Genomic DNA, 138,436 nt, shown 5'->3' with positions numbered 1-138,436 from the left:
TTATAAAGCAAGCAGTGCCTTGACAGGGGCTTGTCCTGCCACCACCTATGAACCTGCCCAGGCTCCACATCTGAAGAATGAGAGCCTTGTCCAAGGCACTTCAGTTTCCTCCGCCAAAGTCAGCCAACAGGCAGGCAGGCCTAGCCGAGACGAAAGAGTCAGCCAGACTCAGTCCAAATTACCAACCCACAGACCAGGTTGTTATTTCATGCCACCAAGTTTTAGGACAATTTGTTACACAGCATTATTGTGGCAACTGGTAACTGATAGAGATGGTAACTGGGCTTCCTGTATAGATTTGGCCATAGGGAGAAAAATCATTTACTGGTCAGGTTGAATGAGAATCCCATGCCTGGACAGGTGACTCTCCCACTTTAGTTTTTTTTTTTTTTTTTTTGGTACCAGGGATTGAACCCAGGGGCACTTAACCAATGAGCCACATCCCAGCCCTTTTTATTTGTCATTTTGTCCCTAGTTCCCAGTACATAGTGCATGAAATGTGGTCCTAATGATTTAACAAATAACTAATCAGTCAATTGGTGGATCAATCTGGTTTCCGAGCTCGAAGAAAGCTCTCTGATAGACAGAGCGATGGGCCTGCTGTGTCAGAGGCCCCTGGGCTTCCTGCTGAGATGAGCTTATTTTTCCTTCTCCAGTTACAAGGGTTCAATGTGCCTGAAGAACCCAGCTTCCAGATGGCTGGATGCCCCACCCAGGAGAAGAGTTTTAATAATTAGACCTGTCTTGCTGAGCACAGGGCAGGTTCTCTGTCCAGGCCGCCAAAGACCTGGGATGCTAAAAAAAGCCAACTCCAGCCCCAGGTGTGCTTTGAAAAGTCATCGCTGCCTCACTGGGCCAGGGAGCCTTGGGCTTGGGGGTGGAGGAAGACAGGCAGAAGAACAGAAGCAGCTGGCCGCTGTGTGTGGGTGCGTGTTCTAGCTCCTTCAACATACAGTGGCAGGGACCTCCCCAGATCTCTCCTGCTGCTTCGTCCCTACACATGTGCGGACTTCCTCCTGGATTAGTTAGTGTTCTCTAGAGGAACAGAATCAACAGGAGTGTGATTATATAAAGGGGATTTATTAGGTTGGCTTACGCGACCAGGAGCCTGACTGTCCACAGTGGCCGTCTGAAGGTTGGAGAGCTGGAGAACCAGTAGTTGCACAGTTCAAGGGCTGAAGCCTCAGAACAAGAGAGATCAATGGTGCTACCCTAGTCGGAGACCAAAGGCTTCTGAAAACTCCTTGTAGACTCATTGGCAGCATCCAGTTTGGAAGAGTGAAGAATGGAGGGTCTGATGTCCTCAGGCGATTGCAGAAGCAATGAACAACTGGTTCAAGAAGAATCAAGCTTGCATCTGCTGCTGCTTCCTGCCTTGGCCTCTTGAGTTTCTGGATTTACAGGTGTGCACCAGTGTACCTGGCTACTTATCTCTTTAAAATTGAGGTCTTTTTTAATTTAAATGAATAAATTTTAAAAGGAAACTTTATATACAACTATAAATGGAAAAATCGCATCAATAGTGTCCCTAAAATTAAAAAGATAACTCCCAAATCAAATGTTTTTGAAGACTTTGTAGCGTTTTATTATAAAATATTTCAAATATTCAGTAAAGGTGAGCTTTATAGAGAACACCTGTAGAGCCATGACCTAGATTCCACCCTAAACTTATTTACTCCCTTGACACACCCTCCATCTTTCCATGCTCCTCTCCCCTTATTGGTCCATCTACTCCATCTACTTTTTGGTGCATTTCACAGCAAATTACACACACCAGAACTCTTCCCTAAATGTTTTGCAATGCATACTATTAACTTGAGTTGGATGTTTACTTTAAAGTTTCTTCTTTTGCTACAAATTTATATTCAATGAAATTCATATACAATGAAATGCACTGTCTTTTCTTTTTTCTTTCTTTCTTTCAGTACCAGGGATTGAACCCAGGGCCTTGCATGTGATAGGCAACCACTCTACCACTGAGCTATACCCCTAGCCCTGGAATCCACAAATCTTAAGTGTATGTTTGCTGAGTTTTGACAAATGCTCATAACAATTCCTCTTAAGACAGAAATTAGCCAGGTGTGGTGGTGTCCCCCTGTAATACCAGTGACTTGTGAGGCTGAGGCAGGAGGATTGCAAATTTGAAGCCAGCCTCAGCAACTTAGCAAGGCCCTAAGGAACTTAGCAAGACTATGTCTCAAAATAAAATAAAATAAAAGGGCTGGGAGTGTGGCTCAGTGGTTAAGCATTCCTGATTCAATCCCTGGTACCAAATGGAAAAAGGAAAAAAAAATAATGAAAGATACAGAAATTGCCATCAGCTCAGTAAGTTTCCTCCTGCTCCATCTCAAGTCCAGGCAGCCGTATCTGATTTTTGTCACTATGGATCACTTTTGTCTAGAATTTCATACAGATGGAACTGTACAGTGTGTACTCTTTTGTGTTTGCCTGCTTCCACATGGAGACATGCTTTTGAGACTGAATCACCTCCCGGCCTGCATCAGTCATTTGTTTATCATTGAGTCGTTCGGATTCCACTGTATGACGCTGCTGTATTTGGTCTCCATTCTCCTATTGATGGATCCCGGAGCTGTTTCTAATTTGGGGTTAGTATGAATAAAGATACTACAAGTAACTCTCTTTGTGAATCTGTTTTTGTTTTTCTTGGTGCTATAGCTTGGATCTTTAATGTCCCCAAAGGCCCATGAGTTGAAGGCTTGGTTGCCAGCTTGTACGGGAACTTTGAGGAGGTGGGTCCTAGTGGAAAGAAGTGAGGTCACTGGGGTGGGCCCCTGAGAGCACCCTGCCCCCTTCCTGTCTCTTTTCTTCCTGGCCAGGAGGTAGATAGCTCCTCCTCCGTGGGCTCCTGCCATAATGTGCTGTGCTGCCACAGACTCAAAGCAACAGGCCAGGAGACCCTGGGCTGAAACCCACAATATTCCTGTCCTCTTAAGTTGATTTATCTCAGGTAATCATTACAGCAGTCAAAAGCTGACTGCCAGATTCAGGTAGATACTTAGAGCTGAGTCAAATTGCAGGGTCATTGTCTAGTTTAAAAGAAACTGCCAGAACCATTTCACATTCCCACCGACAGTGGATGAGAGGTCCAGTTGCCCGCCACCTTGCCAACAATTGGTATTGTCAGTGTAGGTTTTAGCTGTTCTGATGGGTGTGTCGTGGTGCCTTGTTGGGATTTTAATTTGCATTTACCTGATGACTAATGATGCTGAATATTTTTCACGTGCTTATTCACCATTCATATGTCCTCTTTCATGGAGTACCTGCCCATTTTAAATTCAGTTGTTATGATTTTATTGAATTGTGAGGATTCTTTATGTATCCTGCATACCAGTCCTTTACCAGATATATGTTTGCAAAATTTTTACCTAACCCATGGTTTGTCTGTTGTTCTGTTGGTTTCTTTCTTTCTTTCCTTTCTTTATTTTTTTTTTTTTAGCTATAGATGGACACAATATCTTTATTTTTACTTATTTTTATGTGGTGCTGAGGATGGAACCCAGTACCTCACGCATGCGAGGCAAGTCCTCTACCGCTGAGCCACAACCCCAGCCCTTGTGGTTTTCTTTTCTTTTTTTAAAATATTTATTTATTTTTACTTGTAATTGAACACATTTCCTATATTTTATTTATTTTTATGTGGTGCTGAGGATTGATCTTAGCACCTCGCATGTGCTAGGCGAGCACTCTACCACTGAACCCCAACCCCAGCCCCTGTTTTCTTAACAATATATTTTGAAGAGCCAAAGTTTTAAAGCTTGATAAAGTCCATCAGTTGCTTTTGTTTTTTCCTTTTATGTTTGTTACTTTTTGTGACCCAGCCCTTCTTATCCCCAAGTTATAAAGATATCTTCATATCTCAAGTGAATTTTTGGGGTATTGTGTGAGTTTGGTTTTTTTTCCTGATATAGATACCCAGTTATTCCAACATCATTTAATTTAGAAACTTCTCTTCCGGGGTTGGGGTTGTGGCTCAGTGGTAGAGTGCTCGCCTAGAACACGTGAGGCACTGGGTTCGATCCTCAGCGCCACATAAATATAAAATACAGATATTGTGTCAACCTAAAACTAAAAAATAAATTTTAAAAAAACTTCATACTGGATTGCTTGGCATCTTTGTCAAAAACTATTATCTGAAACTGTAAAAACAAATATCAAATAACAATAAAAGTGTTATTAAATTTAAAAAAATTTAAATAAGATGTTTCCATGAAAATTAAGTGTAAGTAAGAGCAATCTAGTTGAGTCACAGGAATTCATATATAAAAGTTCCTAGTAAGTTGGGCTTGGTGGTATGCTCCCGTGGCCCCGTCTACCTGGGAGTCAGGGGAAGGAGCATCACTTGAATCCAGGAGTCCAAGGTCAGCCTGGACAACAGAGTAAGACCCCCATCTCAGAGAAACAATTCCTCACTGAGGAAAATGGGCTTGACCGTGGCTGGAGTATATTAAAGGAGACTCTGGGACATTCAAGATGGTGGACCAGAGGAAGGCTGCGTTCCTGGTCCCTCCGTGCTTGAAAAGCAGCCGGAGTGCTGCCTCTCACGGAGGTGAGGCCACACTTTGAAGTACCAGAGACATCAGCCACCCACGTACCCGAGCCATCTGTGCCCGACCAGGTAAGGGCTCAGACATGAAGGAGGACCTCGTAGATCATAGAGCCCTAGGAGCATGCTCAAACTGTAAGAACAAACCAGCCAACACACAGAAATGGGGAAAATATGAAACGTTTGCTGTTCTCAGCCACGAGGCTTTGAGGTGGTTTGCTATGGATCAAAAAGTAACTGAACAGGGCTGGGGATGTGGCTCAAGCGGTAGCGCGCTCGCCTGGCATGCATGCGGCCCGGGTTCGATCCTCAGCACCACATACCAACAAGGATGTTGTGTCCGCCGAGAACTGAAAAATAAATATTAAAAATTCTCTCTCTCTCTCTCTCTCTCTCTCTCTCTCTCTCTCTCTCTCTCTCTCTCCTCTCTCTTTAAAAAAAAAAAAAAAAAGTAACTGAACAAAGAAAACCCTGAAGTGACGTACATCTGGTATTGAAGGCCTGCCACAGAAGGCAAACCCCCTTTAGGGTGTGATTGCACCTATTATCAAATGCATGAATGATTACCCTTATTATGACATAAAATAATAATCAATGTATATGATAAAAATAAAAGGAGAGACTTCATTTAATATTGTTTGCATCTAAAATGAAGATAGATTCTCCATCAAAATGCAATTCTCTCTTTAAGCCTTGATCTTAGCCAGCACTGGCAACGCCAAAGCCATATGTATGTAGGTGGAAAAAGCAAAAGATTTTAATTGCCTCCTCTAATACAAGTATTAATCCATTTGTCACATAAAAAATTGTTGTCAGGGGCCTGGGGTGGTGGCTCAGAAGTAGAGTGCTCGCCTAGAACTGAGTTTGATCCTCAGTACCCGATAAAAATAAAAAAAAATAAAGATACTGTGTCCACCTATAGCTAAAAATAAATTTTTTTTTTTAAATTGTCATCAAAGCCAGGAGCAGCCGTGCACACTTATAATCCCAGCTACTTGGGAGACTGAAGCAGGAGGATTGCTAATTTGAGGCCTGCCTGGACAATTTAGGGGGACATCATCTCAAAATAAAAATAAAAAGGGCTGGGGGGACAGATCAGTGGTCCCTCCCTAGTACAAAAAAAAAAAAAAAAGTGGTTGTCAAGGTCTAAAAGTAATGTTTCCGTGACAAATATGTAAATTAATTGATCAGAAGTCCACACCAGAGATCCCGCCATTCACACCACTCATGACAACGCGGCGGGAGGCTCAGGGCTGGGATCCTGGGTCGCATGATGCTCTGGTCAGTGTCAGGAAGGCCGCCAAGACGAGGCCTCCTTATCCTGCCTCTGCCCCGCGAGGCCTCCTTTCCCAGCACCGATAACCGTGTGAAGTGCTCACCGCGTGTGAAGGGCGCTTCTAATTGATCTCGTTTACTTCTCATAATGAAAAGAAACAGAGGTGCCAGGAAGTGGAGAAGTGGCTCGGCTTGCCCAAGGCGGCTAGTGGGGGTGTGGGATGAAGCCGGACGGTTCCATGTCCCTCAGGCCCCTGTCTGTGTTGCCTTCTCATAAGCAAAGGCCTTTGGTGTGCTGGTCAGATGAGACACGTGTGTCCCTTACTCAGCAAATAAGACACATAACTTCAAATTTTTAAAAAGTTGTTTGCCTCTAACCCTCTTGAGCACATGCCCTCTTTGGGAACACTGCATGGCTCTCTTGGGCCTGCTGCCTGCCTCCTGCCCATCAGCTTTCCCTCAAGGCCACCATCCCAGGCCACAGCAGCCACAGTCCTCTGAGCTCTGCGCTCCTGCTGGACCACAGGACGAGCCCCTCCTGTCCCTCGTTGTGGTAGCCACACTTCCACTTATTAAATGTGGCCTTCAGCTATCAAAACAAAAAGGGGCACTCCCTGGGCATTTCCTCCAAGAACTGTCACAGACAGAGCAGGAAGGGACTCTCAGACCTGGGCTTCAGAACTCGAGTCCCGCAGGCCTCTGGGAAAGGCCTTCCAGGTGGAGGGAGTTGTCTAGCAAAGGCAAGGAGGGGGAGTTCCAGGCGCCTGGAGAGTGTTGAATGTCTGACCCATGAGGCCAGAGCGCGGGCATCTGGTGGCAACGGCTTAGCTGAGGCTTGGAAGGGGGACGGCAGATTTCATGGGTTGCGCTGACTTTTACACTTCATGCTAAAGTAAAATAATCCTGCTAGTCGGTTTTCCATCCCTAGAACAAAACAACGGTGACAATTAACTTACAAAGAGAAAAATTATATCGACTCACAGTTTCAGAGGTTCTAGTCCAAGATCGTCGGGCAGACCTATTGCCCAACGGGGGAGTTGGGTGACAACCGCAGGAACGTGTGGCGGAGCACACTGCTCACCTTCTCATGACCAGGAAGCAAAACAGAATGAGGAAGGGTTCATTGTTCCACAGTCCCCTACAAGGACACCCTCAATGACCTCAGGACCTCCCACGAAGGCCCTCTTCGTACAGGTCCACAGCACCTTCAATAGCATCACCGCGGGGATCAGGGCTTTAACACATGGACATTTGTGGGTGGGGGGCACTCAACATGCAAACTGTAGGAATAAAGATATTTAAAAATGATGGTGCCTCGGGCTGAGGTATAGCTCAGTGGTAGAGCACTTGCCTAGCACTCACCAGGTCCTGGGTTTGAGCCCCAGCACTGCCTAATCAATCAACGAATCAATCAATAAGTAAATAAAATTATACTTAAAAGTCAGGATTGGTGGGCTGGGACTGGGGCTCAGTGGAAGAGCGCTCGCCTGGCACATGTGAGGCCCTGGGTTCCATCCTCAGCACCACATAAAAATAAAAAAATATATTGTATCCAACTACGTTTAAAAAAAAAAAGTCAGGATTGGCTGAGTCGTACCGTGGTGACAACCCCAGATCTGGGTAGCCCTCACGGACACAAGTCTCTTCTTTCCCGCATGTATCATCATCGAGGGCTAATGTGGGCTCAGCATGACATCTCTGCTGTCCCCAATCCAGGCCTCACCTTGGCAGAGCAGCTACATCTGGACTGCCCCAGGTCCCAGTAGCAGGTGTCAGTCTGTCCAGCCTGTGTCTTGGTCCCTTTTCTCTTCTGAAGCTACGTCAGAACACTACAGTCTGGGTAAGTCGAAGATATCGGAAGTCCCCTGGCTCACGGCTCTGGAGACTGAGTCCAGGAGCACAATGCCAGCCCCTGGCCAGGCCCTTGGGGCTGGGTCATGCCATGGCAGAGGGCAGGTGAGCACTGGAGCCAGGGAGGGAGTGGTCAGCTAGAAAGCCACTAGTGCCCCACCCTTACCCCCCATCCAGCCCTAATTGCTCCCTCCTCCAAGTGCCACCAACATGCACTGGGGACTAAGCGTTCAACACAAGGATCTTTGGGGATGCGCTCCATCTGTAGGGGGCTGCCATAGCACCACAGACTGTGGCTTAAACAACAGCGGTCACTTTTCCCACAGCTCTGAGGACCGGCAAGTCCAAGGGCAAGGCCGCTGCCGGGCTGGGTTTCTGGCTTGCCAGGGCCACCTTGTTGCCGTCTTCCCATGATGGAGAGGGAGAAAGAGGGGGATGTCTGCTGTCTCTTTCTCTTTTATAAGGATACTGTCCTCACCCTTATGAATTCATTTGACCAAAATCAGCTCCTTAAAGACCGACCCTCCAGGACAGTCACACCACGGGGCTTCAACCTACCCACTGGGGGTGGGGGCTACAGTTCAGGCCATAGCAAGAGGAAAACGAGTCCTGGACGGTCACACCATGGCAGTTATATGCTCATCTTACAAGTGACACCTTTCATTACCACACACAGCTCATTGCCAGAGCTAGTGACACAGCCCAAGGAATCTAGGAAGCACAGGTCACCCCACACCCCGTGGTAGAGACTCAGAAACACGGGTAACTGTGCTGATCTCCACCACCGTAATGACAAATATTTCTGAACCTTTCCTATATGCAGGCACCACCCGTGGGCCGGGCCCTGAGGACCAACCAGCTTTTAAATGAGGAAATGGCATCGTCAGATCTGCGTGACCAGAAGCGAAGCTCAATGATGGGAAGACGGAGGCCACCAGCACTGAGCTTTGTCCCCCCTCACTAACGTTCTGTGTGGCCCTAAGCAAGCCTCTTTCCATCTCTGAGCTCCAGTGTCTACATTTGCAAAATGAAGACAATCTCTCAGCACACCTAATCTACAGAGCACGTCCAACTGACCTGGCATCGTATGGGAGCCAGGCTTGCAGGCTTTGGAATCAGCCAGGCCTGGGTTTGAATCCCACGCTGCTGCTTTTTACTTCTGTGGTCTGAGCAGGTGGGCGGTTGGGCGTGAAGCACTTACCATGTGTGCCAAGTATATATTACGTGGAATCGACGGGGACTGGCGCCCAGGCAGGTCTGCCTCTCATCAACCAGCTTGTACAGTATGTCACCTGTGTGGCCCCTGGGCCAGCTCAGAGAGATCATTTATGTCTAACATGCTCCTATGGCAAGTTCCACTTGGGAAAGGACTGTGTCGTGTTCCATGCTGTCCCCTGCTTTAGCACGGTTCCTGGAAGATAGTTGGTGCTCACTGAATGCTAATTTAATGGACTAGTGGATGAATGTGGGTAGAGACTCTTCCCAGAGCTGCCTCTGCTGGTATCCGGGACCGTGTCAGTCTGTCCCTAATGGAGGTTGTTTATGTGGCCCATTAAGTAAAGGGCATTTTGTGGGATGTCCTCTAACACCCCAAGCTCTCTAGATGTTTCCTCTCCTGCTGTGTGTGACCCAGCTCCTGTCTTTCTATTAGGGAGCTGAACCGGTCACTTAGGCCAGACGATGATAATAGTGACAACCCCAAGTCTCAGTGGCAACAAAACCAGGTTGCCCTCTCCCTGTGCCAAGGCCAGTGTGAACTGGGCAGCTCTTGAGGACTGCTCCTGCACATGGTGACTCAGGAGTCAATGTGGGGGGCTTGGCAGCTGCCACCAAAAAGGGTGAGACATGTGACACTGTCATTTTGCACAGTCCTTTGGCCAGAGCTGGTCACGTGGCCTTGCTGAACTGCAAGGAGCCTGGGAAGCACGGTTCTCGCTAGCACTTGTCCAGGAAGAGGGACGCTGATCCAGCTGAGCCCTGGAATTCCTACCACAGCCCGCTCTCCTGTCTCCAACCCTGCCTTTGACTCACTCTGCTTTCTACCCATGATGCATAGGGGCCCTTCCCAAGAAGAGCCAAGGGGATGGGAAGCTCCAGCCTCCAGCCCAGGGTCTCTCCAGCCCAGGGTCTCTCCAGCCCAGGGTCTCTCCAGCCCAGGGTCTCTCCAGCCCAGGGTCTCCTCCAGCCCAGGGTCTCCTCCAACCCAGGGTCGCCCAGGGTCTCCCAGGTCTCGGGAGCTTAAGCAGCAGGCTGATCGCTCATGTTTGTGAGTGCGTGGAGCTCTCTCTAGCGGGTCCAGATGTGTCCCCTCTTTTTTTTTTTGACGGGGGGTGGGGAGGCACTGGGGATTGAACTCAGGGGCACTTGACCACGGAGCCACCTCCCCAGCCCTATTTTGTATTTTATTAAGAGACAGAGTCTCACTGAGTTGCTTAGCACCTCGCTTTTGCTGAGGCTGCTTTTGAACTCGTGATCCTCCTGCCTCAGCCTCCTGAGCCACTGGGATTACAGGCATGTGCCAACGCGCCCAGCCAGATGTGTCCCCTCTAGATCCAGAGATGTATCCACTTAAAAGGCAGGTGGCCAACTCTGCCCACACTCAGCTCACCAAGGCAGAGACCGGATAACCTGGGTAACCGCACCCCCGGGAGGCGGCCAGCAGGCTCTGGTCTGGATTCTGCCGGCCACACTTGGTGGGGAGGGAGGTCCTGTCTGCTCGAGGTGTGCCCCATCACCCAGAGGTGCTTCCTTTCCCATGACCCTCCCTGCCCACACCTGAAGTGCGCATGGTGGGCTCTGCCTCCAGGAGAGCGAGGTGGGCGCCTCAGTCCACTTACTGCCCGTGTAAGTTGTAAGTCTCAGTCACAGACTTTAAAAGACCTGGCTCATCATTTTCTTTCCATGACTATTCTCAAAACTTTAGGAGGCTTCTCATCTGTCTGCTTCTAGTAAGCTCCCTATGTCAGAGCGTGCTGGTTGATTTTCTGTGTCAACTTGACTGGGCCATGGGGTGCTCAGATATTTGATCAACTCTCATTCAGGTATTTCTGTGGGGGTATGTTGAGATGAGATTAACATTTAAATTGGCAAACGAATAAAGCCTTCCCTGATGTGGGTGGGGCTCATTCAATTGGTTGAAGACCTGAATAGAGCAGAAAGTCTGACCTTGCTCTCAGTAGAGGGAATTTCTCTTATTAGCTTTTTTTTTTTTATACCAAGGATTGAACTCAGGGGTCCTTAACCACTGAGCCACGTCCCCAGCCCTTTTTTAATTTGAGACAGTTCTTACTAAGTTTCTTAGGGCCTCACTAAGTTGCAGAGGTTGGCTTTGAACTTGCTATCCTCCTGTCTCAGCCTCTGGAGCTGCTGGGATCACAGGCAAGCACCACTGCACCCGGCGCATCTGTCCGCCTTTGAGGTAGCGCATCGGCCCTTTTCCTGCCTTCAGATGCAAACTGACACATTAGCTCTTCTGGACCTCGAGCCTGCTGGCTTTCAGACGGGCTACGCTATCAGCTCCACCGATTCTCAGGCCTTTGGATTTAGACTAGAAGTAAGCCATCAGATCCCCTGGTTTTCAGCTGACCAACCGATTCACTCCGAAGATCATGAAGCTCTTGGGACTTGCCAGCCTCCAGAATTGTACAAGTCAATTCCTTACAATGAACCAATAAGTCAGCATGTGTGTGCGTGTGCGTGCGTGCGTGCGTGCGTGCGTGCGTGCATGCATGTGTGTGTGTGTGTGTGTGTGTGTGTGTGTGGTGTACGGTATTGGTGATTTCTTTCCAGGATGCTAATATAAAGAAACCGCATCCTAATTTCTTTCCCAAGAGGTTCTAAAATCCTCGTTGCTTTGCTTATTCCACAGCAACAAACAAAACTCCAAAACACACCTCAGGCGCACAGCAGCAGGCTTCTGTCTCGCAGGCCAAGCGAGGCAGGAAAAAGAGCTTTCCAGGGCACCGACTCCATGCGGTGGCTGGGTGGCCAGGCTGCTCCATCTTTTCTTCCGTCCTCATGGGGTCTCTGTCCACAGAGTGGGAACCTCACACCCACCCCTGACCACCTCCCAGCACGTGGGCCAGAACTAGCCAGGTGGCCCTCAGGCTGGCAAACCTCGTGATAATAACCTTCAACATTTCTTGAGTGCTTTCTGAGCGGCAGGCTGCGCGTGTCCGTCTCCTCCGCATCCTCCTCCCAACTATAACTAACTGTCCCGGAGCCCATCACCCAGCCAAGGAAACAGGCTGAGGCCAGCTGAGGAAGTGTCCAGAGGACACACGCCTCACAAAGGCAGGGGTGGGACCTCTGTGCATCCAGACCCCTCCTCTGACCCTGCCCCGGGTTTCTGGCTGCTAAGCATGTCTCCGTGTCACCTGAGGATGGGGATGAGCTCTGGTTTTCTGCCCACCTCACTCCATCTTCTACACAAGTCACGACATTTTCAAATCTTGTGCAAGATCAACAAGTTCACCCAGAGGAGACCGTGAAAGTAACAGGCAGAGACAGAACAGCCATCAAGCCAGCCCAATAAGATGGCCATACCCACGGAAGGGAGATGAACTACAGGAAGCTGGGCCAGGATGGTGGGAGCGGGGACAGAGACAGACAGAGGAGAGGGACAGGGAAAGAGAATGGACTTAGACCATCAGGCTGGGGCGATTTCAGTTCCTGGTGGTGACATCACAGTGAATAGAGCCCCCGAAGCACTTTTTAGAGGCCCCAGGCCTGGTAGCCCCCACCTCACTAAGGCTCGCTAATCCCAGTGGGGAACAGCAGGGCGCCCAGACGTCTCCTGGCCCTGACCACTCCCTGATCTGTCCACCCATTATCACATCACCCACCGCTCCCAGGGCCCCACCATGCGGCCATAACCCTGAGTATCTTCTTGGCGACCTCATTTCACTCACACCGGCCCAGGGGCAGCCGTCCCCATTATCACGGGGAGGCGAGGTGCCAGGAAACAGCCCCAGTCCGTGCTTCCCACATGAGCCCCTTAGGCCATGCGCAGCTTTAAAGTGCTCCCCCGGAGGTTCAGCTGAGCAGCCAAGAGCTGGGTGGTCACAAGAAGAGGTCCCTGGCCTGGGCTAGGGTTGTCAGGTGACCTCAGAAGAATCTGGGATGGGAAACCATGTTCCCATCGGCAGCACGAAGGGTATGATGTACTCTGTCCCAAGGACACTCGTGTTCTCCACAAATACTGCTGGCGGCTGGGCTGGGAGGAACTGCCCCGGCAGGTCCCTCCTGTCCCAGAAGGCCAGGCTGAGTGTGGGCTGTGGGCTGGGTAAGCAGATCCCCCTCCACACTCCTCTGTAACAGGCGAGAGAAGGACCTTGGGAGGGGATAGGCTGGGTCCCGCTATCTCACAGATTGTGTGGGGTAGGGAGACAGACAGGGAGCCAACCCTCATTTCAAGGCCAAAAAACACAACCCAAACTAAAATAAGCCAAATCCTATTCTGGCTCAACTGAATCTCTTCAAAAATAGCAGGACCAGAGAGGGGCTGTTAGTTAAGAAAGGTCACAAGGGGCTGGGGTTGTGGCTCAGTGGTAGCATAGCATGTGTGAGCCACTGAGTTCAATTCTCAGCACCACATATAAATAAATAAAAGTAAAGGTCCATCAACAACTAAAAAAAAACCCTAAAATCTTTAAATTAAACAGAAATGCTAGAGAATAAAGTCTTTAAAAAAGAAAGAAAAAGAAAAGACAGGTCCTACAGCACTATCTGTGCCAGAGCTAGACCTCAAACCAAAGTTCTAGAAGAGGCTCAGAAAGATGACATCAGCTCGCCCAGCACATGAGCATCTAGGCTGTTTCTGGGTCAAGACCTGATCCTGTCCAATCCCCACCTCATCCCCCCATTCCCTCCTTTCGGGGGGGGGGGAGGGCGCACCTGAAGCCAGTAAAAAAATTCTCTTTGTGCTTGCTCCAATCTCAAAAGCCTGAGTATAATGAAGGCCCCTCACCACCAGCCTCCTGGTCCCCACTCTCCAGCTGCATCCAGGGCCCGCTTCCCATTCTCAATCATCTCAGCCGATGTGGAGGATTTCAAATCTTTTCTTCTATGGATTTTTGGCCCAGCAGTGACTGGTACAGATCAAGGAGCTAGGAATGGGAGAGATCACAGGAAGGAGGAGGTTTATTTTTTTAAGGATTTAAAAAAACTGTCATCGAAGGTCAAATTTTGAAAACAGCTAGGAGAACCTTCGGCTTAACTTGTGAAGCCACATCAAAGTGGTCAGCAACATGGCCTTTGGAGCCAGGATGCCTGGTTCAAATAGCGGCCCCTCCTCTTACTAGCTGTGCCATCCTGGACAAGTCACACAGTCTCTCTGTGTCTTAGTTCCTTCATCCGTAAGATGGAGATGCTGGTCCTCCCCACCACATGGGAGTGTAGAGATTTAAGTGTGGGAAGTGCTTGGACAGTGCCTGGCACCCGGTAAGCCTGAGAGAGCCTGCTGTTACCGACATCCTGTGATGCTTCACTGAACGCCTCTTGGGACAGGGAACTCACTTCCCCAAGGGCAGCCTATTCTGGGTTTGGTGTGTTAGGAAGCTTTTCCCTCCATTAAGCTGACCTATCTCTTTTGGATGAGAGCCCCAGTTCTGCCCTCTGAGAGGGCCATAAAGATAAACATCAGCCAAAGCAAAACAACATGCGCTTGGGGGGTGATCTCTCATCTGCTCCAGTTCCTCATCCTTAGGGGCCCGCAGCCCACACAGCCCAGAGTCCAGAGCATAGACATCGGTGTCAGTTCAGGACTCGGGGTGGTACATTCTGGCCTTGGAGAGCCTGACCCCATTTGTCCCATCTAAGGAGGTCTATGAGCCTGAGTGCCCAAGATGTCCCCTCACTGGGTCCCTAAGCTTTGACCCCAGGCTTCAGAGGGGAGGCGGAGGCTGGTGTGTTAGCCCATCTTCTTACACGGGAAAAGGGAAGGAGCTGGTCTGTCTGGCCAGCGCAGCCCATCTCTTTGGAAAATCACTGAGCTGGACCAAGTGGCGTTAGAGCTCTCTGCGGCTGTCCCTGCACTTTGCAGAGAGCTTGCCAGCCTGTCCCCGCAGGCCCGGCACAAATTCCCCGAGTGCAAGTTGGGTGTGGACCCAGCTCCACTCCTTCCCACCTGCAGGCCTCAGGCTGTTTCCCCACAGGTAAGGAGGTCGTAATCACAATAACCTCGTAGTGAAAAGCCGCACATTTGACACAGAGGAAGAGTTTCATAAGTGGGGACAGTTATGGGAAGGCAGTGACATGCGGTGGGCCCCGATTTCCCAACTTACACTCAGATCTGGAAGGATTGTGGGCAGTCTGTACCTTCACTGTACAGACAGAACCCAGGCCCACAGGTGAGAAGCCCCCAAATCACCCAGCAACTTGGTTACTGCTAGGACCTGTCCAGGTGGGCAGCCCCGAGGCTCCTGCTCCCCGGGGGGCTCCAGCCCTGCCCCTTCTGCTTGGTGAGTTGAGTGGGGCTGAGCGCTGCGACCCGGGCCACCAGCCGCCCCGCCCCCTCCTGGAGCCCCGCCCCGAGCCCCACCCCCGCCTTATCAGGGCTACACCTGCGGCATAGCCTGCAGTTCCGAATTATGGTCGCTAGGTGTCGCCACACAGCTAAAAACCACAGGCCGCGGGGACTACCGGCCGCTGCCGGACCGCAGCAGAGCGCAGACCCAGCGGGCAGCCCCCTCCTTGAACCCCTGCCCAAGCCCTTGGTCAGCTCCAGCAGCCCAAGACGCCCTAAGGAAAATTTATTGTCTGCTCCTTCGGCCCTGCTAAAACGAGACATGGCCGCAGCCTCCGTGGGGCTGATTCTCCCTGCGGAGCCAGCCTCTCCATCCTCCAGCCTCATAAGACCAGTCACCTCCCAGCACAGGGTCCCCCACTGTGCACCTTGCTGGCTTTCCCTGCTCTCCACCTGTGCATGTCTCCTACTGCCGGGCTCTATGCCTAGGGCATTTCAAATCCGCCAGTGACCCTGCCAAGTAGGCTTGTTAAGCTCTGTCTGCATGTGCCCAGAGACAAAAAAAACCCCTGCAGCACAAGCAGGTTTTGAGCTCAGGCTTTGGAGTCGGACACTGTGTCTGGGATCCCCGTAGCCTGTGAGTTCCCTGATGGCAAGACCCTGTCTATAACCCATGGGCCCAACTCTGCCTTGCAGGCAGGGAGCCCCGGGACTGCTTCCTCCTAGGGCCTGTCCCTAACTCTTAGATGGCATTCACCATGTGCAGGTGCTGGGCAGATACTTCATCTTGTGGCTGAGGAGGGCGTACAGGGGATTGAACTCAGGGGCACTGGACCACGGAGCCACATCCCCAGCCCTATTCTATATCTTATTTTGAGACAAGGTCTCACTGAGTTGCTTAGGGCTTCGCTGTTGCTGAGGCTGGCTGTGAACTCTTGATTCTCCTGCCTCAGCCTCCTGAGCCCTGGGATTACAGGTGTTTGCCACTGCAACCGGCTAGGTGCTTCATTAGTGCTGCAAACTGAAGGTGGATACCATTATTACTCTCATTCTCCAGAATGGGAAACTGAGGCACAACCTGCACCAATACTACATTGATAGAGATTGAAGTTACAATATAATGAATTATACTAAAAATAAAGGTAAGACATACTTAAGACTCCTGGCTTCCTAATTATGTCAGCACATTTTTTTAATATTTGTGCCTTCAAGGTTGCTCACGTCTGTTGGATCTGTAAGGCAGAAATACTGTGCGGTGTTGAGACCGCTTTGCAAGCCCTGGTTCAATGGCATCACATTAGTGGTTTGAAAGTAGCCACGGTGGAAGTATTTACACCCCAGAAGTTATCAGCAAAAGTTACAAATCAGCGCCTTCTCCTCCCCTCCCAGAGATCTAATTGTGACAACATTTGTAAGCCTGCGTGCCAACTTGAGGCGAGGGCCGTCACGAGCCATGGAGCCATGGAGCTGTGAAACGCTCTGTTTGAACCCCGGTGGGCAGGAAGGTTGTTATTACCTCCATTCACCTCAGCCAGGTGCTGAATCCATGTGCTCATTAATCTGCCAACAGCTCGGGGGAAGTGGGTACAGTCACATTCTTGGTGAAGACGGGGAAGTGGGGGCGTCAGGAGGATAATAAGCGCCTCATCAAAGTTGACAGATCGGGTTTGAACCACACTTTTAAACGGCTGCTGTGGTTTGTGGGCCTTACGGTAAGTACCCAGTTCACAGGGTGGTTCGGGGGACTGCACGAGGTAATGTGTATCAAAGGGCTTAGCCCAGACTTGGCTTCCAGCAGAACATAGTAAACATTAATTTACTGAGAAGCGTAAGGAGTGGGATCCAGATCCACCTACACCTGATTCTCAACCGCATTATTTTCTGATTGTGAGATCTCCGGCCCCTCAAGCAGCTGTGTGCGTCTAAGCCTCCTGTTCCCCCTGTGAAAATAGGGTAATAATAGCCCTAGAAGAGCATGGAGGATGGAGATAAAGGATGTAAAGTGTCTGGCCAGAAGTGGGCACTCAATAATGGGAGTGATTGTTCGGGATTATCTTTTAGTTCTTGTCACTCAGACAGCAACTCATCCCGGCCTTGTGCAGCAGGCTGGAGGTGGGGCCCTGAGCTCTGCTCAGCTCCTGGCCTTCTCCTCCTGGCCAAGTCAGCCCCTCAGTGGGCCCTGGCCCTAGAAGGGCTTCAGAGGCGTGGGAACACTGTTGCCAGGCACCGGTTGCTAGGAAACCCTCTGTTACTCCTGGCTTGGCCAACTCCAGGAGGGCCCAGCCTCTCTGCAGCGGCTCCTGCCTCCTGTGGCCTCTGTGGACCTCAGAACCACTGTGAAGGGCAGGTGAGGGTGGGGCCCACTACTGCTCACCCCAGGAGAGCAGGGCCAACTTCCAGTGGATGGTGGGCAAGGCCAGGGAGCTGAAGGGGAGCCAAGGAGGTAGGTGGGCCTGGCGGTGAGTGTCGGAGCTGGGGTGGCCCAGGATTCCCGCACATGAGGGATGACTTCAGGGGCCTGGAGTCACAAGCCCAGGTCTGAATCCTGGCTCGGCCACCGACGATGGCCAAATCCCTCATTACTTAGAACGGGTTTCCCGGCTTGTAAGATGGGAATAGGAAGAGTTAATCATTAGGTGTTGGGAAGATGAAGCAGGGAACCAGTAACCAGGAGATAAGAGCCGATGAGCTCTGCTCTTTCTCCATTTGGGGTGTGGGTGTCAGAGGGAGGTTGAGGCCCGGGAGAAGGGGCCAGCTCTGGGGGCTTGACTGTCTTCCCGGTCTGGACTGGGGACTGACAAGGGTCTCCTGTGTCCCTCCCTAGGCCCTCAGGGGCCCTGCCCTACAGCATCATGATGGGAAAACTCCCTTTGGGGGTTGTGTCTCCTTATGTGAAGATGAGCTCGGGGGGCTGCACGGACCCCCTGAAATTCTATGCCACCAGTTACTGCACAGCCTATGGTGAGTGCAGGAGGCCCTCCAGGACAGTGGGGAGGAAGGCAGGGGTCCTCAAAGAGAGGAACGGCCCGTGGGCGAGGCACACTGCAGCCACCCTCTATCCTGAATCCATCCCTCCCCTGAACCCTCCGAGGACCCTTCCTGGTCCTTCTGACAGTGTGATTCTGCCGCCCTGCCCTGGCCCCACCCCATTTGCTGTTCTTGCAGACCTGAAGGGCCAGCTTCGGTCACACTGGGACTTCCCCTGTCACAGTGACCCTGGGCTCCTGGGGGATGCTATACTGGTCCTGCCTAGGAGCCCTGCCGGCTCCTCCTCCCCCACTCTGCTGACCCGCAGTCCCGTCTCTCATCCACCTCGGCAGGTCGGGAGGAATTTAAGCCCCGGATGGGCAGCCACGTAGGCACTGGCTACAAGTCAAACTACCGGCCTGTGGTCTCCTACCAGCCCCACCTGGACACCCTGGACAGCCCCGCCATGGGGTACGTCAGCTCCACTCCCTCTCCCACTCCTGCCCGGCTGCACTCAGCTCTTGGGAATGTCAGAGCAAATTGAACCACTCGGGCCTCCCAGGACGGGAACTCAGCCTTGCAGGCCAAGGCCTGGTGCCCAGCGAGGGTCCCAAGGCCAGCCTGTTTCTAGGGTGCCTGGGAGGGGGCTGAGGGAGGTGGGAAGCTTCTGGGCATCAGCAACTCAGCCTCCAAAGAACCCAAGCAGGGGGCCTTGGGGGGCCTAGCTACTGCTTGTGTCCCCTGCCAGGGAACAAGCCCGGAGCAACTTCCAGTCCGTGACCAGTCAGAGTTACTGTCCCCTGGAGGTGCCTGATGGCACGCAACCACTACCCTGGAACATGTACCAGACGACCTCTGCCTACGGGCGCGAGAAGCCCAACGCAGGCCTCCTCACCAAGGAGGTCAGTGCCCGGCCAAGGCCAGGAGGCGGCAGAGCTCCGAGCGGAGAGGCCCACAGGCTCGGGAGGCTGGGTGGGGGGTCCTTCCGGAGGGCAGGGACAGCATGACAAGACCTCATCCCGCCACTTCCCTCCTCCCACCCTGTGGGGATGCTCTCACCAGCCCCACCTCTGTCCTGATCATCACCAGCACCCCTCCACCTGTCCAAGCGCCCGCCACCACCCTCAGGGTCCACCATCGTCCTTATCACCCCAGATTGTTTGTGTCCAAAGTCACTTTATCATCGCTCATGTCACCACCATGACCACCTAGCACCTGAGCACTTATCCATTTGTCTACCAACCAATCTATCCCCATCATGGCTGTTGCACTTGTGCGTGTGCGTGTGCATGTGTGTGCGTGTGCGTGCTGCTGGGGATGGAGCGCAGGGCCTCCATGGTGCTAGGCCAGGCTCTGACCCTGAGCCCCACCCCCAGCCCTGAGCATCTTTTTTTCTATTTGAAGGTGATGAGAGCAGGGGGCAGCCAGCAGGGGAGAAGGGAGAAAGCAGGAGGGAAGGACTTGGGACAGCTGGGTCATAGACACTGGAAAGACTTGAGGGAGGCTGGTGCTTCTCCAGATGCAGCCATCTGAGGGAAGCATTCCAGGCAGTGACAACAGCAGGTGCAAAGGCCCTGTGGGCTGCTGTCAGGATGTGGGGCTCAGTGAGTGTGATAGCAACACTGCAGGCTCTGAGGGGAGGACGGACACTTGGCTGGTTATAAGGGGTCTTTCTGGCTGCCAGCAGGAACTCTGCAGGTGTCAGGGGCAGAATCAGGGTCAGGAAGTGATGGCCCGCCCCTCACCTTCCCGGGAAGCTCACTGGTGTTCCCTCCTCCAGGTCAGGAAGGTCCATTTTGACACCCAGGATCATGGAGCCCAGTCCATCACAGGGCTGGAGCCCAAGGAGGTCCCCCTGCTCCACCAGCAGCAGGGCAGGGGCTCCCCGGATTGGGAGAACTCGCGATATGTGAGTGGACAGAGTGGACGGCCCTGCCTGGGCTGCGGGGCTGGGAGAGGAGTGCTGCTCTGGTCACCGTGGAGCTGGCCCCACGTGGGTCACCTGTGGGCTCAGGCGCCGAGAGACAAAGGATTTGTGACTGGACATTTCCAACACAGCATCACAATGATGGTCCCGTGCCCTCCTCTCCCTGGCCCCACTGTGCCCTGAGCCCTCAGCCTGGCTCCTCCCTTCGCCGCCTTCCTGCCTCGGGGTCCCTGGAGGCTCACTTCCGGAAGTTGAGGGTGGTGTGGGACTTGGAGATGGCTGGAACCGGGAAGACCTGGGACACCTTGGTGCACTGTCAGGGAAGGATTCATGGCCCGTGAGCTATTCACGCGCTCCCCTCCCAGCCCCACGGGAGCACACACAACCCCAAAGCTAGTGCCACTGCCACCCAAAGCCACTGTGCCCTGGTCTGCCTTGTGTCCCCCAATGCTCCACCCTGTGTTCCAGGGCCCACGCTTCATGACTTCTGAGTACAATTCCAAGTACCTCAAGGAGCCGTCCATGCAGCCAGGTAGGCCCGGGTCTGAGCCAGTCTGCCCCGTAGCCCACCTCCATCCCCCACCTCCATCCCCCACCTGCATCCCCCACCTCCATCACCCACCTCCGAGAGAGACCACCGAGGGCGACCTGGTGCTGGCCTAGGTCTCAGAAGCCACCAGCAGAAGAAAGAAGGACAAATAGGTAGGTGGCTTGAGGAACTGTCCCCGGACCCTGGCTGACCTCAGTGTCCTGGGCCTGACCAGAGCCGGCTGCTGCCCTCAGCACTGCCCCTCCCTTCGGCCTTCCTCTCTGGTTCTCTGGATGGGCCCTGGAGCTCATGGACCCCCAGGTCCTCCCTTCTCAACTTCCCCCTGCCGGGATTCGAGCCTCAGAGCCCGTGGGGGGGCGGAGGTCGCCCAGGCCCCATGGGGACCTGTCTCTCCAGATCTTTTGCAGAAGAAATCAATCGGCGCCAAGGAGGAGACCGGCTTCACCGAGGACTCGGCCAAAAGCCCGATGGTCTTTGCTGCTCCTTCCCAGGCCTTGCCCGGGGACCCTGTGAGTTCTCTGCTGGAGTCTCAGGGGGATGGAGGCCCTCCCCCACCCCCCCACCCCGGGGGCGTTTCTAGTTTTTCAAAAACCCGTCAGCTGCAGCCCTGGGTTCCAAACAAGGTGAAGGAGCCTGGGCGAAATCCTCTCTGGTCCTGCCTCATAGATGGAAAGACTGAGGTCCAGGGAGGCACAAGGGCACTGCCAGGTTCAGACAAGAGCCTTCCTGCTGGGTCCCATTCAGGGACATGTCCTCCCCCTCCTCCCCCAACTTTGGCCTTTCCTCAGCCATCCCAGCCGCCCCCATCGGTGCCGAGTCTTGCCGCGTGTCCAGCCAGTGGGGACGAGGAGGCTGAGTGGCGGGGGACGGGGCTGGCTTCCTGCACTGGGCTGACCCTCCTCCTGTGGGTCCCTCCAGGTCCTCCTCTCAAACCGGAGTGTCACCAAGTCGGACTTCCTCCCCATGACTCACCCCCATGTAAGCTGCACCGAGGGGAGTCAGGGACACCTGTGGGGACAGTTAGTGCGGCTCTGGGGAGTTGCGGGAGGGACAGCCACCCTCTCGTGCCCACCGCTGCTCTGCTCTCTCCAGGGAAATGAGTTTCTGCCTGTGCTGGCCAGAGGCTCTGAGCGGGAGACAGGCTACAGCAGAGCAAATGAAAGGACCCTGAACCCCAGAGTGAGTGACAGGGAGGTTTCCTGCAGGAGCTGGGGTCGGGGCCAGGCTCAGAGGCATGGGAAGGACAGGCCTCGGGGAGGAGGGAGGGTGTCGCCCTGGGGCTGGGACGAGAGGTGTGTTCCGGAAAGGCAAATGAGATGGGCAGGAGGGGAAAGTGCCACAGCCTGGCCACCCCAGCCTGCCTTCTTGCGGCCCTGCCCCCTGCAGGTGCCCCCTCCCAGCCCGGAACCCAGCAGCATGAGCCACCGTCCATTCCAGCCCCCACAGCGGATGCAACAGACCAATGTTGCCCTGCTGGGCCGCGAGGCCGTGGGGAACAAGGTGAGGCCCGCTGCGCCCAGCCCACCCTCCCGGCCCCCCTCCCCAGCTCTCCAGACCCGACAGCTCCCTGTCTACCCCTCTTGTTCAGGAGCCCACAGGATTCAGCCTTAACAACCCCACCTATGTCCGGAGCTCCTATGACCCCGACAGGGATAACCGGTACCTGACCACCTACAATCAAGGGTGAGGCCCCTCCCTCCCAGCCCAAAGCTGAAACCCATTTGACAGAGCGGAAGACTGGGGCTGGGACTGGCAATGAGCCCACAGCCTTGGGGAGAAGAGCAGCCCTGAATCAGGGCAGGCTCTGCCAGACACGCTCAGCCAAGCATCCCAGAGCAGGGCACTTTACGGGGTGGGTGGGGAAGGGGACGTGGAAGGGGAGCGCAGGCGTCCAGTAACGGGGCTGTTACAAAGCCAGCTGCCCCATGGGGAAAAACTCTGGAAAACAGCACAAAGCACACAGCTCGGAATTTTCCCAGCCCAAAGGCAAGAGAGTGGGGGTATTTATACCCCACGCCTAGCAGTCACTGCTGCAGGCTGTCACAGGGAATAATAGAGGCTAGATGTCTCTCTGTTCAGGTGAAGCAGCTTCCAGCAACCTGAGGGTAGTTCTCTGAGAGATGCAGAGTAAGACAGTGGAAGGCTGGTGGCTGGTGGGCACGGGACAGGGGTCAGCAGGAAGAGCAGCTACTAAGACACGGCATCCAGTGCCTGGCGGATGGGCTCAGGGCTCCCTGGGCAGGAGAGAGGCATCAGGGAGGGCTTCCAGGAGGAGATGGCCCTGGCGCCCTGGGGGAGCCTCCCGGGGCCGGCACCGCAGACAGAGGGCATTTACAGGAGTGGAATAAAGGAAGTGTAATCTGGGGGACATCCATATTCATACTGTCCCCCCAACACCTCGGTATTCCAAGGTGCCCCACCACGCCCTCCCTTCTCAGGCTCCCCCTCTCCAGACCCCTGATCCACTCACACGTGTCCCTCTGCCCTGCTCCTCAAGCCACCTCTCCTGCCTCCAGACACCTCGCAGATCCGTTCACGTCAGGTTCTCACGGAGCCCTGAGGGCCAGGCAGGGTCCTTGTTACGGGTGTGAGCAGGAGAGAGGAGGAGGGTCAGGAGGGCAGCTTCAGCGGGAGTGTTATCCCGCTGAGGGGAAGCCCTGCCCAGAGACCAGAGATGGAGCTGGAAGCCCTGGGCAAATCCCTCCCCTTGGGACAAGATGCCGAGCTCAGATTTGGAGCAAGTGGCTGCTCTAGTTCCCAAGGAGTCCAGGGGGAGGGGCAGAGGCTCACTCCGGGTGTCAGGGGCCACTATGTGCCTGCCCTTGGGGAGGTGGATGTCCCCTTCCTAAGGATGCAGCAGTTTGGGCTGGTCCTTCCCCTGTCCACCCGCCTGCCTGCTCCTGGGCTCCTGCCAGGTGCACACACTGGTCCACCCTGTGCACCTGGACCCCCCAAGGCATTAATATTGACTTCCACACTGACCTATCTGTACCCCCTCTTCTGAGCTCAAGGGCAGGGCTTGACACCCTCAGAGCCTGGCTCAGGGCTCAGTGAGCATGGGATTCGATGGGAGGAGAGCAGGACCCCAGGGAGAAGCCGGGGAGGCAGGTGGGAGGGCAGGCTTCCTGCAGGAGAGTTCTCCACGTGGACAAGGGCTTCGAGTGACCAGGCGCAGGGGACACAGGCAGAGGCAAGGAGGCCTGAGGGATCCGAGGGCTGAGATTCCTGCAGAGGCCATGGAGGTGAGTAGAGGCCCGTGGGAGGCCAACAAGAGCCCCCTCCTCTCTAGGTACTTTGAGAACATCCCCAAGGGCCTGGACCGGGAAGGCTGGACTCGAGGTAGCATCCAGCCTCAGAAGATGGGAGGCTATGCACTCAACCAGCCGGTCACTCGCATGGAGGCCACTCCTAATCCCACAGAGAGCCTGAGGCGCCTGCACCCCCATGTGGGAAGGTAGCACCCCCATCCTAGTTCTCTCCCTCCTCACATCCCGGCCAGCCCCAGGCCAGCTCCAGGGCACTGGACACCTGCCTCTGTCTGTCTGTCTGTCCCTCTGAGAGGCCATCTCCTCTCGATCCTGGCCCCTGGCCTCTGTCCTCCTGCCCTCCTGGGCTCCTTTCCTCCTCTGTCCAGTGACTCTCTCCTCTGCACGGCTGCTGCCCTGGCCCCTGCGTGGCCCTTGGTGGCAGGGGCAGTGGAAGATGCATCCAAAGATGAATGGACGGAGGCTCTGCCTCTCCCGTCACTCCTTGCGGCTCAATTCCTCAAAACCTACGCTTTCGCAACAGAGGCCGACTTGGCAGGCAGCGAGTGTCTGTGGCTTGGCCACCCTGACAGGCTTGGCGTCCTCCCAGGCTCCCTGGGAGGGGCCCGCAGAAGAGAAGGCCCAGACCCCACGGCCCCTGTCTCCCACTGTCCTCCTCTGCAGAACCCTGACCTCAGTTGACCCCTTCTACCGAGACACACCTCACAGTAGCCGCTACCCGGCGTCCAGCTGAGCCAGAGGCTCTGGTAAGGCCCTGGCCACCTGCACCTCTCCCTGCGTGGGGGGGCAGTGGGGGCCAGCCCGTGCCCAAGCCCGGGTCAAGCAACCTTTGGGGACCTGAGTGGGGGTGGGCGATCGGGGGGCCTCCCAGGGGTCAGGGCCTCGCCTCTGCTCTTTGCTCCCAGGTTTACGGACCCCACAGGACAGAAGTCAAGCCTCTGTCCCCGTCCCCACCCCTCCCCCACAGTGCCTCCCTAGCTACTTTCCGGATGAAATAAAGAACACTGAAGGAGAGAAGTGTCATCAGTGTCATGGTCACTGTCAGGGTGGCTGGAAGGGGAGGGGTGAGCCGGGGCAGTGGGTGCAGGAGGGGGGGTGGGGCTAGCACTGGATTTGGAGTCACAGCTTCATTCTGTGCTGCCTGGGTCCGTGCCTGGTTAAGTGTGGACGGCAGGACCCCGGGGACGGGGAGGGGGAGGTGGAGGAGGGCGGGGTAGTGGAGAGGCAGGTCGCTGTCCTTCTCTAGGTTTTGGCTACCTGGTCTACAAAATAGGGGTGAAGATTGGGACAGGGCTTCCACGTCCCTCCTGGGTCCCACAAGGGATGGCTTCTGAAGAGGGTGGAGCAGGGAAGAGGAGAGTGGCAGGATCTGTCTCCGAGACGGAGGCGAGTCTGAATAGAAAGGGCACTGGACGCCAGCCTGGGATGGGGGTGCTGATCCCAAGGATTGGGGCTGCTTTCCCTTCAACCAAATGACCAGAGCAAGGCAGGCCCTTTGTGAGAAAGAGAACAAGGTGTTCACCAGAGGTGCGCCTCACCTGAGCAGAGGCCCTGCTGAGCCAGCGTCTGTGGGAAGATATTTACATGTCTTCCTCCACAGGCTGCAGCCTGGCACCTCCAGACCTGAAGGCATGATCTGGGCTGGCTCTCAGCACTTTTGTCCCCTCAACCAGGGGCCTTTGAGCAGTGTGCAACTATACAGTTGGATGCTGTGGTCCTGCCAGTCCCTTATTTTGTACATGAAGAGCCTGGATCCAGAGAGGGTACATGAGCTGCTGAGGTCATATGACACCAGCCCAGGGCCAGGGCTGCCCCTGTGCCCTGCTGCTCAGCCTGGTGTGCAGAGGGGCGCTCAGGGTCCCTGCACCCAGCCAGCTCCTTAGCGGGTGTCTGTGGAGCAGCTCTGCTGGCCCCAGATCCTAGCTGTACCCAGTGCAGTCCTGAGTGGCAGGCCTGGGGCTGTCCGCAGCCTAGCTGGGGCTCCATGTGGGCTGTGGGTGGCCCCAGATGGTTCCAGCATTGGAGGAGGGGATTCGAGGACATAGAGTCTCTGGGCTACAAACCCAGTCAGACTCAGGACCCAGCGACAGCCCCGTAGACTGTGGGTGGGGACCTGCTGGCCCATAACCCCCAACACTGAGGGTGAGTCACCAGCCCTGGGACTGAGCTGGGCTCCAGCCATGACTTGGCCATAGCAGAGTGACAGTGGGAGTGAGGGGATCCCACAGCCCCTCCCTGCCCAAAGACACAAGTCCACACTGCCACTGCGAACACACAAATGCAAATATAAATGGCACAGACCCTCGGGGACAGCTCCCGCAAATGCACAGGCACGTATGTGTCAACAGACAAATATACAGACGCGGCCACCACACACAGACACCCAGGACGAACATATGTGGACATAAGAGGTCACACGAAGAGCCAAGATGCTCGCTCACATAGGCGTGTGTGAGCACAGAGACCTAAAGGCATGCACAGACAGGGGCATGCAAAAACCAGAAGCGCATGCAGAGGAGACACAACACACACGCCACCCTCCCACCCCACCCCACCCCACCCCACCCCACCCCACCCCACGCGCTTTCCGATTCTCCTTTCCGGGGAGGTCCTCTCTCAGCTCGAGTTTCCTGCTCATCCTACTTCTACCTGGCCAACAGGGGATATGGTGTCGGGGACACCGGAGCCTGGTTACATGTCCCCAGCCCCACCCTGTCCTATGGTCCTGCACCGGGTTCCAGGTCACGAGAGCTGGGCCACCTCACGAGGAGGCCTGAGCCCACCCAGAGCAGGGGAATGTGGCCTGCCTTCTGATCCTAGGCCCAGGCCAAGGGGCTGTGTGAGGACGGGTGGCCCAGGACATGGGGTGCCAGGAAGAGGGTCCAGGAGGGGCCAAGACGGCAGTCCTGGAGCCCCTGCCTGGTGCGGGTGTGGACCTCCCCATGTCAGAGGCAGACATGGAGGGTGGCATGGGGCCGGCTGGCCAGAGTGGCAGCATCTGGTAGGGCATCGGTCACCTCCAAGTTGCCCTGGCCTCTGCTGGGACCACGGAGCCTGGAGTTACTAGGGCAGTTCCTCACGGAGGAGGGGAGGGCTCCAGGGGAGGTGGGGCCGTCCCTGGAGGTGGGGCCTGCAGGTGAGGACAGTGGAGGAGGATGAGCCCCAGGCTCGGCAGGCACAGGGGACAGTGAGCCTAGCAGTGGGTGCTCCCACAGGGAAGGCAGGTGGCTCCAATTCCAGGAAGCCTTGAAGACCATGTTAGGGATCCTCTCTGTACCCCGCTTCCAATGAGGAAGCTCAACAAGGGGACATACAGTGTCCGTCCTGTTCACAGCTGAGACTCCATAGCCCAGGACAGCGCCTGGCACCTTTGGAATTAGTGAACGTTCCATGGAGGAAGGCACCACCGGGCCTGCCAGCGGAGGTGTCCCGTGTGGGCTTCTGACCATCACCCGCCCTGACCAAGGGGTCAGTCAGCCGGGCTCCCTGCACCTCTGCAGCTGGCAGCGGAACCCTGCTGTGTGCCCTTGTCCAGCTGCCTCTGCTGTGGCCTGAAGGACCCCTACTGTGCCCAGGGTGTGCCTCTTCTCTGCACCGTGCCCTCCTGGTCTCCCTCACATGGCACCTGCCCACCTCTGACCAGCTCCAGCCCACTCCCTGTGGGTGGCCTGAGGGACTTCACATCCCAACCTGGGCCCCTGCAGGCTCCAAGGCAGTGCTGAGGCGTCCTCTGCCTCCCCCAGCTCTGCAGGCTACTGAGCCCAGACGGGGACTGGCTGGCTGCATGGGTTTGGCCCTGTCACCCTCCTGCCCTGCCCTCAGGGGAGTGTAGGAGAGCTCCTGCTTCTCAGCAGGCCCCATGAGGGGGCGGTGTGATGGCTCAGAGATGAGTGACAAGCAGCCAGCCCCTTGGGGACAGCTCTGAGAAAGGAGCCCGGCGAGGGGTGTGCACTGTGGCTTCCTCCCTCAGTGGCCTGGACCCTTGGGCCCTCCGAGGTTTGAGCCTGCAGCCTGGCCCCCCACCAGGGAGCTCTCCTCTCCGGGACCAGGTGGGTGGCAGTGTCTGGTGTCCCAGGCCTGGGCTCTGGAGTCAGCCAGGGTTCAAACCCCAGTGCTCCACAACCTGAGGGTAGTTTCTACAACCAGCAATGCAACCTCCAGTTGGTCAATTAACCATTCTGAGCTTCTGGGCTCAGAGCAGCCCCTGCCTTGAGGGTGACACCAGATGCTACACTCAAGAGTACTCACAGGACAGTTATTTTATAGCAGGAGCAGAGGGAACAGGCCTAAAAGGGATGGGAGCTAGACCAAGCCACTGCTGCTGTCATAAGGTCTGTCCCTGGACTCCTGTGTGGCCCTGGATGGGCCCCTCTGTCTCCAGGAGCAGACCTCCCTGATCCCTGGTGGGTGATCAATCTGCACAGCCTGACCGGCCGGCCCTGGCACCCCGTCCCTAAGGCCACCCTCTGCCAGGCCCTGCTGGCAGCTGCCTGCCTGTCCCTTTACCCAGTAACCGGCTTGGAGTGTTCATCGGCGTCACCCCTTCCGGCGGGTGACTCTCGTAGCTGCTGCTGAGCGCTCCCTCCCCCTCCCACAGATATTTCAGGGAGCTTTCTAGGTATGCGGAGATGATGATTAACCTCTCTGCAGCTCCCACCGCCTGCCAGGTGCTGAGAATGTTCTGTGGGCCTTCACCTCGTGCAGTGAGAACACAGGAGGGCCTCCCTCTGGGGGAGGAGGGCTGGGGACACAGGTGGGAGGGGTGCTGACGGCAGGGATGTGGGGGTGGGGTCCAGAAGGATGGTAGGGCAGCAGGGGTGGGGACTGGTGCACCCACCTCTGACGCACGGGGACCTGTGTGAGGCTGCAGCTCGTCATGGTACCGTGGCAGCTGATGTTGACAGGTACCATCTGGCCTGGGTCACATGATGACACAGAACCATCAGCTCATGGGCCTGACAGCTGTCCAGCTGGGAGAACAAGGCTCCCAGGGGCCGGGGGTGGACGGTGGAGGTGTTTAAAGGCATCTGTCTGCGGGAACCGGAGGCGGCTGGGGTGGTGGGAAGCGCTCCTGGGGAGGCTGGGGCTGGTGGGGCTGGTGCACAACAGATGGAGTGGGTGAAGCTCTGAATTGCTTCTCCCGTTTCCTCTCTGACCATCTGGAGAGCCCTCCATTCCTGAGGAATCGTTCCCCGGGAACAACGAGGACAGGAGGAATCCGACCCAGGAAGCCCCGACCTGGGGGCCTCGCGGGGGCTGCTGCAGGCAGGCTCTGACAAGAGAGTCCTCTGAGCCCTAAACTCTCCCCGAGGAGGACCTTTGTGACAACCAGGTCATCCTGGGCCAGAGAGAAGCAGCCACTTGGCCAAAGCCACTCGACCTAGTGAGCACACGTTGTCATTCTCTGTTCTGAACATGAGGATCCGCCCCTCACCTCGCTTGCCTGGGAGTCTGGGGTGGGCAGCAGTGGGGCCCGGAAGCTTCCCTTCTGTAGCCCATGGTAAGAAGGGGACTTTGTTTTCTTTTGCTAAAGAAGGAGTCTGAGAGCTGGTGTGTGTCTGTGCATGTGTGTGTTCGTGTGAGTGTGTGCGAGTGTGCCTTCAGAGGTCCCCAGGTAAACAGGTAAGACAGGCACCTGTCTGGCCTAGCTGACCTCAGACGGGGTGGAGCTGTGTTAGGGGCAAACTCCAGGACACCTTGGGCCCAGTGACCCAGCGGGGAGGGTGATGACAGCCTTTTTTTGTGAAGCCACATTCTCCTCGTGGGCCTGGCACCTGGGACAGAAGACTGGTGCTGCTGAACCCAAACTTGTTCCTGAGGATGGAGGAGGAACAGAAGGCGGGGGTGGGGTGGGGGAGGGGCTGAACATGTGGCTGCCTGAGTGACAGTTGCTTAGGTATCAGGGTTCCCTGCAAGTCGCGGAAACCACAGCTTTGGATGATTTAAGCAGAGTAGAAATTGATTAAGCGGACTTTGGGCACTTATATCATCCTCAGGTGGACCCAAGGACAAAGCTTAGAGGGTACCCAAGCCAGTCACATGGCCAAAGTCACCCTGTGGACCTGGGCTGGTGAAGATGCTGGCTTCCCTGTCACTTGTCCTCAGAAGGGATCCCAGATGGTCCCAGTGCTGATTTCCAATTCAGAATTGAGGGTGGGTATGTTGGGGAGGGACTCCCAGGTCACATGCCTGCACCCAGCCTGCAAGGGATGCTGGGAAAGTGAGTTTCCGGTGTTTTCAGCTTCGGCGCTGGAAGGTGGGACTCTCCAGTAGAAGAAGGGTCTTCAGATGCTGGGAGGCCCAAAGCATTCAAAAGTCCTTCCCTCACAGGGGCCATCACCAAGATGGCCCCGGAGTGTGACTGCGAGTCCAGTGCTGGACACACCTGGCAGGGATTACTGATCTGAAGGACCCTTCATGAGACATGGGAAAGACACCGGTCCTTAAGAGGCCTGACCCAGCTATGAGTTCCTGATACCTGGGACCGTCAGTGACCGCCCAGATTCATCAATCTAGACACTTCTAGCCCGACACGGTCTCCTTTGAATGAAAGCTCTGCCGTTAAGGATCAAATCCAGTCCGTTCAGGAGTTCTGCCCCTTCTTCCTGGGAGGCTGCACAACTTCCATGGAGCTTGCATCCCTCCCTGTGTGATCTTTGTGGCCTTTGGTCATCCATGCCTCTCCTCCTTGTACCTGCCCAGAAGCCACTATGACCTCTGGCCTCTGTTTGCCAGGGTTATGTAATCAACTCTGCAGCTGCCTAACCAGAACTGTGCGCCCCTTCGGTCTGCCAGTCTGCTCCTGGCCATACCTGCATCCGCTTTGGAGGAGTAGAAATTTCTGGGTTCTCTCCAGGTGCTGTGGTGCATGCCTGTCATCCCAGCAACTCGGGTGGCTGAGGCCAGAGGATTCCAAGTTCAAATCCAGCCTCAGCAACTTAGCAAGACCCTCAACAACTTCGAGAGACCCTGTCTCAAAACAAAAAAAGAAGAAGGACTGAGATGGGGCTCAGTGGTTGAGCGCTCCTGGGTTTAATCCCCAGTACAAAAAAAAAAAAAAAAAGAAATTATGGGTTCTCCTCCTTGTGACACTGGTGTAGAAGGAGTTGGGGGCGGTGGCTAGCTCACCTTCCATCTACTGAGGCCTCTCCGTCCCCAGGCCACACACCTGCTAAGGGAGGTGCACGTTGACCCCAGCATCCTTCAAGTGTACCCAGGGGCTTCTCTCATGCCACCTAGACCCCCTTTGGCCCACATCTGTGTGAGGGCTGTGACACTGTCCCTTCTCTCCCACCTGCAGGTCAAGCCTCGCTCTGCTTTCGGTGGGATCTTTGCTTCTGTGATGACGCAGCCTTCCCTTCTCCAGGGCTTAGGGCATCAGCTGTCTGCTCTTCAAGTTCAAAGCGAGGCTTCTGGACCGACAAAAAAGATTTCTCTTTCAAAACCCGGCTCTTGTAGGGCTATAGTCTCAGCTCTGGGTTTCAAAGCCTCTTTTGCAACTCAGAGCCAAGGATTTGACTCTTTGTTCTGGTTTTCCCTCGGAGAGCAGGAATCAGAGGGAGCCAACTTAGCATCTGAATGGAGAAGAATGGATGTAAGGAAATTGTCTCCAAAGAACAATCGTTAATACCCGCAAATGATCTCAAATGATCAGAACCTTATCTCCCTGTGGCTTCATGCTAATCCCTCAGGGGCAGGGGCGATGTGCCCATCATGGCAGACCTGGCACCAGGGTGACAGGAGCAGGGCACTTGCCCCCCAGGGATGATATTTAAAGTGCAAACAACAACTTCGTAATCAAGTAACAGTTTGATGTAATCAGTGTGTGTGTGTGTGTGTGTGTGTGTGTGTGTGTGTGTGTGTCTTGGATTTGATTCTGGGGCTCCTCTACCACACCCCCACCACCTGATTTTTTAAAATTTATTTATTTAGTTAGTTTTCGGCGGACACAACATCTTTGTTTGTATGTGGTGCTGAGGATCGAACCTGGGCTGCACGCATGCCAGGCGAGCGCGCTACCTCTTGAGCCACATCCCCAGCCCCCCACCACCTGATTTAATCATTTTTTAAAATAAAAATGAATGCCAAAACTTCAACATTTTAAACAAAAATATGGTTAGTATTACTGCTGTCTCTTCTTAACCCCACGCTTGTTGAGTAAGGGCTTCATACCATATTGATCTGGTCTTTATTTCAAACTTCAATATTTTGTTTATCATGATTTTTTTAATATTAATTTCGAATTTTTAAAAACATTGCGTGAAACCAGGCCTGGTGACACACGCATGCCTTGAATCCCCAGCCACTCTTGGGGGCCTAGGCAGGAGGGTCACAAGTTCCAGGCCAGCCTGGGCAACTTAGTGAGACCCTGTCTCAAAAAAAAAAAAAAAAAAAAAAAGGCTGGGGATGTAACTCAGAACATCCCTGGGGATGTAGCTGGTAGACCACTCTGGGTTCAATTCTTAGTACTGGAAAAAACCATAAAACAAAACACAGAAAAAAACCATCAATAACCACCCCCCATCAAAAACAAACAGACAACAACAATAAAATACTAGCAGAGAAGGTGAGCTACTCAAGTGGCTAGTTGGCTCCAGAGGAACATGTGGGAGAAAAGTCTCTATCCTTTAAAAAAAAAAAAAAACAACTTGATTTTTTAAATTTATTTTGATGTGGTGCTGAGAATGGAACCCAGGGCCTCACCCTGGGTGCAAGGCAAGCGCTCTCACGGAGCCACAGCCTCAGCCCCTTTCTATCCTTCTTTCATTCACATCTATAGGGGAAACAGCCTTCAATCAAAGAGTCCACGGTTAGTTATTTAATTATAACTGAAATACTTTGAAAACTAAATAGGCACTCAAATTTCTATACCGTGGGGATTTGACATACTCTGGAGGATCCTGGAAGGATTCTCAGAGACAGGGAGGTTTTAGCAGAAGACACTAAAGAGGATAGTGTGAGCCAAGCAGAGGGACCAACATATGCAAAGGTCCTGGGCTGGAAAGAAACCGATGAACTGAGAGGAATTATGTTGGATAGTCCAGGTGGATTCTGTAACAAACAGCCCCCAAGTCTAAACAACTAAACACATTAAACATTTATTCTGTATTCTTGTCACAGTTGAAGTGGGTTGGGTAGCTTTTATCGGAGTGATGACTCAGGGGCCCAGGTTCCTTTCCATTGTTAAAATGGCAGAAGGTAAAAGAACATGGAAGATTGCACACTGACGCTTCGGTCTCAGTTCTGCCCACTTCCACTGATTGACCCAGTGCTCGTCCCAAGGGACCACCCCCCAGGCCTGGGAAAAGTAGTTTTGCTCAGTGTTCAGAAAGGGAAGACAGAAAACAGAAGTCGGTGGCCCTCAGCAGCCCCTGCCAGAGGGCAGGGGACTAGTCTAGGGGTCCTTGGCCATCATGGTTGGAACCTGGGTCTGTATTCTTTGAGTAAACAATCCCATCTGTACTTGGCCACTGATTCAGAAGATAGTAACATAAGGGCAGCTGCCAGCGATGACGGCTTCGGGGTCTTCCTAGGAGGAAGGGACCGTCATACCTGGAATCCGGTTTGCAACCAGGGGCTCACCAGATCCCTCAGAATGATCAGGTTCCTGTCGGTAGCATGGAGGTTTGGCCTTGGGCACCAACGTGGCCTCTCCCCTTCCGCACACTCCCTTGGCCTCTGTTACTCCAGCTCTCATGTTCCCGGAGCTAGGTTTCCAGGGGAATGTGATCCCAAGCCACACGTAGGCTCGGGTTTCTGGAAGGGTGGGGGGGGGGGCGTTGGAGAAGCAGGTTGGTAATGGCTGAGCCAGCCAGGAGTTTCACATCCCACTGAAGGTCCCAGGGCTAAGTGGGCCCAAGAGTATCTGGAATTTGTAATCAGATGAACTCTGAGCCCAGATCACAGGCATAGGGTGACCTTGGACTTGGGAACCTTTTTGTTCTGTCCTCTTGGACCTACTGGGGGTTCCTAGCCTGGCCCTGCAGATTCCAGGACCCCCCACCCCCCAGGTAGGCAAACACTGAGCCCTGGGACTTGGGATGGAGCAGGGAGGGGTACGGCTCTCAGCCACCCTCGACTTCTCCAGCAACATCCAAAACTCCAAGTAGGGCACTCCCGGACATCTTTGTGCTGTTTGCAGGGCAGGGGCACTCTAGGTGGTATCTGTAATTTCTCCCAGCCGAGAAGATCACTGAGACCTCATAGAAAAAGCCCCGGTTTCGCAGTAAGATGGTCTGGGTTTGAATCACGGCTTAGCCTCCTACCAGCTGGGTGACGATCGAGTGACTTAACTTCTGAATCTGTTTCCTCATCTGTGGAGTGGGAGTGTGGGGAATACAGTACTTGCCTGGCAGAGCCGTGATGAAGGGTAAATTAGACAACCTGGAGGTGCTCAGTAAATGACAACTATCATTATCGTGTGGGAGGCAACAAGACGAGAAGGGCCCGGGTTGCACATAGGCCTCCCTAGCATGCGCGCATGCCTCTCCTGAAGCTGCAGCCCAAAGGCTCTTGTTAGGACACGTGCACTGTGCTCAAAGCCCCCTCACCCTCAATGCTGCCCTCAAGGCCTCCATGTGCCACCCCCGCTCCTCACCCCCTCCTCACTTTCCCTCTCTGACCTCATCTGCTACCACCTTCCCTCTTGCTGCAAGAGCCACCCTGAGTCCCTCCTGCCCACCGCAGTCCCCTGTGCCAGGAACACAGCCTCTCAAGACTTCTTCAGTGGCTCTTTACCTCCCCTCCCCTCTCTCATCTTGGCTTAATGCTGTCCTCCCAAAGGGCCTCCCCTGGCTACTCAGTTTTGAAGGGCAGCTCTCCCAGCCTCCTTTCTCCTCCTTGCCTTATGTCCCCCACAGCCTGATTAGCCCTGGACTGGTGGGTTTTGTTGATTATCTCCACTGGCAGGAGTATAAATCCACAAAGGCTGGGATTTTTTTGTCTGCAGTGTTCAGTTTTATAATTAATATAATCACTATATCCCCAGTGCCTAGCCTTAGAAGCAGGTGCCCAATGTTTGCTGAACAAACCTGAAAGATTTAAGGTACTGAAGTTCGGACGGATGCAGAGAAGGGGAGTGGGCCATGGCATAAAGGGACATCATGGCTTTTCTTTTTGCCAAATGAGGGAACTGGACTAGACTTCCAGGAGACCAGGAACCTGGGGAAAGGGCACTTTGTTGGGTGAGAAGCTGCCTCCATGCATTTTTCTGGGACAAGCTTCTTACAGACATTTAAATCAGCGGCCTGCGGGAAGAGCTAAGCCCCCCTCCCTGCTCTGACATTTTGTGATTGGCTCTAACAGGCTCAAGGCCTGGCTTTCTAAGGGGCCAGGCTAATATTCCCTGATTCTTATTCAAGTCTCAGCTGCCAGTGGTCCTGGCCCCAGAGCAGGAAGGAAGAATCCCAGTGGCCTTGGCAGGGTCCATGGGGAGGAGGCAGAGGTGCCTGTGGGGAATCAAAGGAGCCTTCTGTGTTACGTTGCTGTTTTCTTTCTTTTATTTAAAAGGAAAGAGATTGAAAGCGAGTATGACGAAATGTGAACAATTGTCAACGCTGGAGACCAAGCACAAGGGTGTTTATCACAGAGAGCTTTGTACCTTTTCTGTATTTCAAAAAAAATTCATTTAAAAACACAGATTTGGGGGTGGGCATGATGGTTCTCGCTCACGATTAGGAGCAGGGAGGCAGTTCCCAGGACCTGGAGGACCTACCCACTGGGTATTTTTGCCGTGAGTGGGCAGAGGGCATGGCCTGGGACCGTCTCTGGAGCTGTCAGAGACCTGCTCCTCCTCGCGCTCCCTTTGCTGGGCTTGTTTCCTGCCTTCCTGGGGAGGAGGGGAAGGCTGAGAGGCCCCGTACTGGGGGTGAAACTAATTCATTAGTGACGCCTCGGCAAGGACCGGGCGCCCGCGGTGCCAGTGTGATTCATCACGATGATTGCCCCGCTGCCAGCCTGCGTGGGCCCAGAACGCCAGCACATTTTACCTTTACCCACTGAGAAGGGCCCGGTGGGGGGTGAAGGTACAGGATCTACCAAGAGCAAGACAAAGACTTGGGAAAGAAGAGGGCTGAACCTGCATGCTCCGGGCCCAGGGACGCTATGCCAGACTGGTACCAGAAAGCAGGGGCTCATATGGGCTGCTGCCTGTGCCCAAGAGGGCTGGTTGGTGCTGGAGTGCCAGCCCCGAGCAGGTGGCGAGGGTGGGATGGCTGCGTTTCCTCCCCCACAGCGAATGTTCCCTTGCTGAAGCTGCTTGGGGGGCAGGGGTGGGGAGTACTTGTGTTCATCTCATCAGTCTGGCTGGGTTTTCCCCAACTTTCGGGTCTCCGAGGTGCCCACCTCGGAACAGAAGGGAGAGAGTTGGACCCCGGCTTAAGCAGATCTGAGAGGAACTTGAGGCCCCTCCTACTGGGGCTGAGAATCCTTGTCCATCCCAGGTCTGGGGTCTGGCTCTGCTCCTTCTTGGCCTGGGTCCCCTACCGTGGCTCTGGTACCAACTTCATCTTGGCAGCCTCTCCTAGGATGAGGGTCTACGGGGTGGAGGGGGCAGGTTCCTGGCTTAGACCAATACTTGCGTCCGCACCTCCTCACGCATCACACCTCTGTTGCTCTGCCTGTTCTTTTGTTGGTGCCTCCACACATCAATTATCAGAGCAAAAGAAGCCAACAGGAACAACAGTGTGTGCTGAACAACTTCATGTAGGTGAAGTTCAAGTACAGGCAACACTGTTCCCTGATGATAGAGGTCATAATCATGGTTGCCTGTGGGAGGTAGAAGAGGTTCCTGGGAACTCTGGGTGATGAAATGTGACTCGGATGTGTACATTTGTGCATCCAGTGGTACCCTTAGAATCTACACATTCCACTGGATGTAAAGTTGCCTCCCTTTTCTGTTTTTTCCTCTTGTCCCCCCCCCCGCCCCACGTTTTTCTTTTTGAGATGGGGGTCTAATTATCTTGCCCAGACTGGTCTTGAACTCCTGGAACCAAGCGGTTCTCCTGCCTCAACCTTCTGACTGGGTATCTAGGCATGTGCCACCCCACCCAGCTTCCATTTTCTTAAATGTTAAACATTTTAATTGCAGTGGGCAAGGAAGTGGGGTAGGTTGGAGGGCAGGGTGCTGCCCTGAGATTGTAGTTCAGTCAGTTGACACCGCCCACGGGTTCCAGAGAAGACCGGATGGAGGAGGCATGGAACTTGCTCCCACCTAGCAACCTCTCCTCACTATGTGACCTTGAGAAGGTGGCTCCCTTGGGATTAATAACACCTTCCTTGTAGTTTTGCATTGAGAATCAGAGGTTCTGTTGGGGGGGGAACATTCGTTTGAGTGACATTATTCCATTTATTGCCAGCAGTGTATGGTTAAAAGCCCAGGCTCCTGAGTCACACTACCTCACTTCAAATCCCTGCAGCTCACCAGCCGGGTGACCTTGGGAGGGTCACCAGCTCAAGTCAAACCTCTCTGAGCCTCAGTTTCTTTATCTTTGATTTTGGGGTAATAGCTGTGAAAAGGATTCAGCGCAAAGCTTTTGGCGCTGGTTCCATGATAGCCTCGCAGTAAACCGGACAGCGCCTGTCGGCCAGGACCTCGGGCAGGAGGTCTCTGGTTGGGAGGCGAGAGGCACGGTAAATGGTGGTTGGTGGGAACATGCGCAAGAAGTTTCAGACTGAGGGTGGACCTCATTGGGGGTTCTCAGAGCCGTTCACCTGTCCCATGCTTTTGATTATCGCAGATACCCACAGTTCTTGGGCATCGAACAAGGCAGGAAATAGGGGTGTGGGTACACCAGGGAGGAAGCTACTGGGCAGTGGATGTATGGGGCGAGCATCGGAGTCAAGCCGTGAGTTCCTGCAAATCCTCAGATGTGAAAAGGGACAGAAAGCAACAGCCCTCCGAGTTACTATCCTGAAGTGACCCCTCAAGGAGGCTGGTCGCACGTCGCAGGACTTGAATGGCCGGCAGTGACAGCGCTCCACAGTCCCTCCTGGAGAGCTCTTTGTTCTGAGCCCTGGGAGTCGCGCTGGCGTTTCTTGGTCCGGGGTTTCCTTCTTCAGGACCCGCGGCCCGGGAGAGCACAAAACCTGCGAACAGCTCGCCGTTGTGTCGGACGTCGGGTCTCGGCGACTGCACAGCGCTGGGCTCGCTGGAAGGGATCCTTTGGCTTGTCCCTGCTCCAGGGTGGGCGGGATTGGCTGGCAGGGGGCGGGCTCGGGCGCCGGGACCCCGCTCGGGCGGCGCCTTGGCCCCGCCCCTCCCCGCCCTCCCTCCGCTTCATTGGCAGCCACGCGCGCGTCGGGGGTTGCCAGGGCGACGGGTCGCTAAGCTGCGAGTCAGTGCGAACTCTAGCCAGTCGGCCTCTGGCAGAGGCAGCGGGGGAGGCCGGAGGGCGGGCGGCTGAGCGCAGCGCTCGGCCCCAGGCGGGCGCCTCCTCCCGGCCCGGCACGGCCCCCCTCCCGGCGCAGGGGCCGGCCGGGGCGGGGGGCCCCTAAGCCGGCGCCGTCCCGGCCCCGTCGGGGCGGCAGAGGGGCGGCCGGGGCGGGGCGATGCCGGGCAGTGGTGGTGGCAGCGGCCCCGGCCGGGGCCCGTGACCATGGGCATCGCGGAGTCTACGCCGGATGAGCTGCCGTCGGACGCCGAGGAGCAGCTGCGCAGCGGCGAGCAACAGCTGGAGTTGAGCGGGCGGCGGCTGAGGCGGCTGCCCAGCGCAGTGTGCGCGCTGAGCCGCCTGCAGAAGCTGTACGTGAGTGGCACCGGGCTGCGCGAGCTGCCCGAGGAGATCGAGGAGCTGCGCGAGCTGCGCATCCTGGCGCTCGACTTCAACAAACTCGAGCGCCTGCCCGACGGCCTGTGTCGCCTGCCGCGCCTCACGCGCCTCTACCTGGGCAGCAACCGGCTGCTGGCACTGCCCGCCGACTTCGCGCAGCTGCAGAGCCTTCGCTGTCTCTGGATCGAGGGCAACTTCCTGCGGCGTTTTCCGCGACCGCTGCTGCGCCTGGTGGCGCTGCAATCGCTGCAGATGGGCGACAACCGGCTGCGCGCGCTGCCCGCGGAGCTGCCGCGCATGACGGGCTTGCGTGGCCTCTGGCTCTACGGTAACCGCTTCGAGGAGTTCCCGCCAGCGCTGCTGCGCATGGGCCGCCTGCATATCCTCGACCTCGACCGCAACCGCCTGGGAGGCTTCCCCGACTTACACCCGTTGCGCGCGCTGCGCGTCTTCTCTTATGACCACAACCCGGTCACCGGACCCCCGCGCGTCGCGGACACGGTCTTCCTTGTGGGCGAAGGCGCCGTGGAGCGCATGGCGGAGCGCGATGAGCCTACGCCGCGGCCGCTCCCCAGGCGCCCGGCACGGGCCTTTGAGGATGAGGAGGAAGAAGACCTGCTCATAGGCGGCGCTGGCTCCCGGGTCCTGGCGCACCCGGGGGGCAACCTCCGTGCTCTGGAAGGCCCTCCAGGACTGGGCACCTGAACCCCTGCGCTGGGTGGTGGGCTTCCGTCACTCTGGAAGGACGGCCTTCGGAAGACTATGGCTTCCTGGGTCTGTAGGAAGGGTGGGAACCTACTTGGGGGCAGTGAAGAAGCCTCTTTGGGCTGGCTGTTGGGCACAGGCAGGCCTGGGGGCCATCTTCAGACACTCCTGGGAATAAGAAGACTGCCCCCTCGTGGATCTGGGGAGTCTTCAGACCAAGAAGTTGGGCTCTGTCTCCTCCCCGATAGAGCCATTGACAACAAAACAGGTGCCCGTTTCCTCCTGGAACCAGGGTCACCACTGTCCACGCACGAATCATATCAGTCACTGAATCTGAATGCCCAGGGTACCCACCACCCTCCTCCTGGGGTTTGGATCTCCTAGGCCCACCTTTTCTGGTGCCAGAGCTGCTACCTCTGGGGTGAACTGTGTAGGGTAGAACTGCCCTTGGGGGGAGGTGCTGCCCAGGTCAGGGCCTGGGAGCCCTGGCCTGTGCCCAAGATAGAAGTAGGAGACAGATTGAGGCCTAAGGCCACAGCTGCCCCCACCTCTCACCAGGGCTCCTCATACCTAGCTCCTTCCTCAGGCGCCCTAATATTTGTATGGGGCCAAGAAGGCAGGGCTTCCTCTGCCACCCTTCATTCTAGTCTCTTCTCCCAGCATGTACCTGGACTCTTGCTGGGCAGAGAGAGCTCTCCCTCCCTTTCCCACAGCTTTGAGCCTTCAGCTGTCAAGATTGAAAAGAAGCCACTGTGCCTCCAGGGCCTCCTGCACTGAAGAGAGGGGCTCTGTGCCTGGGAGGCTGCTCCAGGCCTCTCCTGCTGCCTGCACTCTCCATTCCCTTAAATGGGCACAGCCAGTGTGGCTGGCACAGCATGGGGCACGGGATGGGCACTGTGTGCCTCCACTCCGTCACCAGGGACAGCCTCAAGGGGGTGAGGAGAGGGGCCTTGCTCTGCAATTCCCAGGGCCAGGTCTTTCCCATCCAAGCAATAACAGGAGGAGGGGGCCAGGGCCAAGGACACTCAGGGACACTGTCAGGGGCAGTGGCCCCACATGTTAGTGTTTTCTTTAGGAAGAAAAAAAAACTGGCTGTATACATAAATTATATTTCTTGGAGAAAGAATGTGCATTTCCCACATGCCTGTTTATTTATAAGCCCTGGGAGCACCAGGTCCCACTGCCCCCATCCACGTGCCCCAGCTGTGTGTCAGGCCGACCCTGGCAAAAAGTCGTGTCCTGCCTGTCTGGGGAACAAATGCTCAGAAATGTCTTGAGCCATTCAAGGCTGGTTTCCCGTCATCTTGGGGTGACTTACTTCCTTCTCGGCTCGGCTTGGCTCGCCCCCTCTTTCAGTTCAGCTCTTGGATTTTCTGAAGCTTAATTTCCAGTTTCCTGGTTCTTGGGTGTTTTCCCACCAGCAGGGCTGACCTTTCTGTATTCTCTCAGCCGTGCTCCCCCCTCCTGCTCTGAGACTACACGTCTCCATCGCATCCTCCATTTACCTCTTCCTCTGTCTCCTCCATAGTCTTTTTTTTTTTTTTTTTGCTCAGTTTCGGCATTTCTCTCTCCCCTCATTGTTCAGGGGGAAAATATTTAAAGAAAGGAAGAAAATTAAAATCTCAAACCTAGAGGCCCATCTCCCATGAGATGATCCTGCAGGCCTCCATCACCATGGCAACAGGGGCTGATGTCATATGGGGCTAAAAGGTCAGGCCCTGCAGGGCTGGCACACTGAGCTGGGCCCTGGTTAAGGAGGAGTCTGGGCCTGGATCTGGAACAGTCAGCTTGCAAGCGAGAGTGACGGCCATGCCGGGACAGAGAGAGGTGGAGAGGTGGGCAAGATCGCAGGAAGAGGGTCTGGGGCTTGGCTGCAGACCCTGGGAACATTCTGGGGTACGGGAGGGTGGGGATCACTCAGGTGGGGTAGGAGCTGCAGCTGACCAGGGACTGTCCTCTTGACCTGTAACTTGTGTCACACAGGGGAAATTCCAGTCCTAGTTTTGCTATGACTAAGTGACCTGACTGAAGTCGTGGCCTGGCTGGGCCTCTGTTTCTCCATCAGTATACAAGGAGCTGGGTTTATTTAGAGACGAGGCTACAGAACAATACCCCAAACATCCTGGTGTCCATCTACCTTCTTTTCGTGGAGAATTAGCCAAGTTTCCTTCCTCTGTTTCCCTGTACTTCCTCCCTGCTGAGTCCCCACCCTCTAGGTCACAGCAAAGACCCTTCGATGTCCCAGGGGGTATCACAGGCACACAGAGCCCTCCCTTTTCGCGTGGCACCCTTCTCCATGGCTGTTTGCCGGCCACATGGGGGCTGCCCGGCTGTTTCTCCCCAGAGCCAGGAGAGTTGTCAGGGCCTGGTGTGCTGTTCACTTGCTCCCCACAACAGGAGCCAGTTCCTTCTGGAAAGTGAGTCTGGTTAAAGCAGGTGCTGATGCCTGGTTTGAGAAAACTATTGAGGGTCTCCATTTCCACAGAAAATGAGGGAGACCAGGGAATTGAGGGAGCCATTGCAGGGTGCATCTGGGCATCCCACCTCCCCCTGGTACGGAGAGAGCACTGTAGAAGGAGTCTAGCACCCCTCACCCCACAACTTCCTTTGACATCCACGTTGCTCTCTGGGAAGCAGAGAAAATAGAGAGGTGAAGGGCTAGCTGCGTCTGTGGTTCCCCACATTGTCCTGGGGCAGTCAGAGATGGTGGGGAGCAGGGCATGAAAGCCCCAAAGAGTTGCGTTTATGCAAGGGATGCAGGTGAGAGGCCAAGGGCATTTGGTGGTCAGAGCAGGAAGGAAGGCTGTGGGAACTGAGATGAGAAAAGAGCAGGGGAGGTGGCGGCCACAGGGCCAGAAGGGTAAGTGACTTGCCCATCAACAGATGTGTGGACTCCCAACCCAGTGCTCACTCCACACACTGCTCTGCCCTTGGTTGGCATCAGGTCTTTGAGTGGAATGGATGAGAATTCCAGGCCGTCGCCACCCTCCCCACCCCTGCCACTGTGCCCAAGCCTTCAGACAAGCAGGCCTCCTGGCCAGCAGAACACTGCGGAGATGAGGGGCAGGGAGGATCGTTTCCCTGCTTCCCCCACCCCCAGGGGCTTGGGATAGGGAGACAAACAGGTACCTGGGAGCCAGGGGTCCTGCCTCTAATGCTACCAGCAGGCTTTTTCAACCATTTGTTCCAAAGCTTCCTCAAGACACCCGGGCACTGTTGTTCTGAAGACAGGACATTTATTAGCACACCCAGGCGTGCCACATAGAACAAGTGTTCAGACAGGGATCTCTGCCCAGGGGGCGCACAATCTAAACAAGACACAACACACACGCACATAGGCACATACATGCACGCACACATATGCGGGGACAGAGACGTGGGGAGTGCAGTGTCTTCACGAGAAACGTGTTCAGGGGAGCCACGGGTCGCGGTCCTTCTGGCTGCCTTTGTGGGGGAGGGGGAGGAGAGTAGGACACGGCCTTCCAGGGAGCACTGTGGACTAGGAGGGTCTTGCAGGAGAAAGACAACACTAGAGAGCAGCGGTTCCAGGCACAGGGAGGGGTGGGCGGGAGGCTCAGAGCAGGCGGATGAAGACAGATCGGATGAAGTGAAAGGGGTACTTGCACATGTAACCAAAGAAGTGGAAGGACGGACAGACAGTCCAGGGAAGAGGCCCTGAGCCACCGTTGGGGCTGAGCCGACTCCCACGGGGCTGTTCTCTGAGAGCCCCAGTAGAAGCTCCTTCCCCAAGGAAGTGCCCCTGAGGCTACTTACCTGACCCCAGGGCTCCCTCCAATCTCTGAAACAGAGATCTGAAGCCAAAGGAAAAAACTTTTTTTTTTTTTCTTTCTTTGTGGTGCTGGAGGTGGAGCCCAGGGCCTCCTGTGCTAGGCAATCTCTCTACACCCGAGCTACATCCCAGCCCACAACCAGCTTGGAAAAGGAACATTAAAACCAGGTTGTAGGAAATGGAGGGGGCAGAAAGGGAGAAGGTGGGCAGCTTTGGTGGAGGAACTTCAGGGCAGCTCAGGAAGGCCGCTGCCAGCCCCAGGAGCTGGGGAGCAGGAAGTGTGTGGCCCCCTTTAATCCAGAGTCGGGCAGGGGCCAGCAGGTGGACACGTGACCAGAGGTGCCAGCATTCCTTTTGTCCTATGTCTGAAACAGATGCAATGCCTCCCTTCTGAAGTCCCCTGAGAACTAGCAGGCCTGCTGCCCCTGGGCGGTGTAGGGAGGCTGGGATTATTGCTTCTGAACTCCCAGAGCAAAGGGAGGAAATGGTTGCGCAGGGCCACGCAGGCTGGCGTGAGACAGGACCACCCTTCCCAGGCTCCTCGGCTGGGGCTTGCCGTGGGCTCTCTCGAGTCGGAGAGATTTTTCTAATCCTAAATAATTAAACTAGAGAAAATGGTAGAGAGAGGCCACAGGTCTAGCCAACAGACCCAGAGCTCTCCCGTCCTTTAACCCTGCAGGAATCAGGAAGGGGACACTGGACCGGAATCCACCGCAGCTTCTTAGGTGGTAGTGGAAGGTGAAGGGTCCCGCTTTGGTTTTCTGACCTACTTGGAGGATAGCAAGCCTCCCTTGGGTACTGAGGGAGGGGATGTCCAGTGGGGTGGGTAATCAAGGGGCACCCCTGAGGCCTATAGGAGACTCCTCTCCCAATAAGTCTCCCTCCTGATATGGGAGATGGAGCTGCCTTTGCTTCTGAGGCAGCTGGTGGGGTCATAGTCTGGATCTGAAGATGAGCGGGCAGCTCAGGAAGGGCCAGGTCACCAGTGAAGTCCCAGAGGTGACAAGCTGAGAAGGAGAGACTCAGCCCCAGGCTCCCCATCCCCTCACCCAGCTGCTTCTCCCTGGGGAGGGAACAGGCTGGGACCCACAGAGGAAAGAGCCAAGGCCCTGCTTTTTCACGATCCTTTATTAATCAGAACAGGCCTTGCCACAAAAAGCAGGGCCGGTTCCCACAAAAATATGATTTTGCAAAGAGGAAATCTTGCTGGCTTAGAGGGTGCGTGTGGTGGAAAAATTTTGTATGTTTTTTTTTCTTCTCCAGTTTTTTCTTCATTTCTCTTTGCTGCAAATTTTTTTTTTTTTTTGTGGAAGTGGGTTTTTGTTTTATTTTTTTATAAAACACTTGCGCTCAAGGACTCAAACACAATACAAACAGCGGCCACCCATCTCCACCCCCTGGGGCCCCAGCTGGGCTGGGCATCCCCCCTTGGCTTTTTTGTGGCTGTATTCCTTGGTCCCTGGCCTGGCCTCTGGTGCCTGAAGGCAGGTGTGGGGGTCCCGGGGCAGGTAGAATTTGTACAGCAGTTACAGTGGGAGAGATGGTCACAAGAAAGGAACAAGGTAACAACTACGTCTAGGGTGCCCACAAAGGTGGTATAGATGACACTGAGGGGCGCTGGAACACAGTGAAGAGACAGTCGGCCCTGGAGGCCTCGCTGTCCCTGGAGGCTCTGTGGGGGAAGGGCAGGTGGGCCTTGCTCTCAGCCTGCGGTAATAATACTTTGCTCCGGGGTAGCACCTTCAGAGTCCTCCTGCTTCGACCCCCAGATCAGGTGACGGCCTCACAACCTCCCCATGAGGTAGGTGAAGTATTATTACCATCATTTTACAGATAGGGAAACTGAGGCCCAGGGAGTGTGGGTGACTTGCCCAGGATCCTGGGACGGCGGCAGGGCTCTGGTGCCCTCCCCCGCCCTCAAGTTCCCCCATTCCTTGCTCTCTGATCGCCCTAGACTGTCCTGTCTCCACCCCAGATCACCTGCGGCCTCTCGTGCCAGCCCACCTGGCCCTCAGACCACCATTTGCAGACCCTCGCCGGCTTCCGGGAGCGAGCCCCAGCGGCCCCGGGGGTGGCGGTGGCGGTGGGGTGTTGGGGAACCCAGGCGGGGGCATCTGCGTGCCGCCTGGGGTCCAACTGAGAGCGGACTCCTCCGGGGAAGCTCTCTGCATGTGATTGGCTAAGAGTTCCGTGGGCGGGGCTCGGGCAGGGGATGCCGTGGCTTCACCGTCTCGGTGTGAACCCGGGGCCCTGGGTGGGGCTCGCTGCCTCGCCACTGGCCACTCGGGGGTGGTGCGTTGGAAACCCGGCGGATCCGAGGGAGGGGCGGAGATTTGCTAGGTCCCTCGGCCTCCTACTTCCACACAGCCTCCAGGGACCCTGCTGGGGACTGCTCCCCAAAACCGACCTGTTGGGGCAGACCCCATTTAAAGCAAAGCTAGACTAGAGGAACATTTGGATTTACAAGGAATGTGGGCGACTATTTGCTTTACATTATTAGCATTCTTCACTCTATAAAACGGTTCACCTACTAAGTATGATAGTCCTCCGGATCCCAGGGGCAGGGACGGGGTGGTGGTGGTGGTGGGGGGCACATTTTGACATGGGCAAAAGGTGGCCTGACTATGGCGTAGAAGGAACGCTCAAGGGGAAGCCCGCGGAAGGAAAGTGGCTTCCGAACGTCTACGCTTTCACTGTGCTCTAGATGTGGGGACCCTGTGCGAACTCTCCCTGGGGTGCCAGGCGCATCCTGGGTAGAACTGTCGTGCAAGACCGTGACCACAGACGTGGTGTTCTGGCGCCACCTGGCGGTGTGTCCTGCGAATGTCCGGCCCAGGCACGTGGAACCCCAGGATTTGAAACTGTCACCAGCTGGGTCTTGTATCAATACAGGGCCAGCGAAGGGATGAGAGGGCTTAAGCAGGGATCATTGTGAAATCTGCTGTCTCCAAGGAGAAGCCGGGTCTAGTCTCAGCCATAGCTGGGGAGGAGAAACCACAGCTTCTTTGTGTGGGGAAGCCTCAGAATTCTGGACCGGTCCCTGCTTATTTGCCTGCGGCGGTGGGAGGGCCAGAAGGAGCTCTTCTGGAGGCCCAGGGAGGGGTGGGGAAGGTGAGGAGACAGGTGATGGAAGATCAGAAACGACTCAGAGGACGGGGAAGGAAAGGGAAGGTGTCCGCGCACCAGGGGGGTTGAGGGTCGGGGAGTGAGGAGGGGGCCGGGTCTGCACAGGCAGGGAGGGAGGAGGAAGGGCGGGGAAGCTGAGAGCGTGGAGCGAGGTTCCAATTTGGCTGGAATCCGAGACCTGGAAGGAGGGGGGAGTCTGGGTAAAGGTGCTGGGGAAGAGCTAGTGGGGGATTGGGACCCCTGAGCAAGAGGGGAGCAGGTGCATCCTGGCGAAATGCTGTGCACACAAGAGGTGCCTAAAAGTTGTGAAAGGATGTCCAAGAGATGAAGTCACTGGAGGATTCTGAGCAGAGGAGGTCCCTGAGGGGACAGGGTGAGGAGAGGGGGATGGCAAACAGGCAGCTGCCCGTCTGCCCCTCTCCCCTCCTCCACTGGCCCTGACCCCCAGCCCAGACCTCTCCGGACCTCCAGCCCCAGCCTGCCTTCACGAAAGCTTGCTTTCCCACAGTCTTAGCACTGCTGGCCCCAGGGGGACAGGGAGCAAGCGCCCCCACCTTTCTCTCTCTCTCACACACACAGACACACACACACACAGTGGACACAACACAAGTACACAGGGCCCGGGCTCCAGGACCCAGGAGCGGGCTACACACTACCCTTGGCATTCAGGGCCCAGGCGGCACCTGAGACTGCCCTGGGGCTGGGCCTGTCTTGGCTGAGCCAGGGCCAAACGCCCCGGCTCCAGTCTCTCGGGCCCGCAACCGCGGCTGTAGGAGGGGCGGCTTCTCTCCACTCCAGGCACTGCCTTAAAGAAAACGGGGGGCCATGCCCACCTGGCGGGCCTCTGGAGGGATCTGCCCGTCTGCCCGGCTGGCTTTCGAGCTCTCCCCCACTTCTTTAGTATCAGCGAGTCAGGAGGGAAAGGGGCAAAGCAGGAAAATGGCTCCCAGAGCTCCACCCTGAGCTGGACCGGTGCAGGGTGGGGCTGGTGCTTCCTAGAGTGGGGCCCCATTGAGTCCCGGGACCCCTCCCTGGCTGAGCCCTCAGAGTCCTCCCCTCACCCGTGGCGGCACAGGGGCAGGCCAGGCATTGTGCATAAAGTGGGTGAGGGCATGATGGGGACCTGGGCCTTTGCCCCCTGGGCCTCCCGTGGCCCCTCTCAGGCTTTGAGCTGGTGCCACTGGGCCACAGGCTGCCGGGGACGGGCAATCATGTCCTTCCAGTGCTTCACCTCCCCTGGCCCACTCTTCCAGGACAGGTAGATCTGGGGAGAAAGGGAGGAAGATGCATTAGGCCCGTCTCAGGCTCTAACTCCTGCCCCCACCAGCGGGGACACCCCAGGCCATAGTGCCAACCAACCCCACAGAAGATGTCCTTGGTGGGGCTCCACCTCAGGAGCCCGGGCCTGCCTGGCCCTTTGAAATCAGCCTGTGGCCTATTTTGCAGGGGAGGGGGCGAAGGCGGCAGTGGAGGCCGTCTGTGTCCATGGCCTTCCCTGGCCTCCTGTGGGACACTGCCTAGCTCACCAGGACTGCAGGCGCTCCCACCTCCTGGGGACCTACACGCCAGGCACTGAGCTCGGGCTCTGTATCCCTAGAGCACCGCATCCTTATAGCTGGGAGCAAGGCACAATGATATTCCCAGCCTCACAGTCACAGGGTTTAAAGTGGTGCAGAGGGGTTTCAATGCAGGTCTTGGGGCCTAGACTCCCAGCCCCATCCTGCCCAGCCGCTGTGTTAGGGCCTTCACATCTTGTGGGGCTGTGTGTGGGGATCCCCAGAACCCCCCAGGGCAGACCCAGCTGACCACAGCCTGGAGAGTGCACATTCAGAGTGCGGGGGAAAAGGAGTGGGTGCTATAGGACACCTGGTCAGCACCCCTCAAGGGTGTCAAGATCCCAGACAAGAAAGGAAGACTGAGAAACTCTCAGAGGAGACCAGGGACATGACAACTCAGTGCCATGTGACACCCCGAACTAGATCCCAGAACAGAGAGAGGATATTGATGGAAAAACTGGTAAAACACAAAGTCTGAATTCTAGTTCCTCGTAAGATCCTCAGGCTGTGAGGAGTGTAGTATCTTCATGTGACAGACTGACAATGGGGAGTAGGGGCGAGGGGGACATGGGAACTATCAGTACCACCTCTGCTACTTTTCTAAAAGTCTAAAACTATTCAAATAAAAAGTATTTTAAGTGTTGGGGGTGGGGGAAGAGCAGGGCATGGTGAGGTATGCCTGTAAAGCCAGCGACTTGGGAGGCTGAGGCAGGAGGATCAAAAGTTTGAGGCCAACTTGGGCAACTCAGCCCTCCCTGAGTGTTGATGGCGGCTGCCTTGTACAGAGTTTGCGATGGTGAGTGTCGCGGCTCTGTGGGCATGTGGTGCACAGTAAACCCTCTCAGTGGTGGGTTCTGTGTCTGTAGCCGGCTGGCTGTTCACTCCCAGAGGGTCACAGAGCTTGGGGGCCACACAGGGAAAGGCCCTCATTTGCCACCTCCGTCCGGCATGGTGCCCACAGCCTTGAGCTCTGCTGTACCGATAAGAGGGCAGCTTCCTGGCTTCCGAGGGCTGAGCAGGGGCTGGAACTCGGAGGGTTGCCTAAACTCCCCAGGCCAGAGCCAGAACAGATCCGGGGCTGGGGACACAGCTCAGCTGGTAGAGGGCTTGCCTGGCATGCACCAGACCCTGGGGTCAGTCCCCAGCACCACCACATACACACAAAAGAACAGCTCTGCCTCTGCCTGGGTTCAGTAACAGAAAGAAGGCCCGTTGCAAAAGGACCTGCCATTGGTATCTCAGGAACACCCAGTTCCCAAAGGTGAAGCTTCAGAAGATCCTAGAAACAGATATAGGTTACACGTCCCTTGGCCTGGGCTGGGCCTGGGAGGCTGTTGGAATACGGGTGGCACTGTCCTGTGACAAGTTGGCTGGTCACGCTCCCTGGGCCAGACCTGTGGCAGGCAGGGCCAGCTCGCCTCTGTGAGGCCAGACGCCTCCCTGGCCTCCAGGAGCACATCTGTGCTCTCCATCCCTAGCTGAGGGTGACCCCCAGCTCAGCCCCCTTCCCTGCCCCTTCTGAGCTGACTTCTGGGCCCACCCTGTCAACCCCGAGCCACATACACACACAAGGACATCCTTCCGTGTTTCCCCCAACAAGGCCATGGCCCCGACCATTGTTTCACCCTCGCTCACGCTTCCTGTCCTTGTCACTGGCTCCCCACCCCGTCAGCTCCTGGACAAAACGCACAAGGCCTGAGTAGGGGGTGCCTCTTCAAAGACGACTTTTACCCTGGCAGCAGCTACAGGCATGCTCCAAGTACTGTGCTAAGCCCTGGCCTGGGCATCTCACTCAGTTCCCCCGTGCACTGTGTGGTTAGGAGAATTAAACGAGAGGAGAAAACGCGGCTCAGAGAGGTGCCGCCTGCTCGCGGTGGAGCTGGAGGGCTGGGGGAAGGTCTGCCTGCACCAGGCCCTGGGTTTGATCCCCAGCAAAACCCGAACAAGTGGTGGGGCCGGGCACTGGGCTCAGGCAGGCTGGCTTCTGAGCCCACCCTGTCCACACTGAGCCACATACAAACACAAGGACAGACATTTCAAAGTAGAAAAGTGGACGGGTTTATGCCACAGAATCACCTCCTAGAAAAACTCAAGGCCAGGAACGAATGTGTGGATTAGCAGGCGGGAGGAGAAGGTCACCTTCAATAGGGAGGACCTGTACCTATCTTGGGCAATTCTTCTCTCACCCTGGAAAGTCCTGTAGCCCCATCTTATAGATAAGAACCCTGAAGCTCAGAGAGGGCAAGTGGTTTGCCCAAGGTCACCCAGCTGTGAGTGGGCAGATCAGGTGGGACCTGAGGTTAGGTCTTTGGAGTCTGAGGGTAGCTCTCGAAACTGCCCCACACGGCTTGTCCTCTGAAGATGGCCCCTCAGAGCAGTCGGGGGCCTGAGGAGCCTCGTTTCCCTGCCACTCCCTTCTTTCCCCCCCTCCCAGGGGTCTGACTGAGCTGAGCGAGCCCCAGGAAGATGCCTCATTTTTCCCTGAGGTGGGAAGGACTGACCCACCCTGGTGTCCAGCCTGCTGGGGGCCTACCTTGCCTATGACGTCGTTGCGGCTGAGCTTGTCCTTGTCCATGACGGTGATGACGATGGTCGTCTCCCTCAGCTTCTCCGTGGGGATGTCGAAGGCGAAGGACTCATTGAAGATGGGGTTCAGGTTCCTCTTCATCGTCACCGTCTTCTTCTTCTCCACCCGCTTGTCTTTGTACATCAGCCACACCTTCACGTAGGGGTCTGGGGAAGGGACGGGAGGGTTAGGGGGACAGGGTGCGGGGACCCCTAGGACCCTCTCCTCCTGCCGTGTGTGGAAGCCAAGGCGGGCGGGGGGCGGCTGTGTGCTTCCCCCTCAGGGCCAGGCCAGGCCCACGACAGGATCCGGGGGAATCAGCAGACCATCGGGAGAATCAGAGGGGACCTTGGCTGTCAGCCACCCAGAGCCACCTGCTGACATCCACGAGGAAACCCAGCCCCAGAGGGGCCAGGTGCAGCCCGAGCTCAGAGACGAGCAGCATCAGGATTTGAACCCAGGCCTCCCCAATAGAACAAGAGTCCTGTTCTTCCCAGATCCATAAAGGACAGGGTCCGAGGTGTTGCTGTCCCTGAGGATCATCCAAAGGGGGTAGAGGAGTTGGGACCGGAATGGAGGTGTGGGGGTCAGGGAGGGGGGCCGGCGGCGTCCCGAGTCAGAGCCTCCCCTGGCCCGCCCGCCTCCTGCCTCCAGGAGCCCCGGCACCTGATGTGCCCCCGATGTCCATGGCTTTGAGGTTCCGGGCTTTGATGATGTTCACGATGATGGAGTTGGCAGAGGGGTTGTAGCAGAGAGACAGGAGCAGCTCCCCTCGGCTCCCCTGGGAGGACAGGTGAGGGGTGAGGCTGGGCCACGGGGAGGGAGGGGCACGGGCCTCCCCTCCCCCGGCCTCAGGGCCCCTCTGGCCTGACCTGGCACCCACCCCTCTGTCTGCCATTGTTGTCACACCACGTCCCCTCCTCTGGCAGGTCTCTACCCGCCTGCCCCCAGGCTCCCCACGTCCTGAACAGAGCCCCAGTTCTTCCCCACAGCTCAGCGAGTCACCGAGGGCTGAGGGACAGTGCTCGGACCATGATGGGACGGCAGCTCCTTGGGGACCGCCCGCCTGCACCCCTCTCCACGCCCGGCTGGCGGACTAGGGTGGACCTGCCAGCCCTGACCAGGCAGCCCCCTCCAGCCAGAGGCCCACGGGGGAGGCCTTACACTCCCATCGCTGCATGGCTTCAGATCCTTCCAGAAGGTCTGCATCTGGGTCAGGTCCACCTTGTTGAGGGGGATGGACACCTCCCCGATGGGGTCGTTACGGCTGAAACGGTCGTAGTCCAGGACTTGGAGGTAGAGGACCCTCTGTACCACCTTCTCGTAGGGAAAACCTGAGGGACAGACGTGAGGTGAAGGGGGGACAGCAGGCCATACAGGCAGGGCCCAGGAAGGGAGGCAGGAAGGAAGGCTCCAGGGAGGGGAGACTTGTGTCCTCCTGCTGCCATGACACAGAGGACAGCAGGCAACACCTGGGCGCAGTCAGGGCTTTCCGAAGTGCTAGTAAGATCTGCCACCGGCCATGTGAACCCCTCAATGGTTCCTCTTTGTTGGAGTGTCTTGCCCATTTTACAGACGAGGAAACTGAGGCTCCGATGGCTTGAATTACCTGTCCAAAGTCCCGTGGCTTACAAACAGCAGGAGTGGGGCATCCATTCAGTTACCATGTGTCCGTCCCAGTGATGGGCGTCTCTGAGCTACCACTGCCATCATCCTGAGGCAAGTCTGGGCAAGTGGCTCTGTCTGAGGCAGACCAGGCTGCCAGCAAGTCCCCTGGGGGACCGAGGTTGGGGGTGGAGAAGCAGGAATGGACTGGTGCCCCGGGACACTCCTTCCCCTTCCAAGGTGGCCTGTCCTTCCGTTCTTCCTGAGCAGATCCTGCAGCCCTCCAATCCTGCAGCCCTCCCTTCCTCCGCGCCACCTCCCCTGTCCAGCCACCTCTTGCCTAGACAGCCGCAAGAGTCTCCAGATCGCTCCCCCCACGTCCACGCTTCCTCCGGGTCCATTCTCAACGCAGTGGCCGGAGTGATCTTTTAAAAATAGCAGCACATCACAGCACTCTCCTGCTCGGAGCCTTTCAATGGTTGCCGTTGCACTTAGAATAAAAGCTGGGCACCCTACCTTGGCTTCGAGTCCTGCCACAACTTGGCAGCTCCTGCTCGTCTCCTGACCACTCAACAATGACAGGCTGCAGCCTCCTTCCTGCTCCTCTTCCTGCCTGGCCCCCACCGCACCCGCTGGCTTACTCCCATCCTTCAGGCCTTAGCTCTGTCCTGACTTCGCGGCTGGGTGGGACGCCCCAGTGCGCTCTCCTTTCCGCCAGCTGTGAGAGGTTTAGTCTTCTGACTCGCGCTTTCGCTAGGCTGGGATTCCCAGAAAGGCATCCCTGTGATCGCCCACCAGACCCTGGCATCTAACACCATTTCTGGCACATAGTAGGCACTTGTTAAGAGGATAAATAATTGAGCAGATGAATAAGTGCCAGGGGAATAAATGGTCTGCCGGAGCAGCAGGAAGGTGCTGGGGTACACAGAGGAGCTGAGGTGCAGGAGGTGGGCGGGAGGGGAAGGGCAGGAGGAGCCACAGGAAGACGGGAGCCAGGAGTCCCCCCGGGAGGCTTAGAGGTGGCGCTGGCCTTGTGGGTGGAAGGGCACAGGCCACCCTGGACGCCTGGGGGGCTGAGATCCTGAATGAGGGGTGAGCAGGAAGGATAAGGAGCCAGAGGACAAGGCTCAGAGTCTTTACTCTTGTCCTAGGTTGGGGAGGGGGAAGGAAGGGGTCAGTCCCCAGCCTGACTGGTGGAGAAGCTGCAGGGAAGAGCTCTGGAGGGTTCCAGCACCTTCTCCCAGAAACAGCAGAGGCACAAAGAGGAGCAGGGACAGGAAATCCTCTGAAATCATACAGGGTGCCTGTCCTCCTGTTAAGGGGGACTGGGTCTTGCTCATCTTGGAGGGCCTAAGGGATCTTGCCCAGGTGACCCTCGGCATCTATTCAGGTGAATGCATGTGGACAAGTGTTCTGGGGACGCTGGCAGCGCCTGAGTCCGCTCTCTTCAACACCAGAGGAGGCGGGCTCTTCTCGGGCACACTCCTGCTCATTCTCCAGGACCCACCTTGAACGGCCCCTCTTTGGGGAAATTGGCACCACCAAGGGAAGCCCGTCCCGGGTTCCTGCAGCGGCTGACGTGCTGGGTGTGGCCAAGGCTCAGCCCCTCTGTGTCCTCCATTAGAGCAGTAACGTCTCGAGGGCCACAACAGGCCTCATCCTTTTCTGAGCTCCCAGTTCCCAGTTCATGATTGACGCTGGGTGCGTTTGTGGAAGGGATATGGGGGGGGCATGGCTCTCTCCATCATCCTCGCCCTATCAGCTGGTCACATATCCCTCCAGATGGCCAAACCTCTGGCTAGTTGTACCATCTCAACTGGACCCTGTGCTGAACAGGGAGGAAGGGACCTGCCAACACCTGAGCTCACCCTCCCTGACTTCGTGGGTGCACTGAGAGCCATCTTGCAGATCTGGAGGGGGCCAAAAGTCCTGGTCACCCATTGGGGAAGAGTCCCTGCAGGTTCTGGAAATCAGGGGACCGGACAGTGGGAGCCATAGGGGTTTATTCTCACGGGTTGAACCAGGCTCCTGGGAGAATTATGGCCTCTCTAAGGGGGGTCCCTGGGGTAGAAACTGCTCCTGAGCATGCAGCCGGCCTGGTGGCATTGATGCCACCAGGTTTCAGGAGAGAGGAAGGACTTTTGCCTCAGTGGCCTCCTGGAGCCAGAGGACAAGGCTCAGAGCCTTTACTCTTGTCCTAGGTTGGGAACGGGGAAGGAAGGGGTCAGAGACCAGCAACAGAATGTGTTTAACAAACGGCCGTCAGCATTTTCTGGGAGCAGGGCCCCGTTCTGAGTAATTTGTTTAATACTCGCCCTTATTATCTCTTTTACAAATGAGGAGACCAGGTACAGAGTGTTTAGGAAATTACCCAGGGCACACAGCTAGTAAGTGGAAGAGCTGGGATCCAAACCCAGACAGTCCAGGCCAGGCCTGTGCTCTTAACGACTGCACTCTGGGTGCCCCGGGACACGCCATCTCTGAATGCCGTGGGTGCCTCCTGCCTGTCCAGCCCTCCCCAGGATGAGGCCCTCCTGGGCCTCTGGGTGTGAAGCTGTCTCCTTCTGGCTCCTGAGACCTGATCCAGCTACACACAAAATGCATCGGGTAGACTGGGCCGAGACAGGTGCCTCTAGGGCGTGTGTGAGCACTTACATGCACACACGTATCTGTCCATGTGCACACACGTGTGCACACACGTAGACCGGCTTGCCCGTGCTCGTGCACCTGTGTGCCCCCAAGTGTGCGTATGCGCCTGTGCCCGTGGCCACGTGGGCGGTGGGGTGGGGGGGAGGGGGCGGTGGGGAGCGGGCGCCGGTCTCACCTTCAAAGAGGAAGGTCTCGTTCCAGTGGGGGTTCAGGTTCTTCCGCTTCACCTTGGTCTCCAGCTTGTGCTTCTTGTCCGGCAGCAGGTAGATCTTGACGAAGGGGTCGCTGGTGCCGCTGAAGTCCTTGGCCGGCAGCTCCTGGGCCTTCATGATCTTCACGGTGAGCGTGGACTCCTGGAAGTTGTAGCCGACGCTGAACTGGATCCTGCCCAGGTTCTCTCGGCTGCAGCCCTCATGGGCCTCGTCCTCCTCCGAGCCTGGGGACAGCTGGGGGCGGGCGAGAGGCAGCAGGTCGGGAAGGGCTCTGCTCCCCGGGGCCACCTGCCACCCAGCCTGGCTGAAAGGCCTTGCTGTGCTGGAGGTGGGTCCCGCTGCCACCAGCTGCTCTTCCCTGCTGGCCACACCTGGGGCTGGCTGGAGGTGGTGGCCCAGCCTGGATTCATGGCCGGAGGAGGGGGTTCAGGCCAGCGAGCAAGTACCTGGACCCAGGTCTCTTAAGGAGAGAGGGAGGCAGATCCAGGAACGGCCCCCTCTTCTGAGCCCCGGATCTGTGTGTAGAGACCCCCTCTCCCACCTCCTGTCACAGTCCTGGGTCAACCCACTCCAAGTGCTGGCCACCACCGCTGCCCTCATCTCCCCAGGTCGGGAGGCCTCTGCCTTGGGGCGTGCGGGTCCCTGGGTCCCCTCCACTCTCCCTCCTTCCCTGGCCCTGTGGGCCCTGTGGACATGCTGACCCAAGTCTGGGCTGAAAACAGCTTCAGGAGCTTAGCCCGGCGTTTCTGATGAAGGCGACTCTCTGGGGTGCTGGGGTGATGCAATTTACTAAATCAGAAAGGCAAGCGTTCCACGGGCGATGTCTATTTGTGTGAGGCAGCGTCACCAGGGAAATGAAGAATACAGATCTGCCCCTCCCTGTCCCCAGGGAGTCTGATTGGATCAGGCTGGGTGGGCCCTGGCATCGATACTGTCTCCAGAGTCCTCAGGTGGCCGCACTGCGTGCCGGGCTCAGGACCACTGGAGGGGGCTGCACCTGCCCCGGTGCCCACTCTCAGGGCGGGCGCTTGGCGGCCAGGGACTCAATAGGAAGTCCTGGGGAGGGTGATTCCCACCCGACGTGGGAAAGTGGGCAGAGCTGGGGGAGGTCTCCCTGTCCAGCGTCTGAAGTGTGGCTACACAGAGGGGGCATCTGGGCAGGCCTGAAACCCTGCCACTTCCAGCTGCTGGGGTCTAGACCCATCAGGTCCACTGGCCCCCTCCCTGCCTCTGCTGATTAGATGGGAGCCAGGAATTGGACCCGGGGTGCCACTGTTCAGACAAAGCTGCAGGTGGCTATCTATTCTCCAGCACGGAAACCTCCACATCCCCTCCTGCCTCCTAGAGTGGCGGCCACGGGCTCTGAAGTGCTCCATGATACAGGAAATAGTAATGCAGATAGGGTGCACCTACCATGGCAGACGACTCTTACGTCACCTTCTTACTGCCGGGCCAGGCAGTTGTCACCGCTCTCTAGCTGAGGAGACTGGCTCAGAGAGGTTAAGTCACATGTCCAAGATGGCACAGCAGTATGAGCCCTCTCTGACTTGAAGGCCTGCTCCTTCCACCAGAGCAGGCCCACACCCTAGGGGGATAGGAGACTCCCCCCAGCCAGCAAAGCCTTCCCTGTGCCAGGTGAGAAGCTATGGATCAGCTGCCTGCCACCCCTGCCCTGTGCCAGGTGTCCCACCCTCACTCCTTACTCCCAACGAGGCAGGCACAACTGTGTTCCAGTTAGGGTTTGGGGCACAGAGAGGTTGGGTAACTTGTCTCAAGCCACCTTGCCCGAATGGTGAAGCGGAACCTGCACTCAGGTGGCACCCAGGCTTTCTGAGCACTGGCACAGGTGGGCAGGGGTGCCAAGCAGCCTTTGCTGGTCTTCCTCACAGTGGAAGCCTGGACCCTTGGTTGACCAGACAGCCCTGGAGATCAGCCCAGGCCCTCTGAGGACACGGCCACCCGACCAGGGTCGGCTCATGGGGTCCTCTTCACCTGGGACCTCCGCTTCTGCATCTGCAGAACGGGTGCCATGGGACAGAGCTGGTGAGGTTCCTGGGAGGTTTAGATGGGTCCCTGTTCCTTCCACAGTCCTCCTCTGTAGCCTGGTCCCCTGGCCCAGGCACCAAGAGCCTGGGGCATCCCATGGGTAGGCAGGGCCAGCAGGACCACTCACCTTCCCCTTCCCTTCTAAGGTTGGGGTGCAGTCGTGGGTGACTAGAGCCCCAGCTGAGGTCCTTTGGCCACTTGGCTCTTTGCTCCCCACGAGGGTGGTCTAGAGGAGTCCTAGGTGGCTTTCACATCAGAAAGTGGCCACTCCCAGCTTCCTACGCCACAGCCCTGAGCCCTGAAGAGCTATCTTCCTGGCACCCAGCTGGCCACCCCACCCAGCCCCTGGGAGGTGCTGCCTGAGCCCCTTCCCCAGGAGTTAACCCCCCAGGTCACCCAGCCAGGCCCTGTACCAGGGCCTGGGCACCTCAGATGTCAGGGTGGTCTTGACACCCTCCCCTTCCCCTCTGCTGGTCGGCTCTGGGGGCCTGACTCCTGTCTCCTGACTCCCAGCCTCTGCAGGTTGAAGTCACAGGGACTTACTCTCCTGCTTATCTTTACAGTCACTGTTAATGCCGATGACCTGGCGCTGGCATACGACTGGGCCATTAGACTCTGCCCTCCCACCTCTGGGCATCTGCTGAGCACAAGAGGGAGATGGGCCTGCACTTCCTTCCGCTGCCATGCCTGTGGGCCCCTCCCTGAGGGCAGCAAGGGGCAGGCAAGCTGGCTGGGAAAGGGCTGTCCCTTTTGGGAACCTGACTACTGGAAAATGTAACCAATTACTGGGTGGTGGTAGAGGCAGGTGGGCTGTGGCAAGGGGTGTCCAAAGCAGAGGATGAATAGGGCTGTCTGAACAGGTAGGGGAGACGGGAGGGAGATGGTGCAGGGCCAGGCCTGTGGGAGTCTGTGGCTGGCGAGAGATGGGGGTCCAGGGGTCCAGAAGCCACCGGATCTGGGATGGGAAAGTTCTGATGCCCTAGCCTGGGTCCAACAGAAACGTGGACCCTCCAGCCTCTAGAGCTGGAAGTCGGCCTCTTACCAAGGTGGCTTGCGGTCTGTGTGCACATGGGAACTTGGGAAATGCCAGGCTAGCAAGGGGCAGCGGGGGTGGCTGGTTAGAGCTGGCTGCAACCCTAAATGGCAGAAGAGGGTTTTGTGGGGTTTTGTGGAGGTTTTGTGGGGCTCAGGAAGGGTGGCAGGTGGGAGAACTCTGAATTGATGTCAGGACTGGGAAAGGCCAGAGGGTCCCCAAGGCCACTTCCCTGTCTCTATAGGAGGGAGGGTGACCAAGGCAAGGACTTGCCCCAGGTTGTGTGCAGTAGGAACGGATCCCACCCTTAGGCCCTCCTAGATCCTTCTTGGGACTTCTGAGCTGCCAGAAGTCTGGAAACCCCTCTGGCCTAGTTCAGGGACTCTTTGGAAAGTACAGGAAGGACAAGTGGCCTCATGGCGGCCACCAGGGGGCGCCATATGAACCACACCCTTGGCCTTGGTGAAGCACTCTGGGGTCTGAATCCTGCAAGCTGTGGAGAGGAGCACCCCAGCACAGCTGTCCCCTCAGAAGAGTCAGGACCTGTGGCTCTGCTCTCCTCTTCTCTGAGCCGCCCAGCAATGGGAAGTGGGGAGGGTGCTGGTGTGGGGGTGAGGTGGCCTCAGCTGGGAGTTCCACCCCAGGGATCCCGCTCCAAGTCATCCTACTGCCCCAAGTCTACTCCCCGGCTTTTTATCTGTCAGCCTTTCTCTCTCTCTCACGAGGTCCCTTCTCCATCTGGAAGGGGATCAAAGCAGGAGAGGCATCCTTACTTTCACCCAACAGATGAGGAAACCGAGGCCCAGAGAGGTCATTTTGGTGAAAAGAGCTGAGAAGAGACCCCAGGCCTTGCTCGCTCAAGTCAGCACACTGTGCCCAGCTCTCCAGGCTACTGCCGGCTGGGTCCCCTGCCCAAGCAGGCCAGTCCCAGGCCGTCCAGTTTCCAACACACACACACACACACACACACACACACACACACACACACACACACGCACGAGCACACGCACGCACACACGCCTTGCCTCCCAGCCCAGCTCTCTGTGGGGCCCAGGCCCCCTGCCTTTCTCACCATGAGCATCTCGCTGGTGAGGGAGTTGACGAGGTCCGAGACGGAGGAGCGGGGCTCGGTCCGGCGGTCAGACTCATCGTGGGGCGTCTGGCCTGGCACTGGGGCCGTGTTCACGGCCTTACCTCCTGCGGGCAACCTGGGAGAGGGGGAGTCCCAGTGAGTGCAGACTGGAGCTGGGCTGGGCTGGGCGCCACGGGCCTGGAGCGGCAGCAGGACCTTCTCGGAGGACCCGAGCCCCTGCCACCTTCTGCAGGCCGGCAGAGGCAGAGCTCGTGTCCATCAGGAGGCCTGTTTTTCCCCAAAGACTTGCGCTCAGGGCCCATCCCCCTTGCAGCCTCTGCCCCAGGTGCCTCTCGCTTAACTAACCCCATGGGGGCTGTTTGGAGTGGGGTTCCCCCTCTTTGGGTTCCCCAGAAGCCTTCTAGCCCTCAAGCACTGGCTTGCATGGTTGGTCTCTGAGTCTGCACCCCTCTGCTGAGGCCTGCTCCACCCTGCCCCCCAGCCTGGGAGGGGGAGGCTCACTGGGGAGGCTCCCGGTGGAGACCAGGTGCCTCTACACGTCATTACCCTCTGCAAACATGCCAGTGTCTGTCTCCAGGTGTCCCACCTATTTACTCAGGCTATGCAGAGCACAGGTGCTCTTCCACCCTCGGGACCAGGTGAGGTCAGGACCCCTGTCCACACAGCTCGCTCAGGCAGAATCCCCTGTTCTCTGTCTGAATCCCCTGAAGCACTAGCCACTGGCCACACAGGCGAGCAGGCATTCGCAATGCGGCCAGCGTGACTGAGAACTGAAGATTCTATTTCATTGAAGCTGATTTAGATTTAAAAGCACCTACTGGGTAGGGCAAGTTGTCACCCCGTGCTCCCAGTCCCCACCCTGCTCCTACTTGGAGGTGTGCACACTTGATGAGGCTCTCACCCAGGACCAAAGAAAGATGGGGGACCCACCGAGCAACCAGTCAGCACCCAGCTCCATGCCGTTCCCGGGAGGCTAGGAGCTCTGGCTCCGCGGCCGGGTGGGAAGCCCGGGCTACGGTCAGCTGGGAGTCAGGAAGTGGCTCCTGAAAGCCCGCCCAGGGACCAGGCTGGAACGGCCCATGAGAAGGAAGAGGTGGGGGCAGGCAGCGAGGAGGTGATGGGGACCGGCAGCCGGGGCCTGGGACAGGCTAGAATAGAACAGCCTTCAGAGCAGAGTCACAGACTGGGAGCCACACAGGCCGGACACAAGCCGCGGCCCTCTGCTACAGACTGGTCACCAGCACACAGGTGGCCACGACGGGCATATACAGACATGCACGGACTATGCCAGGCCCCGGAGGGGAGGCCAGGACCCAAGAGCAGGGTGTGCACACAGACACGCACACACCAACACACGAGGCGGGCAGACACCTGGGGCACAGGGAGAGAATAGCATGGGCATCGGGCAGGTCAACCAGAGCAGCCGTGAGGACACACACAGTGATGGGCACACTTAGGTCCCCGGAGGAAACCCACTCGGGGACACCCAGGCATACCAAGGTGCGCACGTGAACCGGGACAGACTGAAAACAGAAAGGAGGAGGAGGGACAGACAGCCCAATTATCAGGTGCCTGATACACCTGCTGTGAGAACCTGGCCTTGCTGTGACAACAGGGAGCCACCCACCCGCCCTCAACAGGCTGGACACCCTTCCCAGAGGCACGGTCACGGCAGCACACGCAGCTGGGGGGGGCGCACGTGTGGCCCCGCACACACGGGGACACACACACACACACACACACGCACGCACACACACACGTGGACACGTGCTCACGCAGACAGCGCGGGGAGGAAGAGGAGACTGAAATAGCTGGAGAGGTAAAGTCAGGTTAAAAATAGAGCAGGAGAGGAGGAGAGCGGAGATTGACTGCTGAAGGTATGAGAAGTCGAGTTATTTTGGCCACAGCTCGGCACAGCTGCAGAGCAGCCTGGGAAAGATGGTCAGCGCCACCAAAGCTGTCGGAGGTCACAGGACAGAGAGACGGAGAGACAAAGGCCCGGGGAGAGGCAGAGGGAGAGGCCAAGGGGCCCGTCACCGGCCCAGGGACATCCCTGTGAGGAGCAGATGGGAGGAAGGAGGCAGAGAGAGAAAAAGAGGGAGAGAGAGAGAGAGAGAGAGGGAGAGAGAGAGAGAGAGAGAGGGAGAGAGAGAGGGGCCAAGAAAAGTTAGTCAGAGACATGTGAAGAAGGCTGCTGGGTGGACAGGGACAAGGAGGAGCGAGGCGGCCAACAGGAGAGGCAGAGAGGAGGCAGGGGACACACAGGGGCAGAGGAACATGGTGGCTTCGGAGGAGGCGAGCAATGGGGGTGGCCTGGCCCCGCCCTGCCCCCCACCGGGGTGGGGGTGGGGCCACGGTGGAAACCATTTGGATCCCAGGAGCAATGGAGAGAGGATGGCTGTGAGCATGAGGTGGGTGGCTGGGTGGGTGGGTGGTGCAGAATGAGTGAGGCAGTCGCCCGCCTGGGGCCAGTGGCCAGCTCCCCCCGAGGCCCAAGAGCGCTGCGTGGTCCTACCTAGAGGCCCAGGGTTTGGAGGGTCCTGGAGTGGGGGCTTCAGGCCTTCTGGGATTGAAGGGATGGTAGGGACTGCCCCTCCCGCCTTCCTGTGGTCCCTTGGCCACACTGCCATCTTGTCTGGGACCTGGAGTGGCTCTTCCTCCTCCGTTGGGCCCTGTCTACCACAAGCCTGTTGCTACGGGCCAAGGGAGGCAGGTTCTCCCAAACAAGAGCCGCAGGGTCCCTGGGCTGGGAGGGGTGGAATGGGGTGCAGAAGGGCAGACTCTGGGTCTGGAGGGGAAAGCTGAACAGGGACAGGTGGTCCAGCCAGTACTGCAAGGTTGGAAGTTACCGGAGCCCAGAGGGTAGGGACCAGAGAAGCCTGGGCCTAGCCAGGATGGCTGCGCCAAGCTTTGGGGTGGGGAGGGCCTGCTAGGGGAAGCACTGGACTGTGTAGCCCCGCTGTGGTGGCCCACCATTGGGGAAATGCTCTGTGGGCCGTGAGGAATGAGTTCCCGGGTGGGTGGGCATGGCCAGGTGGGAATGGTAGGTGTCCACTGGGAAAGTCGGGTTGCGTGGGGCAAGAGCTGCCACCTCCACGCCCCTCCCCCTTTCCCAGGAAGGCAGGGGACAAGCTGATGTCATGATCAGAAGGGATGGGTGTGTTAAAATATGAAGCGAGACCTAAGTGGCGAGGAGGTAGAAATAGGCCGCGGGTGACGATGAGCCGGCTGGTCAACACGGGTGGGGTGAAATCTCGTTTCCAGCCTGCGTCTGCTCCCTCACGCTCCACACCTCTCCCCAGCCAGAGGCTCAGGTTCTTAGCAGGCTTTCAGGGGGCTCTAGCACCCCTGCGTCCTCTTGTCCGTGACCCTGGCCCTCTCCCCATGGCCCTCTGGCCTGCCTGCGGCCCAGCATTGAGAAGGGCCCAGGGGGGTTGGGAGTGGCAGGTCCCGCCTCTCCCCATACCCGGGACAAGGGCCCAGAGCCTGACACCATGAGTGAAAGGCCAGGGCCCCACTCTCCCCGCCCACTCTCCAGGGACTCGCGGCCCACCACAGACATGCAGCATGGACTCGGCGGGAAGGAGATGAGAGGGCCGATCTCCAGAAGCCTCGGGAGGGACAGCCAGTCCTCGGAGTCTCAGGCTATCCCCTCTTTCCTAACCCACAAGCCCCTGGCAGCAGCCCGGGCCAGTCCTTTCCTGCCTCCAGAGGGTCATCTGTCCAAACAGTCCCTGTCCAGCTCACAGGGTCTGACAAGCGCTCTAGCCCAAGGCCCATTTCTTCAGTAGAAGTTTAGCATGTCTGAGCCGCAAGGGCTGCCCCTTAGAGGTCACCCTGCTGTCCCTGACTCGACAGCTGCAGAAGCAGAGGCCTAGGAAGGGCCGTGACCTGCCAAGGCTGCAGAGTGAGGCGCTGGCCACACCAGTGGTAAGGGCAGTGTCCTGGCTGCTGGGCCTCACGACCCACTGACCTCGTGGGAAGCAGACCTAACATAGGTGACGAGCCCTCCTCCCACCTCTGGGACCACAGGTGTGTGATCATCCCAGCCTAAGGCCAGGTCGGAGGAGGCTGGACCAGAGGCAGGATGCCTCCTTCACTGAGGCCCCCCACCTTTCCCCTTCCCCTGAAGCAGTGCCCTCCTGGACTCTGGGGGCAGTGGGAGCTGTGGAGGTGCGAGTGCTCAGCCTCTGCTCGGCCAGTGCTGCGGCCACATGGCTATTCCGGGTCTCTGCAGGGCCCTGAGGGTAGCAGCGACCCTGGGCGCTGACGGAACCACGCCCCCCCCCCCTTGCGCCAGCAGCTGCCTCAGCTGCTCTTGGCCCTGGACCCCACACCCTCCTCCTGAAACCTGGCCTGAAGGGCTGCCCTTCTGGTTCGTCCTGGTCACCAGGCCTCTCCCATGCCCCATCCCCTCCTCACCAGGGGCTCCCCTTCCAGGGCTGAGCAGCCCCACAGGACCTCCAGGCAGCAGGGGGGTTGAGGGGGTGGGGATGAGGGGGTGAGGCTGGCGCCCTCCCCTGACATCCCCTCCACAGTCCCCCAACCTCCAGGGAAACGGGGATTTCTGGGTCGGGGGTGGGGCAGAGATGAAAGATGGAGGGGGCAGCAGAGGGGGGCCAAGCAGGGAGATGGGGCCAAGAAGGCTGGGCTTGCTCCCGCTGCCCGCCGGGGCCAGCATGCTGGGGAGCAGGCTTGATCCAGAATGGTCCCTTCATAGCCCCAGGGACACCTCCAAGGTGGCTGTGAGGGGGCAACAGCGGGGGAGGGGGCTCGTCCTCCTGCTCCAGCGTCCGCTGAAGGCACCACCGCCTGGTCCAGCAGCCGGGCCGGTCAAGGCGGTCGGCCTCCCGTGCCTCCGTCTCTGCGGCGCCGCGGGCCTCGCCCGTGCTCGTACCTCTTGTCCCCCTGAGCGTTCTGGTTCTGCTGGGTTCCTGGGTTTTGCAGGTCAGGGATATTGGCAAAGTCATCCTGTTCCGAAAGCCCTAAGACCAAGGATAGCACCACCATCCGGCCTTCCCTGCCCGGTGGGCAGCCCACCAGCCGGGGCGAGACCAACAGGCCCCACAGGCAGGGGCAGGGGGGGAAGGAGAGACAGAGACAGAGACAAAGAGAGAGAAGAAAAAAGCGTAAGAAACTGGCCCTGCAGGAAAAGAAAAGCCAACTTCAGGACTGTCAACAGTGGTGGGACAGAGGAGGGAGGCGGGAGGGCACAGAGGGGAGCTGTCCTCAGCCTGGGACCCCCTTGCCTTGGGCCAAGAGCAGACTGTGGGGGGGGGGGTGACATGACACAGGGCTGAGATTGTCACTGGTGGGTCAGTTCCAGGGGAACACATAGAGACAGCTGGGGGCGGTGGGGGCAGGAGTGGAGCTCAGGTCCTGGGACATGGCAGATTTTTAAAGGCTAATGAATCCCCAGCTGAAGTTGCTTGGGTCATCTTGGCCCCTGGGAGAAGGGGGTGGGGCTCCGTGACCATCTTGTTCTAGGATTGTGCACGCAGGTTCAGGTTCTCAGAGGGGAGCATCTTTGGGTTTTTTTTGTTTGTTTGTTTGTTTGTTTTATGAACCCAGGGCCTTGTGCATGCAGCTGAGCGATAGCCCCAGCTCTATCTTAGAAATTTGAAATCCAATGGGCACTGCACCCTGTGATCATGGAAGCCCATCACAGACCTCTCTGGGTCATGGTCCACCAGATGTCCTTGAAGCCAGAAGGGGCCCAAGGATGTACAGCCCATCAGAGGAGAATGGAAGTCCCTTCTGGCATGTGGTGTACTTGGGCACAGCAGACCCTCTCCTGTGTCCCCCTTTCTAGGGATCCGGGGAAGGCCTGCCAAAGACTGCGGGTCCTGTTCAGGGGCCTCTCACTGGAGAAGCAGTCCAAAAGGCACGGAAAAGCAAAGGCAGAGAGAGAGAGAGAGTGCAGGAACTTGGCAAGGTGCGGAGAAGCCTTGGCAGGACTGCAGGGAGCCTGCGCCTGCAGAGGGTGATGGTGCTTTGAGGGCCACATGGCCAGGGCAGAATGGGTGGGCAGGCACGGAGAGGGCCAAGTGTCTTGGAGTGGACAGTAGTCTGGGGTCAGAGGTCATTGTGCCTTCTCTGAGAACCACTGGGCAATGCCAGGGATCTTTGCTGGGGTCACCTGCATTTTCCTGGGAAGAAAAGGAAGCGTGGGTGGCTGCTGCCTCTGGAAACCATCGGAGTCCGTGAGCATTTTCTGGCGGCTTTGTGGAGCTCGTAGGGTGTTAGGTCTTTCATGAAAGCAAGGAGGCATTCTCAGATGGGGCGGGCCTGAAAGCCAATCACCAGAAGGGCCCAGGGAAAGGTGACAAGATGGATGGAATGTTCTGGAAGGGAGAGGGTCCTGGGTCAGGAATCTACCACTTCAACCACTGAAGGAAGGCAAGAGCTGGCTGTGATTATTCCCCAGAGAGACCATCAAACAGGAACTCAAACAGGTGAGAAACGGCCTCCGAGATGAGGGCTGAGAGCACAGGGGTCCTGGAGACAGGAAGATGCCCCTGGGGGCTGAGCACCGGGAAGAAGCTGGGTAGCTGCAGGGTCCTGCTCTGTCTTCGTGTCTTGGCCCTGGGCACCGCCACTGCAGGCTGACACTTGTTCTTGCATATAACTTTTGGGGAGCAACGCTGCCGCTTCCCTCAGGATGAGTCCTTGTTCCCTTTGTTCCTGCCCACCGGTACTCTCTCAGAGTTGGTAAAATTCCATTTGGCTGCTCGGGAGCTGGTGGAGCTGGGGGAAGGCAAACCAAGGGAAAACAACATGTTTTTCCCTGGTTAATGCATTTTTCAGAGACTCCTTTTGCTCTTCTTAAAAACAGAGTGGCCTCTGCATAAACACCCAACTTGTCACTCTCTGCAGCTTTGCAGGCCGCCAGGGCAGGATAAGGGGCAGGAGCCAGAGAGTAGGGGGAGATGCCGACCATGTTGGAGGGGTTGCCCATTGACCAAAGGATGGGTCCTGCAGGGCCTGGACAGTCCCCTCCCAACCTGACCCTCTGAAGGGGCCTTGGTATTGGGAGCAAAAGAAGAGTCTCCAAAACAGGTCACCTAAACTGCACGGCATGGGTCAGCAAATGGTGGTCTGTGGCCTGTTTGTGCACAGTCCATAGGCTAAGAATGTTTTGTACATCTAATTAATTGATTTATTTTTTGGTACTAGGGATTGAACCCAGGGGTGCTTAACCATGGAGCCACATTTCCAGCTCTTTTTTTTTAATATTTTCATTTTGAGATAGGCTCTCACTGAATTGTTTAGGGCCACGCTAAATTGCTGAGGCTGGCTTTGAATTTGCGATCCTCCTGCCTCAGCCTCCCGAGCCACTGGGATCACGGCGTGTGCCACCGCACCCAGGTGGTCTATATAGTTTTAAAGGGCTAAGATTAAAAAAAGAAGAAAGGAAAAAGGAACATGTGACGGAGATGACGTGAGTCCTGCAAAGCCTAAAATATCCTCAGGCCTTTACAGGCAGAATTTGCTGACCACTGCTGAGGGGCAAGTAGAGGAGGTAGGGGCTGAGAGGCCGGTGACTTGGGGGCAGCAGCAGGTAGGGGGAGTGAGAGCTCCCATGTGGGTAGAAGGGCAGGCACAGGATGCTGGCACGTTGAGGGACACCCATCACAGGATGCTAGCATGTGAGTGGCACCCATCAGGTCCTGGTTGACTAGGAAGGTGGCAGGCACTTGGTACCCAGGGCTCCTCCTGCAGCTGGGGAGATCCTGGACACATTCCGATGCCATGAGGACAGAAAGCAAGGAGCAGAGAGGTGTGGGATCCAGCTGGCCTGCCGTTCTCTCCAGGCCATGGTAGAACCAATTCCTTGACTCTTCTAGATCTACTCCAGGGCCACAGCGTCCATCCCAGACAGGGGGCTTTGCCGGGCATCTTGTGTGGTGCAGGGATCCCGTGGATCTGAAGGGTCAGCGGATAGGCTGCCCTGATTTGTCAGAGAGCCAGGCAGCACCCTGCTGGGCCGGGGCCACAGGTCTCTTGCATGGGCATGAAAAGCTGGTTCTTCTGTCGGAGGGCCTTTCCCGGGGGCACTGCCCCCAACTGCCCTGGAAGCTCAGGCTGGACTCTCAGCTGGATAGACAGGGGCCTGCATGCCTTCCAATTCCCTGTATCTTGTCGTGAGCTGGGCCTCTGTCTTGGGCTTACCCTTCTTCCTCCCCTTCTCCTCTCCCAGTCTTACTCTGCTGGTCTCCAGCTCCTGAAAAGTGTTCCCAGGGAAGACCCGGGTGATGGGAACAGTCCCCAGAGCCTGGAAGGAAGCCCACGTTAGGCTGGAGGAGGGTGTGATGCTGGGAACCACAGCCCACACGGTCTTGGGCTGAGAGCGAGTATAGGTGCCCAGAAGGCTGTTGGGGAAAGGGGCTTCTGGGCAGGGGCCCGTCCCTTAAGGCAGGCAGCAGGGGGCACTAACAGCTGGCGGGGTAGTGACTAAGGTTGGATGCTGGCCGCGGGTTCCTCCTGGGCCTGTGCACTTGAGAGAAGGCTGTGGTTTACAAGTTCGGAAGCTTTGGGAGCATCTCAGGTTTGTCCTCAGGGGCAGGGGCATTATGGGGAGGAAGGAGTCCTGGGAAGCCATGGCAGGAGCTGGAGGACAGGTGGCTACAGAAGGTCAAAGAGACAGGGGACAGGCTGATGGCAGGGACAGGGGAAGTGAGAGGGAGGGAGGAAGTGTGGGGCAGGAGGCTGGCAGAGTCAGGTTACAGAGAGGAGGTCACTTGGAGTGGAGGAGGGCAGGACCCTGGAGGTGGAGTGGCAGAGAGGGTTAGGAGGGGAGTAGGGCAGAGGCGAGGCTGGCTGGGAGGCCCAGAGCAGCCTGGGCCTGACCGGGAGGAGATGGACCTCAGGGACTCCTGGAGCAGGGTCTAATGTCTCCATTTAACTTTGGAGGTGTGGGTCCTTCCTCTGAGCACCAAGAGGGTCCGGGGGTCCTCAGAGTAGAGGTAGCTCAGGTTACAGGGCTGCTCCGGCACCAGCCACAGAGGCTGCCGAGGGGACCACTGAGACTGCTTGGCACACTGCCAAGGATATGGAGGACGAAGGATGACACGTGACCAGCTGCTCCCAAGGAGATTTGGGGGGAAGGAGGCTGGAAGGGGAAGATGGGGGGCTGGCCCGCTCAAGGGGAGGACTTACAGGAAGGATTTCATGTCCAAGCCTCGGTTTCGAATCTGCCCCACCACGTGGTCCCAGCTGCCCGGGTTGGAGCGGCTGCGGCCCCCGGCCGCCCGGTACTTGGAGCCGGCCGAGGTGGCCTGCCGAGCCTGGCCTCGGCCATAGGCCCGGGGGTTGGAGCCCGGTGCCGAGGCCGCGTGGGCCTGCAGCTGGCCCAGGCTCTGGCTGGTGGTGGGCTGGCTGGGCTGCCGGGCCCGCTGGTGCTGGCTCAGGGGCTGCTGCAGGCTCTGCTGCCGCATCAGGGTGCGGGGTCGCTGGCATTTCGGCTCTCCCGTGGAGCTGGGGATAGACTCAAGGGTAGTGGCCGTGGACAGGGTGGAGTCCTCGAAACTTGGGGCGGGTGGAGGAGAGGAGAGAAAGGAGAAGCAGGTGAAGGGATCACAGTGGAGGAGAAAGGAGCCGAGGGCTAGGGCTTGAGGCCCCAGAGCAGGGTGCGCTCGCTCGGCTGGACCTCACCAAGCCGCCATCTGAGTCGTCCTGGCCGCCGTCGCCGCTACTGCCTCACCCATGAGGCTATAAAGCCCGTGTGCCCGCCCGGAGGCCCCCAGGTCGGCCCCACCACCCTGCCCTCGGCCCCGCTAGGCTACAGCCCTGATGCCTCCTGTCTGGGCCGACCTCTCTGCCAATCTGAGGGCGGTGGCTGCGTGGTGAAGGCAGGTCCAAGGGCCCTGAGGCCGCTCCCTTGAGGGGGGACACCAGGAAAGGCTGTCTCTGTGTTCTGAGTACTACTGTCCTTCGGAGACACGAGGAAATCCAGGCCAGCACCTGAGCTGGCCTAGAAATGCCTGGTGAGGGGGATCAGCCAGTGGTCCTTAGAATCTGCCCATGGAGGGGAGGGAGGAGGAGGTCTTGGGCCCGCAGGCCACTGCTCTGAGGTCAAGGCTGCCTCAGGTGCTGGGCTGTATCTTTGCCCTCCTCCCAGAACTCCCTGGCCATTTGACTCGGTGCCGACAGAGACTCGGGCGACCATCTTGTCTTATTCCTGAGAGTACTCATGTCACAGGCCCACCGCTTCTCTGAAGAACAGTGGGGAGCGGGACAGGTAAAGACAGGAAACAGGACCTGGCAGGTGAGAGGTCGTGCAGGGTCAGAGAGACCTGGGGTCAAAGCCATCTCTGCCACTTACTCACGAGAGATTCTGGGCAAGGTGTCTCCTCTCTGGGCCTCAGTTTCTTCATCTGTATGATGGGAGTTTGAAACAATGGTACAACCTGAGTCACCTCCATCACAGAGGTCAGGGGAATATCTGTAAACACTCTCACGCCACGCTCTGACGTCAGGAGTCTGTGGTTCCCCTTGACATAACCTGCCTGCTCCGTGCCCTGGCCAGAGATTTCAGTACACCCCAGAGGCAGGGCCAGAGGCAGGATGTCACTAGAGCACCAGAGACTGGGGCCAGAGCCTGGGCCGAACAGCTCCAGGTCAGCTGCTTCTCCTCCCTGAACTTCAGAGTGCAAACCTCCTCTTCCACCTCCCTTCCCTCCCTCTTCCAATCCAACGACTAGGGCAGGGGTTGGTAACCGCGTGGCCTGTGGGCTGCATCCGGCTCAACCCTGCTTTTGTAAATAAAGTTTTATTGGAACACAGCTGCTGGCATGAGTTTACAGACTGTCGGTAACTGCCTTTCTGCTGCCGTAGCAGGGCCAAGCAGTGTGAGAGACAGCTGGCCTGGCAAAGCCTAAGTATTTCCTAGTTGGCCCTTCACTGAGGAAGTGTGCAGGCCCTGGCCCAGGACCACGGGGAGCTGAGAGGAGGTCCCAGGGCCTTTGGGAGCCACGTTCACTACTGCAGCCAGACCTCAGCCTTGCTCACCCCCTGAACCTACCCTGGGAACCAAAAGACAACAGTTAGGCTGCCCCTGTGGGCTGAGAGAGAGAGAGAGAGAGAGAGAGAGAGAGAGAGAGAGAGAGAGAGAGAGAGAGAAAGTATAGTAAAGAGAGAATGAAAGAGAAAGAGGAAAGCAAACATGGTTTCAGCTGCAGTCTTGGAGGGGCAGCAACCTGCCTGCCTCAGGCCTGGAGTCAGGGCTCTCACAGGGGCAGGCTCAGGCCTGGCTGGCCAGGTAGGCCCACAGCTCCCTGGGGGCCGGCGGAGGCAAAGGGAGGACAGCACATTGGCGGCCTCCTCCCCCTCCTCCTTGCTGACCTCATTTTGGTTTCCTATCACATCCAAAATTAGTCCAATTTACAACCTCTCAGTCACAGGAAACTAAAATTGGTTCCTTCAGGCCTGGAGCCAGCAAATGGCATGGCGGCCTAGCCAGCCTGGAGACTGGCGGGGGCAGCTTGGGGAAGGCGGGCATGGGAGCTGACTCTGGAGGGGTGTGGGGCTTCCTCTGGGACTTCCCTGAGGCTAGATGTGAGGGCAGAAGGAGACATGGTTCATTTAAGCCAGCCAGCAAGTGAGGTCTCAGCCTGGTGGCCCTCAGGGGTCCCATTGGTGGGACTTCTAAAGAGAACCAGGTGGGCCCTATATTGAGCAACAGGAAGGCCCACAGCTAAGAAGGGGTCAAGGCTCTTGGCATGCCAAGGGGGTGGCTGATCCACTAGTGGGGAATGAGGCTGTTCCAGTAGCTGAAAGTGGAGCCACATCCCATGCATGAGAATGGCCACAGTTGAGGGTCCTAGGACAGGAAGGGCTCCACTGTGGGGAACTGGAAGTTTCTAAAAGCCAAGATGAGAAAATCCTGCCCCTGGGGGGGGTGCATATCATCTTTGGAAAACAGGGACCAACCCTATGTCCATCACCCAAGACTGGGACTGACGGACAACCTCAGCTATTAAAAAGGGACAGCTCTTCTGCCTGACATGCAGATCATCCTCTGGCATCTGGAGAGAAGCTAGCTGGGGCTCAACCATCCAACCTCCAAGAACACCCAATCCCAGCAGCTGACAGAGGGACAGCTCACTGACCAAGACTGGGACAGCCAGTGGGGATGGCTGAGATGAGATGAACCAATGGGGCGGCCTGGCGGCCACTCATGGGTGAAATTCTGCAACAGATGGTGTCATGGTTGACAAGCAAGACTGGGGAAAGCTGATGGGGTCCCCAGGTGGTCCAGGATGGGTGGCTCAATGTCAGGTCTAGAGCCATCTGCTGGCTGAAGGAGGAAATGCCCAGGGGCTGATGGGTGGCAGAGGCAGGCTAAGGTGGGCTGGCTCTGCAAGGATGGGATGATCCCTTGGGGACAACCACGGGCCTGCTGCCTGTGGAGGGTGACCTGACAGCTGAGATGAGGTGGCCGGCCAAAGAGGATGGGGTGGCCCGAGGACTGAAATGAAGCTGCTCTGCTGGGGAGAATGGAATGACTGGGTGCTGGCAAAGGGACAGACTGGCGGGCAGCCACGGGAGGCTGGAATGGGACCCTGCATGGCGGAGTTGGTCGTGCCCAATGGCAAGGACGATGGGAGAATCTTGTGAAGAAATGGAATGAGCCAGAGGCCGAGGACGGCACCTCTGGGGGCAGAAGCGGGCATGCCAGGGGTCCCGCTGTCCACCTGGCAGGGGTGGGCCTGCGCTCGCGGCTCCCGCGGCCTGGGGCGCCATCACTCACTTGGACAAGTTGAGCTTCCCTGCGGCCAGGTGGCTCTGCACCGTCCGCCAGCGGCCTCTCCCCGCCTTGCCACCGCTGCCCGGCTCGCTGGGGGCAGCCCCGCCGCTTCTCAAGGCGTCCTCTCCGGGTGGTGGCACCGGCGCCGGCTTCTCCCCCAGCCGGCCTTCCCGCTCCACCGCCAGCCCCGCCACGGCGGCCACTTTGGCGCCCGACAGGAGGGTGCCACTGAGGCATGCACGAGGCAGCCCGGCCAGAGGGGCACCGGGGGTGACGGTGGGGGAGAGAGGACAGGCCACACGTGGGGGTGGAGGGGTGGAAGAGGAGGAGAGACAACGACAGATAAAAGGAAGAAAGAGACAGCAAGAGAGAAGGAGAGAGACAGACGGACAAGAGACAGACAGAGAGAGAGAGAGAGACATCAGCACTGCAGATGGGTTAACAGTGGAGCCTGCAGAGGAGAAAGGGGCACCGGGTGGGCTGGGGTCGGAGAACAACGCACCACGACAATGGAGGGGGGCCCCTCCCCACCGCCTGGGGCAGGGGCGGCGGGGGTAGGGGAGGGCAGCCACCTCCAACTCTATCCCACAGGACAACGAAGGGTTAACGACGGAGGAAGAGCGGGCTGTCCAGGCCAGGAGGCCCCCAGGCAGGGAGAGAGAGAAAGCCATGTTAGTCAGAAGTCATCACCACCACCACCACCATCACCGCCACCACCGCCACGGACCACCGACCACCGACCACCGACCACCAGCAGCCACGGCAGCAGCGCACAGCAGGGAGGAAAAAGCGAGCCACAACCAAGAGGGAGGGACCAAACGGGCAACCCCATCCTGACTGCACAGAGGGTGGGGCAGTGGGGCCAGGCGGCTGGAGGGGGCTCTCCTGTGTGGCTGGCCCTGGGGCAGGGGTGGGACGGGGCAGGCAGGCGAGGGGCAGGAGGGGTTGCTCGTCTCCATGGCCAGCCTGCCCATGGGGCGGACGGGTGGGGAGGTGGGGCAAGGAGCAGGGGGGAAGTAAGGGGGCCACCGGAGAGGGCAGGGGAGAGGAGGGCGTGCGCGGATACTTGTACATATGATCAAACCAGGTAAAGTCACTCACTTGAGGGACAGTCGTGGGTCGCCATAAGGGGCGTAGGGTGAAATGTTTAGAATAAACTCCTTGGGAGGGTAGGAGCTCCATTTCTGCTGCACTGTGCTTTCATTGTTATTCCAAAAGTCTCTGTCTAGATCGCTGGAGGGGCAGAGAGAGAGGGAAGAAAACAGGGAGATACAAGAAGAAACAAGAACTCCAAGTCCTGCGGGGGCAGAAGGGACGGGACCGGGGTGGGCACCCACAGGGCGGGGCTTCGAGGGTCTGCTCCTGCGGGAGGAAGAAAGGCAGACGGGCGCCACAGCCTGAGCTGGCACCTGTTCACGCGCACACATGTGCAAGCCCACACATGCACACGCACACGCACTGGAGGGCTGGCCAGGGGAGGCCACGCAGAAAGGAGGCAAGCTGCGGATGGGCAGACGGGAGCCTGGCGCCTGGGAAGCTGGTGGGAGAGAGAGAGACGATGAGAGTAGGGCACAGAGGGGGAGGGGGTCGGGGACAAGCCTGGGTGGGGTGGGTGCAGGGGGAGAAGGTGAGGCGATGGTTTCTGGCTAGAAGGAGCTGGAAAGTAGATCCGATCCTGCTGCCAGTGACCTCTCCTGGCCTCAGGCCCCCTGCCTGTCAAAGGAGAAGGCTGGTGGCTCTCCTCTCCCCCTAATCTCCACGGAGCCACTCCTGCCCATCCTGCCCATCCTGCCACTGGTCTGAGGTGCCCCCTGGCCCCTGTGCCCTCTCTCCTCCTCTGGCAAGAACAGGATGCACTGTGTCCGTGAGACTGGGGGCAGGGTCTCTGCGAGCTGAAGAGCACCTCCACTCAGGGCAAATGTGGTGCTGGGGCTAGCCCCTGGGAAAGGAAGGCGTTGACCTCGTTGAGCACAGCACAGGGAGCCTGTCCTGGGGCTGATGCGGGGTCTCAGCCTCAGGCCCCTGGCGTGCACCTGGCTGGCCAGCTAGCGCAGCCCTCTCTGTGCCCCTGTGCTTTTCTAAGGTGAAGCTGCTGGGCTCCTAAGGGACTCTCACCTCGGGGTCCCCGACCCTCCTGCTCTGACTTGTCACGCTGGAGGAGCCAGCATGCTAGACACATCCAAAGTATGGGGACTTTCAAGAGGGCAGGTGGCCAAAGTCCGGGTGGCCTGAAGACCCTGGTGGCCAAGAACAAGAGTCTCCACCACTTTGTCAGACTCCTAGGGTTCCAAGGGGCAGAGCAAGGAGAGGCGGCTCCCAGGCCAAAGGACCGTTCTGGAAGGGAGCCCCCTCTGGCCCCTAAGAATGCTGCTCGGGAGGAGGCTCTGAAGGAGCTGGCAGGTGCCTGCCGTGTGCATGTGTGTGCATGTGTGTGTGCATGTGTGTGTGTGTGTGTGTGCGCGCGCGCGCGCACGGTCACTGAGGCTGAGCCCCTGCAGGTCCTGTCAGGGGTGGTTGGGGGAAGGGCACTGTGGGGGCACACCCCCTGATGATCAGGCAAACGTTGGGGGGGGGGAACCTGCTTCTTTCCCCACTGAGAGTTTGACCTTGGCTTTGGTTCTTCACCTCTCACTCGGGAACAAAGGACCAAAAGGTGACAGAAGCTGAGATGCCACCACTAGGCTCAGAAGAGTTAGTGGGCTCAGAATGTCTGACTGTACGAAGTCCACCTTGGAAAAGTCTCATGATGGTGGTGGGGGCTGTGTGCACAATGTTCAAAGCCCCAGCCCCGAGCCAGTTCCAGGGACAAGGAGGCTGGGGTGGGGGCAGGAGAGGCAGGATGGGCGCCAGGGGAAGCCGCTCCCTTGACAAATGACCCCATCCCCATCAGAGCTGTCCTTGGGGCCCCTTGGCAACGGGGCATCACACGAAGGTGTGGATGGGGCCTCCCTACATCAGGTGTCACAGAGCGGGAGCAGGAGGATGGCCTCCCTCCCCCTTCTCCTTTCAGATCTCCAAAACTGAGAGCCACCCAACGCTAGGTCCTAGAGAGAAAGATTCACCCAGTGCCACTGCCAGGCTGGTTTCCTGCCCTGTGTCCCATGGAGCTCCAGGGTCCCTCAGGTTCTCACTGTGGCACTAGAAAAGAGGATCTTTAATTCAGGAAGTGTGTGTGTGTGTGTGTGTGTGTGTGTGTGTGTGTGTGTGTGGTTCCTTTATGCAGACAAGGCAGAGCCTTTAACCCGCCCATGACTATCAGTATCACCAAAAGGGAGACAGAGTACACACACAGTGTTCCCCAAACTTGATTGCAGGTGGAACCCCTGATTCGTGGCCAACCATTAATCATTTATGGGGCACAAGTGCTCCAAGGAACACGGTGAAGGAAACGCTGATCAAGAACGAGGCTTCCCAGAATCCTTGACAGACAGTCCCTTTGGGAGGTCCTAAGTCCGCCAGGAGTTGTGCAGTAAATAAGTGGCACAGGTCTGGGAATATGGGTCACACAGACATAGGCAGTGACTCCCTTCCCCTCACCCAGCAGGGTGAGGGTGGTCTTAGGTTGTGTGGATGGTGGGCTCAGGGTAGAGTCGGGCTGGACGGTGCTGCTGCCTCACCTTGTCTTAGAGAACCCTCACGGGCACTGGTCCCAGCCTGGCGGAGATGGCTGCTGGCCCTGCTGGCCCTGCTGGCCTGCCTTCCCTTGCTGGGAAGCCTGTCCTCTCTCGTGGCCCTTTCCAGGATTCCTGGCCCTGCTACATGCACCCCTGTTTAATCACCTGGCACAGATAGTCCCTCTGCCCCAGCCAGTGGCTGTAGATAGCCCAGCTTGGAGTGGCACAGGTGCCGCCCTATGCTCCCCCACACTGTCCCTCCCACCTTCGGAAAGCTGGGGGCCTGAGCTCTGCACCAGCCCCCGAGACCTGCCAGCTCTCGGCTTTGAAGACTGGAGAGCAACCAAACCCGGCTTCAAAGACTCCCCACAGCCTCCTCCTGAGGCTTCCACCCACCCAGCCTCAGCTGGCCCACCCTTCCTGCAGCCCCACCCCAGACACACTCCCGCAGCTTCTGTAAAGGGGCCAACCAGGGTCAGAGAAAGAGATGAAAACAGGGGAGGGGCAGGGAGGGGCCCTCCAAGTGGGAAGGAGGGGGAGAGAGGGACAGGGGCGGGAAGAGAAGAGAAAGAAAAACAGGGAGAAGGCTGGTGGGGGGGAGGACAGCAGGCCTGGAGGTAAAGGAGGGAAGGGGCTGGGGGCTCGGCTTCCTGGCAGAGCCCCTCGGCCAGCAGGTTTGGTCTTAGACAGGCTGAGAGAGGGCGACCATGCCCCCTAAGTTTCCGGGAAAGGCTTGGGTTCCACAGGAAGAAAGGGCCGGTATGGACCGGCTCCAGGGAAGCCTCCACTCCCAGAGGCCTGCCCACTCCCGCCAGGTGAGCAGGCGCCTCTCCGGGGATCTTCCAGGGACCTCAGTAATGGGATGGCCAAGGCAGTCTGCAGGGGAAAGCCAGACCTGTCTGCCACATGGGTCTCAGAGCAGGTCACAGGCAGCAGGACTTGAGGTGGGGACAGGGGAGGGAGGCGACTCTCCCCACGGTTCTGCTTCCAGAGAGGTCCAGCACTGGGACCAGCTGGGTCCCCCAGGTTTGCCCTCGGAACACGGGTAGAATCTGAGCCAAGAGCCTGAGCCCCACAGGAGGAGGCTCCCAGCCCAGGAGTAGGGCCCGGGGAGGAGCTTAGAGGTCCAGGGACCGGCCAGGGGTCAGGACAGGTGTGTGACATGAAGGTTGGATGGAGGGAGCGGCAACCAGGCTTGAGGCAGAGAGAGACAGTGCTGGGATGGGGACAGCCAGAGAAAGGCACCGGGGCTTTGAGGGCTTGTGAGGGACCAGTGGGGGCACAGGCAGAGAAGGAGGGCCCTGAGGGCCCAGAGATGCTGGGAATATGCAGAGCAGATACTGAGCAGGGCCTCAGGGGGCGAGGGGACTGTGGACTGTGTGTGTGTGGCCAGGCCTGAGGAGGAGGAAGGGGTTCCTCCCACCTGGGTCGCCTATGTGCCCCCCACGCTGGCAGCCTGGCACCTACTTGATGGCCTTCTTCTCGCTGCGCCCGCGCCCCGAGTCTGGCGTGCCCACCGTCTCCAGGGAGTTCTTGTAGCGTTTGCCCTGTGGAGACAGCACCAGGGTCACTCTTAGGGGTCAGGGCTGGCCTCTCCCCGCCTCCCCAGAACAGGAACCCCAAGGTTAAGGGAGGAGACCAGAGTCCAGCCTCGGCAGCAAGGTCCAGAGCCCGTGTGTGGGGGTATCACCACTGGGGGGTGCCAGCCCATCAGTACCTGCTCCCTGGTTGGTGGCTTCTGGGCCCCCGTGGGCTCTAGGATCTGCCTGCCACTCACCATATGCACCTCAGCCTGACCCCCAGGTACCAGGCTCCTCCCGTCTGCCCATCTCCTGGGCCTTGGCCTGGCTCCCAGAAACAGTTCCCTCTGCCACGGACAGACGGCTCTCAGGCGCCTGGCCACGTCACACTGTCCACGTCACCACCCCCAGATGGTGGGGGCGGCACCCTGTAGGGCAAGGTTGGCAGTGGCCAGTGACGTGAGCGGTGGGGGCAGGGAGAGGGTCACGTGCCAGTCCTGCCCATGGCTATGTCCATCACTACCTGGGGGCTCCCTGGGGTCCTGGGGTCCTGGGGCTGTGAGGGCCGTTTGAAGAAGGGAGCCTTGGCATAGGTGTGGGGGGCAGCCTGCCCCTGGACATCCCCCAGAGTCCCTCATAGCAGCAGGAGGAGGGGACAGGGGAGGGAAGGGGGTGGACACCCAGGCCCTCCAGCTAGAGGAAGGGCCACTCTGCAGCGGCGAGTGGGCCTGCCGGCCAGGAAGGTGAGCGCCAGTCACCTTCTCGGTTTGGGTTTCTAAATTTAGCTCATGCAGAGCCCGGCCCCATTAACATTCCTGGCTGCCACCAAGCGTCCTCATACGCACCCATGGGGCCCCGGGCCTGGACCAGGCTCTGGGCTGATACAGGCGGTGGAAGGTGGAGGCTGCGTGGGGGCTGAAGCGGTCTCCCCCACCAGGTCCATTTACTCATTGGCACTGGCCTGCCCCTGCCTGGCTAGGTGGGGACAGTGGGGACAGACAGACACACATGCACCCCATGCTTCCTCGACATTCTGCCCTGTGCACCAACACCACAGCCACCACAGTCAATCATTCCATTCTCCTGAAAGCAAAATGCGAGTCACCAGAGCGGCATTTCCCTGAGCTCCTGCCAGCGGCAGCCCCTGCCCAGCCACGGGAGCCGCCTGTCCAGGGTCAGGCAGGGAGCTCCCGGCAAGGGGCCGGGGAGAGCCCTCACTCTACCTCCAGCACCCCTCCATCACCCCAGTGATGTCAAATGTTCCTTGTGCCACTCTGGCCAAGTCCCTTCCCCTCTGGTCTCTTTCCTCTTGTCTGAAATGGTGTGATGTCACTAGATGCGCCCCGCCCCCCCAGGATGATGTGCCCTGTTCTTACTCCATTGTTTCTCTGTTGGCTTACTTCAGCTCCTTCTCCCTGGAATGGAGCTGCACAAAGGCAGGGCTGTCCCTAGAGGGGGACCTGGTACCCACCAGTCGTGGAAGCCTCTCTTCTATGGTCCCACCCACAGTGGGGGCCTGGGCCCAGCTGGTGCCAGAGCCAGAACCTTAAGAGTTAAATCACAGAGCGGCTGGACCCTCTGGGTCTACAGAGTGTTCTCTCTCAGCTCGTCTCCTGTCACTCCCCTCATTACCCGGAAGTTCAGATTTCAAACTACTCCAGTACTGACTGGGAACATCTAGGGGCCACGCTGTATTTAGCAGGACCCTTGGCAGGAGCCCGGTACCCACTGTTCTCTAGATCTCCGGCAGGGTGGGCCCTCCTGCAGGCACCCCCCAGGGCCTCATCCTCTCTCATATTTCTGGTCTTGACTGGAGAACTTGCCCTGGCCAGCATCCTCTCCTCAGGCTAGTTGGCTGCCCCTTCCCCAAGGCCAGGCAGGACTGGGCTGAGGTAGGTGATCCCGCTTCGCCCAGGGCATTCTGGGGGCTTCTGTCGGCCCCTCTTCTTCCTACAGCTCAGAGAACCGTCCCCTCTGACTGCAGCTGTTCCTGGCAGCAGGAGGTACTGTGGAGAAGGACCAAGGCACGGCTTGGTTGAGAGGGGGCAGGGGACTTTAATAGGGCAACCCAAGTTAATAGGAAATCCAGGAAGGGTTAGGAGACATTAGGTGGCTCCGAAGGAGCCCATACCCCCAGCAGGCTTATCAGGAAGGGGGCTAGCCAGGCTGATCTGGAAAAAGCCAGCTGGAGATTAAGGAAGTTATTAATGTTTGGAAATGGGATCTGGGCTGTCAGGGTATCACGTCACTGCTGCTGAGGGGACAGGCAGGCAAGGAGAGCCCAGCAACTGTTCGTAGGGAGAGCATTTTAAAGCTCCTTTCATGGAGCAAGGAAACAGCCCAGTCATAAAGCTCCCTGATGCCTGGAACCCATGGGGCCAGGGGCTGGGGGCGGTAGGTTGAAGGACTGAGAAAGTAATGTTCTATTGAGTCAAGAGGGACAGACTGTAGTTTGGAGCCCTGGGAGAGTTCCTGGCTGGTGGCTGGGGGCATGCTGGGACCAGGGAAGAGGCTGGATCTGCATCTCCCAGCGCTCCCTGCACTGCTGGCCCCCTCCTGCTTCCAAAGCTGTCATCTTTGAACTCTTGTCTGCAGGCTTTGCGCTGATTGGAGGTGAGTGGGGCTCAGAGTAACCTGGTCCTGGAAGGCACGTCTCAGCACACATGCATGCATACATGGGCATACGCACAGAGTGGTGCACACACATTGTGGCACATGCAGGAGAGGCTGGGATGGAGGCATACCTCAGTGCCAGTCACACAAAGATCTGATGATATAATCCACATCTCACTGCTCAGGATGGACACACAGACACCCGTGCACATACATATACACACACATGCTGCACCACTGCCCTGAAAGTCAACACACGCTGCACAAATCACACACACACACACACACACACACACCCCACTCCCATGCACACGCAAAGTCACCAGCAGTGCCTGTTTGTACAACCTTTCCCCCTGCCTTCAAATACAGACAGAAACACAGAGTCTTGCAACACACAGGGCTGCAGTGTGAGCTGTTATTTCCATGGCCTCAGAGGACACTTGCACACCAAGGCACGTGGCCAATTCCCCTCTGACACCTCCCCTGAAATTCTGAGACAGATGTAGACACGGGGGACCTGGGAACAATGCACAGCAGCCATCCAAGGACCACACACCTGCACGCAGGGAGTAGGCCAGGTCACACATGCTTGCACACATGCACATATGGAGCTGGCTGGCCTCCGTGGCTCTTCCCCAGGGGTCAAAGCTGCCTGGTGCTCAAAATCCCCGGGTGGATGGAGAGGTAGACCCCAGCTCCTGAGTTTGCCTTTCTTGAAGGAGATGCTAGGTTATGGACTGCTTGGGTTCCATAGGCCCCCTACAAGACCCCACAACCCTTTCCCAAGGCTATCTGCTCCTCCTCTTCCTCCATAGGAGTGGGGCATGGAGCTCTATCCACCTTATGGCACCTCTGGGAGTGGGCAGGGGAAAACGGGGTTCCAGATGTGGCACCCTGCCCCCACTCACACCATTCTCTGGTTGGAGGATGCCTGCAAAGCCCTGCACCTCACAGACACCTCTGGGCCCACCATCGGGGAGCCCCCTACAGACCCCTGCAGCCCACCCCGCTTCTGGGCAGGGCAGCGAAACACCAGATGAGTAGCAGGGAGTGAGGGCCTGCAGGAAGTGGCCCTTGCAGAGCTGCGGGCTGCAGGCTGCGGGTGGGTGAGTGGGTAAGGTGGCAGTAGCCCGCTTCCCCTCCCGGCGCCCTCGGGTGATGAATGTCCCTCTAGACGTTCTCGTTACTTATTGATGGCCTAATCCTGCTCTTTAATTTCCCAGCCCTCGTTAAAAATGAAAAGAAGCCGTTTGAGCTTGTACAAACCCGGAGAATCAGGATGGATGTGCCGCGGCTGGGGGTGGGGTGGGGCGGGCGGTGCCTCCTCATTGGCCAGGAGACTGGGCTCTGCCACGCCCATCTAGCGGGGCAGCGAAGGGAGGGGCGCGGCGCTGGCGCTTGAGGGGCCTCAATTCTCAGTCAGCGCGTGTGAGTCTGCGGTTCTTTATGCGGGAGGTGGGGCGCGTGCGCACGCATGCACGCATGTGTGTAGTGCGGTGACTGAGACCGAGGTCTGTCCATGAATGTGTGTCCCTAGATGTGTGGCTCTGAGTGTAAAAAGAAGTATGGGATTAAGACCCGGGCAAACTCAGGGCGTGTGTGTAGTGGGAATTTCCGCGAAGTGCGTCTGTATGGGCAAGTGGTCCATCTGGGCGGGCGCACACTCTCGAGAATGCGCAGCCCGTTGCTGCAGAGTGAGGGGGTGCAGGGCCAGGCCCCGCCCACGCCCCAGGGGCCCTCAGGAGCCTCACCAGTTTGCGCTGACACCAGTGGCAGAGGCCGCAGAGGACGACCGTGACGCTAAGGCTGACGGTGATGATGGCAGAGACCAGCAGGACATCGCGGGTGGGTGCCCCTGGGGACGACAGGCACACGTCAGACCCTCACTGGCCAGGGACAGCCACTCTCCTTCATCCCAGAGCTCCCCAGAGCACCCCGCTTTCCATCTTCTGGCCTCAAAGCTGGGAGCTCTGAGTCCTGGTTCCACTCCCATTCTGCTTTGCTGGGTCAACTCGGGAAATACCTCACCCCTCCGTGTCTCAGTTTCCTCATCTATAAATTGGGAGAATTGTGCCAGCTGGCATCTTTTTTTGGTGTCTCCATACCATTCTCCAAACTTGACTCCCTGAAAGGGAGAGGCCATATGTGCCCCTCAGCTCCGCCAGCCCTTAGTAGGTGCATCAATCCCTCTAAAGTAGGTGCTGTGTCCTCGTGGCTCTCTGCCCTTCCAGGTCCCCAGGACCCCCCCCCACACACACACACACACTGAGTGACAACTACAGTGAAATGGACCTAAAGGACTAGTTCCTACAGTCCCTCTTAAGGGTTTGGCCAAGACTCAACAGCCACATGTGTAATGAGAGGGGAAATCCCTGGGCCCCTCTGCTCACCTTAACTCAGTTTCCTTTGGGCTGGAAGCCCACCCCACTGGCCTCTGCCCACCCTTGCCTTCCCCAGCTGTGCCTGTGAGCTCACCTCTGCCCTCCCACCCACGGTTGCAACCCCATCTCATTGTTTTCAAAGTCCCAAATGCTTAGGGTGGGGGCTACCCTGCGGCTTCCATTCTGTAAGCTCAGGGCCATAAGCTTCAGGGAGTCCCTCCTCTTCCTAGCTGGGTGGCTTTGCACTAAGCCACCTCCCCTGCCTTCTTCACAGGTGGCTGTAAACATCAGCCCCAACCAAGTGTAAGGAAGGCGAAACCTTGACCAAAAATGATGGTGTGGGGGAGTGAGTGGAGAGAAGGCAGAGCCCCACGTGCACAGTACACAGGAGCGCCCTGCAACGACACGCGTTCCGAAGTCAAGGAGACGTGGTTTATTTACAGAGGCGCCTGCGTGGGCTCTTCAGTGCCGGTGATTGTGGTAATTAAGAGTTGACAATATCTGTTTGGTCCTGGTTCCCGCGGTTTTAGCTTCCGCCTTCTCTTCCTCTCCTGGCGTCTCCTGCTTGGCCATGAGGAAGGCCCGGCGGTCATGCCCAGTTCCCAGGGCTCCCTGGGCTCCCTCCCATCGCTCCAGGACCCTGTAGCCCATTCACTGCCTGTTCTCTCCAGAATGCCACGTGCGCCCCATCTCTCCCTTCAGAGAAGGCTTCCCCGTGTCCACCCGCCGTGCCCACGGAGCTTGCTCCTGTACAAGTATGCAGCCTCACGCTGCAGGAAGTCCCTGTGCCCAGTTCACTGTGAACTCCAGGGCCACAGCAACATGAGCTCTGACCTGGACAACCTGCAGCAACCAAGTCCTGCCCCAGGGGCATGCCACTGAAATCAGTGCTGCCATCTGTGGAAAAACTGACCCTTCCTGGCTCAGAGGATGAGCCAGGAGTTCCAGGGGCTCCGAGTTGCAAGAGCAACTTAATCCTCACAGCAACAACGGAGATAAACATTGCGAGTTTCCTGGGGCAACTCAGTCACGGAGGGGTCAAATGCCATGCTCAAGGTCATTTGGCTAGTGAGTGGGACAGCCAGGGTTTAAACCCTGGTGATCTGCTTCAGAGTTCATACTCTTTGCCTTGACATCCCATCATCCACTCCAGAGGTGGATGGTTAGTGGTTCTCAAAGTGGGCTCTTTGGAACCCCCAGGGTTCCCTGGAATCTCTCAGGGGCTGTGGCCTCTCAAGCCCTGTCCAGTCAGAGCAGCGTCATTTCCCTCAGCTTCACATCTTGAGCTTTTGCAGGAAATTCCATTTGAAGAAGGGGATGTACTACTAAGGGAAGTTGAAACCCCTCTGGAACAGTGACTCTAGGGTCCCCTGCAGTGTAAAGAACGCCATCATCTTTTAGGAAGCCGACTCTTCCCCTCCCCAAGATCCCCGACCCCCCTCAGCATCCCTTGGACAGTCCTTGAAGGCAGCATGAGACAAACGCTTGCCACTGCAAATTGCCTTGATGTTGGGAGTAAAAGTGACAAGGCGTCCTTGGCCGGCGTGCCCTCAAGTGATGTTACCGTCAAGGGGTGCAAGCGTGTTCTCGCCTGCCAGTCAGAGCGAACCATTCCCAGAGCAGGGAGTCACGGTGTCTCTGGCTGGAAGGGACCTTGAAAGTCATGAGTCAGGCCCCACCGTTGCACAGCCCCCTGGGCAGCCCGGGCACTGACAGGGAGCTGCCTCTGCAGGAAGCTGGCCCTCCCCGATGCACCACCGATGCACCGTGAGGTGAGGCCTGCTGTGTCTTGCACTGAGCCGACTCCCTGGAACCCTCCCCTGTGGTCCTGAGCCTGCCTCCGGAGCTGCGGGGAGCAGGCGGGCTGCATGACGGGCCTCCAAATCCTTGCCGACAGTTTTCATGTCCCCTTCAAGTCTTCTCCAGGCAAAGCTGCCCGGGCCCTTCCATCCCTTCCTCAGATGACATACATGGTTTCAAGTCCCCTTATTGTCAGCATATTAACATCTGGGGAAAGAAAATATTGCAGGTCTAGTCAGCCTTTGACAGGGCTGAATTCTGCAACCTATCCTTGGGCAGAGGAGACGTCCCGGGTCCCTGAGGGTGAGACGCAGACAAGGGCAGACAGATGACATCGGGAGACCTGGGAGGTAGGGTGAGCCGGGAGCTGGGCAGAACCAAGCCTGCCAGTCCAATCCCGGGGGTGTCTTGGGAGTGCTGCGTGGGCTCAGCCTGCTGCTGCCCCCCACCCCGGGTCTGTGGTGGGCATGCAGCTAATCAGAGCTCGGGGCGAATGCTCTGAATCCTGTGGGTAGAGCCGGTGCTCCTGGCTGTGCCGCTTCCCAAGCAGATCTCAGATCAGGCCTGTGAACCCCCGGAGGTAGTCCCACTCCTAGGGAGGACAAGATGTCCATGCACAGTTCCCCCTCTCCAGCAAGTCAGCTCCGTGAGGGCAGGGCTTGCTTTCTTGCTCACCACGATATTTATTCCCAGCACTGAGGACAAAGCCTGGCATATAGTAGGTGCTTGATAAATGCTTGTTGTAAGAATGAATGTGGAAGAAAGCCAGCCCTCTTGGAATAAAGATAATAACGGAGGCTACCAGTTATTAATCACCTATGGTATACTACACAGTGCGGCCTGTGAACATAGGAGCTATATCTGCTTTGCTTGCTGCAGTACCCTTTGTGAGAAGTATGGTATCTGACACACAGAGTTGCTTAGCAAATATTTGTTGAATGTTCAATGCTTGCCTGTGATCTCATTTGTCACCCAAACAAGATGGAAAGAAGAGATTGGGATAGCCATCAAGGACAGAGTTTCAGAGCCACTTCTACACAGACACACACACCCCAGGACCCTTCTGTTTCCCCCCATGTCCCACTTTGCCTGACACACTTCTGATTTTTCCTAGACCCAAATGAAAATCCCACCTCCATGAACCTTCCTTAATCTGCCCTGTGGGGATTAATTTCTCCTGCCTGAGTCCCCCCCTTCACACGGTTCCTGCCTCCAACTTGGATAGCAGTGAAGCTGGGTGGCCAGGGCACACTCCTGTAATTCCAGATCTCAGGAGGCTGATGCAGGAGGACTGCAAGTTCAAGGCCAGCCTGGGCAAGTTAACAAGACCCTTAGCAACTTATCGAGACCTCGTGTCAGAATAATAAATGAAAAGGTCTGGGGATGTAGCTCAGTGGTAGTGCACCCCGAGTTCCACCCCTACTACCAAATGAAAGGGAAAAAACCCCACAAAAACGTGGAGTAGAGTGACAAGTGCCAGGGCTGGAGTCAGACTGCCCGGGCTCAATTTCTGGCTCAGATTCTTCCCAGCCATGTGACATTATCTCTGCATGCCTCACTTTCCCCATCTGTAAATGGGGGCTAACAACAGTACAGTTCTCACAGGTCTGTTGGAAAGTTAACAGGAACGAGTACATATAAAGCACTTGGCACGGGGCCTGGCACGGAGTAGGTTGGCAATAAATGCTAGTTATTATCATGGCATTACCATGTCACGCCCTGTACTAGAGATATCTGGGACACGGAGCTCAGTGAGTGCTGAATGAAACGCCAAACTGGAAATACTCTAGCTTTCCCCACAGGGCAGCAGAGGTCAGGGGTCCCATCTTACTCAATCTGTGCACCCACGCCCTGGCCCAGGACTTGACCATCGCCAGGATCTGTGAACACGCATGACATGGAAGGGGGAGGGCGGAGGCATGGGGACAGGGGGTGGGGGCGGCAGCTGGAAGTCAGGCTGGGACTCAGGTGCGAACGGTAGACCCAACTTGGTCCCTTGCCAGGGCTCTGCCCCCACTCCCAACCCCTTCTCATCTCCTCAGCAAGTCATGATTTATGGATGAACAGAATCAAACGGCCCTGCCGGCTGCTGGGATGCCCCGGGGAGCTACTGGGGAGGGAAGGGACTTCTAAGAGCAAGCGCAGCAGCTGCCCGGGGGGCGTGGGAGGAGAGCCACAGACACCCAGGGCTCTCTCATACACACATGTCATGGAGACTCACCCTGGCACAGTACCCGCGTGCACACTCACACATATAATGTACACACCCACGAGCACAGCCATGACCATGACCATGACCATGTCTGATGCATGCTGCCATCCATGCATCTGGACACTCACACACTTCCTCTGGCCTGGAACTCTCTCCTCCACGAATTTGCCATCCTGTGTCTGCTCACATTCTGCCTTTCCTCCTGAGGCCGAGCAGAACATGAGCCGTAGACGTGGTAGCAGATGTCCCAGGTACAAGCCCAGGCTCCGTCCCTGACCAGCTACATGACCCAAGGCGAGGCCCACAGTAGATCTCAGTGCTTACCTTCAAATGATGATAATAAGTCTGATAATAATTCCTGACTTCCTCTGCTGGGGTGCTGCCGGGATCAAAGGAGAGCCAACATTCATGGAGGACAGGCAGGGTGGCAGATACTGTGTCAGGACGTTTCTATGCACCTCAGGCCATTCTTACCCCCATTTCACAGGGGAAGAGACAGAGGCAAGGAGAAATAAGGCACTTGAGCCGGTCCTCTCTCCCATGCTATCATGGCCTCCCTCTGAGCAGAACCATGTGGCAACATCTGTACCGACTCCACAGCACCATCCACCCATACCCGCCTCTCCTCCTTCCTGCAGCAGGTCTCTCCTCTGCACCTCGGGGTCTCGCGTGAGCTGTTACTTCTGCCTGCGTGGCCTTTCCTTACATTCTCGGTCCTCAAGGCACCTAGCCGAAGATGGTCTTCATTCCCTCCTACAATTCTTTCTGCCTTCCCAGGAACTATATCGGGTTCATAATTGGCTCTTTCTATGTCCTTTCCACACTGGGGCCCCTAGGGGACTGAGACCCAGGCTCAGCCTTCATCCCTGCAGTCCAAGGTATGTAGCTGGATGCACGACTGCTAAGCACATGCAGGGGATTTTTCAAGACTCCAGGAAGCCCGCCTCCTCCAGGAAGCTCTCCTCCGTGACAGACACAGCAGATGCTTCCCTTCCCAAATCTGAATGATCTGACCCTCTGATCGACCCCCTTTTCTTGAGGCTAGAACTGCACCCTGAATAGAGCCCATGGGGTGACACCTTGTCTTCCCATTTCTCAGAGTCTTCCTTGTCATGCAGCCCAGACCACAGTGCAGAGAAGCCACAGGAGGACACAGTGAGAATCTGTACACATGTCTCTTCCCCAGAATTTACTTGCTCTTGCACTCTTAGATGGAGACATGCATACTCCCTATGCCCAGTCCTTCAGGGGCTCCCCAAACCGTCCTGATATAGACTGTCCCCTCTCTTGAAGGCTGGCACCCCCAGATCCCAAGTTCTGCCCATTTCACAGTGAAGGAAACTGAGGCTAGAAAAGGTTCAGTGCTTCCCGGGAGCTCACAGCAGAAGAAAGCAAAGCCCAGACTGGACCTGAGGACGGTGAGACTTAAAGTCCGCAGCTGTCCCTCTTGTTCCACCTCAGGGGAGCTATGCCTTGAAACAATCACTTGGAAGACAGTGGCTAGAGGAGAAGGCGCCCAGTGAGCACTGAATAGAGAGCAGCCAGGGAGGGGCTCCCATTTGCCCAAGAAGTTTATCAAAGAGAGTCAGGGCTGAGTTTCCCCAGGCACTTCAGAGGCCCCTAGGTCACATGTGTTTCCTAGAACTGTCCCCCTCCACCAGCCCAGGCACTGGCCTTGTAGACGGAGGCTCAGGCCCTAAGGGCCCCAGAACAAGCCAGGGAGTAGGTGCTGGAGCTGGGCAGGTTAGGAGTGAAGGCGGAGGGTGTTGCCCGAGGATGTGCCCAGGGCCCGTCTCTAGCACTGACTGGGGCCCAGCCACTATTCGGAGATGGAGCAGAGTGCCCTTGGGGTGGTCTGGGCTCATCTGCCAGCACCTTCCCAGCCTGAGCCCGCCTCCTCCCACCGGATTCTGCACTCTGCAGCTCCCCCCCCCCCCATGATGTTCAAGGTGGAGAAGTGAAAGCTGGAGTCACAGGTTCTCAGGAAGCACCTTCACACGCAGGCTGAGCAGATGGGAAAGGGGGGAGGCGGGAGGGCGCTGGGAGTGGGCAGAGCCCACGAGCCCCAGGGCAATGTGGGCATGGGAAGGGGGACATTTTTGTTGCCTATACTTCCTCCTTTCTGGCCCCCGACCCAACACACACAAGAAAACCAGAAAGAGGCAGGAGTGGGGAGAGAAAAGAACGGAGACCAGGGAGCCAAACCCTGAAGCCCAGACAGCCAGGCAGAGCTCTGCTTCTTGGCAACATGCAGAATTCTGTGTCCTCTCTCCACTCTGAAACTCCCCACTCCAGGCCACCCACCTGGGAGCAGGGCAGCTCTATTTCTTGCAAGAGGAAAAAGACAATGAGATGGGCGGGGAGGAAGGAAGAGAGAAAAGGAAGGCGGGGAGAAGGCAGTACTCCTTCCCAAGAAAATGGGCCTCGATCCTCCCCCCCACTGCCCGCAGGACTTTCTCTGTGAGTGTCCTTCAGAAAGCAGCAGAGATGCCCACAACCCCTCAGGCCTCACCTAGGGTGGGGGCAAGGCTGGCAGAAGAGGAACCCCAAGGGGAATTGTTTTGGAAAGTTACAAGGAGCTGAAAATAGGGGCTTAGCACGAGCAAGCTTCCTCAACCTTGACTGTAATAAAAACAGATAATGCGTGAGCGAGCCAGGGAGAGCCTGCTGGCAGGGGCCGCAGAGGCCGGCTGGGTGCAGACGGTTTAGAATTCAGACGAGATGCCAAGTGAGTAAACAGCGAATGAAGGATTATCTGGATGGGCCAGGAGTCTTTCCAGCAAGAAATTGGACGGGGACATGTCAGGATCCACAAGCATTCCGACTTCTCACCAGGGAGGCAGGCCTGGCCAAGCACGAGGGCCTCGTCCACACCTTCCCTACCTCCACTCTCTCCTCCAGCAGAGAGGATGGCCTTGGGAAGAACGTCTCCTATTTGCACGACGCTGAACGGTTTGCAAAGTGCCGCACACTATACACAGGGCTTCACATCCACTGTCACATTTAATGGAGGTGGTGGGGGCGGCGTCCTCTGCCCGCCGCCCCCACCATCCACAATTCTTGGCTTAGGAAGGTCTGATGAATCCAGCTTGAGTTCAGCCTCCAAAGAAGGGGGAGGGACGGGGACAGGCCATCTGTAGACCCCAGAGAGAGCTGCTGAGCCCGGAAGTCACCAGGGTCAAAGCTATTCAGGATGGACATGGCCAGGTGTCAGCTCTGAGCAGGGAGCTCAGGCTGAAGGGAATGTAGCAAAGAGCTAGCCAGGAACGTGTCGCCCTCCCCACCCACCTTGATCCCAAAGCTGATGAGATGCCTGGGTAGCCATGAAAACGATCGTGTCTATCAGAGCAGCAGGAGCCCAAGAAAGGAGGAGCTCAGATGGAGGGCCTCTCCGCCAGGAGTGCGGAGCGGAGGCAGGACCGGGACGTGTGATGATTAAGTGCAGGCCTTGACCACTAGTTACTCCTATGAATAATGCATTGTTGTGCCTTGGCCTAAATCAGCATCTTATTGTTATTAATAATACACGGCTGCAAAGAAGCTGGGGTTGGAACAGTGTGCTGTCTTTCCTTTGAGGATCTCAGAGCACTGGAGAGTTCCTCAGATGGATGACTCAACCCTATGTCCCCAGGCTTCCTTACAGGCCAGGGCACCTGCCCTTCCCTGACTCCCTCTCACTTGAGGCCTGGATCCATGAAAGGCCCCCGGAGCAAGGAATGGTTCATTCTGGGATTCAAATCCTCAGCCGGGGTTTTTGGTGGGGGAGGGGAGTGCTCTTAATCTTTGCCAGCTCAAGAGCTCTTGAGGATGCGACAGCACGTGAAGGAGCTCGCAGGGGTGTTTAAGAGAGAGGGAACTAAAGGGAATCCAGGTGTGGGAGAGACGGTTGGAGAGAGACCAGTGTGGGATCTAAATCTAGTTCTGCTACTCACTGGCTGTGTGACCTTGGTCTACTCACTTACCTTCCTGGTCCTTGACCTTCTCACTAAAATTTATGGTGTCAGGTTCCCTCTCGCGGGTGCTGTTTTAGTATATTCTGGGGTACTATCATTTACACCACAAATTATTAGGACGGAGCAGCATAGCACGCCACCCCGAGAGCTGTCCGTGGTGCCGAAACCCAAGCCGGACGCCCCGTCCCTGTCCTTGGTGCTGAAACAGACCTCGGTCCTGCAGGCGGCCCTCTGCGCCGCTCCTGGAGAGCAGAAGCCACGAGCCTGGGGTCCTCGCACCACGTCGTAGCCTAGTGCTTCCGCCTCCCTGGGCCACACTCTACCTTGTCGACCCCTCGCTGGAACCACAGCAGAGGCTGCGCGACCTCGAGGGCTCCGTTTCCCCGGATGGCGAGGACCCCAGTGAGATGTCCAACTCCGGGACAAAAAGAGCCTCCCCCAGCTAAGGTAAAGGCCACGCCCTCTTCCCTCCCGCAGAGCCCGCCACACTGCCTCCTGGTGCCCGGCGCGGCACTGCACCCAGAGCAGGAGCACAGAAGGTCCCCAGCGGTGGCGCTGCGCGGGCAGGGAAGGAACGGCAGACGGCCTGGCCCCCGCCGCCCCCTCGCCGCTCCTGGGGCAATCTGGCACTCTGAGCTCGCGGCGTTGCCCAACACCCGCACGCTCCAACTTGTCCCACTGCGTTCTGGCCTCTTTGGGCGCCATGCTGCCCAGGTCACAGAGCAGACTCCCTCCAGCTGGCCAGACCTGGGACAAGCAAAACTCCCTGCTTCCTCCCCCAGGTGCGTGGGGTAGACTCGTGGAAACAAATACCAACATTTACTCCCTCTGCAGGGCCAGTCCTCCAAGATGAATGCAAAGGCCTCTAACTTGTCTCTCCCCAGGGCAGAGGCCCCCAACTCCACACTCATCCAAAGAGAACCTTGCCCACTGGCCCTCCCTAGGAAAAAGTGGGGGAGGGGAGGGGGTAGAAGACTACAACTGCAGGACACTCCTAATTCCCTGCCCTACAGGTGGGGGCTCTTTGAGAAGCAGTTATTCTTGGTATTTTTAGACTTGAGATGAGCCTAACTGGTGTAGAAACTCTCCTCTTTCCAACAAACTCTCCTCATTCTAAATGAAATTTTTTTCCAGGCAATTAATAAAACCACCTGAAGACAACACCCCAAATCATTGCTTCTCTGGATCCCAGGCAGAGAGTAAAGATAATAGCTTTTAATTATGGAAGATGTGTCTGGTATCCTTTATTGAGCACTTACTATGTGCCAAGCACTGTAGTTAGAGCTCTTACAAAATCCCCATGGGAGGCAGCATCATAAGATGAAGAAGGTGGGCTTCAGAGGGGTGAGGTGACCACTCAGGCGGTGCAGCTGTTGAGTATTAAGATTGGCCTGGGGTGGGGGCTGGGGTTGTAGCTCAGCAGTATAGCACTTGCCTTGCAGGTGTGGGGCCCTGGGTTTGATCCTCATCACCACATATAAATTAATAAAATAAAGGTACTGTGTTCAACTACAACCTAAAAAATAAATATTAAAAAAAAGATTGGCCTGGGGAACTGCACCTGTCTGCCCTTAATCTTGCAACTCAGCTAGATTCACCTTACCATCCTTCCCGGCTCTGGAGCCTCATTACCCGTAGGTAGCTCCAGGACCATTTCACCTCCCCGCCATCCTCACCTCTCCATCGAGAGCCACATGGAAAAAGACAATACACCTGACACTCGGAAGCACTTACAGCCCTCTCCGTGCTTGCAAATCCACCATCTGAATTGAACCTCAAGATATTGAGGGGCGAGGCAAGTAGGGATGGTCCTGCTCTGATTTTAGAGGAGAGAAAACTTAAGACTCCAAGGAATAAGTGGCTCTCCCAAGTCGCCATGAGCAATCAGCCAAACCTCAGCTGAAGATGGCAGGATTGCCAGCCCAGGGCTTGCTTCCCACTTGTCCAAGGCAGGGGTCCTAAGGGTATGCTGGGCAGGGAGTCCTAGAGACCTTCATCTCCCAAGGGGCTTCCTGAGGCCATGACCAGGGCTGCTTTGCCCTCCTGCTTCCCAGGGGCCATCAGCTGGCTCAGCTTTAACTTGGAGTCTTGGAGTCTCATTCTAAATGAAATTTTTTTCCAGGCAATTACTTCCTGCTAATTAGGAAGCAAGGCTGCCAGTCCCTGGGCCCCGAGTTGACCCCTTTCTCAACTCACAGGAGTGGGGGTTGTGGAGGTACTGGGTAACAGCACCAGCCACAGACACTGCCTGGGTCAAGGCCTGCCAGGGCAAGCAGGCAGTGAGGGGCTAAGGAGTTCCAAGGAGCTGGAAGAAGGGAGGTGGAGATCCTCGGGAAGCGGGGCTCTGAAGTGGAGGAGAGCCAGGGGACCAGGAGCCAGAAGGAACTAGACATGCCCGTGCAGAGTGAGAGGGACGGAGGCCATGGAGCAGCAGAGGTGCCAGGAAGAGCCAAGATGCTGGGATCCAAGGAAGAAGGAAAGCAGGCATCTCAAGAACCAGAGACAGAAGGGGGCACTGCCCCCTGCAGAGGGAGAAGAAGAAGAAGGGACCTGGAAGATGGTCAAGATGCAGGCGAGGAAAAGTTGGAGAGGGAGCTACCAGGAGACTCCAGGAAAGGGAAGGAGAGAGGAAGGGCAGGAAGGAAGGAGGAACCGCGGAGGAAACCCCAGGGAGAAGGGGGAGGAAAACAGGGAGGACAGCTTGGAGTGGCAGCTCCCAGAGTCCCAAGAAGGGCTCTCTCTGTGTCATTGTCCTTGAGCCTCCCCCAATGTCAGTGCCCAGCCAGCCGGGCCTGCACACCCTCCTACGCAGCCACAGGTGCAGGCGGGCACCGTGGCAGGCCACCAGCCAGCTCAGACCCCAGATGCTTCACATACTGGGGGCAGGCAGCTGACCTCCCTCCCTGCCAACCCAGTGGGCCAAGCCAGGGTCCCCCTGGGTCACACAGCACTGTGACCAGCTGCCCGTGTCCGTGTGGTCCAGCCTTTTTACATTTCAGAGGGAAGATCAAGGCCCAAAGAGAAATGATGCTTGTCCAAGGTCATATAGCAAGTGGGCGATGAAGCCAGATGCAGAAGGCTCAAGGGCTGAGTCCCAGTGGTGGGTCCTGCTCTCTCCAGGGGACAGCAGGAGACAAGATGGATCTTGGTTGCTAGCAGCCAGTCCCTGATCAAAGCCCTGTGGCGTATGGGTGGCAAATGGAAGGAACAAGGATGGCCAGGGGCTGGAAGGGAAGCAAAGGAAGTCAGTCCTTCTGGAGCCCTGAGGGAGGTTCTGCAGCTAACGTTAAGGAGCACTCGCTAGGGACAGTGCGCCAGCTCCTTAAGACACGGCCTGCAGGATCCTGTTGACCCCATGACAACCCTATAAAGTACACATCACTATCATCCCATTAAAGGAAAGAAAGCGACACTCAGGAGGGTTGAGGGATGGCCAAGTCCACAGAGCCAGCCAGTGGCATGTCTGTAACTCCGGTCACCAGCCACGTTGAGGCCGCTGCCCTGAGGACCCCTCTGACATGGCATTATCCGAAGATGCTGAGGTCCATGAGCTCCCAGGACCCAAACCCAGCTCTGGCAGGATCTAGGCCCCAGAATCTAGGCAGCTGTGTGTTGTGGGGGATTCTTGGGGCATCCGAGAACAGAGGCGGAACCCTGAGGTCCTAGACTTGAACAGCCCTGTGTTAAGGCACTGCAGTCTGATACCCAGACTGGGCTCTGCCTCCAACTTGCTGTGTGATTCTGAGTGCATTTGCCCTCTCTGGGCCCTGGTGTTCTCACCTGTGCCATCAAACAGTGGGACCAGATAATAATGACAGCCCCTACCTTCGTGGTGCTGTGACAGACCCAGTCTTCCAATGGCCCCAAGATGGGGCAGTCACCTCCATTCCACAGATGGGAGATGGAGCTCTGCCAGGCTACAACGCAACCAACACATGGCAGACCCGGGACCTGAACCCCATCACCTCTGGTCTGCAGTCCCTGCTCCGGCTCCCACTCCGCGCGTTATTTCCTTAAGGACCCTCTCAGTCCTGTGGGGTGCCTCAGAGATGTCTGTCCGTGGCTCTCTGCACCGGCACCTGTGCCATCGTGTTTTCACATGGGAAACACACATTGTCACGTGCCCGCAGGAAATGATGTGTCTGCTCAGGCTTCCATACCTGCTCCTGTTTCTACCTGGCACAGCCCTTCTGGGTCACACATGTCCACAAGCAGTCCCACATCAGGAGCAGGCCCACTGCAGCAGGTACACACACACACACACACACACATGTCCCCCGCTCTGGGTACTGTTTGATTGGTGGGGACCACGTTCCACGCTGCAGCACACAGCCACATGGCGGTGACGTGAGCCACCACACCCTTCTCCTCTGCTTCCCTCTAGTGCCTGGGTGGCTGACACGTCACACCACACACCTGCCGCACTCCCATCCCCGCTGCTTTCCTCACGCCTCTCTCCTCACAGGAGCGGGCACCTTCTCCAGGAAGGAAGCAGGCTCCAGCACAGCCCGGCTCCCACGGCCCGCAGATGCCAGCCAGCTCGGGGGTGGGGAGGGAGAGGCGGGCATCCACCGGAGGCTCTGAGGGGCCTGGGGTCCACAGTTCCCATCAGAGGAGAAGCCCTCTCTCGGTTCTGAGTGCCCAGATGAGCTCCTGAGAGTCTAGGGACACTGGCCCTCCTCTGTCTTTGCCAGATTGGGGGCCAGATGGGGGATCTGGCGACAGAGGGTCTGAGCAGGACTATGGTGCCACTAGGGCTCCTTCCCATTGCACCCCTCACCCCATCCCTGGTCCCTGCTCTCTCCTCCCCCTGCCCAAGCATCTCAGAGTCCTGGGTATTTTTAGGCCTCAGCTGACAGGCTGTGAAATCGCACCTCCCCAACCAGGCGGGGGCTGGAGAGGGAGGAATGAGGTTGGGGGGGGCACACAGACAATTCACCAGGCTCCTCCAGGGCTGGCAGGTGCCAAGCAGGGAGTAAAGGGCTCCTCCCTTCTCCCCGAGCCTCCCCTGGTGAGAGGATCCCTCCACCTTGCCTGGAGAAGTGAACGGAGACTGGGTGGGAAGGAGACTGTTCCACTCAGGGATCTGAGAACAAAGGCTTCAGGGGACAGCCCAAGCACTAAAAGAGGCGCTAGGGACACCCTCCGAGTCCAGCTCTGCAGCCAATACCAACTCCGAGTGTTCTCTTCTGAGAGACAGGCTGAGAGACAGGCTGGCTTGGATCCTAGTAGGATACAGGAGGCGCCAGGCAGTGTGGCCCAGTGGTTAAGTCCCAGCCTTTCTAGCGCGGCTGACACAGATCCTTATTCCTGCTCTGCTGAATGGCTTGGCAAGACCCTCCAGCTCTCTGGGCCTCGGTTTCCCCATAGGTATCACAGCGATAATGATAGCTCCCTTGAGGACAGCTGCGAGGATGAAATGGAATAACGTATATAAGGAACAAGGCGGATGGGGGGATTCTCCCTGGCTGCTTCCCTGGCCTTTAATTCATCCCAACCATCCCTTCTCTCAGCTGGCTTTCTTTCTGTGATCCCTGAGGCAAAGGCTTAAAACTGTCATCAGGCTCTTTGGTGACTGTCTGGCCACCCACCCCATACCAACGGAATGAATCCTTGGCTGCAAAGTGTGGCACCCTAGCCCACCTTCCTGCTTCCCTCTGCAGGGAACATACGCATAATCAAGTGTGCACACGGACCCAAATGTCAACATGTGTGCACACTCCAGCACCTCAGCGTGGATGACCCCCAATGGGAGTGGGAGGATGTACCCAGGCCTGGCTGAGAATGGGCCCCTGTGCCAGGGGCCGTGGGCATGGAGAGGGAGGCAGCCGCCTAGTTGCCGTGGATACAGGTTGGTTCTGGTGGGGCTCTGGAGCTCAGGCCTGGCGGATGCAGTGTGAGCTGTGTGGCTCCCCCAGGCGTGGTGCTGGTGCCCATGGCTGGGTGGGGTGGGTGCAGAATTGATGCCTAGGAGCATTAACCGTGTCTCTGGGGCCCTGAATCTGCTCACCTTGGCTCCTCATCTCTCCCAGAGAGGCCTCCTCTGATGCCTCAGGCACCAGGACAAGGCTCCTTGGGGTGTTCAGTGATGCCCATCTGCATCAGGCTACCCTGACCACCCAGTACCTGCCACAAGCTTGACAAAGGCAGGGCCCCAGTCCAGCAGGGTGCTGCAGATCTCTAGGCATGAATGCCCTGGACTCAGCCAGGTGAGAGGCAGAGGAGGGGCTAAGCAGAGACAGGCACAGGTAGTTCACCGCCGAGACTCCAGTGGCATCTACCTGCCTGCCTGCAGGCTCCCCTTCCCCCCACACTAGAATCTGCTCAAAAGCCTCCAGGCCCAACCTACCTTCCCAAACCAAGGGAGTCCCCAAGGTCACCCTTGCAATCACATTGAAGCACTCATTGCTGCCTCAAATGGCCAAGACCCTCAGCACTCTGGGCCACTGCCTGTGCTGTCCTCACCTTGCCAAATGCTTCACTTGTGTTGCTCACATGGCAAACTCTTATTCTTCCTTCAGGACTCAAGCCCTGCACCCGCAGCTCATGTTGTTAGGTAGTGGCATGGCTGGGATCCCAGACAACTTCTTTTTTCTTTTGTAGTATTGGAGATTGGGCCCAGAGGCATTCTACCACTGACCTACATCCCCAGCTCTTCTTGATTTCAAAACAGGGTCTTGCTACGTTGCTGAGACTGGCCCTGAACTTGTGAGCCTCCCGCTTCAGCCTCCTGAGTCGCTGGGATCACAGACATGCACCAAAGGGCCAGGTTCCCAGACCAACTTCTACTTCCAAGTTCCTACTTCTCAGGGTATTCTGAGGATGGACCAGCTTCGAACAGCACCTGGTGCACATCTCCGCCACTCTGATGGTAACTTACTGGCATTGCCTTGGTGTAGCCCTCCCCAGCTTCTCCACCAAGGAAGTGGCAGGCATGTCCTCCTCAAAGCTTCCAGAAACCTCATCCCACACATCAATCTCTGATACCGGATAATGTTGATAACAGCTGCGGTTGGCTGAGTGTTTACTATGTGCCAGGCCCTCTGCGAAATACTTTTCCCGCCTTATCTCACCTCATCCTCAAGCCACCTAGGAGGGATCCATCATCACGTGCATTTAAAAGAGGAGAAAAACTGAGGCCATGGAGGTGGAGTCACGTGCTGCAGGGACACAGCAGCTGGTTCCTCTGCCAAGGTTCACTCAATGGCTGTTTGAGACCGGAGCCTGGTTTCAGCAAGCCATTCCTGGTAGCACACATAGAAGATGCTTAGCATCTACCAAGCACTCCACAATAAGAGCTTGCCGTTGGGGCACCATCGCTGTTAGCAGGAGAGGGGGCAGGGTATGCTGGGTGACCTGAGAGGGGACTGCTTAAGCTTGAGGCTCACAAAGCATGAGTCAACCCCTCAAGAGAGAAATGGCTCTCAGGAGCCGTTGGGCTGTCGGGGATGGGGTCAGGGATAGCAAGAGGTAGACAGGTAGCCCCAATACCAAGACATGGTGGGCTTTGGGGAACCTGAGGGGTGCTGGAGCGAGCAGTGATGTGAGGGGCTGTGTGCATCTGGGGTGGACAGAGCACGGGGAGGCCTACCATGTGCTGGCCATGCTGGCCATAGCTCTCTGGTCCCGCTGACACCACCCCGTGGTAATGAGACAGATCCAATTTGTACCCGGAGCCCCGCCGGGAGCAGCTGCCGCAGCAGGGTTTGAAGTAATTTAATTGGACACATTAGCCACACGGCTCTCTGCTTCTCTCCTTCACTCCCCTCACGCAGGGCCTCACACGGGCACCCCTTCACGCCACCAGACCCTGGCTGGGGCAGGGTGCAGACACATACACCGCCCCCCCCCCCAGGACTGGCCATCAGCGTCCCTCCACTCTCTCCTGGAGCTCCTGGGGGCCCAAGGACCAGAGGGCTCTCAGGAGGTTCTCACCTTTCTCTGGTGCAAGAGGAAACTATGGGGTCCACTGAGCCTGGGATTCAGACCTCTCCGGCTGTTTCTTCTAGTGGACAAAATGGGGTCACCCCTTTTTCCCCCTTGGGCAGCCCTAGCAGTACCCAGCCTCCTGGTCTTCAGAAAGGACGCTCAAGAAACAGGGCCGTGGCACATGCCTGTTCTGACAGCGTCTTTGGCTTTGTCGTTATTAGGGGCAGTCCCCTCTTAGGACTCTGGGGGAGGGGTTCATACACTCATGCACAGGAGTGGCTACAGTCACACACAGAAGAGCCAGATGAGCTCAGCACAACCCAGCCAGACACACACACACACACACACACACACACACACACACACAGCCACACAATGCTTGTGTCCGACATCGAAACTCCACGAACATCCACACCCATACTCAAGTGTGTTAACAGCCAGGTGAGGCCCTCCGTGCAGATGGAGGCCTTGAAGGTAGCCAAGCAGGCAGGTGGGAGGGTGTGTCTGGGGGCAGGCAGCATCCCTGGAGGTCACTGGCTTTGCCTGACAGAGTACAGGGAAGGAGGGGGAGGAGCCCTCCCCAACGCCTTCCGCCGCAGCTCCCTGCGCACCTCCACGCACCTCCCTACAAATACACTCATTAGCTGCTGTTTATAGCGGGCACGGCACTCGGATGAGCGCAGCTATTACGGCCGGCCAGCTGCCGCCCGCACACGCAAACGCACGTAGGTACATACAGACCCGGCAGTGCACGCCGCCCCGCCCTCCGCTGCCACCGGCGCTGGAGCCCCGAACGCACAGTCACAGGAATAGATCAGTTCCCCAACATCCCTGCTCACCACGCAGGTGGACTCCCAGCCCGGCCCCACAGGCCACACACCTGCAAGGGGCCCTTCCAGGTGGAGGCTGCTGAGCCCCCCAAAGCACGGCCAGTGACCGCCAGTCCACCTTCACAGCAACTGGTCTGGAATTCCAGGCGCAGGCTCTGGGCGCCATCCAGCCCCTTCCACAGGTCCCACGCCGTCTGCCAACTCTGTTCCAACCCTGGGGGAATTCTGCTGGGTGAGACCAAAGCCCTGCCCTCCAGACACCAATTGGACAGGGCCCAGGAGGTCTGCCCCTGTTGCCTGGAAGGTCAGTGACTTTCATGTCCATGGAACTGGCACAATTCGCTTGGCACCACTGGCTGGGCTTCCCTGGCAAGGCAGGAGGGCACCCAGGATGGGGCTGGCACAGGCTGGCTCCGGCACCTGGCCAGACCAGTGACCTCTCTGAGAGAGAAAGCAGACCTCACTAGCTAAGAGTACCACCTGGCAGGCACTGCCCATGGAGCAGGGCCCGCTCTGCCCACCTGAGATGCCTCAGCGCCTCTGAGGCCAGGGAGCTGAGACTCCTCCTCCAACCCAGAGTCCTCTGCTCAGTACTGGGTCCCCTTCTCCCCCACGCGGCCCCCCTCACCAGCTCCTCCCTGCTGTTCTCAGACTCACTCCCTTGGGGGAAGCAGTTATTGAAAATGGTCCATCAGATTCAATAAGGATTCAGTCCCTGAGAGGATGGGCTGGGACGTGGCTAAGTGTTAGCACTTGCCTCGTGTGTGAGAGGCCCTGGGTTCCGTCCCCAGCATGGGAGGGAGGTGAGTCCTTGAGAGAACAGTGAGAGGACCAGAGTCGGGGTGAGGGGTGAGGGGGTAAGGAGGCGGGTGGGGGGGAGAGAAGGGGACCATGTCCTTCTCTGCCCTTCCCACACAGCAGCACTGGGGGGGCTGAGAGGAGCAGCCCCCATTGGCATGCTATGTCACCTTCAGTGTCCCTGAGGCCCAAGCTTAGGGGTTCAGGATCCAGCTGGCCAAGGGCAGTCTTTGCTCAACTGATACTCACCTGTTCTTCCGGCTTCCAGCTGTGCCCTCACCTGCCACCAGCCAGCCTGTAGGTCCTCATCCCAATTCAGCCTGCTCTAGTGGCTTCCCCCCCAGCAAGGAGGGGCTTTGGAGCCATCTCTGTCCCCACCATCCTCCACCTAGCCTGTTGGTGGAGCTGTCCCCACAAGGCCATAGAGCAGCATGAACCAAGGCCAAAGGAGGGGCCAGTCTCCACAGCAACTCTACAGCTGGGAGGTGGGGACTCTGGCCCACACCCCTAGAGGGCATCCTCTCCCACCCTGGTGTTACACCTGCTCAGCCCAAGAGCCCTCTCCCTGCCATAACTTTTGGGAGACCAGACTACAGGGTGACCTGTGACTAGGTACATGGGGCAGCTTGGGAGAAGGTCAGAAGGTGGTCAGTGAAATGATGGGACAGAGTCAGGCCTCCTCGGACCATCCCACACCACAGCCCCAGCCCTAATCCTGGTGATCCTCATAGGGCACCTTAATCTGCCCTGTAGCCCATGCCCCTAACTCCTGATTCATACACATAGCCTCATCAGCCTCGGTCCCTAACTTGTGCCCAGTGAGTGGAGGATTGCCGGGACCAACTCTGTGGATCCTTCTGCCTTAGAAAGGGGACCCACCATGCCAAGGGACCCTGCCCCAGGCAATATGAAAGAGCCTGGTACCCACACCCCCAAGAAATGGGCTGCCTGACAGAATGTCTGTAGGGGATAGATCCCACTAACAGGTGGGACAGACGCAGGTTTTGCACACAGCTACCCTTGAGGGAACAAGCTCACAGAGGGCTGGGGACTGGGGAGGCAGCCCCCGGGACCTGACCTCTCTCCCAGCAGTTCCCTCTCTGGCCTTGCTCACTAGCTCACTGCAAGGTCACCTCTCCCTCCCTCCTCCTCCCTGCTGCCATCCTGCCTGCCCACTGCAACGCTGACCCCTGCAGGCCTGTTGAGGCCCTGCCCGGCTTGGGGACAGGCAATTGGAGAGACAGAGGGAAGCCCAGCCAGGCCAGTTTCGGGATACAAAAAGATAGAGCCTGAGGGCAGAGGGGGGTTGCAGGTATGGCTTGAGAGACTGGGCAGAGTGTGGAGCAGGGGCCCATGGGTGTGCATGGGAGGGGACAGGTCTGCATTCTTGTTCTCCATCGGGATCTCATTTTTTCCCACAGTCTCTTTCTTCATAATACATGGAAGAGAGTGTAGTGCCTGGGGGACAGGAGCCCAAGTGGGGAGGAGGGAATAGCACCTGCCAGGTAAGGTCTTAACCCTACGCAGAGCCCTGTGGGGACCTGCAGAGTGGGTAGGGAGAGAGCACCACAGAGACCCCCTGGCTCCAGCCAGGGGCCGGGGGCAGCGGGAGAGAACAAGAAACGTTTTTAAAAAGCAGGATTGGGCCGCAGGTGTTCCTGAGAGGGGGATAAGACCAGGATAGAAGAGGTTCTGGTTCCTGGGGGACCAGAGGGGAAGAGCAGGACTGGCCTGAGTCACACAGGAATCAATTTGCATTTCTCACTCCCACCTGGCAAGGCAAAGGGGGACTGAGGTGGGCAGAAATGAGGGACAGAGCTCTGGCTGGAGGAACAGCATCTCAGGCAGCCTTGAGTGAGCTGAGAGAGGAAGTCTGACTTGGAGCTATAGGGATTATAGGAGGTGGGCACAGATCCCAGGGGGACACCGAGGCCAAATGGAAGTCTCTGACCCCTTGGAGATCTCTGGATGACTAGGATCCAAACTGTCTCTATCCTCTCCAGACTATTTCTGACCCCACCCATTGAGTGCTTCAGGTCAGCCCCCTTCCTACACAGAGTGCCTCTGCCAGGGGCCCTAGGGGGCCCTGTAGCTGCAGGGGGACAGGACAGGTCCCAATCCCAGACAGGGAGATCCAACCAGGGAAGGGGGAGGAAAGGTCAAGGGGATGCCAGTGTTGGAGTCTAGGCCCTTTGCCCAGAAGATGCCAAGCCCTTCAAAGTTGGCCTCCGTGGAGAGGGCAGAGGTGCTTGGAGAAATGGTGATGTCATAGTGCCCAGGCGTGGGAGTGCTGAGGAGTGGGGGAGAGGGATGAAGGCAGGGCCCCAGGCCAGTGGCCTAACTGGAAAGGAAGGGGGAGGCTGCCAGCCTGGCAGGGCAGGGGGAAGGGAGGCTCCTCACTGCACCCTCTTCCAGCCTACTACCCTGAACTGGTCTCTCAACAAAACTATTGCCTTCTGAGAAGGTGAGCCAAGCCAGAGATGCCCCTGCCCTCAGCCCTGGTGCTGGAAGCTGGCTCCTCTTGGGGGAAGATGCCAGGGTTGTGACCTGGGTCCAGATGGATGAAGGGAGGACTCTCCAAAGGCAATGCCCCTGTAGCCCTCACCTAGAGGACAATCATAGAAGGGCACGAGGTTCCAGAGGGAAGACTGAGTCTCTTTTCCCCTGATACCCAAGTGCTAAGTGAGCATGATACCAGGAGCCCAGTAGGTGGTCCCCAGTCCACCTGGGCTGAAATGAACTGACAGGGGTGACAGCTGGTTCTTCAGGAGGCAGGGATGGATTGATTCTGTCCCTCCAGGAAAGAGCAAGTGCAGGCTGGGGCCAGAACAGGCAAAGCCAGTGCCCACCAGCCTGTCCTCCCATCAGCCTGCCCTGGAGAGCCTCAGGAGGAGCTTTCTGCAGAGGGTCTTAAGCCTTTCCTCCCTCCAGCACCTGCACCCCAGGTGCAGCAGACAGCCCACAGACTCTTCATCCGGGAGTAGGTCCTAGATCCGAATGGTGCTTTCAGCATGGGACAGCAACCCAGAAAGAGACCCCGATGGCAGAATTGGTGGATGGGGGGGGTGTCCTGAGTCAGGGGGAGCACCCCAGATAGAAGCTGGGACTGAGCCTGGGCAGGAGCTGCAGGGGACCTGCCTACAGGTGGGCACTGCGTGAGGAGGCGTCAGGAACCAAGGAGGAAATGGCAGAGCAATTTCCCGAGGAAGGAGAAGAGATTGCTGGCTTGGACTTGGAAGATGCTAAGCAGACAGTGGGCTCCCGGCCACTCCCTTTGAGGAGAAATGCAAAGGGGTGCCGCCCCTCCCCCTCCCTCCCCGACAACACTGGAGTGAGTTTGGGTTCTTTGCTTCCCCCTCCTCAAGCCTAGGAGAACATCCCCCCAGCATCCCCATTGTCATCGGCCGCTGCGCTCTTTCCCCTCAGGTACCCCTACCTCCCCTCTCACGCTCCTGCGGTTCCCCACCCCCCAGAAGCCTCCCAGCCTTGCTGCTGCACCAGATTCCCACCTGCCCCCTGGCACCCTCTCAATTCACAGTTGGCACGGCCAATGCCACTCCGCTCCCCTGTGCCCACGATCTTGGCCCAAAGCGGCAGGATCCTCGCCCTGGGGTCCCTCCGCGCTAGCCTCCCCGGGCACTGGTGCTGGGGAGCGGGGGTACCTCTGAGGGCACTGCCCTGCTCCCGCGGGGGCAGTGGCTCCTCGCTCCGCCACACACGTTGTCCTTGGGCTGCTGGGGGGCGGGGGGAGGAGGTCCTTGTGGGGACACTGCGAAGCCGGCCCCAGGCATCAAGCCTGGCAGTGTCCAAGACTGCGGGTTCAGGGTCCCAGGCGCTGCCACTCGAACCCGAGCCCCCAGGGTTGGGATGACCCTGGGGGACAGGCGGTATGGCTCCAGCCGACAGCAGCCCCAGGCTGAGGCTCCGAGACGGCGCCCGGCTCTGCCGCCGTCCTGCCCGCCGGTGCGGGGCGCCCCAGCCCGCGCGGGGCCGCGCTTACCTGGGCTGGCCGCCTCCGGGTCCCGGTACATGGTCCCCTCGTCGCCGGCTCCCTCCGGGCTCCTCAGAGCCGCCCGCGGCCGAGCGCTGCTCCGCCGCCGCTGCAGGGCATGGGGCCGGGCGACCCCCGGGGGCGGGTCCGAGGGCGGGGGCCGCGCGGGCTGCACGGAGCCGCGGAGCCGGGGAGCGGGGGCCGCCCGCCAGCCCTCCCGCCCGCCCGCGGAGCACGCTGCCGCCGCTGCCGAACCGCACCGAGCCTCCTCCCTCCGGCCTGCGCGCCGCGTGTGCGCGCCGGAGCGTATGTAAGTGTGTACGAGGCCGTGTGTATGTGTGTGTGTGTGTGTGTGTGTGTGTGTGTTAGCGCGTGTGTGAGCGCGCCCGGGGCACCGCCGGCGCCGCCCGCCTAACGCCGAGCGCCGCTACCACCGCCACCGCCTGTGCCCGCTGCCGCCCGCTGCCGGCCGCGCGCCGCACTGCAGCCCTCGCCCGCCGCCGCCCGGAGCCGCCCCGAGGGCACGGCCGCCGCCCCGCGCGCCCCGCCCGCCCGTGGCCCCCGCGGGGAGGGTTGCAGAGCCCCACGGCGGGATTCTTTGAGCATGTGGGTCCCTCCGCACTGCGCGACCAACTCCGTCCGTGCACCCCAGATGATTGCGCCTCGCACGGGGCAGGGCGGCGGAGCCGGCCACCTCCTCCGAGGTGCCCTTTGGCTCCGTCCCGAAAGGCGTGGAGCTCCACTCCGGGTTTTCCGCTGGGTGGCCGCTCGAGGGCGTCAGCTCCGAACTCGACACCGTAGCCGTACCGGGAAGACGAGATGGTGTGTGCAAAAACCAGGAATGGAGTTTTGCCAGCACAGGGCCTGCGCCCGCGCCCGCTCACTCTGATGGTTCCCAGAGCTTGCACGCAGCGGGAGCCCAAAGGGCTAGGATCTCTGCCCTCTATGGGGCACTAGGTCTACCGACCCAAAACCACATAAGAAGAAAGCGTATCTTTCAGCTTCTGCCCATCCTTCTCCTGTTTGTTCTTCCTCTGTCCCTTCCCTCTTTTCCTTGACCCAGCACCTCCTTGGTAGGAAAGAAACACCCCCTTTCACTGCCAACACTCGGGCTCTCTTGGCCCTCTCTGCCTCTGTGCCTTCTCAACACAGTCCAAGTTCTGGTAAACCCTATTTCTCTTACTTCTCCTTCCTCGCAGAATGGGAATGATTTGATTTGGGGAGAGGGAAGAGAGACCCATCTCCCAAGAATTTTAAAGGCCTGTAACTGAACCACTGGTGGTAGCAGGTATGGACACCTCCTTGCACACACCTACAGAACTAATGGACTGCTACACACAAGCACACAGACAGGCCTAGCACACAAAGAGACACAGATACTTCCATAGTACAGGTCTTGCCCCTACCTTGCACTTAAGCGAGCAAAATCCCAGGTTTCTGGCAGAATCCTGCCTTCCCCTCTTCTGAGAATGCAGTTCACAGGTGAGACAGGCTTTCCCAAGTTCAAGATTCCTATTTCCATTCCAGAAATCCACCTAACTGCCTTAATCCCAGGCAGCTCATGCCCAGCCACACCCCACCTTCCCACAGCCAGTAGGTAGCTAGGACCCAAGGACAAATCTCTGTCCCAAGTTTCCCCTAACACACACACACACACACACACACACACACACACACACACACACACATCATCCCCTAGAACTCACAAGGAACCTTCCCCCCTCCCCACCAACACACACACATACATTCACCTCCACCCACAGCTTTTCCGGTTGAGAAACAGATAAGGAAATTCCCCCAGAAAACCTTCTCAAAGACTGTTCCGGTGAAGAACAGATTTCCTGGGATTGAATGTTCTAATTAAAAATGGAAGGAAAAAAAAGGCATCAGTAGGTTAAGGCCTGCGATTCCCCAACAGCCAGAAATTTCAGCCCTTTCCTTCTGATCAAGTGCTATCTCCGTCCCTCCCTCTTTTCCATATACTCTGTAGCCGTCCTCATCCGCAGGCAGCCGAGAATCCAGGAGCTGTCCACAACTCTCTTTTGGGCCTAGAAAGCGCCAGAAAACCAAGCCACAGGCAGGGATTCCAAGGTCCCTTGCCTCAGCTTCCTACTCCCTCCCCCAACTGCATCTCTCATTGCTCTTATTAAGAGCAATAATGCACCATGGTACACACCCACTCCACCAGGCCATCACGGCACACGCAGAGGACCCCATTCAGGACTCTCCCCACTCCAGAGCCCTCCCTGTCACCAGCCTACAAGCCTGGAGAGGGACAGCAGAACCCCTAGTCATTGCAATGCAACAGGTCTTTACTGAACATCTGGAAACACGTGCTTTCTCAGAGTTAATGGAGAAGACATCTGAGAGATGATCCTGTCACCAGTCCTCAGGTGACAGAGGGTGAAGCCAAGGCCTTTCGAGGAGAAAGAACTGATTCAGAGATGTAACAGCCCAGGGAGCTGGTGAGAGAACCTGGAGGAGGAACCCTTTACCAACCATTGTGGGATTTGTGAGGAGACCCGGTGCCTGCTCCTGCCCAATAGCATGCAGCCTGTCCCTTAACAAAATATAAAAAGGTCTCATTCACTCCCAGGAGGCATTAGACAACGATTGTTCCAGAATGTAGGAGCTGGGTAGTCCTCAAGCATACTAGATGAACCCTGTAAAATATTGTGCAAACTGAGCCTCCCAGGCATTCGGAATCTTGGCAGTATTTTATTTCTTGCCTGCTTTATGAGAAACTTTGGACACACCCTTTTTCTGGGCCTTAGTCACTTTGTTAAGGGTACAGAGTTATCGGAAAGAGAAAAGAATACAGATTTCTGTGGCTTTGCCATTCATAGCTGTTTTTACCCTGGGCAGACATCTCTGAGCCTTAGTTTCCTCATTCCATATAATGGGAACAACAATACCTATTTCCTTTGACTTTTGTCAGATTAAATGTAATTACATGATTGAAGCACTTAAAGTAATGCTTAGCCCACATACTTTATTCTAGATAGAGACCGAGTACCATTATTATTGTTATTTGTTTATCCTTACCAGAGATACCACATACTCCCCATTCCCATGTTTTTGCCTGTCAAGGAAGTCCTTTCAGATGTCTAACCTAGAATCATAGCAGCATTTCAAGGCTACTCTCTGCTCCTGGAGTATCATGAGATCCAAGCCAATTGTGAGTTCCTGCCTTCTGAGCACTCACAGAAGACTGGAGAGAGGAGGAAATGGAGTCTGCCTAGGCGAGGAGGTCCTCAGAGAAAGGAGATGGGAGGCTGGGCATCACTCCTGCCTTGCCTTCGGGTCCTGCCTCTTGTCAGGGAGGCTGGGCCTCTGCTGCTCTGCTGTTTCTCTCTGGCCCCTTGGAGGAGGCCCAGAGAGCCCTTCTCCCTCCCTGATGCTGCTGGCCCCTGTGTCCTGGGTTCCATGACGTGGCAGGAAATGCTGGCAGCACCTGGTTCCCCAGGGACTGGCTTGCTGCATGCAGTGGACCCCTCAGGCCTGTTTCCGATCTGGCTTCGTCATCAGGGCCAGGTGTCCTGGGTCGGCTTCAGGGAGTGACTGGAAGCAGGGAGGGACATTCTGTCCCTCAGGAGCAGATGCCAGGCCTCCACTTTCCCAAACAGGGCCCCTGAGGCCACCTGGCTGTGTTGCTAGGTCACGGCTGGGAGGCATGGCTCCTGGGTTCCCCTCTGGCCTCTACCTGGCATGGTCTCCGCTGCTGCTGTCTACCCACAGCTCCTGTCCCCTCACCCCCCACCCCCTGGGCTACAGGATGAATTATTAATAAAAATGCTGAGGAAGCTGTTTGTGCAGCTCACGTGACAGAACAAACACACCTCTCTCCTTGCCACCATCCGTGTGGCGAGAGACTCAGGCCGAGCTTTGGCCTGATCCAGGAAGGATGGCCTGAGACCAGCCAGAAGGGCAACCCGGGTGCCTGCCGATTGTGCCTGGCCAGGAGCAAACACTTGTTCTGCCACCCTGTCCCTGCAGCTAGCCCCCCCGGGCTCCCCCTTCCTCCTCTGCAGAGGCCAAGAGTCTGCAGAGGGCAAAAGCACAGATTTAACAGATGTCATCCTCCCAGCAAGGACATGATGGCAAACCCCTAGACGGCAGCTGCAGCTGTCCCCTTGCCCACCTCAGCATAATAGAGACTGGATCAATACTTGCTGATTAATTACCTCCTGTCTCCAGACCCAGTCACCACCAAATCTCGTGGCCTACCCAGGGCCCAGGCTTGTCATACTTCTGCCAGGCTTTGCTTTGGAGGTCTGGTCCTGAAGAGTCAGGGTCTGTCCCCACAGCATCAAGAGAAGAACACGAAGCTGGGCACTGTGGCACATGCCTAGAAGCCACTTGGGAGGCTGAGATAGGAGGATCTTTAATTTGAGGCCAGCCTGGGCAACTTAGTGAGACCCTGTCTCAAAATACATTTTTAAAAAGGGTTGGGGATGTAGCTCAGTGCTTGCATAGTATGTGTGAAGTCCTGGGTTCAATCTCCACTACAGCAAAAAGAGGGAGACGGGGAAGAAGAGGAAGAGGAGGAGGAAGAAGAAGAATCCTAGACTTGAGCCCTGCTCCTGCCTCTGACTGTTCTTCTAGTTGTTTGGTTTTCATTGCTTACCTGACAACTAGGGGCCTCAGTATCCTCATCCATATAATAGAAATAATTGCCCTAAAGAGAGATGTAAAATTATACCGAGGATATGGCAAGGACTGGGTGTCTGTCCTGGCATCCAGGGGTTAACTCCAGGCACCGCAGATCCTGATCCAGGCTGACCTTCTCTATGGTCTCTCAGGCCATGTTGCAGGGCCAGAAACAATCTTTTGCCAGAAATCCCACCTCCACCGTGTAAGTCCTCCCCTTCATTTCTTCCTACAGTCTCCTCCCCATCTAGATTCCTTCTCTGAGAATTTCTTTTCTCCATGACCACCTTGACACCCCTGTGCTGGGATCAGCCCCTGTCACACCTCACCCCTCCTGAAAGATGAAATCCTGCGTCCCTTCATCTAACCAACCCCTGCTTACGAGATTCTCTGCCGGAATGTTGTCCTTAGCCTCTGCTCTTGCTAGGGGCACCTCTGGGACCCCTGAGACTGAAGATCCTGTGGAAGCACCTCTTCTTGCCCATTCCAAGCTAAGTGACCTGGAGTGAGTCACTCAATCCTTCTCAATGTACCAGTAGTGTGTACCATGAGGACATTGCTTTTGCATCTTGATTATGTCTCAGACTCCTTTCAGAATCTCATAAACCCAACAGATCTTTCCTCCCTGGAAAAATGCATGCACAAACACAGACACAACATTGTGCCTGTCCTTGGGTGTGTGTTTCTACAGGTTCCAGATAAAAATCCCTAACCTGGAGGCCTCAGGTGGCTTCTAGCGTGCTTGACAGCGGAAGCCCGGTTCCCTGCCCTCCCCAGCCTCCCCCACAGTGGCTCTGGGTTTAGGGAAGGTGGGCTGGTGGGCTGTCTCTCTCATTTCTCTCTCCCCCAGCACTTGCTGTGGCTGGAGCCAGCCTGTCTGCAGCTCAGACTGTTGTTTTAATCCCTCTCGGAACCCATTGAACCGGCCTCACCTGCCTTTCAAGGTATTTAAAGGTTCTTTGACCAAATGCTTTTTGATCCTCCACTGATGGGAACCAAGCAGAGGCTCTTTCACCAACTGCTCCCCTTCCCCCCACATGATTAGTCTCTAAGAGCTCTTTTGATATGGCAGAAACCTTCTGTGGTTTGTTCAAAGCCCTATCCTTGCCACCCCCCACCCCCAGGAGACCCAAGCCGGTCAGCTCCAGCCTCCAGGCCCATCCCCAGCTATGGCCTAGTTAATGGGGGCCTCCCAGTGCCTGTCCACTCCTCCTGAACTGGTAGGGACCTCAGACCCATTCTAGCTGGTAGAGAGGGTCAAGTGCTGCTCCTCCCAGGGGGCCCCAGCCAGCTCGGGGTGGTAGGATGGGGTGGAGTTCAGTGTCCGCAGACCTCAGGGGACCGGACTCCGCCTCTGTTTCCCACCCACGAGAGGATGGGCATGCGGGCCGCGGATCCCTTGACCTGTCTGTCTCCAGTAAATTAGATCTTAGCCTCGGGCTGGGATGGGGAAACTGAGGCTCTCAGAAGTCCCGGGTTCGGAGCTCGGTATGTGTGAGGGGACAGGAACCTGAACACACCGACCCAGGTCCTGGTGTGCTCCAGCAGCCTGAGCTTGGGATCTCTAGTGCCCACGGAAGGCGCTCCTGGGGTGGGCTCCAGCTGCAGAATTGGGGGTGGGGGAGGCGCCTTGGATTCCTGCCCGGGATGGCCACCTCCCGCACTGACTTCCTTCTACTCAACTTGGAACAACCCACCCTGCGCCTCTGTACTGTCCGGCCCAGGCGCGCCCCCCCCCCCAGGGATGCGCGTGCGCGGAGGGGGCGCCGCGGAGCCCGCGTGAGCAGGCAAATTACCGCGGACCAGAGAGGACACGGCCGCGTGCAGGAGGAGGAGGGGGCCAGGACACAGAGTAGAAAGACACGGCATGCTCGAAGGACCCCCGACCCCCGGACGGAGGTCCAGCCTTCGCCCCTTCCCAGCTGGAGTTGAGGACCGCAGTGGGGGTGGGGTCCTAACCCTCCGCAGGTGGAAGCTGGGGAGCGCAGGGACAGCTACTATCACTGTCCCAGTTCTCTGATCCCGGATTCCTGGCTCTGGGCTCTTCAAGGGGGCCCCAGCACGCGGGGAAGTGTTCAGATCGCCAGGCCCCCTCCCTCACAGAGGCCTCTGGGGGCTCTGGGTTGCTTGGCCCTGCCAGACCCAGCGCCAGAATTCAATCCCCGCTCTGAAATGATCATAATAGCTGCAGCCACCATTTATTGAGCTCTGAGGGCTTGCCAGACCCGAGTGCCAAATGCATAACACGCATTATCCCACTTAATAGTCACAGCAACTCGATGAAGAAGTCCCGGCCTTAGGAAGGCCAGGAAGCCGAGGATCAGTGTCCATGTGGCCTGTCTGAAGTCACAGCCAGGAACCACTCCTGGACCTGACCAAATGCACTTGGAAGGTTTGGGCAGGCATCAGGGTCAGCTCCTCAGTGGGATGTGGCCCTGCTCATGGAGGTGAGGGGGAGCAGAGGCCCGGGTAGCTTGGAAAGGATGGAACAGAAGAAGGATCACCTGCCACCTCCTGGTGCTGCTCCATTCCTCCTGGGTCCTTCGGTTCCTGCTCCCACCCCTCCCCAAGGCTCTGTCCTATCTTTAGCTTCCTTCCATCCCCACACTCTTTGCAATTGCATCCCCTCAATCTCCTCCACTCCCGCGGCCTAGGATTTTGCTTCAGCCCAACTCCCAGCCCTGTCTCTGGGGCCTGACCTCTCTCTCAGGCCCAGCATGTATGTCTTAATGAAGACATAGATGTCACCCAAGTGGAGTGAACCTTCCTAGGGAAGCAGTGCCTCCCTGGATCACACCAGCCTCATGACTGTCCCCAGCCCCAGATCAGTTCCCCGTAGTCCTGATGCTCTTCCTCCAGCTCATCAGACCCTTTCCCCTGCAGAGCTTCTCATACCTTAGGTGTCCCTAAGGCACTTCCCTAAGACACATGCACACTCTCTGCCTCAGCAGTGGCTCCTGACCCGTTGTCTGCCTCCTTCAGACCCTTAGACCCAGTGCTCTGTCCTCTTTGGTAGCCCCATCATGCTTCCTCAGCACTTTGGAATTGTCTAATGGTGTTTATGCTCCTCTCTAACCCTGCAATGGACTGGGAGCTCTTGAAAGGCAAGAGTCACTCAATCACTATCCATCCTCATCTTCCTTCCCCCACATTTTTATTGATCCGTTCAGCAAACATTGAGTAGTTACTATGTTCTGGGCACCAAATATACAGAATCCTACTGTGTACTGTGGGTTACTTCTGGGTGATAGACATGTGCCAGAAACAGAGCACTAGTGAGGCATGCTCGGGTTGCACTCAGGGGTAACTCTGCCCTGGGCAAGGACTTCCATTCCCCCAGGCCTCTGAATGCCAGGCCTGGGTCTGGGCAGATGGGAGAATGCAAGCTAAAGTAAGACGGAGCCTTGCCCTCCAGGACCGAACAATGAGGGATGCACAATCAGGTGTGAATCACATGCTCTGGGATCATAGAAGATGCAACTGTGGGCTTACCCCTGGGGAAATGCACAAGCCTTCCAAGTGCCCAGAGCTGTGCATCAAGCATGAGTCTCATAAATCTTTGCCGAATTAAATTGTTTGGAGGAAGAAAGGGGACATAATGGAGACTGGAGAGGGAAAAGAAGGTTATGAGGGGAGCAATTTTCACAACAGCTGCACAGAGTGGCCCTGTCACCTCCCCCAGAGAGATGTCTTATGGACAAATGAGATCATGGGTATGCAATGAACTCTTGGGGAGAAGGATAGTAAACACACACACACACACACACACACACACACAAAGATGATATTATTCGTCAGTCCCAGCAGACCAGGTCAGTCTTTACCCATGAAACCTTCATTTCTTCCCTGGAGAAACCAGGCCTCTTTGGGTCTTAGTTCCCGTCCACAATGTGAAGATGTGGGAGGAGATGGTCCTGAGAATTTCTGGCTTCACCAGTGAGATGCCCCATGGGATAGCCATCTGTCCTCCTGCCACACCCTGGGCTGAGCTGGAGAGTCCTCATGGAGTCACAGAGGCCACTCACTGTCATGTTTGTCTTTCTGTTCAAACAAGGTCATGCAGAAAGGGAGGAAGTGTAGACTTTTCTGTTGGAAGTTCCCATATAAATCTCGGAACAGCGTGTCCAAAGCTGGGGACATGTCATGCATGGCACCTGTGGTGGGAAAAGTGGGACATCTGCTAGGGCAGGAGCTTGGGATGAGTGTCCCTACAGGCTTCAGGCTTGATTTTCTAAAAATACCCCTTGGGTGGGCCCCTTCCCTACATCCCAGGCCCGAGGTCTGGGTTCCCCTGAGCACCCAAATCTCCAGAGGCCTTGTCCTTTATGGCCAGGGGTGTGGGGGCACTAGATGCCGTTGGTGAAAGTGGGTGGGGCTGCAGTCAGGGAGAAGCTTCCCCATAGGCCTTCCTTGCCCTCTGTTGTGGGCCCCTGTTCCCTTCCCTTGGCTAATGTCACCATCCCCCACTTTTGTCAAGCAGAGACCTCAGCCATGTCCCTACCTCCCTCTTTTCCCTCCCCAGCACATTTACTTGGTGCAGGTCCTGGCCTTCCCGACTCCCGGCTGCCCTGCAGTCCTTCTCAGCCTCACCCTGCCCTAGCCCAGTCCTCCCGTCTCTCCTGGGCTTTCTCCCAGGCCCCCTTTCATCCTCCAGCCCGGCTTCCCTCTCACCCCCTATCCTCACAGCACAAGGGTGACCACGCCGCCCCTCAGCGCCAAGCCCTTCCACGGATCCCCAGTGCTCTTTGGGAAAATCCGGGACCTCCTGTCTGGCAGGAAGGTCCCTTCCTGACCTTCCAGAACAGTGAAATGACCTTCGAGAGGGTTGTGAAGGCAAGAGAGAGCTTGCCACCGGGTGGTTCTGGAGGGCACCTGTCCGACAGAGGGAAGAGCGGGTCCAAAGCTGGGGAGATGTCATGGCACCCGTGGTGGGAAAAGTGGGACATCTGCTAGGGCAGGAGCTTGGTGAGTGTCCCTGTGGATCAGGCACACCTACTGTGGGTCAGACACTGTGCTCCTGCTGGGGATGCATCAGGGACTAAAACAAAGACCCCTGCCCTTGGAAGCCGGCGTTCCACAGGGGAGACAGGCCACCGCAGCACATGTATGGCATCTCAGATGATGAGTTTTGTGGAGTGAGAGGCGAGTGAGAGTTTTGGGGAGGTGTGAGGGCTTCGTGGATGTCGAGGGTGGTTGGCAGCAGTGAGACGGGGTGGACAGGCAGGCTTCCTTGAGAAAGTGACATCTGAGCAAGGACAAGAGGGACTGGGCTGCAGACCTGTGGCTAGCATCTTGCCAGAGACAAGGAGCGGCCGTGGGAAGGCTCCGAGGTGAGGCTGTGCCCAGTGTGTTGGGGGCGTGTGGGGTTGGGGTGCACTGATGGAGGAGGACAGGGGTCAGGACAGGGAGCGGGAGGGCCAGCCGCTGTAAGGGTTTCGGGGGGTGGCTGGAAAGCTCCTGGCGTGGTTTTGAAGAGGGAGGAGGAGAGCTGACTTACTCTGCTGGGTGTGGAGAGACCAAACAGAGGCTGTCGTAATAATCCAGGCGAGAAGCCACGGTGGTGGTCGGATGCCGTGGGGGTGGTGGGGAGGGACTGGATTCGGGATCTATTTTAAAGGCAGAACCGGCAGGATTTCCTGATGGATTAGATGTGGGTTGTGACGAAAAAAGGAGGAGGTGACATTGCCGCCAAGGTTTTGGCCTGCGCAGTGGCCAGGTGGGCTTGCGATGGCTGCAGCAGGGAGTTTCTGTCACCGCCGTGTGGTTCCCCTGATCACTTTTCATTACCACCCACCCAAGGCGCCTTTTCAGACCTTCCCCTCCAGTCACCCCCTCCTCGTGGAATTTTAATGCAGCAGCTATCATGGGCACATGTTGATGTGCTTTGGCTCTTTGGAGAGTCACAAACCACTGTAATATCTAGGATGTTTTTTTTTTTGTCCCCCAAGATTCAATTTTTGCCTCTTTGGGGGAGATAGCATCCCGTGGAGTTGTGTGTGTTAGTGCAAGTTGTAAATGGAGAGCAGAGTCGGCTTTGCCAGGGTTGGAGCTGAGCCCTCTGATGCAGGAGGCAAGGTGTAGACAGGTGGGCATTTGAGGTCGCCGCTGGAGGTGTGGATTCGGGAGTCGTCAGCAGGCACATGGGTGCTGTTTAAAGCCATGAGACTGGGTGAGCGTGCCAGGGGAGTGTGTGGAGAGGCACCAAAAGCAAAGACTGAGCTTGGGATACTCCATGTTCTCAAGAGGTTTAGAAGAAGAGAAAAAAGACCAGAAAATAAGCCAGAGATGTCATAGAGGTAGGGAAAAACCCCACCCTGAGCAGGCAAAGGATCTGAAAGCCCAGCGGAAACAATGTTTCAGGAGGAGAGCAAGAACAGCGGGGCTTGGTTGCTCACACCTGTAATCCCATGGGCTAGGGAGGCTGAGACGGGAAGATGGCGAGTTCAAAGCCAGCCTCAGAAAATGCGAGGTGCTGAGCAACTCAGTGAGACCCTGTCTCTCATTAAAATACAAAATAAGGCTGGGGATGTGGCTCAGTGGTTGAGTGCTCCTGAGTTCAATCCCCAGACCCAACCCCGGCCCCAAAAGAAGCAGCAAGTCTGGGAACTGACAGGAGAGGAATCACCAGGAGGCCAGTGGAAATTCTGGAAGGAACATCTTTTTATTTCTGGCATTGGGGATTGAACCCAGAGCTCATGCATGCTAGGCAAGTGCTCTACCACTCATAAAACCCCCATCTCCCTTTTTTGATTGATTGATTGATTGATTTTTAAGATGGAGTCTTGCCCAGGCTGGCCTCAAACTTGTGATCCTCCTGCCTCAGCCTCCTGAATAGCTGGGATTATAGGCATGCAGGAACTTTGCCTGGCTCCAGGAACAGATTTGATGGAGTGGTGGGGACAGAAGGCAGATTGGAGTGGGTTTAAGAGAGAACAGGAGGAGAGGATCTGGGAGGAGTTTTGCTGCAGAGGGGGCCAAGGAAATGGGCAATAGCTGGCCTGGGACGAGCCAGGATCCAGAAGGATTTGCATGAGATGGGAGGAAACTCAGCCTGCCCGAGAGACCCAGTAGGAACTGATGACGCCAGAGAGGTGGAGGTGGGGGTGAGAAGTTTCTGGAATGATGTCCTTGAGCAGATCAGAGGGCTGAGCTCCCGTGTGTGAATGGGGAGGAGCGTGGGAAGTCATCTCTCCCAGGGCTCGGGAGGCAGAGTGCGGGTACACAGGCTGGTGGGGGTGGATGTGCCCGTGTGCGTCTGGAAGTGCTTCTGAGAGAGGGATTGTCTTCGGGGAGTGGGAAAGAAGGTCAACAGCTGAGAGTGGGGAGGGGAGGAGGCTTCAGGGCGTGGGGACGGGGGAGCCTTCCTGCCCCCGCTCCCCCAGCATGAGTCAGCGGCTCACCTCTGCGCTCCTAGGACCCCCTGAATGCACTGAATTTTAAGCTCTGGTTCCTCTGGGACAGGGTCCTTTCTTTGGTTAGTGTTCCAGTGACCGGCGAGGCCCGTGCAGCCAGGCAACCAGCCTCTGATTCTCCTGCACTATTTACTTGCTCTGTAATGTGGGACACATTTTTCTGTTGTTTGTTTTCCAAGTGGCCCCGGCCTGTGGTCTCCTCTGTGAAACAGGGGCCAGGGCAGGGCTAGGCTCGCGCCAGTTGCTGTTTTGTACTTGGCCAGGCTTCCAGAGGGGCTCGGTAAAGGAAGGGGAAGGATGAGGGAGAGGAGGCGACTTTGCTCTGGCCCCTGCCTACCAAAGAGCAGGGTGAGGAGGGCGATGTCACATCTCTGCCCCGACAGAGGGAGGCCCCCCGTCCCCAGTGCTCACCTCCACTATGTGAACTGAGTCCCACATCAGGGCTCTCAGGTGGGCGGTGACCACCTGGGGACAGAGCCACCAGAGAGCCCAGGATAGTCCTTGGCACAGCCCAAGGCCAGGCTACACTGGTCACTCTCAGCCGCATACCCCGGACAGGGACAGGCCTCTCTCCCTGGGCCCACCCTCGGGACTTCCTCCCCAGCCTGGCCCTTCCTGTTTTTCTTCCCTGGCCCCTGGAAGCCGTTTCCTCCCTGGGGTCATGGCGGGTAGTGCTGTCTCTCTCCAGAGCCCAGAGCTTTCTGGACTCATGAAGCTCTACCAGTGAGCTCTAGGAACCTCTAGAGAGGTTAGCCCCTCCCCAGGGGCTGCGATGTGAGGGGGTCGACCTGCTGAGGGATGTCTGGTGTGTGTGTGTGTGTGTGTGTGTGTGAGAGAGAGAGAGAGAGAGAGAGAGAGAGAGAGAGAGAGAGAGGGAGGGAGGAGGGGCTTGAGGCTTGCACTCTGCCTGCCTGGCAACAGACCATGGAGACCACAGGAGTAGAGCTAGCAGCCTGGGGGGGCCCGGCTCCTGGAACTTCAGTCTCTACCCCATAAACTCCCTCACAGGGGACCCAGGAGCAAGGGCTAATGGGTCAGAATGGGCTCCGCCATCTATTAGGAGAGCCACAGTGTTCCTGCCCATTCCCAAATGCCTGCGGGGCGGGCTGGGGAGGGAGCTGCTAAGTGCCAGGTGGTGCTGAGGCTGGGTGGAGGTGGGGGCCGGCAGAGTGCTCGGCAAAGGCTCAGCCCTGCTTCTCAGCCTCTTAAGGAAAAGCCAGCCTCCACCAGAAGCTTCCTCCCCAGGGCCTGGTGGAGGCTGGTGCCCCTCTCACCATGTCCTGCAAGCAGCCAGCCCGACAGAGTGCAGGCTCTGTCCTTTGTGTGTCCAGTCCTGTCCTTTGGCCCCCCCAGAGGGGAAGGGTCAATGCCCTCTGGCAGGGCCAAGGTACAGGGTCCAGGAGCAATACTCAAGCTGGGGGACTTCAGTCATCACTTAGCAGTGCTCTACCTGTCCCGTGGGGAAACCGAACAGAAAGGGCAAGAGAATGTGCGGCTCTTATTTTTAGGCTAGGCTGCTGTCTCCCTCTGCAAGAGCAGCTCCCTCCTCTTGGGGAGCAACAGGGTAAAAGAAGTTACCTCTCTCTGCCCCCACTAATGAGGTCAAGCCAGAAGTAGCAAAGGACAGAGTGATAATCCCTGTTCCCTTTTCCTGAGGACCCACTATGTGTCAGGCGGTACTCTCGGCACCAGGAGCACAGTGGTGAGTGAGACAAAGTCTGCCCCATGGAGCTCACCTGGTTGAATTAAATTCCTGTAACACGCTGGTGAGGTGGCACACACCTGTAATCCTAGCCACTCGGGAGGCCGAAGCAGGAAGATCACAGGTTCAAAACCAGCCTTTGCAACTCAGTGAGGCCCTAAGCAACTTGTCTCAAAATAAAAATTTAAGCAATTTTTCAAAAGGAGGTCGGGGATGTAGCTCAGTAAAGCACCCTTGGGTTCTCCCCAGTACAAACAAACAAAAAAATCTTACAACACCCCACATGGTTAATGCTGCTGGGAAACGGAAGTTCAGAGAATGTAAATGACTAGAGAACACAGTCAGGTCTACAGCCAGTGAGTGGCAGAGCAGGGCTTCCTACCCAGCATGTCAGGCTTCATCCCAGCCTGGCCTTGAGCCATGGGGATGGAACAGGAGTCAGAAAACATGCATTGGCCACTCCCTGGGGGCTGGGGTTGGGGACAGCTTTCCTCCCTGTGGCCCTCAGTTGCCTCTTCATCATACAGGATCCAAAAGTTTCCTTCCAGCAATTCTGGAAGGTCTACAGACCTGGAAGTCTGGCTTCCAGGAAGTTCCAGGCGAAAGTCTCTCCTCTGTCTGCGGCTGTACCTAACTTGGTGGGACAGGAACCTGGCCTTGGCTTTGTAGCAGGGAACAGAAGCTGTGGTCACGCTTAGACTCCCGGAAGCAGCCTGGCCTGGCCTGGCCTGGCCTGGCCACAGTCCTCTAGGTGACTCTGCATTTCGTTTTCACCACTGGCCTGGACTGGCCCTGGACTGGGCTCAGAGGCCCCGATTCTCGTGTGGACTCTGTCTCGTCTAACCTGCTATGTGACTGCGGAAGCCCTGGCCCCTCTCTGGGCCTCAGTTTTTGAATTTACACGATGAGATCATCCCCGAGGTTCCCTGGCTCCGCGCATCAATTTGCAAAAGCGCGTGGAGCTCTTCACGGGGCCCAGTACTTCCCGGGAACTGAGTCAGGCTGGGCGTGTCTGCTGGCCCTGAGGCTCCTCCCCTGCCTTGGTCTCCGCCCCCCTGCAGACCAACGACCTGTCCCACCGTCCTGGGGTTCCCCTCCCATCTGTCTTGTCCCCTGCCCTGTGCCTGGGCTCTGAGTCCTCAGCCCCATGGGAAGGGGTCAGGAGGAGCAGGGGGCATGGAGGGGACGGGGGTGGGCAGCTGGAGCATGGGGTCCGTCGGGCTGGTGGTGACGAGGCTCCGCGAGACCAGCTCAGCTGGAGAGGCCGTTCTCCTCGTGGGCTCGCCTGCCAGGTAGTGGGAGGACCATTTCTTTCTTTTCTTTTTTTATCACTATCCAACGTGGATGGGAGTGAGGGGGCCCGGGGAGAAGGACTCCGGAGAAGGGGATGAGCCAGGGATTCACGGCCTGCGCTCAGATGGGTGGGCCCAGCATTCAGACCCAGGCCCCACCAAGGTCACCCCCTCGCTGGGTAGAGGACGGATGGGGCCTTCTCTGCTTCCTCCAGGTCTCGCATCACCTTAACATGTGGGGGTGGGGGTGGGGGTGCCTCACCCCACTTAACAGATGAGGCCACCGAGGCTTAGGGCAGAGGAACGACTGGCTGATTATGGAGCATGGGCCAAATAATGAGCCTCCTGGGAGTTCTCTGGCCTCTTCAGGCAGGGACGGGTTCTGGGAGACGCACCTGATGGGAGGAAATCATTCCCCCAACCCCCTGCACTTCTTTGTTAAAGAGGTAGGATGAGCCAAGTAATGGGGAGGGACAAAGAGGCTACCCCCTCTCCCAACAGTCCCCAGAATTCACCACGCCTTCTCTGTACTCCAGACCCCCGCCTCCTTGAACCGGTTCCCCCAACTGGCTAACCCCTACACATCCTTCAAGTCTCAATTTACTTGTTGCCTCCTCCAGGAAGCCCTCTCTGGTCTCCCCAGAACTGCGGAGCCCAGCTTTTTTTTTGTGTTCCTGCTGCCACCTGGTCTCCCCTCACCCCAGGATGGCCCAGCACGGAGCTGGGTACATAGTTTGCCCCAAGAGCTGTTTATTGAGCGGATGAATGATGGAATAGACATCTCTATAGCTCAGTAACGTACCAGGCCCAAGCAGCGGGGTCCAGTGACAAATGAGACCCGGCCCACCCATGGAACACCCACATGCATGGTGGCCCAGGACAATAGCGAGGGTGAGCCGCGGGGAAGGCAGGATGGGAGCTCAGAGGAGGGAGGGATGGCATTGCCGTGGGGCCACTTAGTGACCTAAGAATAGGCTTCTTTGTCCTGAGCACAGGACTGTGCCCAAGAGTGGACCAGTGGGGTGTGGTGACGGGTTCTGGAGAGGGAAGCTGAGACACCAGGAGAGCCTTCTCCAGGTGGGACCAGAGAGCCACGCCTCACGCTCTAGGCAGCACAGCTGGGCAGTTGCCCCAGACCTGCTCCTCCACCCTGGCAGCCTCCTGCCACAGGCTCTGGGGATGCAGCATCAGGGGGAGGTGACGATAAAAGCTTATCAAATGGCATGTAGGAGGCAGCCGCAAATTTCAGTGGCGAAGTACTCTGTGTCTAAGTACCGTTCACTTAGCAGAGTGCGAGCTTCTGAAATGTCAGCGCCCGCGGTCGCCCCTGCAGCCGCGGAGCTGCGGAGCCCAGTCGCCAGCCTAGAGCCCTGTGCGGGTGGGTGCTGCGCTGGAGGAAGCGGGAGCCTTCAGAGGCTGGACCATCCCCGGGGGAGCCACCCTCATGTTCAGTCTTGGCAAGGTCATTGGGGAGCACAGTCACAGTGGCCCTTGGGCAGACAGGGACGGGGCGGCTCAGCCGTGGGAACCCTCCGCTGCGTGGCTGCAGAGCCTGGCTTCACCCATGAGCCTCTGCGGGTTTTTTGAGGGCCCTGAGAGTTGGCCCCTAAGAGGCGCAGGGCGGATCCTGCCCTTGGCCTGTGCCTTCCCACCCAGGACCGTGGAATGAGCCCCTGCTAGGGCCGTGCTGGGGGAGGCCCCAGCTCAGGGCTTTCTGATGTCAAACCCCACCTTTCTGAATGCCAGAGGGGTCACCTGGCCCCATGCAGGGCTTTGGGACCCACCTCTGCCCTGTGTCCCCGGGTGACTTCAGGCAAACCCTTGGACTTCTCTGGGCCCCAGTGCCCCCCACCTGTCAAGTGGCTGGATGTCCTGTCCTTGCAGAGTGTCTTACACAGGACCCATGAGGCCGTCACCCCGCACCCTGTGACCTGGGAGTGCTGTTCTGTCCTCTGGGGCCCGGGGTCTTTGTGCTGCCACTTCAGTGCCCCAGGCTCGAAGCAGTGCCTGTTGCACAGTAGGTGTTCAGAAAATATCGGTGGTTGTGACACTTGCAGTGGCCGCCCCCTCTCTTCCCTGCAGGTCCCCTCCCAGTTCAGCCCCCTCCCATCCCCCTGGGCTGGGCTGGGCCCCTCCGGGCTCGGCCGCACAGACTCCTGTGCACGTGCCGGGATGCAATTCTAGAAGCCTCCCCCTGTTTCTATTCCACCTTCTCCTTTCCATGGTGGGTGCGTGGGTGCCTGTCTTCTTTTAGATCCCCCCGGCACGGCCAGGACGCGTGCCAGGGCCCTGGTGGTACAGCCGGTGCTCCTGGGAGTGTTTACAGCCTGCCAGTGACTGACTCACCACCGCAGCCCGGGGAGACTGCCCGGCCTGGCCCCAACCCGGGAGAGGGCGGGGGTCGTCTTCAGAACCCACCGGCTTCTGGAAGGAGGCCCCAGAGGCCGCCCAGCCTGGGCCTGGGGAGGCGGGAGGGGGATGGGAGGGGCCGAACCCGGGGCGGGGGGCAGGACGGACAGGCTCAGTGCTGTCTCGTGTCCACAGTTTCATTCATCCCCAGCCTCTTGGGCACCGTGACCTGGGAGCAGGGGACCCTGAGATGACCCAGCCCAGGTCTTGTCCTGGAGCTTTCAGGAGATGGGGAAGTAGTGGGATAGGGGGTGATTGTGGGGGGACAGTCGAGGGGGCCACTCATTTGGTGGGCTCAGGTTCCACCAAGGAGGGGCTCTTCTGACACATCCCAAGCTTCAGAGAGCTGCGGCCAGCAAGTGACCGCCGCCGGCCCCGTCCTCTGTTCCCTGTGGTCTTGTCCCCCTCTCCCACCTGGGAACTGTCTCCCCCTCTGGCTTGTCACAGCCGAGGTGGGTACTTGGCAGTGGGTCACAGGTTGTCCTCAGAGTTTCCGTGGTCTCCCCAGCTCTCACAGGGGGATTCTGGGGGAATGAGAAAGGGCCAGGTGCTGGCAGGCAGGGACCGGGGTGACGGTGAGGTGGCTCCCTGTGGCAGGGCCGGCAGGACAAACAGGGCTGTCTACTTAGGCAAGGAGGGGAGCCAGGAGCAGGACACTGCCAGCCAATGAGGCTGTCTCCAGGCCCAGTGTTTGCTGATGGAATAAGGGAGACGGGTGTGTCAACAGTGGGGAATGAGGTGGCCCGGCACTGCACACATGGCTGTCCCCGAGCAAGCCCTGCAGGGCGCCGGCAGGCAGGACCCCTGGAGCCCATGCTCCCATTAAGTGGGGTGCTCAGAGCGTGCAGCCCAGGCTGCGTCCCCAGCCCTCAGCCTCGGCTTGAAGAAGGGGACAGGGGTGTGGCCCCCGGGGTGGGGGGGGAGACAGCTCCAGGGGCCACCTGCTTCACCCTCCTGCGGAAGCTCCACACAGTTCTGTCTTGGCTCTGCCCCAACCTGACGGATGGCTCTGGACCAATCCCTCAGTCCTCTTCAGTTTACTCTCTGAAACGAGAAGTCGGGAGGGACTACAGGAGCCATTTGCCCACGATGGGACCCCGTCGTTGCTTCCTCCAGGGCAGTTCCGCCTGCGCGGCCTGTCCGCTGCCCCTGCCCACACTGAGCGGTGGCTGCGTGCCTGCTGCGTGCCAGGTGGGGGTGACGCCAGGGAGCAGCCAGCTTCTCCAGTCTCGGTGAGCTTCTCCTCCGTGGGGGAAGCCGTCACCAACCTGAGCTCAGGGCTTCCGAGGGGGCAAGACGGGTGCGTGATGGGCTTTACTTATTATCGTTGCCAAGGATCCCCACAGCCTTGCTGAGTTCCAGAAAGGGGTGCCCTGGAGGAAAAAATCCCGTAGGAGAGAGAGAGAGAGAGGGGATCAAGGACTCCTAAATTTGTGGGCAGCCTGGGGCTGAGCAGAGCCAAAGGTGGTGGGAGGCAGTGCGTCTGCAAGTCCCCCGCTCCATCCCCCCGCCCACGCCCACCACACCAGCAGTGCAGTCGTCTGTAAACTGGTGGCGCTCAGCAAGCGCCGTGCCACGGAGCTATGTGCCCAGCCCCACAACTGTCCTTCGTGGACACCCTGTCACCTCAACCTGCACACGCAGAGCCCCAGGCCTTGTGTGGGCAAATCTCCTTCCTGCGCTGAGTCCGGTTGGCCAGAGAAGGAGGACGGACAGTGGACAGTCCTCCCATCACAGATGGAGAAACTGGGGCCCGGGTGTCAAGGAAACCAGCCGAAAGAGAGACCCCAGACCTCCTGAGTCCCCAGCCTGGCCCCCTGCCCTATTTTTAGGAAGGTCAAGTGTACCAGAGCCCCACTGCTGTCCTTCCCGGGGGGCAGGCTGCCTGAGACACCCTCTGCAGAGCCCAACTCCCGCGGGGCAGGCAGATGGTGCGGGAGCCAGCCAGGAACGGGCTACCCTGGGGTCCAGCTGTTGCACAGATGTGCGGGGGGAAGGGTGGACGGGGTGCTGGAGGCAGGGACCCTTGGCCACTCAGGCCTGAGTCACCGTCAGCTGCAGGAGTGGTAATGAGGGGATTAGGCTGTGACTCCGATGACTGGGAGCGCACTCGCTCTCCCAAGCAACCGCCCGCAGCGCTGATCTCACCAGGCCGGGGCCCTGCCTCCCATTGACCGCCACAGGCCTCATTAGAGCTGCCTGGGCGGCTGGGGGCGGGCACATGGCCCAGGCCCCTGCTCCCCTTCCAGGGCTTGGCGGGGGAGGGGGGGGACACGGAGCCTGACTTGGGCTTTGATAATCAGGGGCAGTGACCTCTGGTCAGGGTGACAGGTGTAAAGTCCCTCTGCCCACCTGGAAGTGGGCCAAGGACAGGGCCACCAGACCAGGCTTTGTCTCTCTGGTCACCTCCTAGGGGAGTGAAAACAGGGTGGGGGGACGTCTAGATCTGGGCTAGGGACACCTCCCTGGCCAGCATGCCTGCCTGTGTTCCCTCTCAGAGCAGGAACAGAACCATGTGTCCAGGTGGCCCCAGGGCAGGGACCCGGGGCTGAGGACCAGGGCAGTGGGGACAATGACAAGTGGCAAGCACCCAAGACTGGCTCAGTGCTGCTGCCTTCTAGGGCGCCAGCCTGAACGCTGGGCACTTTTCAACTCTTGTCTTCATAGCAGATCTCTAGGTGGCTGCCATGTCCTCATCCCCATTCTATAGACAACTTAGGCCCAGAGGGGTGAAGTAACTGGCTCCAGGCCACACAGCAGGTAAGCAGCATGGCTGGGCTTCCAGCCAAGCATCCTTCCTCCCAGAAGCTTCTCTTTCGGCCACCACCAGGGTCTCTCTGCCTGAGTCGGTCCCTCGTGTTGTCCCCACCTTCTATCAAGTCCATTTCCAATGGGAAACTGCCCACATGCCCAGCACTCCCTGAGAGGTTTCCTCCTGGCATTGGGTGCCATCCAGCCTGGCCACCCCCCTGGCCCCTCTGCTCCCCTCGCCTCAGTCCCCACGTTCTCGTCCCGCCTCGTCGTGCCTCTGCCTGGAGAGCTGGTCCCGTGTCCCTGCCTGTCCGCCTGAGCTGGCCCGGGAGGCGCGGGAACCCACGAGTCACAGTCAGAATCTGCAAATGGGGACACTGGCCCCAGCCTCCCCTGGGGTAACGAGGACCTGTCCTAAGGGCCGGCGCCCAGTGGCAGCGACCTGTCACCGTCGGGGGCGAGCAGGGGACATCACCTCCTCTCAGGCCACCAAGTCATCGCCTCGGGTGCTGGCACTGCTGTCCCTCCGGAGCCACCTACCCCCAGTGCCTCTCTGCTCTGGTGTGTCACCACGGACCGCAGGCCGAGAAAGGGTCTCTGCCCCTGCGGCCCCTAGTGATCGGTCCAGGTGGAGGGCCCTCACCCACCTCCAGGAGCGCGTCCCCACCCGTCCCCCGGCGGGGAGTGGGTGGCTGGCACCCGCCTCCTCCGCGGCGCTGCTGCCTCTGAGAGTCAGAATCCAGGGAGACCGTCTCCTGGCAGCCGAGCCCTGCGCGGGAGTCCGCCACGCTGCCCTGCCCACCCGGGGCCGCCGGCTGGCTGGCAGCAGGCCTGACGAGACCCTGCCGTGGGCAGGGGGACCGGCCAGCGAGGCGGCAGCGGAGGTGCCCGCTCGCCAGGGGGCACTGCTGGCTTGGTGTCCCCGCCCCTGGACTGTGGGCAGGAGGGGGCAGTCCCGGCTGCCCCAAGCTCCTGTTCCGCAGTGAGGGGGAGAGCACGGGGCACAGGGGAGTGGCATGTGTCGGTGATGGGGCAGAACGCTTCTGCCATGGCCACTGGGAGGAGGCGGACGTTCAGCGCTTCTCCACAAGGAGACCTGGCTCCGTCAGCGTGCGCTCACCTGGTCCCCCGCTAAGTGGCTGAGGCTAGCCTCCAACTTGTGGTCCTCCTCTCTCAGCCTCCCAAGTTGCTGGGATCACAGGCGTGCGCCACCACACCCTGGTCATTTGTTCTCTATTGAAAATGCGTGCACACCCTTCTGCCTACCTGGCTTCCCTCGCTTGAAGATCTGTCTTAGTTATTGTTCAATGTCCTTTGAAAACGGCTTCCTCGTCTTGATTCTAGGGCTGGACATTCCTCCCTTGTGTCTAGCTGATCCCTGAGTGATGCGCATTCAGCTTGTGTCCAGTCTCGGGCAGTTACATGGAACGTTGTGATAAATGACCTTCGCGTGGGCCGGGGAACCTGGAGCTGGCACAGCCGCTAGGGGAGATGGGGCCACATCGGGAAGGGAGCCCCAGGATGACTGCCCTCCCCAGACGTGGCCTGGGGCTCCGCTCACACCAGCCCTCCGCCGGCCTCTCCCCCACGGCCTGGCTGACCAGTGTGCTCCAAACTGCTCGAGCTTTGCCAATCTGATATTCCGACAATGGTGTGTCCTTGCGTTTAGAAACTTTAAAACGGCACTTGTGTAGGTGGCCATCTATTTAGCAGGAGGACACCAGGCCAGGCACATGCCACATGTGACACGATGCTCATTTCTCCCAGAGGACCGCTGGAGGCAGATAAAAGTTGCTCCGTTTGTTTGCTCCAGAAGAAAACTGAGGCCCAGAGAGGTTAAGGCACCTTTCCTGAGGCCCCACAGCCTCGACGAGCAGAGTGGGGATTTGAACCCAAACCATCTGGGCTCCCTTTCAGTGCCCCGGGCCTGAGGTCCACCTCCACCTGCCCTGCCCAGCCCCACCTGGGTCTGAGACAACCCGAGTCTTGCTCCTGAGGCCTGGGGACGTGCAGGAGGCTGGGCCCCCCACAGACTGGCCTCAGCCAGAGCCCGGCTCCGCGGGAGGCAGGCAGGTTGGCACCCCCTGAAGGCAGAGCCGAGCCACCTCCCTCGGCGCTCACGGGTGCACTTCCGCCATCTGCTCCGGCCTCTCCCTTTCCGGAGCCTTCCTGCCCTCCCCGGCACAGGTCCCCCTCCGCTCTCTGGCACAACCAGGATCCACCTGGGGAGTGCTGTGGCCTCCCTGCTTCCCAGGGATAGAGGGAGGGGGCAGGAGCCGGCGGTCCTCAGGCTCCTGGCCATGTGGCCCTGGGCAAGTCCCTTCCCTCCCTTGGCCCTCACTGTCCCCGTGGCCTCCTGAGGTGCCCCCAGACCTGCCAGCTCTTCTTCGGAGCCAGCCTCTGCCCCGAGGAAGGCTCAGAAGGCCTCAGCTGCCCGGAGGGGCTGTCCCCACTCTCTGGCCCACCAGGTGGCTTTGGGAGACCGCGAGGCCTTCACCTTGGTGGCTTTCCCCTGCTCCACTCCTGCCTGCTCCAAGTGGCCCAGCGACAACTCTGAACTCTGACCCTGGCCTGTCCAGCGGGTGGGGCAGGACAGTCGGTCAACAGAGGGAGGAACGGAAGGTCCACAGGACTAAAGGCTCTGAGGGTGCCGGAGGCAAGGTGATGTCACCTGCAACGGTGGACAGTGGGCAGGGCTCGCGGGCGGGTGGGCGGGTGGACAGAGGCGAGGGACGGAGAGGACAGAGGAAGAGAGGAGCCGCAGACAGAAGGCGAGAGAGGAGAGAAAGGCACCAGGAGGAGGGGGGACAGTGAGGGACACTGAGGCAGAGCCCAGGGAGACAGGGGAGAGCCAGGGGGGAGGGGCAGCGAACCTGCAGAGGGGACAAGTGGAGCCTGAGCCTCAGCAGCTCTGCCCCGAGCCTTCCAGGGACGTGTCACCCAGGCGAGGCGGGATGTCTCAGGGTGGCAGGTTTGTCACCAGGCCAGGGGGACGGATGAGCACCCACCAGGCATCAGCCAGGGGCCGGGAGCTGCGGAGCAGAGGACGCTGGCCTCCCCGGGGGCCAGCAGGCTGAGGCCCTCGGGGACCATGACGGCCACCGGGTTCAGAGGCCACCCAGCCAGCCAGGCGCCATGTGGCCCAGGGTCCAGTCCACAGGACCACAGCACCGCACAGCTGCAACACAATCACACACACCACAACACACACCACAACACACCACAACACACACCACAACACACACTACACACCACACACCACACACCACACTACACACCACACCACACACCACAACACAACACAACACACAGCACACCACACACCACACACCACACCACACACCACAACACACACCACACACCACAACACACACCACACACCACAACACACCACACACCACACCACATACAACACCACACCACACCACACACCACAACACTCCACACCACACCACAACACACACCACACACCACAACACACACTACACACCACAACACATACCACACACACCACAACACACCACAACACACCACACCACACACCACGCCACACACCACACACCACACACCACAACACACACCACACACCACATCACACCACACCACACACCACAACACACACCACACACCACACACCACAACACACACCACACACCACAACACACCACAACACACACCACACTGCACACCACACACCACAACACACAACACACCACAACACACCACAACACACCACCACACACACCACACCACAACACACCACCACACACACCACACACCACACACAACACCACACCACAACACACACCACAACACACACCACACCACACACCACACACCACACACCACGCCACACACCACACACCACACACCACACCACACACCACACCACAACACACACCACAACACACACCACACCACACACCATACACCACGCCACACACCACACACCACACACCATACACCACACACCACACCATACACACAACACATACCACACACCACACATATCACACACACCATACCACACACCATGCACACACCACACCACACATACATACATACCACACACACCACACACATACCACACACAAATACCACTCAAACACACACACATGCACATGTGCACACACCACACACTTGTGTGTGCATACACACAGCACATGCACACATTACACACCAGACACACACACAAACCACACACGCAAACACCACACATACTCTGACACCACACACCACACATATCACACACATGCACACCCTCCATGCACACCCTCCATGCACACGCCACACACGCCACACATGCCTACTGTACCACATGTACCACACACACACACACACACACACCACAAACACACACATGCACTTGGGCATACACACCGCACACTCGTGTGCACATACACACACACCACAATACATCACACTCCACATGCACACATACACACACCACACAAACACACACACATGCACACCCCCCCACACACACACACACTGTGGCGCTCGGAGCCTGGTGAGGCCTGAGGACTGTGTCCAGGTCTGCGTGGCTAAGCCAGGTGCAGGCAGGTGACCAGGGGTGACAGGGCGCGCCCGGGCTCTGCCTCCCTGGTGTGACCCCTCGGGCACGTTCTCCGCCAGCTCTGGCCTCCTCTCCTGGGCCCAGGGTGACAATGGCGGGGTTAAGAGGCTCAGAGGACAGCCTCAGGCGCCTGGTGGCCCTGGGGCTGCCTCCCCCAGGTCATGGGGTCAGCAAGGTCTCGCGGGAAGCCACTGGGCTGAAAGGCGCGGGTGACGCTCACCCTCTTCCCCAGCACCGCGGGGGAGGAGGGTGAGCAGCCGGCTGGCCCCGCGGTGCTGGCCAGGGGTCTCAGCCACGCGGCAGGGAGCCCGGGTCCAGAGGACGAGGGCCTCCCCACGCACCCGGGGCCTCCTCCCAGAGTCTGTGGCGGGGACCCTGCGGCCTGCGCGGCCTCGGCCTCCGGAGTGTAAATTCCACATTTGCATCGTGGCCTGCCTGGCCCCAGAGGCCGCTGACCTTTACAGCCTGCTCCCCGCCTCCTCCCAGGCCTCGGCTCCGGGAGGCAGGGGCTGGGAGGGACCACAGTCCCCAGCTTGACCTCTCCTCCCTGGGCTCACTGTCCCCTGGCTGTCCCCTGACTCAGAATCAGCTGCCCACCTGCCGCAGGATTCCCTGCGCCCCCCACTGCGAGTCGCTGCCTGACACACGACAGCTTGGGTCCCCAGATTAGCAGTGTCACCGAGACATCATCGCCCTTGGCTGCTGAGACGGCCCCCAGGGACTCCCTGTCTGTGCTGAGTGGCAGCCGAGCTGAGCCCACGGAGCTTCTCTGGGCTCCCAGTGTGACAGGAGGGAACCCCTCCCCAGCCACCCAGGTCCCCAGAGGACTCTTGTCCCCAGCGACTTGGTCAACCCCCGGAGTGAGCAAATCCCCCAAGATACATCTAAATGAAAATGGGTCTCCGGCCCCCGGGACAGCAGGTCTGTCTCTGACCCCAGGAGCTGGGACACCTGTCCTGGGGTCAAAGGGCAAGGACCAGATGCTCATTTTTAGGGTCACCCCCACAGGTGTCCTCTGGCCACGCGCTGGGGAGCTTTGGTATGCGTCATGGACAGAACCACGTTCCCGCAAAGGATATGCGGAAGCCGGTGTCCCAGCACACCACCATGTGACCTTATTTGGAGATATGGCGTGGCAGATGCAACCAGGTGAAGGTGAGGTCCTCCTGGGGTGGAGTGGCCCTTCATCTCTTAGGTCTGTGTCTTCAAGAAGAGGGAAGACGGCCAGTGGCACGAAGGCCCTGACACAGGACACCAGGTGACAATAGGCACAGAGACTGGAGCCCTGGACCTACAGGCCAGGGCTCACTGGGGACAGGAAGGGAGGAGTCTCCTGCAGGTCGTGGTGGGTGGGTGGCCCTGCAGACCCTGGATGTCAGGCTTCTGGCCTCCAGAGCTGTGAGGCAGCTCCTGGTTGCAGGCTTAAGGTGTCCAGTTTGCGGCTGGTCATTTGTTAGGGCAGCCAGAGGACTGGAGCGCGGAGCGTGTTAGGGTCCTGGGGCTGCTGGAGCTGGCGAGGTAGCGCCGGTCGGAAGGAGGAACCAGGCGGGTTAACAGGGGCGTGCCCAGCGACGGCCGTCGGGCTGCCGTCGCTGGCCCTTATCACTGGTCACTACCTGTTGGCTCTGTGGCATGTCTTTCTTTTTTGGCTGGTTTGTTGGTGGAGACAGGGTCTTGCTGTGTTGCCCAGGCTGACCTTGAACTTCAGGGCTCGGGAGATCTTCCCACTTCAGTCGCCCAAGTCCCTGGGACTGCAGGCACGCGCCACCCCGGGCGCAGGGCTCTTCCTGCCCCTGAGCCCGCGCCCGCGGACGTGAGCAGCGAAGCCAGCCCCCGGGGAGGGGAGGGCAGGGGTTTGAAGTGAGGTGACCCGAGATCGAGTCCTGGTTCCGTTTCCTAGTGTGACTCCAGACCCGGTCCCTTCCCCGTGACCTGGGCAGGAGAAGGGGCCCCGAGCTGCGGGGGGCTTGCCGAGCTGCAGAGGGGACCGCGGCTCCCAGCGGCGCTGCAGAACCGTCCCCACCTGGACCCCTCTGCCCGCACGGGACCAGGCAGCCAGCTGGCCCTGACCTGCTGGGGACCCGCGGCCTTGGCTCAGGGGTCCCCCGGGATGCCTTCCCTCCTTCCAGAGTCATGCAGAAGCACCCCCCTTCTGACTGCCGCTGTCACCTGGGTGGGTGTCCCCAGGGCCTCTCCCAGGGAGGCTGGAGACTGGCCAATAGGAGGAGCCTGCCCTGAGCTCACTCTCTCCCTGGGCCGTCGGGTGGTAGATGGCCCCCGTCAGTGGCCCCCCACAGTGCCTGGCGCCCTTGCCCACCCCCACTCCGACCCTCCCTCACTGTCCCCACCGCAGTGGCTCCCCTCCCTGCCTCCCTCCCTGGCTGCCCGCCGTCACCCTTCCCCCTACACAGTGCCAGCCTCCCGGGGTGCAGGACAGGGCCGTCCCCCCAGCCCATGGGCGGATTCCACAGCTGTCCCCTGGAAGAGCCGGTGACAGGGTAATTAGCCGCCTGCCAGCTAGCCACCCCAGCAGCGGCTCTGCCCTGGAGGTCTGTGACAACGGGACGGCCGCTTTCACCCAATCTGCCTCCCTCAAGGGCTGCCGGGGGCAGGCAACTTGAGTGGACCCAACCTCCCGGTCCTTCCGGGGCCTGGTCAACCACGGAGCCGCACCCCGTTGGGGGTGGTGGACGGAGTTGAGCCTGTGACGTGGTGGCCCTACTGAACACCTGTCGGCTGACTAACCGGCTGCAGGATGAATGAATAACAAGCCTCAGGTTTCTACAAGGTCATGATGAGCATCATCCTGTGTCCTTACTTCGATGACAGCGACCCGAGGTACTGGGGACGTGCTGTACTCTCCGTCTGAAGCACTATCTCATTTAGACCTCGCGGCAACACCGAGGTCGAAACCCGACTGTGCCCGTTGTGCAGCGGAGGGAGACCCAGCCTCACCACGGCTCCCTCGGCTCCCAGGAGGAGAGACGGCATGGGACCTGGGCGTGGCCCAGAGTCAGCTCCCGATGCCCTCACCCGCAGCCCAGCTCCACCGTTGGGTCTCTTGGCCAAGGGCAGTGTGGGAGGCAGGTGTCCACTGAGTCTCCTGGTCACCCTGCTGTGCTGGGCTGGAGGAGCTGAAGCTGGGGTTGGTGGGGAGCCGGGCTGGCAGAGGGGCCCGGCAGGGAGGGCGCCAGAGGGCCGCGGTCAGCCTGGCAGCGAGGACTCCGTCTCCAGGGCCCCGGGCCTCGGCTCTCAGGTCTTAGGGGACCACGAGGCACTGTCCACCTGAACCACTGCCCCTCGGAGTCCCCCGAGACACCTGCAGGGAGAAGGGAGAAGTGGAGGAGGGGGTCAGCTGCCCTCCAAGCCCCCTCTGCGGGGCTCCCCCTGGCTCAGCCAGCTTGGCCCACGGCCCAGGGCCTCGCCTGGAGATGAAGAGGTGGGTGGGCAGCAGGCCCCTGCCCCTTCTGGCCTCTGCTCCAGGTGAGCCCCAAAAGGTGGAGGAGCCCAGGGGTGGGCCTCCCCCCGACCCGACGTGGAGGACGGGAGACTCAGACCAAAGGAAGAGAAGGAGATGCTGGGCCAGAAGCAGGAGAGTGTTCCGGAGGACGGAACTGGCACGTGCAAAGGCCCGGTGCAGCATGAGGCCGGAGAGGGGCCGCCCGGGGCTGGGCCTAGGGCGGGAGGGACCCCAGGGATCGTTGCCTGAATGGAGGGTGCAGCAAGGGGGGCAGCGGCAGGGAGACTCAGGCTGTTCAAAGAAGGACCAGGCCCAGCTGGGCCTGGAGCCCCGTCCCCCTGAGGCTGGAGGTGGACCGCAGAGCTCCTGAGGAGCACCCGCCAGGCGAGGACGAACCCGCTGGGAGGGGAGGCCTGGGCAGGGCCACATGCACAAGGGAACATGCACCAGGCCCCGAGCCCAGTGCGGGCCACTGTCACACCACCCCCAACCCCTGCTGGGTGACTGGGGGGAGGCCCAGGGGATCCTCTCCTCTTTTGCTCGTCCTGGATGCACTAGGCCATGTGGGTCAGATGCCGTGGGGGGGGTTGAGGGCTCGGCCTCTGCTTCCTGGGACGGGGAGTGCTGAGCCTAGGACCTTAAATGTCCCCAGGCCCAGGGGCTGCAGGCTCAGCCCAGCAGGCACTCTTGGGAGCTGGTGGAAACTGAGAGTTGGGGCCCAGTGGGAGGCCTGAGGCCATGGGGGTGCCCTTGACAGGCACAGGGGGGCTACTCCTTATCTCTCTTGTCTCAGCCACCGAGAGATGAGCAGCTTGCCCCGCTCAGTGCTCCAGCCGTGACATATGGCCACCCCTGGCCCAAAAGCAAGGGGCCCAACTAACCAGGGGAATCATGAAACCTCCAAAACTGTGACCCAAACACACCTTTTTCTCTCGTTAGTTAATGATCTCAGGTATTTTGTTACAGTAACAAAAAGCTGACTAACACATTGAAAAGACAAATGAATTAACTTGTCAAATCGTCCCCTGGGAGAACACAGATGCGATCGATTCTTGCAAACCAATGACTTTTCTCAGCAGAGTCAAATGTCCATTTTCTTGCTTTTCTTCATGTACCAAGTCTTGGTTCCAGAGATTCTTGTGAATTAATGCAATATCTACAACGATGCCCACAGCGGCTAAAGGACCTTTTGCAATGTTTAAACAGATCCTATTACTCTTATATTTGTATATATAAATTTAGATATAACATGCATAAAATGTGATACTGATCCTTTATATCACCAACTACATGGGCACTGAACACTACAAATGCCAATAAGATGATCATTCCCAAAATGGCAAACAACATTTGTTACAATTTCAGAGAAAAATAAAAATTTAGATTTCATTTCAAGTGAATTTTAGACTGTTGTATTGATTAGAAAAAAATGATGATTTCAAATACAAATTATTGATTATAATTTGTTTTTTTGCCTTCTCCTTTCATCAAATGACTTTGAATGTTCTAGAAAGATCCCATTTTTGGGAAAAAAATGTTTTCAAGATTTTACATTTACTATGATGTATCTTTTTTTCATGAAAACCGTATTTTATTTCTTTCGTCTTTTGGCTCATCCTGTCACTGGAACACAAATTAATAATTTTGGTGAAACGAAAGCATGAATATCTTTATGGACTAAGACAATAATAATCTATGAATTATGTATGTCTTTATTTCACCCCTTGTCTAAACACAGCCGGCGCATCCACAGAATACCCAAATACGAAAGCGTTCCAGCATATGAAAACCAGGGCTTCAGTCGCACTTCTTCATTTTGCCACTATAAAGGTATATTTTTCAAGGCAAGAGGAGAGGACGTCCTTTATTTAGCAGCTTGTTTGCTTGCTTTTTAAATATTTAAGTACGTGGTATATGGGTCTTCGCTTGTGCTTCTGCCGTAGATCCCAGAGGCGACCTGGATTTAAAAAAAAAAAAAAAAGACAGTTTTACTGATATAGAAATTCACAAACCCTGAGCGCTCTGCCCCTGAGCTCCATCCACAGCACTTTTTATTTTATTTATTTATTTTTATTTTTTGGTACCGGAGATTGAACCCAGGGAAGCATAACCATGAAGCCACATCCCTAGCTCTTAATTTACTTACTTTTTATTTTGAGACAGGGTCTTAGAGAGTTGCTAAGGCTGGCCTTGAACTCGTGATCCTCCTGCCTCGGCCTCAGAGTCACTGGGGTTAGAGGTGGGTGCTGCCACTCCTGGCTTCAGTGATTTTGGGAGTTTTTTGGGGGGTTTAGGGGATTGAACCCAGGAGTGCTCAACCGCTGAGCCACATCCCCAGCCCTTTTTTAATCTGTTATTTAGACACAGGGTCTCGCTGAGTTGCTTAGCGCCTCGCTAAGTTGCTGAGGCTGACTTTGAACTCGCCATCCTCCCGCCTCCACCTCCCAAACCGCTGGGGTCACAGGCGTGCGCCACCGCGCCCGGCTTTCAGTGGTTTTTAATGAATCCACAGAGTTTCCATACTTCACCACTAATTCCCAGGCGATTATATCACTTCTGAAAGAAACGGTCCCCGCTGGCCATCGGTCCCTCTCCTGCCCACTGCAGTCCCTGGACACCACTAACCTTTCTATGAATTTGCCAGTTCTGGACATTCCATCTAAACGGATTCCTACAATAGGTGTCCTCTGTGCCCGGCTCTTTCACTTTCCATGTTTCCAAGTTTCACCCACGTGGAAGCGTGAGTCGGTACTCATTCCTCTTATTGCCAAATAGTATCCATCACAAATATTCCATTAGACGGCTAGGCCCGTCGTTCTTGAGATTTGCTGGGCTGGGCTTTACGCTTGAGGACCTGCCAAATGGCTTTCCAAAGCCATGGAGCCACGCTGGATGCGCACCAGCCATGCACACGGCTTCCGGGGTCTCTGTGTCCTCGCCAGCACTTGTTATTGTCTGTGTTTTTCTGACCGCCGTCCCGCCGGGTGCCGAGGTCTGGATTCGCCTGTTCCCTGCTGAAGGCCCAGATGAGGCTGAGAGCTTTCTTATGTGCACGTTGGCCCTTTGTAAATCTTTTTGGAGAGATGCCTGCTCAGGTCCTGGGTTCTTTTTCTAATTGGGTGGCTCAGGTCCGGCTTAACACGGGGACAGGGAGGCAGCACGGAACTCGCGTGCTTGCTGTGACATTGGGGGACTCTGGGACAGACGCACACGGAGGCAGTCGGGCTGCCCGGACTCCTTCTCCCCTCCTTTTCTGAGCAGCTCCCGGGTCTCTGATAACCCTTCTCTGACCGCAGAGTGATCCCTGGCCCTGGGACAGTGGGCTGGACCAGCAGGTGGCTGTGGTCGAGAACTGGGGCTTGGACCCGCCTGCCTGGTCCCCGCTCGCTGCCCCCCCCGCCCCACCCCCCGGGGGGGCCTCGGCGGCTGTGCACACCTGGGCAGCCCCCCTCCCAGTTCCCTGCTCTGTGCGATGGAGTGACACCGTCCATCCAGAGCCATCGGAGACCTGGCTGAGAAAGTACAGGTCGACCGCACCTGCGTGTGACCAGCACCTGGCCCCTGGGCACAGGACTCCCAGGGACAGAGCTCTCAACCCGCAGGACTTCCCGCAGAGGGACGGTGCTGGTTGGAGGGAGCCCTTGGGGTGTCCGGCTGACACTTGTCCTCCTGGGATCACTTCTGAGGCCCCCCGTGGCACAGGGCAGTGTCCTGACCCAGGCCACCCCTCCTGGGAGCCCTGTGGTCTGGGGCGGAGGCCTGGTTCCAACCTCCAGCCCCCGTGGTCCACCCACGCCTTTCCTCCCTCCTCTGTGTCACCCGGGCCTCTGTCCTCCTTCCCAAGTGACATGTGACTCAGGGGGTGTGAGAGGCAGCTGGAAAGTGACATAACACCCCTTAATTACCCCCTGTACCCCAGCACTTAACATTAGCGGCAGAGGCTGGGCCGGGGGGCAGCCCGCCCTCCCCACCCGACCGGGCTTCTCACCCTGCGGCGGCTGGGTCAGATGGAGCCAGGGGCCTGACCCCCAGGGTGCAGCTGGCAGCTGGGGCTGTGAGTCACGGGGAACAGAGTGGCACTTGCCCACCCCTGCCATGGTTTCTAATGTTGGGGAAGCCCGGGCGGAAGGGTTGGAGAAAGTGGTCAGAGTGTCGGGGGCACAGCCGGAATGGGAGCGCCCGCAAATGGTCAGCCTCCTGCTAACTGTGTGTCCTTAGGCAAGTGGCCAAACCTCTCTGGGCATGTTTCCTCGGCTGAAAACACACACTTCCTAAGCACAGGGGCCACGAGATTTAAATGAGAGGGTCCAGGTGGAGCAGGTGACACCAGGCCGGATGGACAGACCTGGTCATTGTCCAAGTGCCACACTTCAGCAGTGCAGTGGGACCAGGTCCCCAGCCTCATCCCTCATTGCTTAACCACCTGCTTCTGTCCCAGAGGGGACACTGAGGCAGGGGGAGCCTAAGGCCAGACCCCGGGTCGCCCTGCTAGTCCACAGTAGGACTGGGACCGGAGCCCCGCCTCGGGCCCTGGAGCTCTCGGAGGCCATGTGCTTCCTTGGGTGGCCTCCGTTAGGCCCCACTTCTGATCCCCTCCAAGAGGCCGCCCCCTCCAGGAAGTCTTCCTGGCCGCCTCTAGCAGGGTCCCCCATATCCCCAGGAGCAGCTCCAGGGCAGGGTCTTCTGGGAGTCTCCGGGACAGAGCCCGTGGGGGTTACAGGTCACTGTTCCTTTTGGTGATAGGAGAAGGGGGACCCAGCAGGTGTGGGCAGAAATGTAGGCTGGGGTGACCACTGGACCTGGAGGAGAGGGGTCAGGAGGGGAGACATGTCTGGCCAGCTCTGCACCCAGGTGGGTGACGGTGGCTTCATCCCCAGGGGTGGCCTGGTCAGGAAGGGAGGGCTCCAGGTCTGTGGGATCCGTGGCCCTGACTCTGGGTGCCCGCTCCTCAGCGGTCACCTGCAGACAGGGGCAGAAACGGCCAGCCTCCTGCACAGAGGGAGGACGGAGTGAGGAGCCCAGAGGGGCCGGTCCCTGCCTGTCCCCTCCCGGTCAGTGGTCTCTGGTTCCGAGCCTGGGCCTCTCCTGTCACCTGGGCATCCACTCAGGTGTCCACCCCTTGGAGGACACTTCTAGAGGGACCCCTGGAGGAGCCAGGTGTGACTTAGCCACATGCTCCCCTTCCTGGTCACGCTGGAGCTCCGGCAAGAGCCTTCGGGGGCCCAGCAGGGAGGACCTGGGCATCCCTGTCCTTCTCCCGCCCGCCCCAGGCCACCAACCCAGACCGTCTTCTGGGTCCGCGTGCACATACCATCTCATTTAACCCTTCAAGGTGTGAGTGGGGAAGCCAGGCCCAGGGACCCTCCCAAGGACAGGGCCAGCAGACCTAGTGATCAATGGAGGGCACCCCACCTGCCCCTCCCCATTGGGCTGCCGGGACTCCAGGGCTTCCAGGAGAGGCCGGCGCCGTGGGGCGTGGGCTGGAGGGCCAAGTCCTTCACTGGCCCGTCCCCACTGAGTGGCTCAGGGCCCCAGCTCCTCTCTTGAAACCCACCGTCCTGAACCTGCCGGGCACCTGAGCTCAGATCCCCCCAGGGCTGCGGGGCAGCGGGCCACACCCTGGGCAGCTGCTCTAGGGTCACCCACGCCCTCCTCCCCTCTCCTCCCCCAGGTGCCGGGGAGCGTCCCACCCTCACCCACCAGCAGCCAGAGCCCGAGGGAGGGCCAGGCACAGCAGCCCCAGCCCCTCCTGGCCACCCCGGCCCTCCCTCCACAGGCCACGCGGTCCACACGCCCAGGGGCAGCACCGTTGCTCCTGAGCACACGTCAGACTCAGAGGCGGACCCGCCCGGGGCCCACGAGGAAGAGAGATAAGTGTCCCCGGCTCCTCCGATGCCCCCACCCGGGCTCCAGTGCGCGAGCCTCGAGCAGATGCTCCCTGGTGACCCAGGACGCACGCGGAAGGCTGCTCCCGGAAAGGGCTCCGGGAAACCTCAGCCCAGGGCTGCCTCTCCGTGTCCACCCGAGCCAGGGGGAGAGGGCCCTGGAGGTGCCCGGGGTCTCCCCGCGGTGGCACGTCCTCCTCATCATGGTCATGGTGACGTCACAGGGGACCACACGACCCAGGGCACTGGGAGAGGACAAAGGAGCCACCCAGGGATGTGGAAAGAGTTCGCTCCCCCACCCGTCTCCCTCCATTCAGGGAGAGGCTCATGGTCCTGGGGACAGAGGAGTCACAGAGGACCTGTCCCTGTGGCTGGGGGCCTGGCCCAGGGACCAAGCTCATCTGCACCAAAGATGGCACATTTCCAAACATCCTACCCCACTGCCTTCCTGGGAAGGGAATGCTGAAGGGCCGGGTGCAGGTCCAGGGCAGAGCACCCGCCCACAAACAAGAAAATTAAATAAGGGGTTGCTATTGGAATGAGACTGCATCTGCCTGTGGCTGCTTGGGGGGTGTAAGGGCCCCCTGGAGTTTTTCTCTTTTTGCCTAATTCCTGCATTTATTTCAAAGGCAGGACAAGTGGGCGCAGAGGGCTCTTGAGAGATTCCTTCCCAACCTGCATGGAGACAGCAAAATGGCAAGCGCTGTGGAAGCCGAATCTTCCCCGAGGTAAACGACACTTGCAGCTATCCGGTCCAGGGTCCGTGCGGCAGCTCCACAAACAGGCATCCAGATTTCTGGTTGTCTGCTCATCCTTAACACGTGCCTTCTACCTTGGGATCCAATGTGGCTGCTCCAGCTCCAGCACTCACAGGTATATTCCAGCCAACAGAAAGG

At 57.9% G+C, this 138,436-nt stretch overlaps 3 protein-coding genes and 3 long non-coding RNA genes across 19 annotated transcripts; 4 read left to right on the top strand and 2 right to left on the bottom strand.

Moving 5' to 3' along the window:
- The first annotated feature begins 17,271 nt into the window (after positions 1–17,271).
- On the top strand, positions 17,272–24,886 carry Saxo4 (stabilizer of axonemal microtubules 4). Of its 2 annotated transcripts, none has more exons than XM_005331518.3 (14): positions 17,272–17,598; positions 17,980–18,116; positions 18,476–18,593; positions 18,871–19,024; positions 19,903–20,031; positions 20,518–20,581; positions 20,996–21,108; positions 21,518–21,577; positions 21,692–21,778; positions 21,986–22,099; positions 22,188–22,282; positions 23,889–24,053; positions 24,529–24,611; positions 24,771–24,886. In XM_005331518.3, exons 2-13 carry the CDS (start codon positions 18,008–18,010, stop codon positions 24,596–24,598), a joined length of 1,278 nt encoding a protein of 425 aa, XP_005331575.2. In that variant the 5' UTR covers positions 17,272–17,598; positions 17,980–18,007; the 3' UTR covers positions 24,599–24,611; positions 24,771–24,886. The 2 variants fall into 2 exon arrangements, with proteins under 2 accessions (XP_005331575.2, XP_040140177.2); XM_040284243.2 differs by having other exon boundaries at positions 17,273–17,502.
- Positions 24,887–38,212: 13,326 nt separating this feature from the next.
- On the top strand, positions 38,213–40,464 carry Lrrc10b (leucine rich repeat containing 10B). The gene has a single exon (XM_005331633.4). It carries the CDS (start codon positions 38,460–38,462, stop codon positions 39,336–39,338), a length of 879 nt encoding a protein of 292 aa, XP_005331690.2. The 5' UTR covers positions 38,213–38,459; the 3' UTR covers positions 39,339–40,464.
- A 3,774-nt stretch (positions 40,465–44,238) lies between these two features.
- Syt7 (synaptotagmin 7) lies at positions 44,239–103,867 on the bottom strand. 11 transcript variants are annotated; one of them, XM_078045902.1, is made up of 13 exons: positions 103,413–103,867; positions 81,261–81,364; positions 76,844–76,923; positions 72,864–72,995; positions 71,766–71,990; positions 68,174–68,542; positions 63,912–64,034; positions 58,994–59,129; positions 54,806–55,076; positions 51,541–51,710; positions 51,043–51,157; positions 50,344–50,543; positions 44,239–47,518 (listed from the first exon to the last, which is right to left on the bottom strand). In XM_078045902.1, the coding sequence occupies exons 1-13, from the start codon at positions 103,441–103,443 to the stop codon at positions 47,414–47,416; spliced, it is 2,061 nt and encodes a 686-aa protein (XP_077902028.1). In that variant the 5' UTR covers positions 103,444–103,867; the 3' UTR covers positions 44,239–47,413. The 11 variants fall into 11 exon arrangements, with proteins under 11 accessions (XP_077902028.1, XP_077902029.1, XP_077902030.1 ...); XM_078045903.1 differs by having other exon boundaries at positions 68,174–68,491; XM_078045904.1 differs by lacking the exon at positions 63,912–64,034.
- Positions 79,042–91,082, top strand: LOC144377006 (uncharacterized). Of its 3 annotated transcripts, none has more exons than XR_013437475.1 (3): positions 79,111–79,509; positions 89,973–90,637; positions 90,990–91,082. It is a non-coding gene; the product is annotated as an uncharacterized LOC144377006 (long non-coding RNA). The 3 variants fall into 3 exon arrangements; XR_013437476.1 differs by having other exon boundaries at positions 79,119–79,509; positions 89,973–90,302; XR_013437474.1 differs by having other exon boundaries at positions 79,042–79,509; positions 89,973–91,082.
- Positions 103,868–121,616: 17,749 nt separating the features above from the next.
- Positions 121,617–133,044, top strand: LOC144377005 (uncharacterized). Its single transcript, XR_013437473.1, has 2 exons — positions 121,617–123,628; positions 129,204–133,044. It is a non-coding gene; the product is annotated as an uncharacterized LOC144377005 (long non-coding RNA).
- Positions 133,045–133,260: 216 nt separating this feature from the next.
- LOC144377004 (uncharacterized) lies at positions 133,261–134,269 on the bottom strand. Its single transcript, XR_013437472.1, has 2 exons — positions 133,802–134,269; positions 133,261–133,612 (listed from the first exon to the last, which is right to left on the bottom strand). It is a non-coding gene; the product is annotated as an uncharacterized LOC144377004 (long non-coding RNA).
- Positions 134,270–138,436: the final 4,167 nt, after the last annotated feature.

This window comes from Ictidomys tridecemlineatus, chromosome 4 (genome assembly GCF_052094955.1).
Source record: "Ictidomys tridecemlineatus isolate mIctTri1 chromosome 4, mIctTri1.hap1, whole genome shotgun sequence".
NCBI lineage: Eukaryota > Metazoa > Chordata > Mammalia > Rodentia > Sciuridae > Ictidomys > Ictidomys tridecemlineatus.
The sequence above is the reverse complement of the archived record's forward strand: the minus strand, read 5'-3'. Positions and strand labels throughout refer to the sequence as shown.

What these genes read in the sequence shown, in the direction of transcription:
- Lrrc10b (XM_005331633.4), top strand. Translation starts at nt 38,460, where the DNA reads ATGGGCATCGCGGAGTCTACGCCGGATGAGCTGCCGTCGGACGCCGAG.
- Syt7 (XM_078045902.1), bottom strand. Translation starts at nt 103,443, where the DNA reads ATGTACCGGGACCCGGAGGCGGCCAGCCCAG. An exon ending in ACTGGTGTCAGCGCAAACTG is followed by an intron (nt 76,924 to 81,260) that starts GTGAGGCTCCTG and finishes CTGTCTCCACAG; the next exon opens with GGCAAACGCTACAAGAACTC. An exon ending in TTGGACATGAAATCCTTCCT is followed by an intron (nt 64,035 to 68,173) that starts GTAAGTCCTCCC and finishes CCCACCGGGCAG; the next exon opens with GGAAGGCCGGATGGTGGTGC.
- Saxo4 (XM_005331518.3), top strand. Translation starts at nt 18,008, where the DNA reads ATGATGGGAAAACTCCCTTTGGGGGTTGTGTCTCCTTATGTGAAGATG. An exon ending in GGAGCCGTCCATGCAGCCAG is followed by an intron (nt 20,582 to 20,995) that starts GTAGGCCCGGGT and finishes CTGTCTCTCCAG; the next exon opens with ATCTTTTGCAGAAGAAATCA. An exon ending in TCCCCATGACTCACCCCCAT is followed by an intron (nt 21,578 to 21,691) that starts GTAAGCTGCACC and finishes TGCTCTCTCCAG; the next exon opens with GGAAATGAGTTTCTGCCTGT.